The sequence below is a fragment of the Diadema setosum genome, chromosome 20, assembly GCF_964275005.1.
Source record: "Diadema setosum chromosome 20, eeDiaSeto1, whole genome shotgun sequence".
Taxonomy (NCBI): domain Eukaryota; kingdom Metazoa; phylum Echinodermata; class Echinoidea; order Diadematoida; family Diadematidae; genus Diadema; species Diadema setosum.
Genome location: NC_092704.1, coordinates 14738144 through 14882322, shown reverse-complemented (window position 1 = coordinate 14882322; position 144179 = coordinate 14738144). Strand labels below are relative to the sequence as shown.

Genomic DNA, 144179 nt, shown 5'->3' with positions numbered 1-144179 from the left:
ATGCGTTCGGACAATTTTGAGTCATGCACTCCATAGTCCTAATTTCCCTAAGATCGTTTGATGTGGTCACTTTCTTTCTTTCTTTTTCTTTTTTTAACACAGCTGTTTCTTTCTTCATTGCATTGACAGAATACCATTTTTTTTGTTTGTTACTGCTATTTTTTTTTTTCTGTCTTAGTTCAGGCTTTGAGAAAACAAAGATTCTGGTAATGCTTGCCATCATTTAGCTTTACATAAGAAATGTCAAGAACTTCTTTGGAAGTTATTCCTCCAAAAATCTCTGCTTTCTTTGTTTTTGATGGTTCACCAGTTCACTGTAGTATCACGCAATAGGAGCTGCGCGCGGACATGTCCTCCCAGTCAACTCGCGGCAGAGTTGATGAATGCAACAACTCGGGAAACGTGATCGGAAAGTGTTTGCAAATGTATTTTGACAGTGGGTATTGAAACGCGTTTCAAACATGGGAAAGTTGATAAACGCAGCCATAGTTTAACCAGTTGAGGACGAGTCCTACATAACTCGGGCAGGTGTCTTTGGGAAATGCGAGTTGTAGCAAAACCACACCGTCCTAAATGGGTTAAGGGGTAAGCTTGTATCATCAACGATTCGTTACCATGATGATTAGTGTCTGTGTGAATGTAACTAGTGTGTGCGGAAAGTAAACCCAAGGCTGAACACCTGAGCCCTTCATTACTCTGCAAATATTCTCTCTCGTGTCTCCATGGCAACCACTCACTGTCGTGGCTCGCTCCTCTCACAGTTCAGCCCTATCCTCAGCAGCTGGCCTGCCCACGAAGTTTGATGCCAGTGCCTGTGTTGACAGAGAGTGTAGCCTGGCCAGTAATTGAGTTTTGATGGGATTTGGGATCTCCCTTTTGTTGTACTGGGGATAAGTACTGGCACATCTACTTTGTGTTGTAAGTGACTGGGTTTTAGCATTTTCCTTGAGGTTTTAGTGTTCTTGTATTTGTGAAGGGGAGTCTCCACCCCCCTCTAATTAGAACACTTAGAGTTCTTCTATGTCTATTGTGATTTGAAACATCTATTAGTTGTGATGATGATGGGATATTGATTGGTTCAAATCTATTGATTTTTTTTTTTTTTAAACATCACTGAGCAATTGAAGGTAGTCATACACAGTTGACAAGTCCACACATCTTCTTTCACTATAACTAATTTTTCACTTTTAAAACTTTTTTTTTTGGGGGGGGGGAGGGGTACATTGTATTTGCAGTTGTCATTAGTGTCATTCACAAAGACAAAATAGCGAGATGTCGATTGCGATCAAAATACCTAGATTTTTTGCACCTCTAAAATGGACAGAAATATCCCAATAATTGTAGATTGTGATCAATTGTCTACTAAATTGTGCATGCCTGAAATCTACCGAAATGATGACCCTGCCCCTGTAGTCTTGCGCTGTTGTGAATCGAGTTTTGATTGATGGGTTAAAAAACTCCCGAGATTATTTACTCCAGCATTCAGGCACTCGCCACAGTGCAGATAATTGTGCTAGTTCTGAAATAGTTGTGATGATTATGAAATAATCACAAGAATACTTAGGATTTGGATTGCAATGCAGATTGCGCTATTTAGTGTCCACACTGTGAAAAAAAAATTGAATACATGGATTGCGATACAAATCTCGAAATTCGGATCCTGCTATTTCGCATCAGTGTGAATGCCATTATTCACTCCACATCGGCAGCACCTGTAGATTTTTCCCAAGTTTTTCCACTGACCTCTCAAGCGATTTTCCCCTTCAAAAATATCAACGTGGAGGAAACCCTCTGCCTCAATCTCACCTTTGTCTGTACTTTTCTACCCCACAGTAGCTGTTTGGTCTACAGAGCCCCCTAATCCCCTCTTGCCTAGAACAATGTTGTCCACTTTTCACCCCTATTATTCCACCCCTTTTCCCCTGAACAAGGTGAAATGAGGAGGGTAACTAGGATGGGAGGAGGAGGAGAAGGAAGAGGAGGAGGAGGAGGAGGAGGGGGGGGGGGGGGAGGTCCAGAGAAGAAGGGTGAGAGAGAGAGAGAGAGAGAGAGAAAAGAATGAATACAGTGAGACCAGCTCGAGGAGAAAAATTTTTGACTGATTTCAATTCATTCTGTGAATTGCAAGAACATCCTAAAGCACTTAGCACACAAGTGTTAGCAGAAAGAAAAGTAAAATTATCCCAGACTTAAAAAAAAAAGGAAATGACAGGATGGTGCTCCAGTTGAAGAATATCGTCACAAACAGGATTTGTGTAGCACCCCTTCATTTTCCTCCCTCTGTGTGTTTGTTTAGGAAAAACTGTCAATAATGGCAGAAATACATCTTGTCAAAGTTGCTGGAAAGATCTCTGGCTGTGACAGGAGGTTTTAGTAGTGTTCCACAAATCTATGCCCCCTGATGCTGTAAAACAGGAAATTTTCACGTGCATTTTGATTTCACAAATTCCACCAGGGCCAAGATTCGTGAAATTGAAATGCACACAAAAATTCTTGTGTACACTGTATGCACTATATGAATCGAATGCCAATGGCAAGTCGCGAAAATTTCATGCCGCACAAAAGGCCATCGGCTAGAATTTGCAAAAATTTTATGCCGCAAATATTTCTGGTTTTACAGTAGTTTGTAGACCTCTTAACTAGTTGCTTTAAGTTCTAGAAAGAGATAAGGGATATACTCTACTGCATAAATATGACACATATTTCTAGAGCATGATGTTTTCATAAATTGGGTCTTGTCAGAAGATTTTGCAAGTGGGTGGTTCAGTGATCAAAGAGTACAGTGAAGGAATGCAAAATGGAATTCAGAAGCAAGGTGAGCAATTTCCCATTGTTGTGATTTTTACATGAAGAGCATATATGTTACAAATTGAAAGAAATGGCATGTTCCTGAGTTTGCAATTATCAGCAAGCCAGCAAACTTCAAAAAATGTGAATGGCATATAATATAGTACTGGGATTTTACTTTCACTTCATATGGAATGCCTCCCTAACTATAGATCTTGAAGGTATAGCTTTGAAGCCATGTGATTTCTTGCCTACCATGCTTATTGAAACAAGAATACAGTTGCGTATCATTTTTTTAAAAAATGATCCATGATTTCACTTATCTTGAATATTGATGGTCTGAATTGATATAAATTTGTTCTGAAAACCATATTTATCATAAATTGGTATAATGACTCTTTCTTTATCATCAAGAGAAAAAAAAAACTAAGAGGAAATCAACCATCTGTCTGATTGTGTACAAGAAAACTGGAGAATGGATGAGCGAATTTTCAAAAAATTTGTAGGGTGTGTGTTCATAATGAGGTGAGAAAAAAACCATCAAATTTGGGGGTCATGAGGTCAAAGGTCGTAGGGTTTTAAAGGACATAAAATAAACTTAATCTGCCAATAACCCAAGAACTGATCATTGGATTTTCACCAAACTTGCAGGGTGTGTTCACCATGAAGTAAGAATGTAACGATCAAATTTGGGGTCATGAGGTCAAAGGTCATGGGGGTCATAAAGAACAAAAGATAAGGTTAATCTTCAAGTAGCTAAACCATGGATGATCAGATTTTCTCCAACTGTATGGTGAAGATGTCCCAGTGTTTGAGTTGAATTTTGCTCTTCCTGATTGTTTTTGCAAATTTTCTGAGTAAACATATGTTCACAAAATTGACAACCCACAAAAATACTGCCTTCGGTAGCAGAGATGATAGGAAAGTGTGTTGTCTCCAAAGTGGGAAATAGTGAAGTTTTCTACTATTGATACTGTGTATTACTATTGATTGCAGAGTTACCATTCGGTGTAAAATCACCAGTTTTATGAAAAGGGCCCAGATGTATGACTTTGATGTGAATTGTGCAGAATGCCATTAATAATTTGGTGGATGATGTGGAATAGATATCTCTTTGACAAGGACCTGTTTTTATGTATGTGCTATAGAAAAGTTCTGCAAAATAAATGCAAATAATGTGATTGAACATTAGAAGTACAGGTTCAAGCTCTGTATGTATAAGGGTCTGAAGAACAAGACTAGCTTGGAACCAAAGTTTGCAGATGTTTCTTTTTTGTCCCTCAAGCAAATGATATGCTGTAGAACCCTGTACTGTAAATAGACTAGTCTTGTGACTTTGATTGAAGCTAGTTGCTCATTCAACCAATGAGAGTGTAGGATTTCTTTGTGTACGCAGGTGCCCTACTACAAACTGAACACACACATACACACATACGCACACACATAGACACACACATACACACATACACACACACACACACACACACACAAACTTGTGCGATCTGCTCCCACTTTCTCCTCCCTATATTGTATCGCTTTGCTCTATGTGCATAATAGTGGAATGCAGGGGGAAGATGGTTATACCCACTCATAAAAGAGCATCCATAGGGGGCATACATGTGAAGGTAAATATAAAAGTACCTTTGAAACTTCTTTTCCTTACATGTTGCTCCTTTTACCATATACCCAAGGTAGTTTAATAGGCTGCAAGTCTTGTGGTCTTTCAGAATTGTGCATATAACTGTGGTATTTGTATTGTTGTGTATGCACTGGGAGTGGGCAGAGATGATTTTTCTTTCACTCTCACCTCTCTCTGACTCTGTGGTGTAGTGTGATATTCAATAGGATGATTGTAAGGATGATTGTAAGTGTGTTCTGTCAATGAATTCCTGTATTATCGGTATACTTACCACCAGCTTGACTTATTAACCCGTTCCACACGGGAATCTGATGGCCTATGGGAATTTCAGAATTCAGTATCAAATGAGTTAGATGAGGAGGTACAGGTAGACCTTGTAAAGGGATGGTTAAGATGCAGTAACATGGAGTTGGCGCGATTGAACCGGTCTTCCTTTGCTGCCCAACGGGGTTGGGTATGTTTAAAAATACAATTATATATATTTAGCGCAGACCTGCTAGAATAGAATTGCCTGTCAGCGAATATGAGCACCGAAGCCTCAGCTCAATGGTAACGATCAATTCCAGTCGAAATTCGGCTGCACGTGTGCTGCGTTTAAAGCTGTACATGATTCCTTATGGGGACTTGTGAATGTATCAGTCCCTGGCACTGAAAAGGTTAATGTGAAAGGGAAATTTCCTTGTCTTCAAAATGACTGCCATACTGATGTCATGTATGAAAATGTGAGTGAAGTGAACACATAAGCCAGCTATGCAGACTGTAGGTACAAACTGTACCTTGATGTTTTTAAACATTTTTTTTTTTTAAGATTACATTTTATTCAATTGGCATACTGATTCCTCATTATCTCCTGAAACATCAAAGAAGCAAAATGAAAAAAAAAAGCCCCAACAACATCAACAAACCATATATTTTTGTTGCCACATCTAGGTATCATTTACTCTTGAAAGAGAGTTCCTGGAATCATCATCATCATCATCATCATCATCACCATTACTATCACCGGTGGTAACTCTTGATCCTGGGTTGACTGGTGGACCCTGCCCCCTTTCCATCTTCTGCTTCTTGCTACCTCCAGCCGACCTCTAAGAGTGACTGGGAGAGAGTCTTGACTTTTAAGCGTCCCCGTCCATGCGCCCTTGCAAATGCTCATTGGTGCAGCTGTGATGGTACTGGTGCAGCATCCGAAGAGATAGAAGAAGACGAGGGGGTAAGAATCGAAGAAGGAGGGAGAAGCTGAATTCTGTCAAGTTGTCATGGATGTTGGAACTTGCCGAGCGAGGTAGAGAGAGAAAGAGGGGAGAGAGACTCCCAAGAGTAAAAGGACGGTATAGATAGGACCGCTCCAAGCTAGCAGCATCCCCAGTCTCCTGTTCCCCATTCTGGTGAGCGGGCGGATCGTAGGTCAGTGAGGGGTAATAGAGACGTGCCTGTATCGATTCTCCGTGCACATTTTGGAGCCAAACTACCCACTCCTTTCCGGGACTCTGTTGAAGAAGGTAAGACCTCCACAGGGGAAACGGGACGGCAGGATGCAGCCCAGGTTTTTAGTAGTAAAGCCTTTGCAAAGTTATGCCAATGATGAAATGAAAATATATCTTGATAGAAACCGTTACTTTTAAAGATTTTTCTTTGGAGTAGTGTTGCAATTTAAGACAATAAATATTCTGAACACACAAATGTGGGATTGTTTAGCATTTTTAATGAATCCTAAGTTTTTTTTAAAAAGATAATTATGTCACTTTGAATCCTTCATGGAATTATGTGTTTTTGCTTTCGCTAGAACAACGGTTTGGGCCTATTGCAGATGATATCATAGCTTTACAAATTTGGTGTATGACATCTTTGGTTGAACCACTGGGAAATAGACTGAATTATTTGTTTTATTCCAAACCTATAAGGGATAAGTGGGTGTGACACTAATGTGCTTTTGTGGCATCTGCTTATGTTGTGATGTGTGAGGTTTTTGTATGCTTTTTTTTTTTAAATATGTGTTTTGCTTTTTTTTTTTGTTTTTGTACTTGAGAGTGTGTTTCTTTGCAGACTATTCACGTTCAATTTATTCTTTACAGTGGAGAGCTATTTAGTGATATTTCATCTTTTCTCTGTGAGAGGCATGTATTTTACCTTTCAACACTTTAGACGCCATCATAGTTTAGTGGTAGAAATTATTCTTGTTTCATGAAACCATGGAGACTCGGAACAACAGTGGAGCGCAAACATGCAAAGATGCTGTGTTCATACCGGCAAAAACAAGGACAGAGTTAATTTGACTCTTCTACAAAGGATCGTGATATAATAACTGACACCAGCAGCTCTACATGCATGTTAGATGTAATTAGAGAAAGTCGTGTCCATTGTTATCGTCTATAGGGCGTCCTGAAATCTGGTGTTTATGTGGGGCCTCTCCTATACAGTGCTCTATGTATAAATGTTGAGATTGTATCTGGATTGTGTTGTTACAGCTGGTTTTTGACTTATAAAAGAATTAATGAGTATATGTGGGGGGTTTTCATATCGATCAGGATCATTCGAGTGCACCCATTGCATCGCCAGTCAAAAGCGACGAAGTATGACAGGATGAGAAGACACATACACCTGTCGAGGACTCGCAGGAGTTCAAAAAATACTGTTTTGTTCCCTCTTGTTTAACGTCTCTGGAGAATTAAGAGCTGCCTAGGGAGGAATCGAATATGAGAGTTATCATATTCTCTACGACCAGTGCTGTGACTTCTGTGATTGCTGTTCACCACATTGAGCTGTGAGGAGTAAGTAATGCTTGGACTTGGGAGGTAGGGCTCTTTCCCCAAATCTTAGGGGTTTTTTTGCCAGGTTGCGTCATTAACCCATTGAGGATGGGCTGATTTTGCTATAGTATAACATGCATTTGCCTTAGACACCTGCCCACGTATGCTCGGGACTAGTTGTCAAGGGGTTAATCAGGGTCCTACAAACCCACATATCCACTTGCCCAGGGTAACTAAAACTGACTACTGGGCAAGCAGAATACGTGGGAACTAGCCTGTCTTAAGTGTAGTGCCCTTGCCCAGATACACATTTTAACAAGTATGAGAAGTTTTTCTTTTGCAACTCTCTGCACTCAAGTGACTTATCCCCACACAACAGGAGGATGTGTGTGTTTACTTTCCTTTTGTGTTTAGTCTGGAAAAAAAAAGTATTTTTCAAGTTGTATTTTGTTTTCTTGCATTGCAAATCTTCATACCTGTTGCATGCATTCGGCTTCCTGTAACCTAGGGGGGCTAATGATCCATGTCGTGCAGACAGTTGCCGGGGATTTGGTGCTCAGCGATTGTGGCGTGTAACGACAAAGGCTCTTTCACCCCGCGCTCATCATGACAACGCATTCCATGTCGCCTAAGTGTTATAAATCGGGCTGAGTCTGGGCATGAAAGGAAGTGGCACCTGATGAAACAAATCTTGGATTACTCGATTAGAGGTGAGCTCAAAAAAGGACGAACGAACATCATCGTTTCCACCCCGTCCCCGCACCCGCCTCAATAGAGTGTCTGGCTCCTCTGGAGAGGCTGTCGCCAGCTAATCTGAGGCTTGTGTAATCTGTGCCTCCAAATTCTGTGTTGGAACCACTAGACCCTATCGCGTGGTCAGCCGTCCATGGCGGGGGTTAGAAGGATACAGCAAACTATGCAAATTGATTTCAGGCGACAAAAAGGACTATGCTTGTCGTCATCTTCTTTGCCCCTTTTTTTTTTTTTCTGCCGGTAATTGGGGTTAGGGTGGTGTTGGTTGTGGGAGGGTGGGGAATACACAAATTGTTGAGCAGTCGGTGGAGAAATGCCATCGCAGAAACTTGGCGGCAAGGGGCAACATTATGCACCGGTAACGGGAGTTACTGTTAATGGTTTATAGAGAATGGCACTGCTCTGACACACCAATCATAGTTTTAGGTGGTTTAGGCATGGTGGGGAAATGCTCTTGTAGTGGTTTTAGTTACGCCAGAGCTGTTTTAACATTTACACAGCGAAATCGAGTGGGAAGGGGGGGGGGGGGTCCTTAAAGCTAATGAGGAGGTGCTAGTTTGTTGGTTCCTTGCATCTCAGTAGGCAATGATAGTTACTGAATCAGGGAGCTGTATGACTCATTAAACATTGCCTTTGAAGACATACTGTATATTCCTTTTGACTCTATTCTTGACATATCAAGCATGTTATAAGCCTATATTTACATAATCTTCTAGGACAGTTGGTTCCTTTGTGCACTTTCAAGGGAAAAAAAAAATCACATTTTCTCGGTTCATGCTTGAAACGTGCGTGAGGATTTCTGTGTCGATAATGTCATGGTCATGCCACCAAGATAGCAATTTCATGGTTCTCTTGGGATGTCATGTTCACAAGTGTCTTGATGTGGAGGTTTGCTGCCGCTTTCACGATACTATTGTAACACCATATGTTACATAGAGATATAGTAACACTCGCCAACCAAGTCCACGCTTTACCGACAACAATCAAAATAGAGTGTTACACTATCACTGATTTTGCTCAACCTTTCCCCTGAATACCTCACTTTGATTAAAGAGGGTTATTTTCATGCGAGGGATATCTTAGACTCTCATTAACATACTGGTTGGTGTGCAGAGATTTTGCAGTATCTGTTTCATGGTAGTTTCTGCGACCAGATTGAAGTCGAAGAATTTACGAAGTTGACAACAGTATTTTGCAGCATGTGGACTAAAGGTATTTACATTAACTACTCGTAGTTTTATTTTGTTTTGTTTTGGTTTGGTATGTTGGTTTAAATACGCTGGTGTGTGCATGGTATGGTACACATTGACGAAGCCACTGCTTCCCATCCATGTTATAATGTGGCGTTATCTCAAAGAGCTGTTTTACATTACCATGTGGCAGGTTTAGGAGGACTATACACCTTTCCTGGTGATTGTCCCTGACCGTCAGTCTCCCTGCCCAAGCTCTGTGTATACATGCACAGCACAAGTTTATTTGACAACAGATTCTTTTACAAGGGGGGGGGGGGGGGCAGCTGTATGTAGTATGTGTTAGCTAGAAGAGCTAAAAGGACCACGTTGTCAACTTGGCACGCTGCCAACTCACTGTGGATTTCATCAACTCCGTACGCTCCTCGACACGTGCTGCTACTACGATGAAAGGGGCCCTCCGGAGTCAGTAGTTTCTTTTTTTCCCAGGATCTCCAAACGGCAGAGGATAACGGGAGTGGCATTCCACAACTCTTCGGAGAATGCATCCATGAGAATGAGTGAGCGAGTTGCGCTGGTGTATAAGGAGCAGTGAATGTATAAGTAACAGATTGGTGAAGATGCTAGTGTAATTTGATAATTGACCAAGGAGTTATGACCTCTCGAATGCTGGTATGTCTTATAGTGATTGCACTAGAGTCCTCTAGCTGTAACTACCATTGTACGAGTAGCCCATCGTGGTAAGTCCTGAGAAACTTTGCTGGCACGGTAAACTTGAGTTTTGTTGTTACTCATGCAGCAGTCATTATGAATATTTAACTGTTTGTGTATGCTCATGTACAAGTTACTAGAATATTGCGTGATAGATAAATCCATGCCCACATCCATGATTAGCTGCAATTTCTGTGTGATAACCTCTCCGTTACAAGTACAGTACACAAATATTCAAGATTTGAGTGTGATGGTTCAGAATATTACATGAGCGTGCAAGTTTAACTGTTCTATTCGACAATGTGAAGCGGAGATAAATAGAATGGTTTAAACTTGCACCAAATGTAATAACTGATATTTGAACTGTTGCATGAATGATGAAACAGGGAATATTTGTTTTATGCAACACACAATTTAGGCCTGGTCTAGACCAAAATAGAACTAACATTAAGCCTATCTAGGAAGAGAACTAACAGTATAGGACTAGATTTAGATCTGGCTCTAGGTCTTGCTGGCAGCGCAAACGGGTGCGCGGAAGCACCAATGCTTTATGATACACAAGTTCATTGTGTCCTAGGATCTATTACACTGCTGGCTCGCTTGATTTACTGTTCAGCAGTCGTTTATTACACTGCCATTTAGAGTGAGCGTGGGATAGCTGATTCTTCTGAATGTCATGTGACCCGCATTCATCCAATCAGATGACAGGGATCAATACACGTGTTGTATAATCATTGTTATTGTCTGAGGGAGTTGGGAGCATCATTAGATGGTTTGCTGTGGAGGGTTTCTTCATCTTCCGACTGTCATGAAAATATGAACAAAAGTGTTTGAACTTTAATGTGAAGAGTGCAGACTATGTTATGTATTTTCTCTCTATATTTATATATTTTCTCATGCTTTTTTCCCTGCTCTCTAGAATTGCTTAAAGTGGCTCAAGAAAGGAAATGTTTGTAAGGTCACAGCAAAAATCCCAAATTTCCAATTTCTCAGTAAAAGCAGATTGTGATAGAGTCAAAAGATGTGGCTGCAATTTTAAGCAAATGTAAAGCAGGAAACATGGTGCCAAAACCATGCGTTTTAGCCAGAAAATGTAGCTGTCAATGCACCCACAGATGAGAGTGAATAGAAGTGGGGAAAATGCAGTCCATCCTGAGAAAGACGCTTGTCACTTTGCTATATATCTTCAAAGTATCCTCCCAAGGCTACCTTGGATGACTGTATGTAAAGCTTCATGGTCCCTCTTCTGAGGACTGATCTGTGTTACCTGCAACTTGCTGCATTGCTACGAGCTACATACTTTCTGCAGGTTTGGATAGTACATGTGTATCTATATATGTGCGCACTGGTTCTCTGGAGGGCTGAGTTGAAGAGAATGGGCGAGAGCGGGAGAAAGGAGAGAGAAGAATGAAAGGGCGTCCATGACGGTTTTGTGTTTGGGCCTTCATGTGGAGGTTGGTGTGCACTCTACAGCCTTCTCAGGCTCAGATTTGCTGGCATCAGTGTCGCATGGCACGCGAAATGATGTGTGCAACACAGGAGAGAGAGAGGGTGGGGTGGGGTAGGGGGAAGAAAGAAAGAAACTAAGCATTGAGTGAGAGAAAAAAACAATAAAATGAGAGGGAAGAAAGAGGGGAGAGAAAAAGAGAATGTTCTGCTTTTGATCCTGCTGGATATCGCCAAGTATTTACACCAAGAGCCTATTTCATAAAAGATGTTAGGATGGCAACTCTTGCTGGAATGGCAACTTCCAGTGGCAACAGCCAATCAGGAAGCTGGATTCTTGTCATTACTATGACAATTGACATTCCAGCAAGAGTTGCTGTCATATCAACTTTTTATGAAATGGGGCCCAGGTATACCTGTATCTTGCTAGTGGAAACATTAAAAAAAAAACTTAAAAGGCTTAATTTTGTGGATATCCTGTAATTTATCTTTGGCATTCATATTCTATGCAGAAATTCCTGACACAAGATGTTTTAAAAACGAAGTGCTGAAGTCAAAGTGAATGTGTGTTAGAGAGAATGTTATGGCAACGACTTGATGAAAAAAGTGAAAATATTAAACATTGACATAAAATACAAGCCCAAAATGAAGCAGATAAATGAGAGTTTGATAAGAAGGAAATGTAACCCAAAAATTATGAATTAAAGTCAATTCTAGCACACTCTGCACCTGTTGAGAACTAAAAACTTGTCATTTTGCTTACACAGCCTTTAGTCACTTGTGCAAGAATCCATATTTTGTACAGAATGACTATCCAAAACAAGACATAACTTTCTGCAACTAGTGTGAATCAACTTGCTCTTTCATTGAAAGTGAGCATTGTTGCAAAATCTTTTTTTTTCTTTTTTTTTGTATCTTCCACACAAAGGTGAAAATATCTTTGATATCTAAAAATGATTCGTATATTAGCCTTGTTCCAGAAATTCTACCGAGGGTAATTGCATGGCATTAGTCCAGCAATGCAAAAGTTATGTTACTGAGAATCTGTTGTATTTCTCATGTACCCATCAACTGCTATGCTCAATAATCTTGCAAGTCTTTTTTTCCTTGATAATGTTACTTTATTTCTAAACTTTTTTGTTACATAACGTCATGAGCTATTGATCTTATCATTCACCATATTTATGCATGTAATTATTTGTATATCATTTTCAATACTACATTGATACTGGGTGTAGTAAGCATGTTACAAATTGTTACTCACTTGTCATTTTCATTGCAAATTTCCTGTGATACTGTAAAAGTCGAAATTTTTGCGGTGTTGAAATTTTCGCACATTTCGCGCAACCAGGAGCTGGCGTGGAAAAAAAGCATGCAAATATTTTTGCTTGCCATATGTTTCAGTAGTTGATGTCTTGATTCAGCGGAATTAAAAACATGCGAAACTTTTCTTACGCGGCCGAGCGCGAAAAATTTGTCGCGCAAAAATATCCACTTTTACAGTATTAATCCTTCTGAATGTTGTATCAATATCCCAATGGCGATTAACTCTTATTTGTAAAACCTCCGTGGTGAATTTTCGTGTACAATTATGAAAAACTTTCTGTGATGTGGGTACAGCAACTTCTCCTTGCCAATGGGAGTGTGTCCTTCTGACTGATGTCAATTCAAAGTTGGTGCCCCCTTTTCTCCCAGCTGCGTCCTTGCCCTTCAAGGGTCGATGGAGGTGGGTTAAGATGAAATCAGAGTTGCATCATTGACACAATATTAGAGGATTGGGGGAAGGGAGTATCGCTGCAGTGATTAATTAATGCTCATCACGGAAGTGTGCCCGATCCTCTTGTCATTGAGGCCCCTGACAGATTTGTCATCGGTCGCATCTCCTAACCTGCGACACTTCCAGAGGGATGCTGGATGCAACCGTGAACCCAGTTGATCATCTTTTCATGAGATGCCGCTGGTATCCTGGAAACCTTGGTTAGCAGAAAAGGTCGTGACCTGCACCCTCAAAGGCCCTTCTGTGTGTCCACTCACACCAAATCTTGGAATGACCGTGGAAGTTGAGTAACATGTAGGCCTACGTATGTTCTATAAGGCGCCATTAGTTGTACACCTTCAAATGCACTAAGCCACAAGCAGTTGAGGGAAGAAAAGGTCCTTGAATTCCATGATGGTTTCTTGGGAATATTTAAGAAAAGGAACTGCACCCGAGTTAACAAACCAGAACAAGGAAAGATTCACTAAAATCACACACACAAAAAAAGGTAATTCATTAATTTATATAGCTGCATGTTCTTTCCTTTTTGTTTAAAGAGAGAGAGCAATATTAGTCATGGTTAATGCAAGTGGGATGAGTTGATATCATTTTGCCTTACAATGCTGCCCATTGTAAGCAATTTGTCACTAATTCTTTCCCTTTCCCTTTATAGTGGTGATGATTGTGGGGTGGGGAGAATGAGTTAAGAAATAAAACAATCATGTCATTTGTATTTGAGTTTCCTAACATCGCAATGATGTCGTAATGAGTTTATAGAAGGTTCATTTTTTTGAGATGATTTTTTTGCCCAAAGCACTTTTTCAAATGTTGGTATTGTCACATTGTCACAACAGTTGCTGATTTACCTCGTGTTATGTTTTGTTGGAAAGAAAATGAGAATGAAATAAATGAATTGAATTGAATTGAATTGAATCAACGAAAAGCAAAACATTTCATGTTTATAATGAATATGTTTTTCGCTGACATAAAAGGATACTTGCTACACATTGTGTAGATTTTGTTACATTACTTTTTTATTTTAACCCGTTGAGGACGGACTGATTTTGCTACAACACGCATTTCCCATAGACACCTGCCCGAGTATACTCGGGACTCGTCCTCAACGGGTTAAATAGAAATGTGCGACTTGTTGTCAGGCAGCTAATATCATAAAGACATTCACATTAAGATTCAGCAGAAGATGTAGACATACAGCTTGTCTGGGTTCATTATTTGTTTTATAGAATAAACTTATAGTGCAGCACAATGGGCATTGCTTTGAATAGATGCTAGCACGTTTCTCTCACCTGGGAAGTCTTGCCAGAGAATGGAAAAGAGTAAGAGGCTATTACAGGGGGTAGCCTTGAGATTCCCTTTGCAGACTGGCTTTGCTGCCATTAATTCTTGGAAAGGGAAGGGGGCCTACTCAGGGCCCCCTGTGAATGAATTAAGGGCTGCGTAACATCATGGTAAAATGTTCGCTCACGCTCTGCGTTCATGGAGCCTTGGTTTGGAGTAGGAGTAGGGGGCAGAGTTACAGGTAACTTGACCTTATGTCATTCATTCACGGAGAACCACTCATCACCAAGCTAAAGCTCCGCATCATTTCCACATCAACCTCTCTGGTAAGTCACACTCGGGACTGCAGGGAAGAGATGATGGATGGGAGGGGTGGGGAAGGGCAGAATAAATGAAGAAATAGGAAAAGGAGATTAGATGCAATGACGGAGACAGGTTTGAAGAAAAGAGTGAGAGAGAGAATGTTTGTGAAACATCAAGGAAAGGTAAGAAGTGGGAAAATCAGGTTGGGAGAGCAAAACAGAGTTAGATAGATGGTATGTGTAAAAAGAAGATGAAGATGCAGAAAATGAGAGAAAGATGGAAAGAGAAGGAATGAGCAGACGTAGGTAGAGATGAGAGGCGTCATTTACAAGCTCACTTTGTCCATCTCAGAATGATATTGCGATTGCATTAAAATGGGTTACTTATGTGTGAATATAACACATGGATCTTCTAAGGTGTGTTCATGGAAACTGATCAAGCTGAGAGCAAAACTTCAAGTTTTGTAATTTGCCGCATTTGGTCCGAAGTTGGGGTGCTGTTGATCACGTGTCCGGTCATTGTGTAGGCATGTGCAGTTCGGAAATTTAAAGTGCTTCACTGGCAGCCCAGTTTTCCAGCACAATCCCCAAAGTGTGATAAATCTTTCATGTGAATGGGCCTAACAGGCTTAGAATGGCTGGGAAGATCATTGCCATAGAAGTGAGTGTGTGTTTCGTTGTGTTGGGGGAGGGGGGAATTTTTGAAAGTATTGAACTGCCGATGCTGCATTGATGATCCTGTGCGATATGGACATGTCAAAGCAGCTATTGGTAATAAAGTAACTTCAAATAGAAGCATTGTTGCTGTTAGAAGATACTACATGCATATCAGCATTCATTGAAAATAGACCAAAAATACTACCGGTATAGGATACTTTTTCTTTCTGCTAAATCCACCACTCGCTGTTTCTTCTTCCCTATTTCATGCATGGCATTTTCATACCAAACATCATCTACACAGAAATTCAGTGAGAATTCAGAGCATTTGCTCAAGAGGAACTTTTATCACTACAGTTAACATGAAGAAACTAAGATGTGCTTCAGGTGCTACTACAGCCAATTTTGTGAAAGTCAGCAGGGATATGACAAATGATTGGCTCAGTTGATAAAAAGTCTCAATTTTGTATTCATACCTTCATGTGTCTTATTGCTCTGTATGCGGAGAAGACGAATATTGCCCAGGTCAAAACGTTTTGCTCAGTCCTGTGAAAATTGTCATATGCGGAGGCGACTGTATTTCACAAACTTTTTGTCCTCCAAATGAGCTGCTTTGAAGACACAAGAGAAGACCAATGTCATGAATTAACTATCAGTACTCATTCAACTGATACTTCGCTGTTCTTCACAGGATGTCTATAGACTAATAGAGCTGAACAACATTTTGTATTTAAAAATGAAAAGTATCCCTGCTAAGATGTCTGGAAATATTTTTAACGAAATATGAGAGGAATGGACTAAGGCTGCGTTTATCTAAAAAATTTCTGAGGCAGAATCACGATCCTAAACGCGTTTGAGGCATTTTCAGGGGTTAGATAAATGCAACCGTGTTTTCAAACGCGTTTAGAAACGCCGTTTTGAAACGCCTTTCAAAGGGCGCTTTGAAACACGTTTGAGACCACGATCACCGTTCTGTGAGTAGAAAAACGCAATGCCGTTTTGAAACCCGTTTATATCTCAAGGTCAAATTCCAGATGTTTCCGGTTGTGTTCTCTGCCTATTATTTGTGTGTGACTGATGAGGCTTGTTTGGTGGTATGCAGTTGACCTTTGCTTCCCGGGTCAAACGGCGCAAAGCAGCTGCGCAGTGACACCACTTGAATTGCGATTGTATGATGGTAAGATAAACGCGGCACCCGGAGAATCGCGTTTCAAACCACGTTTGCAAACACCGTTCCAAACGCGTTTAGAAACGTGATTCTCTCTCTCAAGTTACTACAGTAGATAAACGCAGCCGAAGTTATCATGGATGGAAGTGCTGGCACCATCCACTGAGAAAGAAAAGAAGACTTCATCTTGAATTTGGCTGTACTTCTGGTGTTTCTACCGAGATGTTTTGAATTTATTGAAATAACAAAATTAAAAGGACTGTGGTTGTAGTCATCACTGGTGAAAGTGACTGGGACAATTCAAGTGGAAGGTTAAAGGACAAGTCCACCTTCATATACAGGTGGAGTGAGTGAATGCAACAATATTTATAGAACACATCAGTGAAAGTTTGGGAAAATCGGACAATCCATTCAAAAGTTATGAATTTTAAAAGTATATGTGTAGTCACTGCTGGATGAGAAGACTACTACAGTGTGTGATGTCATATGCGTACAACGATATAAAGAAAATGAAAAGAGAATTTCACAAAACTTTACTTTTTGAATAAAGTGCACATTTCTTCGACTTGATACTGACATATGTTAAGGGTAATATTATTCCCCTTGCCTTCTGAAAGAGAGAAGTCAAGTGTTCTTTTGTTATGCGAGAAAAGTGAAAATATGTTGAATTTTCTTTATTCTTTCTTTATATCGTTGTACTCATGTGACATCACAAGCTATAGTAGTCTCCTCATCCAGCCGTGACTGAGCAGAAACTTCAAAAATTCATAACTTTTGAATGGATTGTCCAATTTTCCTCAAACTCTCACTGATGTGTTCTACTAATATTGCTGCATTCACTCAACCCACATGTCTGTGAAGGTGAACTTGTCCTTTAAGAATATATATCATATTGAATCTGGCTGCTGATCTGGTGGTAGAGGATGGATACTGTGGGATAGTGGGTCGAGAAAGTGCAGAAGTGGTAGTGTGGCAGAAGGAGACTTCAGAGAGAGAGAGAGAAGGAGGGGGGGGGGGCAGAGATAGGGGGGTAAGATTGGTTGGATGTTGAATGAAAGATGAGCACAGGAGGTGTGAGACGAGCATCCAAATGAATGAGTGTTCCTGGCGACAGGATGATAGTCACCAGAGGGATGTATTGCTCAAGTTTTCCATCAAACTCCCATCCAGCGCTTGGGCAGTCATCGCCGGGAGTCCCCCGTGGACGTCGCCAAAGTATTCCTCCGACGTGCGGAATGCCAGGATCTCCGAGAATCGAATCTGTCGGTATTTTTTTGGGCAAGCGTTTAACCCCGGACAAGCACCCACTCCACCTCTTTGAATGCAAGTCTCATCGTAGCTGAAAGCCAACCCAAAGTAAAATGAATGCATTACACAACCAGCGTCTAGCCATAGATGACCTTGAGCTGATCAATTCTGAGATGGCACCAATGGACCTGGACAGAAGCATGAAGGAATTTTGTCAGTATCTTTATAGCAAAAACAAAACAAAGCAAAACATTTTCTTCATCTTTCAGGCCTGTGTTTAATCCATTGAGGACAAGTCTCGAGCATACACGGGCAGGGGACTATGGGAAATGTGTGTTGTAGCAAAATCAGTCCATCTTCAGCGGGTTAAGGCATGTAATGGGCATTATGCTGTTATACATAAAAAAAGTCAATGAATGTCTGTTTCATAATCTTGACTAAAAGAGAGATAAAAATTCTGACCAAATGACTTTCGTAGTGTTCAAAGAAGGCATTCTACATAGGCAGTATATTTGTTGTGTAGCTAATACACTGTTGACTCCAAATTTTAAGGACCTTTTGCTTTCATTTTCATTGCAATTAGTATTAAAAAGAGAGGAATTCTCTGCAGAGTGAATTCTCCAGTGAGAAACTGATTCCGGTAGATGGGGTGATATTTTCCTCTCCCATTGTTACTCATGATGTGATGTGGCATTAAGAAGTCAACATCAATCAGTGCTCTACACCAAGCTAAAAAACTAGTGTTATATTGACATTTCTAAAAGTATGGCCGAGAACAATAAACTTTGCCACATGTAACGATATACATTGTACAGTCCTGTTTTAATCTGTCACTCATAATGCAAGTACATTTGATATTTGTTACTAGTTCTGAAGTACTCAGAAAACCTGTGAATATTCTCTGAAGTCATTACAGTATCTCCCATTTCAAATCCCTTTTGAAACAAATTTAAAAACAATGTCCTACTTCAAGGAACAAAGTAGGGAGCTGCAATTTGAAAGGAATTTCATGAAGAAAGTTTACAGAGAAATCTGAGCAATAGACTGCCACTCATTAATAATTTCATTTGATGGCTTGTTTCTTGAAATAGGGCATTGTTTTGAATTGAAATATGTTTCAAAGGGGATTTGAAATGGGAGATGTTTATACATGACTTCAGAGAATATTTAAAAGTTTTCTGAATACTTCAAAACTAGTAACAAATATCAAATATACTTGTATTATGAGTGACAGATTAAAACAGGACTGTATGTTGTTACATGTGGCAAAATTTACTTTGTAATAGTGTCCCTGTCTCTCTCACTTTCTGTCACAAATACTGAGGCAGCGATGGCTCTTGGGGATGGATTCGTTTCATTTTCTGGCTAACTGACTTCTTCGGCTTGGGTTACTATTTACGGATCGCGGGATTATGCCTCGCAGTGTGTCAGCTCCTGGAACTATTTTGTGCCCACGAGTGACAAGGAGATATTTCTGTTTTCGGAATTTCCCCTTTCTGCTCGGCTGTGCCTTCCCCGTCTCCTTTCCTTGTCTCTGTCCGTACCTTTCTCCATCCGACCATCCATCATGTAGATGGGCAGAAAGCTATGCATACTGGCTTCTTCCTCTGCATTCTTTGCATTCCTCTGTTTTGTTTCACTAAAGTTAATGATGCATGCATGACATTCCTTTGTGTGAAAAATGACAGTTTTCAATGAAAACCAGTCATGGAAATCCTCCACTGCTTTTTGTTTGCATTTATGTATTATGTGCAGATATGATATTTCCTTCATTTTGTTTAGTTTTTGTTTTATTTGGGAAGGAATGAGTGGGAGAGACAATACAACAATAAACCCACATTTTGACATGAACTCAAAAGTTTCATGAGTTGCAGAAAGAGCTGTAGAGTTAAAGACACAGGTACCAAGTAAAAAAAGAGTAATCTTCATTGTGAAGAGTTTTTGATTGAAATTGTCACAGACATGAAAACTCTTTTAATAGTTATTTATAGGCATAGGCAGAAGTGGGCCAACTAAAAACCCTATATTTATTATTCATCCTGCTGGGAATGATGAAAATGCATGCACTTCCCAGCTATGGGGTGGATAGTGTGAAATGATTGTACTATTTCCATAACAATGCTTCTATTTTTGGCTACCCTATTAGCACTGCCCCTGCTGTTTCAAATCAAAAGTTTCCAACAAAGTGAAGCCTTGTGTAAAACACAATCCCTTCTCCTGCTTGCATTCTTCTTTTCTCTTCCCGGTGTTCATGAATATTTGCATGTCCTGTATGTTTGAGAATATGGAACGGATTATCTTGCCCTTTAAACCAGGTCTGCATACACTGAAGCTTGGCGGTTGGAAATATTCGTAACAACTTAGCTTCTGCTATTAAAGTCTTCTGCAATGTGCACAACAAGTTTACATACGTTTCTATATGCTGGTGACATGACATTTGCTCCTGTGACAATTGCTCAGGTCTGATTTTCTCTAAGGACCTACAACCTTTGTATATAGGGTTAGGGTTAGGGTTGTGATGGGGTTTTGGAGTTTAGTTTGATGTGAGGATTACATGTAAGATTAGGATTTGGGTTAGGGTTGTGGCTGTGGGGATATGTGTGTGCGCAGTTCTTCCCTCTAAGAGGTGTATATTGTTGGACCAGAGTTAATACCAGGGTATTTTGTGAATATTAAAGAACGATACCATATTGTAGTATTTATTATAATTACTATTTTGTAACAACAAATTATCATGGTATCTAATACCACAGTAAATCGAATGTGCATGCACCTGGCTGAAAAGTGGAAGCTCAGGGGCTGTGTTCCCAACCATTCCAGTGAAGATCTTTCATCTCGATACGAAGGAGAGTAGTATGTTGCTCTTCATCAACTTGAAATCTCTCCAAGTAACAAGTCTTTCATCCCAGCGTATTGGAGAAATACAGTGGTTTAGATTAACTTTTTATGAACGATGAAGTTTTGGGTATTGCTGCAGTGCCTGTGATCAGTCCTCTTATATCAGGTCGTCTTGAAATCAATTGTTGTACAGTTGAGGAGCTTATGAGGTCTAGGTTCAGAGAGAAAAATAGAAGGAAAAAAGATAACAACAAAAAAAAAAACCCACCTGTCTCTCAGGCTAAACTGGGTGATAAATTCTCTGTCGGTAAACTGCCATCAATCTTGCTAGCACTAGTGTCAAGAACGGATATTTATTTTCTCCTTTATGACTAGTGTTGAGGGGCGTATGAGAGAGGAGAGGGATGGAGAGGGAGATCCAAGGGGGTGGGGGGGGGGGAGGGAGGCTGAGGTGATCATGAAATGAGCATGGAATCTATGGAGGGAAAAAATTATGCTTGGAACTGTGCCATATGGCCCTCCAAACGCTGGTAAATTACAGGTGAATATTACCTTCATTAGTTACTCAGCACTGTCCAACTGTGCCTTTTATTCCGTTCTTAGTGTTGTTGTTGTTGTGTTTTCCTCCCTCTTCCCTAATGAAAATGATGAAGCTAGTTACATGTACATCAGATTTCTTACAGATTGAAATGGATGTTATAGGCCTACATTGACTTTTGTGAATATCAGATCAGCCCTTCAAGTGCTTTGAGCATCCACATTATGGTTTTGGAGGGGCGATTGCAGGGACCAATTTGAACGCAGAGACTGTGGTGTTTCACCATCAGTGTGAATGCACATAGTGTCACATTTGAGATACCAGTATCACAAAAGTGATACCAGAGGTTAGAGGTCAACCACTTGTCTATCATTTTGTGCTGCATTATGCAGTACGTGGTGTAGAGTTTGAGTTGAGATTACAATGCTGTAAAAGTGGCAAATTTTGCATGAGTAATTTTTTGCGCTCCGTTGGGTAAGGTGAATTTCACCTGTTTTTTATTTTGTGGAATCAAAATATGAATTAGTATTACATATGGCAAAGCAAAAACATTCGCATGCTTTCATATTTGCACCAGTTGCTATTCACCCGAAATGCCCCAAAGTTTCCATACTGAAAATATCCACATTTACAGTACCTTCCTATTAAATAGATGATCGATTGATAAATGGATAGATCAAAAGATTGGAGACAGAGAGAGAGACTGATGGATAGATGGAGAGATATTCTTCCTTTTTTATTTTTATTTATTTATTCAAGATTTCATGCGTGTTCACAAAGTAGGAATGCATACAAATGTATGCAAGAACATCTCATATAGCCAAGACAGAATATATACGATAAGTATACATTGATAAGAAGCAGTTACAGGATAGTATACAACTCCACTAAGAGAGCTACATTATTCAAGGTAACGAACACGCAAAGGAATTGCAACATAAGCCTAAAACTTGAAAATCGTAGCAAGCCCCGTGCACACAATCTATATGCTTGCAAATAGTTTAAATGATACTTGATAGGAGTTGGGGGGGGGGGTGGTATTTACAAAGACAGCATGGGAACATGAGGGGGAAAGAAGAAATGCATGTGTGGTGCCTATTTGTCCTGTCGGACATTGACGAGAGAGCAAGAAAAAGTTTAAAGTGTCAAGTCATTATAAGCAAATTATACTGATTAAATTGATTAAGTTTCTCTCACCATGTATTAAACTTTAGAGATATGCTGCAAAATTCAGTGAAACCTGGCACAAATTACAGTTATGATAAGACAGTTTGGCATCAGGAGTTTGTTACAGATCCAAAGGAGGGCTGGAATCAGAACATATCAAGTCATATTCATAAACTCACCATCATCTTTTATGCACTGAGCTCAGAGATATCAACTTTGTGTATTTGACTTTGTTGATGGATAAAGTAAGCAGGCACAGTGACTTACTATAATTTCAGCGCAATACCATAATGGCTTAGTTCCAGATGCACCCCTTTGGAAGCAGATAGGAGAAAAAAAAAATCAGAAATATCATGCTTGTTGCATGGTGCACATCATTAGACATTATCGTCTAGAATGATGCCTATCTTTCTGTGAAATCACTAACTGTATGAAATGATACACAGATTATTTCGACAGTCGTCATCCTTTGATATTTGTTTTCGTGAATACGAGCTGCACATGCTAGTGTGGGAAGATCCATCCGTGTAGGCCCTACTTTCACGATACTTAAAGCAATCATCCACAACAGCTACATCTTGTTGGGAACACTGTTGTTACCACTGGTGGCTTACCTGCATTCAATCCTAATGGCATTTTGAGATGTTGGTGCTTGGGGAGTTAAACTGTCTGTAGGCTATGCAGTCATATCAAACAGGCCTACAGAGTTGGCAAGTCCACACTGATTATACAGGAGCCTACCTAAAAACTCAAACATCTGTTGATAGTTTGACAATAGAGTATGAAAACCTCCCTGACTTTGGACTTGATTTTGCCTGTGATGCATAAATTCATACATTTTAAAAGTCAGGGAGGTTAAAAAAGGGTGTACGTAGATGTAATACTTAAAAAGTGCATGTAATAATTATTCTTGAATCTCCCTAACTTTTTAATACATGTATATGAATTTTGGAGGCTGTGATACACTAGGGCAACTATGTTGTCCCATACCTATTGTTTGGTGTAAGGGTATAGCAGTCCAAATTTTTGTGGTTGTTTGTCTGTGTGGCACAGGTATTAAATAACCAAAGACATAATGCAATATTTGCCTTATGTTGCTTTCATGCCATGTGCTGCTACAAGTGTACTTCTTCCGAGCATGTCCCTTTAAACCCATAATTGTCACTCCTGGAAAACCCATCATGTCAACAGTAATTCCATCAGAAGTTTGATTTGGTGGAAAGTGATGGAAAGGAAGAAAGAAAAAGAATTAGAAAGAGAGCGAGAGCAAGCAAGAGAGAGAGAGAGAGAGTCCTGGATTTATTTCTTTTCAGTTCTTCATCTTTTCTTCCCCTTCCAACTTAATGACTGCTGCGGGCATACGGGAGTTCAAGTTGATGTCTTCGAAATAGGTCTGTGGCAAGGTTAGTGCTGTTCACACAAGAAACTTAAAACAGCTGTGTGTTCAACTGTAGGCCTATATTCCTGTACGTTACACTACACACCAGTAAGATTTTTTTTTTTCTTCCAGGAGAAAGTTGTTGTGAATAAATGTTACGTAAATCTGCTGACATCAAAGTTATTGGTACAGCCTTGAGACTCCAGCGAAGGTTGAGTAGCATGTATCAACTATCATTCAACACGAGTAAGATGAATAATAGAATACAAGAATATTGCAAAACTGACAAACCAAAACGTTTGCTACAACTACATTGTAAGTATGCTGAGCGGTATTTCAGTTTTGTCTCATTTGTGAGATGTATTATATTTACAGAATTCAATCATACCAATTCATTCAGTTGCGTGTGAGAGAAAAGCACAATAATCAACAAATTTCCTACTTATTTTCCAAGATACTGTCTGGGCCAAGACATAATTTTGCTGTCTTTCCGTGAAAAGAAGTTACTGATTTGAGTCTTATGCTTTTGTATTTCATTAAAAGTCTCTGAAAATGATTGTCTTTTCAGAGCGTGCTCCTTCAGTACTGTACTTGTGCGTCAGCCAGGCACTGTTGAGTCGAAATTTATTTCAAAAATCAAATATATTACTTTCATATAAGTCACAAATGCTGAGTTTGTAATCGCTGGAGTCAAGTGTTGTATGCATTAATGTAATATGCATCCTTATTATGTATCAGGTCTCCAGAGTATCTTTAAAATGTTCTTGTTTACACTCTTTGTAGCTTATTAATAGTTCCATAAAAGTTTACAGTGCATAATTTGCTCAGTGTTTGCTGCACAACCTGGTGGAAAGCACAAGCACAAGCAAGAAAGATTATTCCAGGTTGTATACTTAGAATGCATCATGCTTGGCTTCTACAGATCAATGAAGAGGAGTATTTTTGTTACAGTTCAAAGAGAATAGATATTTAGGGTTTGAAGCTGCTTCGTATACCTTACAGTATGTGTGCTTTCTTTGAGTGTGTGGATTAAAGGGTAATTGGTCTAATGCTAAGGTTTTCCTTTTTATATGATGGCATTCACAGGGATTTGTAGGGTTTTTATTGAGATTAACATCAAAGGGAGGTAGGGAAAATTGATGTTTCAGCCATTCACAGTAGAAACATAACAGAGCTCCAGTTGCACACAATACAGTCACCAACATGTATGAATGTGTATTTAGTGTGTGTGCACATCTGAGATCAGAAAGGCAGCATCCACCTGCACAGTAGGCCTACTGTACATGAAAAAGAACCTCTTCTGAGTATGTAATGCAAGTACAGTTTTTGTGATGAGCTGGTAAATCAAGAGACATTCATGAACCTGACAATGAAAGAAGATGACACTATTGACAGTGGTAAATGTGGACCCCAGATTTTGATCTGCTTACTCTTCTTTGTAATGTGATTTCTCAAATAGAATTTTATAGGTGCATCTACAATGTAACATTCTCCTCATGTTCACAATGCCATTTCAACTTTGATTGTGGCTTCAGATGAGAAAGGGGTCACCATATGTTTTCAACATGATGGCAAAGCACAAGTATGCAAATTTTTCAAATTTGTGGTCAAAGTATGATCCCTCCCCCTCAAAATGACAGGACAAAGATGTGCTCCTAACCCTCCAATGGGAATTGTAATCATAAGGTTTGAGACTAGACTTCATTTCCTGCAGCATTTGGCACATGTTGTTCCGACGCCAGCTGCAGTAGGCGAGATTTGGTGTCGTGGAGATAATAGTAAGGGTATGCCACAGAGTACCGGTATGATCTCTTGATAGAAACTCAAAAGGGGGGTAAGGATCACACATCATTAGGACTGTGTTCAGTTTGGTTTGATGTTTCCTCCTGGCCAAGCTGCATGATCGATGCTTCTTATTGCAAGATGTAAATGGGAGGATGTAGAAGAGAACTGCTTGTAGGATAGAGTTCCATTTCACACTAACATCTCAGAGATTAGAGGAAATAACCATTCGGGTGTGAAGTGGGTGGGACGAACAGATGGTCTTGCAGTTTGCACCAAGTGGAAAGGCGGCAATGGCATCGTCAGATGGCCCAGGGGTTGGAGCCCATTTATAACCTTGTCCAACACTCCCCGGGGCCTGCCGCGGCTTCAAGGGACAGATCAGGCTGCAGTGCGCACCACATCAAACCAATCACACCCCTGGTGTTAGGGCACGGCGGGCCTTTGAGTTTGGTGGTGGAACCTGGAGTTTGTGGTCTCTCCGCCGGGTTTTGCTTTCATGCCTCTTGTCTTTACTCCAGTTGACTCATTCTTTCCACCATTCTTTGATGTATCCCAAGAAGTAAAAGATTTTTTTCTTTCTCTTTTCAAATCATAGTTGTTTTTTCTTCTAATGGTTTGATATGTCTTCAAGCTGTCTTCAGTATGTGACTTTTAACCCAATGTTCAAACAGCACTCACAGTTTTACAATACTTCTTCCCTGCTGTCCATGTGTGTACATGGTCTTAAGAATGAAAAAGTCCCTAACTTCAAAGACTTTGTTCCGTGTCAGGTAAACTCTATTAATAATGAACAATTAATTTCAAGACAATTTGGGAAAAAATCATTCTACCATAGGCCCTATGTGCCAGTCTGCAAACAAAGCAGAGTAACTAATTTCAAGAAGTTGCCACAGAAGGTACTGCATCAGCATTGTGGGCGAAATTGCTGCATGTGGAACAGGGTTAGGTAAGTTCATCCTTGTCAAATCACCTCCACAGAGGTCATGACCCCTGGGATACCAAAGTGAATTCACTATCCGAGTGACTTCTCAGTTACATTTCTGAGCTGACAAAATGAGTCACGAAATCTTTTCAGCCTTTTTTTTATATAAGTGGAAGGTGACACGTTTTGATTTGATTTCAACCACATGCAAATACAGTGGTCTTTGCTATTGATGTTTGCTTTTGGGCAATGAAAATAGTAAATGTGATATAAGTGCATACTGTGTCGACTGTGGCACCATGATGCCCTTATTTTGGGTTGAAAGGATAATCTCCGAGATAAATCTCAGCAGCCGCAATCAGGCGAATATATATCCCTCAAAGTGAGCTGAGGTTTTGAAATATTCTCTCCTTAGAATCTACCGCTTTAGCTCTCAGCAAATAGTATTCATTACAGTGCAATATTTTTCATACCCCGAGGGCAAGCAGAAATCTTTTAATTTTTGGAGTTGACAAAAGAAAAATTATCAGAAAGAGAGGCCTCGCTGCAAAGGATGAATTCAATTGGCGGGATCAGCCCGATCTCTTTCAGACGTAGCGTGGGTGAAAGGCAATTGTTGCAGAGAATTGGTGCGAATTAACTTTTGATTTCGCAGAAGAGAGGCCACAATTACAGCCCTTCCGATTGCCTTCTGTCACTCCGATTTTTGCCCCCATGCCACGGCGGATTCGATCCCAGGAGTTTAGGGAGACTTGCACATTCATTGACATCTTCCCCAGTTTTTTTATTCGGGCTGAAATTGGAGCGACTGAATGAAACGGGAGCCAGCCATTTCCAGTCTGCTGCTTCGACTCTGCCTCCCGTGGAGAAACTTTTCTCTTATCAAACTTCTGACCCCAGCTGAAAAAGAAAAGTCTCCCTCCTCCTCCCCACGACGACGACGATGTCAATCTCCGAAAGTGTTAGCAGAGAGTCCCCCCACCCCACCCACCCCCAAAACACTGGACAGGGTAGTCAGTGAAGGTCTGTTCATGGCACAGTGTAGATGCTGCATGTATGGTTTAGATGGTTACAGGGGTAAAAATGTCCAAGAACAACCAAGCCCTACATTAAAGCATGTTATCAGAAGCACACAAATGAATAGATTTGTAGGACTGCAACTCTGATGAACGCGTGTTGCTGTTCTGCAAAATTTTGTAAATCCCTTCGTGATAAAAACCCAGCACAGTCTCTCTGTCTACAAGTCATCACATTGACTACAAGAGGAATCAAACGCTTGTGAAAGTTTCATTATAATCAGACTAGAAATAAGACATCTATAACCATTTTTAAAATTTTATGTGAATTGCCAAACATTGGCATCTGTCAGTCATTATATATGCAGATAAGATGAAAATATGTTATCAACTGTCTAATTGGTATGTGCATGACTGTTATGTCTTGCGAATGAGTAGCTACCTTCATTCAGATCACCTTTAAAATTTAGAATTATTGAGGCTTTGCAACTCTAGAATAACTTGGCACAAAGGGTTCATGATTTTTCTCAGTTTGAATTCAAGTCATTAAACTGTTCAGGGATGAAAAGCAGATTTATTTGTAGATGGGACACTGTTAAAATTGTTTGCTGATACACTGTATCTATTCTGCTGATTAAAACACAAGGAACATCAGATATGTTTATTTGACTATGGGTATTGGTATGGGTATGAGTATCTATATCATATTTGTAATATTTCATTTGAGCATCAGCTGATTTCTGTTGTTCATGCAACAAAATGTGTTTGATTGTTTGGTATCTCTGCCCAGATAATATAAACATCTGGATCGCCTTAAAATGTAGATATCTATGAAATCCATCATAGGAGTGTGGAATTTCTGATGAAATGCATTATATGATTATATTCCTTTGCTTGTTGCTTCTGTTGCATGCCTGAATTCTGTAATAAATTGATATTCCAGCTGCTTTTGGTGTGAACGTCCTATCCGGTCGTAATTGCTAACTGCTTCCCTAGTCCTGTTTGGAGTTTGGAAGTTTCTCTTTAGTTGTCGTGCCTTTTCCGGCCAGGAAATGTGGGTTAGGAAATCGTACGCTGGTCGGAATATTTTGTCAAAGGTCTGCATGCGGGAGACTACAGCTGTCAGCTGTTTGCATACAGTCCTATTTGAACCCGAAGATTGGCAGTTTAATTATACAGTGGAGTACAGTTACGCTGTGTTGGCGTACTAATATCGTCTTCCAGTCTACCTCCTACAGAGGTATTTGAGAGAAACTAACCCTCCCCTCCCCCTTATTTTCTTTCTGTTTTTCTTTTTTTAATATGCAAGTGCACTGTAACATCTGAGCTTGATTTCCAAAGTGGTCTAACTTTAAACTTTAAAGGGGCAAGAATAAATGTGGATGCAATTTGTAGTGACAGCGCAAAAGGTTTTGCTCAAGAAACACAAAAAACAAAAACGTGAGCCTATAGAGGGTTTCTGAACTGATAGCTTTCAATGCGTGCAGGCAATTAGGTGCAGTTTTGTGCCATACATGCTCCCTATATCACTTATCCTAGATTCGAAGAATGCTATGAACAGCGAGAAACAATCTTAGAAACAATGATACTTTCCCCTTTATGCATAGACAGTCATAGTGACTTAATATCCTATTGCTGATGATGAATCAACGATCAAATGACTTATCATGGTGCCCATGAAGACTAGTGCAAGAACTCCTTTGTAAACATATTTAGTGACAGGTTTCATGATATTGAACACTCTTTCTTTTTGACAAGTCTGAAAGGAGACTTGTATTGCTTTTTCCAAGACATATGAAATATATGTGTATGTATATAGGCCTATGTATATATATTTTTTTCCAAATGATATTCAACCAGTCATAGTCAAGAGATTTTCAAGATTGAATTGTGCTCAATGCTAGCAGTCTGAACAATTTGACACCTAAATTGTGACTGAGAAGCATAGCTCCTATAAAATCATTGCTGTCAGGGTGCATGCCTACATATGTATCTTACACACTCTTACAAGTCATTGTTTCTGTAGGTACATTTTTTTGTTGAGAACCTTTAGAGTTGTTTGTTTGTTTGTTTGTTTGTGTGTGTGTGTGTGTGTGTGTGTGTGTGTGCGAGGGATCTAATGTCACTTGTGGTTTAACAGTCAGCGAGGAGGCTCATGCATATGTTTGAACACTTTGTAACTTTAACAGTATTCAGAAAATCATATCAGACACGTCATTAGAAAAGGACTATCTTGCAAGTGTGACTTTCTTCTTAGTTTTTGAGGCAAAAGGTTTTGGTCCCCTTGAATATTGGTTTTGGATGGTATAGTTTTGGTTGAGATGGGGCTTCAGGTTTTCAACTTATGTGAGATAATGAGACAAATCTTATGAAATAAAAAAGGGCATACAAATAAGAAGAATTCAAATTTTATTTGATGAAATTTGTCTTGAAATGGTTGAGATATCCATAAGCAAAGAATTCCTAGTGGAAGATGGGACCCACCTTTTATTGGGACCACTTTGTTTTACTTTGATTTTCGGTATCTCAGCCATTTCATTAAATAAACTTTGAATTCCTCTTAGAATTTTATGTTCTTTAATATTTCATAAGTGGTTTCTACTTATTTAAAAAAAAAGAAAAGATGATACATGAATCCCCATCCAAATAAGAATTACACCTTCCCTTTAAATCTTGTCGACCTCATGAGTTAAAAAGAAAAAAAAAAATGAAATTCAAAACAAACAAACAGACACCAATAGACCAGAGACATAAAGGCATTACAGTCAAGCATTACCAGTTTAGAATGTGAATGCCCTATTTAGAATAACTTAAACTCTTAATAGGTTTGATCATCTTGTTTCATACCCCCGCCCATATTTCAGCAGTATACTTTGGAGTCATGCATAGTGTTGGGATGGAGTTTGCCCTTGAATCCTGCCAGAGAATGTGTACATACGTCATCCAGCTATAGCAACCATTAAGGCAAACCATAAGACTGAACCTTAAAAGTTGTCTCAGGAATTCAAAGCACTTGGAAAGATGCAAGACTTTAAAAGATCTCAAACTGTGGTTAATTACCCTGACGTTCCCCAAGGGAAGTCTTCCAACCATATTGTGGCTATTCCTTTGTCAAGAATAAATTACCTTCATTCTATTTATGTATGCAGAGAAAAATTAACATCTGTGGTTGCTCCTAATATAGGTTTTTCAGTCTAATTTTATGCTTAGTTCATTCAAGGGTACAAATAGGTCATTCAGTTTTGCCATAGGACGACCAAAAATGCAGAATAGTCATTCAAAATCATCACAGGATGGCCAAAAATGCACAATGGACATTCAAAGTGGACAATCAAATAATAAAAATGTCATTCATATTTGCCATAATGTGTTCAGGTATAGCAAATGAGAACATGAAACTGAAGATAGAAAGAAAAAGCTGTGAAAACCCCCCACAAATATACGTATGTAGAACACAATATACATTGTGCTAAACTGAATGCACAAACTGTATATTCATTTTGTTTATCTATCCTTTTTATTAAAGCCAATCATAACACTGTTAAGCGTCACTTCCTATACCTCCTGAGCGCTTAGAAAGAGTGGTAAAGGGCATTACAAATACCCTATATTATTATTATTATTATTATTATTATTATTATTATTATTATTATTATTATTATTATTATTATTATTATTATTATTATCATTATTATTATTATTATTATTATTATTATTATTATTATTATTATTATTATTATTATTATTATTATTATTATTATATCATTATTATTATTATTATTATTATTATCATTATCACTATTGTTATTATTATTATCATTATCGTCATCATTGTTATTTGTGATGTCTTTATTTTGTCCAAATTCCAGAGATTGGGACCTTCATTAACAAGTAGCAACTTACTATCCTGTCATTGGTAATTTGAGGTCATGGTAATAAGTATAACCAAATGCAAATGGCATATGTACAGGTTTTAGTTTAAATATACAGACAAAAGTAGATGCCATGTGTTTTCTCAAGTTTCATGCAGACATGTGAAAGTTGAATCTGTTGTGTAATGTGGCCACCCTTAGAGCCAAATGCTGGTGTGTACTTCCAATTTGTCTTCTAACTAAATCCCAGAGATTGTGGAATTTAGTTTTCCTCTTGAAGATGGAAAAAACATCAACAACCTAGAATATGAAATGACCCTTATCATTCAAATTGCTTAATTAGGCAGTTACAAGGTAAGGTAGTTGGCCCGAGATGCTAATCAAAAGCATTCTCTGTCAGCGTTTTGAGATAAACCATGGAGATACTTTGTACCTCCATGGATAAACCAATCAGCCCACTGTGTGTTTGGCCTGGTACAGATATGCTTAAAGAATTAGATGGTAATAATTTTTTTGAGGTCAGAATATAAGGTATGGTTAGCCGCCATGTGATATTGAGGGGAATGACGTAGGGGAATACCGGGGGGAGAGAAAAAGGGTGTTGTAGAATAACTCTATAGAGTAGATTGATGTGTTTGTTCGTTAGAGTAAATATGTTGCATTATGTACTCAATTACTTTGGTCATAGAGTCGTAAACTAGACCAAGACACTTTGATGGCTCTTGGCATAGCATTTCATCCGTACTGTCTCCTCTTGAAGTAGTACCAGGATTTCCAGTGGTGCACCTGTTATTTGCTAGATTGACATTAAACTAATGACAGAGGAATGCAATGGAATCATAGAGCTGAGAAATGTTCCATAGATATTTACCGGTAATCAATGGGGGAAGGGGAGGGGGGAAGAGATTAGAACAAAGTATGATGGGGGTGTGTCTCGGACTATGTCAATTATGTGAAGCAGCGGAATGAACATTCTTGCCTTGAGTGTTACATCATGCCATACGCGGGGAGACCACTGCACCTCTCACATCCGAATGACACGCTCCACTGGAAGCTTTTGCGTGTTCGTAATTAATGCTGCTGACACATGTGCATTCTCATGCAGGCACATTATTATGGTTCCGGTTATGAGGAGTGGCTGGGCCGTAATTGAAGGGATTCCAGCCCTGCAGTCGGGAGAAAGGCTCGTTTCCGACTGGAACCCGCCTATCCATCGCTGGAATGCGCCACCGAGAGACGGAATACCGCACGCTGCCTTCGTACAACAAAGGAGATACAGAGAGAGAGAGGGGGAGGGGGCAGTGGAGAGGGAAAGAAAGAGAGAAAAAAAAATGTGTCTTGTTGCTTCTGATTAACGCAAGGTGGCGTATTGAGGCCACATGGATGTGAGCTTAATTTGACAAGCGAGCATTCCTCCAGCATTGCTCGTGCGGTCTGGAGTTGCCAAAAATATTCCCGGCGTCCCCCCTCCTGCTTCCAGTGATGGGCCCCCTTCAATCTCCCATCTGACCTGCGCATTCTTAGCTGTAATCACATATTAAATGCACTCATCAATAATGGATGGGTGATCAAATATAGATTTTTTTTTTCTCTCTCTCTGTCTCTCCACCCAGCCTGGCAGAATATTCACGAGACGAAGATACCACATGGCTTGGGTCGCTGTGCCGACCAACGTCGGTAACGTGGCGCGGGTTCTCGTGGTGCCATTGTTGCTGTTTGGCGCTCGGTTTCTCGCTTCCATGGTCTTCTCCCGGCATCTCTTGAGTGACAAATACGTGCAGACATGCAGCGATGATGCATCTGACACCATCTTCAACAGGATTGCCTTTTTTTTTTTCTGCTATTCAGGATTGCCCTGTTCTCAGAATACAGGGGTTTCTGTGGTTCCCTGTGTTTATTTCCATTTCACATTGTGCGAATATCTTTGGATTCGCATGCTTGACATTTGAGTGAACTGCAGGCAAGATTGTTGTTGTCATGGAGTTTGGACATTAACTTGGATCTTTTTTTTTTTCTTTTGACAAGTTATTCTCGATTATAATTTGAATCCTGCAAGGTCCTGACAATAACATGACATAATGATTCGTTGAAGTTCATGGTCTTCCACAAACCATCCTTATAAAGTTTCCCCAGAGCTTGCAAACTTTATACTCTGAATGTTGTTGCAAATGAAGAAGCAAAGCACCACACACAACAACGAAACACCACATTATTATTCTCTAGTGTAATCATGGAACATCAACTTGCAGTCGTAATCACGTGTAGGTCTGGACAAGAAGTAGGCCATCTGTACTCTCATATGAAAACAACAAACAAACAAACAAAAATGTCTGCACTGCTATGCTTTATTTCCTCGATGTTTAAACATACAGTTCTCATCAATTCCAACTCATGCACTCAAGTTATCATCTTTCCCCGCTGCTTATGGAAAACTGTCCAAACTGTACGTGCCATGTATGAATGCTACCGGTTTTAATGTATTTTTGAGGCAACAGGTTAGTGTGAGATTGGATATGGCTTGACCGAACTGCCTTTAGTGCGAAAAAAAGAAGACTCAAACTCTACCCTTATCCTGCCCCTCCCCAAAAGATTGATAATGATATCAATAAAAAGAATAAGTTGAGGAGCAAAAATAGAGAATAGTGTGTTTTATCTTAACCTCTCATAATTACACCATCCAGCATCATTTGTTGATCAAATATCTCAAATGAGAAAGTAAGAAATTGGTTAAAAAGTTGTTTTGAACTGTTCTGAGCCTAGAAAGCAGATTTATTTGTGTGAAAAAAAGAGATTTTAAAAATATATTTCTTACTGCTCTGAACATGGAAAGCAGATTCATTTAGGCCTATATTTTAAAACATTCTTATGCTGTACTGAATACCTCTTTTTGGGAGAATGTTGCGAGGAGTCTGCTTGGTCATTTAACCCGTTGAGGACGGTTTGATTTTGCTACAACACGCATTTCCCATAGACACCTGCCCGAGTATGCTCGGGACTCAGCCTCAATGGGTTAATGGGAGATGTAGCTGCTAAAAAACAACAACAACAACAACAACAACAAACTTTACAAGGGGCAGACCAATGGTTATACACCATAAACATGCCTACTCAGTTCTTATTCTTCCTCATCCGTATTCCAACAGAAACTGTTCCAGTAACCTCCATTGAGTTCCAGAAGACGAAGAGGAGATGGCTATATTATACTGCAGCCGTTGCCCGCTGCCAGAGAAAAAAGAAGAGAGGCAGAAAATGAAATTGCACAGGGAATGAGACTGTGGCCCTTGATGTGTAACATGTGTTGACACACATTCATACTCTGGAGCGTTCCCATCAAAGTGTGTGCCACTGCGGATGGGAGGAATGTGCAGATTCAGGAGCCCCGGCGCCCCTGCCAGAGAGGACACCCCATCCTCCACATCTCGCTCCCTTCCAACTGGGAGCACATCAGTAGTATTCTCTGCTCACAGCCCCTTGCTCCGTCTTTTTTCCATGGTCGCATGTTGTCAGGGGGAATGCGTGACAGTGATGGCCCTTTGAATGGCAGGGGTTTTTTTTCGGTTTAAGGCGATGATTGATAGAACTGGTTGAAAGAATTACTTGATAAAGGTATTTCTGTGGGATGAGGGTCGATGGTTCAAGGGCTAATTAGGATCAGCCGAGCTCAACAGGATGAAGAAAGGTGTGGTGAGCGAGTATAGGAGCTGGTCTAAAAGTGATGCGGACATCAAACCGTTGATGAAGAAGAAACCAGATGATATACCATCTCTCACTTTCTCTCGCTCTCCATCTGCTCTCTCTCTCTCTCTCTCTCTCTCTCTCTTACTCCTTCACTTCCCTCCATCTTCGCTATCTTCTCTCCGATGTCCTTCTCGTCCTCACAGCCTTCTGGCCAACATCCGAGTTTCAACCTGTTGGAGGCCTAGAGTGAGGATAGTGGGCATTCCAGAGCATACGCACATGCTGAGAACAGTTTGCAAGTGTAGTCTCCAGCAGCCAGACTCAAAATTGATGCCATCGATAAAGTGTGCCATGAGGTTAAAGAAGGAGTATTATAGATGCTATTAGAAGAACATTGCAGACTGTATTTCATATTCATAAGTGTTCCCCTGAAATAAATCAGAGATGTCTGATTCAAGATTCAGATGGTTCTCTTGGAAGATGAGGAATTTCTGAATTTATATGTGCAGTGCAGTTGAAAAATGGTGAGTAGACAAAATGCAGTCAGCTGAACATCTGCTACAACATATGTTACATTTTTGTGTAGTTGTGTGAGGTATTTGTATGAGGCACTGTTCCCCGGCCGCTTGGTTTTATCTGTCACATAGAAATGACATACCACTGCTTTGAAGGAAATTGTCATCATTCACAGAGCGCTGTGTTCGATTAACCCTCGGAGATCCATCTTTTGTGCACGTTGATGCCATCTAAGATTGTGATCAAGACAGTTTTCCTGAATGTCGCATCATTAGTGAGGCCCCGATCTCTCGAGGGATGTGCAGTCACACGGCAGGATGATGCTACTGTAATTGTAATGGTTAGGGGAGGCTGCAGTTTGGCTGCATTGTTTGCTCATTCTTTTTTGGAAAAGATTTAGCTACTAATGTGACGTGCCGTTCTCCAGTATGAAATGTATGAACAAGTTGAACTGCATTTTACAGAACAAAATGATCTAAAAGACTGTGTGCCCAACATTCTGTGATAAGGTTAGCAGTGACATTTCTTGCAGATATTCTTTTATTCTGTAGATTTTACACTTCTGTTTTGTTTGCTTTGATTTGTTTTGTTTTTTTCAGTATATGTCTTTGTTTGTTTGTTTATTTTCTCCGCTGGTTGTGTTTATGAACGTGTGAGTTGCGTGGCCTTGTGGGGAGAAGAAAAAAAATTCCATGAGTTGACTGGCAGGATTTCTTTGATGTCCTAACCTCCTCTCATGACAAAGGTTTGCCCTCGATGATGATCGGTGCCACATTGGTGCCTTAATCCCTATGCTGCGAATCAACCCCAACTATTGCATTACCCACCAAATTGAGTAGATTTTGAGGAAAATCAATTGAGTAAAGAATTGGAGATTGGGGGGAGGGGAGGGGGAGGATGAAAGGGATGAAGGTTGGGAATGTTAGAAGAAATCTCATGGTGGTGATGCTTCCATTTAGGCAGGAGGGTCAAAGAAATTCTATAGCTATGTCACAACTAAATAATGTTGGCCTTCTCTTTTGTCAGTGACCTACAAAAAGCTCACAGCAGACCATGGAAGGACCTTTCCTCTGTCAGTTTTATATCATTATTATATTGGTTTTCGCCATCACTTATTGTTATTCTTTCTTCATGCACAGAAGAGCCATCAAGACCTGATCGCCTCCATGCAGCCAAGCTTGGGTGTGGTTGGCTAGACTAGGCCTGGAATTCTGAGGGGAGAGGGGGACTGTTGGATGCGAGGAAGAGCAGTGTCCGACCTCCGGACAGGTCTCCGTGTGTAAGTTTGTCATCTCCACGCTTCTACTGTGCTTCTGTTAGTTGTATCATGGACCTAGTTGTATCCACCGTGTCTTTCAGGGTGTTCAGACGCAAAAAGAAAGAAAAAAATTAAACTAGAACGGTATAGCTACACCAAAACGGTATAGCTACACCAAAACGGTATAGCTATACAATAAATTTATAGGTCTGAATGCTGACTAATGAAACGACATATAGCGAAACGACGGTCAGAGCATCGTTTGGAACTAGAACTCGACAACGACTCAGCATTCCATCGTGTCCATTGTGCGTCTGAACATATGGCAAGCATAGAACGGTGTAACTCGGCGGGGCTTAATGGGAGCGCGCACGAAAGGTGACCTTATACCTGTCACTCATGACCATAACAACATGTGCTGTGAGAAACTGCACATCTATAAGACGTTTTCGTGAATGGTCGAAATTAGCATCTGAACGGTCTGTCGGCTATAGGATGATTCTTTGTGCGTCATTTCTTTATCGAGTTTTGGTATAAACTGGCTTGCGTCTGAACAGGGGGTATCTCTCCGTGTGCAGTAATTGAAACCACAGAACTGTAGAGAGCTCCGTTAAAGGGATGGTATTGGTGGAGATGAGAATTGGGCTTTTAACTTTTTGTGAGATATCAAGAAAACTCTTATGATATAATACAGAGCATACCAGTTTACGGGGAATTCAAAGTTTATTTGATGAAAATCGGGTTTGGAATGACTGAAACATCCAAAAACAAAGTAAAACAAAGCGATCGTAATAAAGTGTGGGTCCCGCACTTTATTAGAATCACTCTTTTTTGGATATCTCAGCCATTTCAAAACCAATTTTCATCAAATAAACATTGAATTCCTCATAGAATTACGTGCTCTTTCATATTTCATAAGAGGTTTCTCATTATCTCACAAAAAAATGTTAGAAACCTGAAATTAGGTCTCAACCAAAACTGTACGATCTCTTTAAGGTCCGTCACTTCTCATACCCCTCAAGCAAGAAGCGCTCCCCCATACTCCTACCCCCCCCCCCCACCCTTCTGACCCTGCCCGGAACTGCATCTGTGCTATTAAACCCTTCACCACCCATCACCCATATTCAGGACATGAACTAGACCCTTCTTTGATATCTTTGTACCTGTCTTGAATGTTTCTTCCCCTATATAATCATTGTCTCTATACTCCTAGATGACATTAGACAAATATATATCTTCTCTGCCATGATGTCATAGACTTTTAGCGATGGCTGATGCAGTACACTTGTTCCAGCCTTCTCTGTTGTCACATGTGTGTAGCATTGTATACATATACTGTATACACCGAATATTTCGCGAGGTTTTTATTTTCGCGAATTTTGCAAGTCAGCTGCTATTCGCAAAATTAAAGACACGCGAAAATATTGACTCTAGTGCCAATATGAATGTGACGTACCCGTATACATTTCTCCGTTCAGTACAGGACTCCACAATCGCGAATTTAACCACTCGCGAAAATGTCGGGAAGTCCCGATTCATGAAAATTTAGACTCGCAAAATATATGGCGCATACAGTATGTATGTATGTACACGTAGATGAAAAGAGAAAGAGCTGTACTGTATATTATAGGCCTACATGTTTGTTTCTTGAACATCTCAGTTCCACGTGATCAACCATTTTCTTGGGAACAATTTCAAGACAGTTACATTGATGACTCTTTCATGAACGTGATTATGCAAGTCGCCATGGTAATGCTGAAACATTGCTACTTTGGAATTAGTTTGAGCTAAGCTTGACATACGTTGTCCTGAAATCCAAATGCCATCTCCGTGTGAAATTTAATGGGAAATGTGGGAATGTGCCAAAGAAAACTGCTTCTATTTACAGGTTTGGTATCTGTTCAAGTATGCAATCCCTAATGCATTTCCCTTCTTCCATCTCGTAGTTTCGTCCTTCACCTTAAATTCTCACCTTGTACCCCCCCCCCCCATCCTGTTCCTTCCTTCTATATCGCAGTTTGTCCTTTACCTTATTCATTACAACCTCCAATGCACATGGATCCCGCCCCCAACACACGTACACGTAGACAAGCTGGCCAAGTCATGGGGAAAGTAGGCCATTGAGTTGCGGTACATGAACTTTCAAGAACTATCTCCCTCATAATTGAATTGCTCACTGGCAGCAATCCTTTCTTCACACAGGCACATGGTAGGCCGTGGGTCTTCGTCCCCTGATGGATAATCAATCTTATTTCGAGATTGCCCCTGGCTGGATGTTGCTGTGAAGGGCTTGTTAATGAGGAAGATTGCGAGTATGCCTTTCCCCGCGTTCACATTAGTCCCCACGTCGTCGTGGGGAAAGTCCCGCGCTGCAGGACTTTCCCTTCTGAAACCATAGTGTGGACGCTCACTGGGACTCGTCCCCTGTCCCCACGAAGCAAGTCGAGTCTGGGGACAAAATTTGGTGGGGAGAGTGATATTGGGCCGTAACATTTGTGTATTCATTAGATGTGCGCATGCGCGAAGTCTGGTTTCAGGTGGCAGGGCTCAACCCAAGCCCTGATTGCCCCGCAGCTCGGGGACAGTGGAGATACCAATGTGGACGGTCCAGTCGTAAAAAAGATCTCTGGTGACTGTCCCCACAATACGGGGTCCAATGTGAAAACAGGGACAAAGCATCGAGAAAAGTCGGGACAGTGAGAAAGACAGAGCAACAGGGTGTTCAGATGCAAAAAAAAATATTTATATGTATATGTGTATGTGTGTATAATATACCAAAAGGGTATACAATGAATTTATATGTGTGAACGCTCGCTAATAAAATGACGTTTAATGAAATGATAGAGCATCGTTTCAAACTAAAACTCGATAATGTATCAGCATTCCATCATGTCTATCTATGTACCTCTGAACATATGGCAGCCATAGAATGATATAACTGGGCCGGGTTAATGTGAGTGTGCACATGAGGTGACGCTATACCTCTCACTAGTGGCAACGTCGTGACCATAACGACATGCACAGTGAGAAACTAGTATCTGTATGACATTTTCCAGAACAGTTGAGATTAGCGTCTAAATGGTCTGTTGGCTCTACAATGATTCTTTATTGTGTCGTTTCTTTATCGAGTTTCGGTATAAACTGGTTTGCGTCTGAACAGGGATCCATTCGCATGGGAAATCTTGCAATGCGAAGCTGACCCAACTCATTGCATATATTTGGAAATCCATGAAATGAATTGAGTATAACTTTGTAGGCCTACACAGCATATCATGCAGCAAGAAATCTTCACTGGAGTTAAGCATTACCAATGAGCCTACAATTTGGTGCACATACTCTCTTACTGGCAATGCTATTCTACAGGCCTGCAGTAGTCGTGTTTATTTAATGTACCCCAGTGTACATAGCGAATGAAGATCAATTTCAGTCTAGGTGTGTGCCGTAGTTTCATCACTATGTTGTCTGTTTTCTATGTTTTGTTTTGTTTTGTTTTACGTATATGAGTTTCGTTTTCATTTGTGATACATTTATGTTGCATTTCATCCGCTAGGACCTGCGGAAGAACAGTCTCCGGACTGAAGTATGTGCCATGCAGGAATGAAATGAAATGAAGTGAAATGATTCAGTTGGGCCAACCTTGTCTTCCCATGCTAATGGGTCTTTAAAGGGTGTGTACAGTTCTGGTTGAGATAGCGGTAAGGATTTAGCTTTTAACTTTTTGCGAGATTTTCAGAAACCACTCTATGAAATGTCAAAGAGCATGCAATTCTGATTCTGATTGTTAATTCTGATTTTATTTCTGAATTCTAAGGGGTATCAAAAGTTTATTTGATGATAATAGGTTTTGAAATGGCTGAGATATCAGAAAAAAAGGTGAAACAAAGAGATCCTAATAAACGACGTGGCCTGTCGCCTTTCATTATTTTCACTTTTTTGGATATCTCAGCCATTTGAAAACCAATTTTCATCAAATAAATGTTGAATCTTTCACAAAATTACATGCTCTTTCATATTTCATAAGAGGTTTCTCATTGTCTCACTTAGGAATGTTCAAAACATGAATCCCCCACCTCAACCAGTATTGTACAGTCCTTTTAACCCGTTGAGGACGGGCTGATTTTTCTACAACACACATTTCCCATAGACGTAGCTAGCTGGAGTATACTTGGGACTCGTCCTCAACGGGTTAAATGCCTTTTTAACCTGTTGAAGATGAGTCCCGAGTACACTCGGGCAGGTGTCTATTGGAAATGCGTGTTGTGGCAAAATCAATTCATCCTCAACAGGTTATTAAACTTGTATCCACTTCTACAGTAAACCATGTCCTCTTGGAAAAATATGTGTGTGGTACATACGTGCATGTTCATACGTAGTCTTGCGTACACACTCACTGAGAACATGGTATGTGATTGACAGGTCAACAATTTACTCCCTCACTGTTATATCAAAAGTTGTTTGTGGTTTGCAGTTGGTGACAGTGGTCTGTTCCATCTTTAACTCTTTCTATGATTAGAAATGCATTGCATAAATAGATTCCTAACAATATCTTTTTTTGGCCGTGGACAAAATCTGCATGTTTGCCGAGGGCGAACGGTTGATTCACTGCGTGAGAACTCATCACGTCCATCTCCCAAGGCACAGAATACTGAAATCTCGCACCTATGGTTGGATATTCCATGACATCGTAAGGACAGCAAGCATCGTCTGAGAATGATTGAAAGATTTTTTGTTTCTTTCCTGGAAGGCTGACATGAAATCGTAGCGACGTGACTCTTCTGGGGTTCCGCCAATAACTGCAGAAGGACTCACCGCTTTGGATGAGGTATCGGATTTGCGGAAGCGGATACCCCTTAATGTCTTAATTTGAGGGTGATGCAAAGTTCGATTTCGTGGTGAGAGAATAGTACTTGCAATTTGATGTTTAATTGGTCATGTGACCAGAAGAAAGGTCGTTCGTGGTCATGATTGATGCCTTCATCACGTCTACTTCTGTGCGAGGTAAAGATGATGATGTAGTAATTTTCCTGTGAGGTTTTCCTGTCATTGTCCTTGTTGGAAACACCATTGATGTATGTATTAGGAGGTATTGTGTGTTAGTTGTTGCTGTTTTAAGTTGCTACTTAAGACAAGAATGTCAAAAGCGATGCAACTTTTTATTTTCCTTTCCAATTATTCATATTCTTTTTCAAAATGCTTCTCATGATGCACTATTGTTTTACATACAGCATCAAATAATGTATAGTGGGGTATTCAGACCAGAAATTGTGCTCCTATGATAGCTACTTTGGTAATCAGCTCTTCTTTTATGTTTTTATTTACTGCAGAGATAAATCGCATAATATCCAAGTTGTAAGTACTCTGCATGTATAGTAAGAGAGAAGATTTCTGTCATGATGCATCACATTGTTCTCCATGAAAATCCTGGAAATTGGGTGGGACCAAACTTGAAGGAGTGCAACGTCCTTGGCGCTCTACGGGTCTGAGAATGTGAAGTCAAGCGTCTCCGCAGGCAGCTCACTCCTGCTGTCCTAGGATCCATACCAAAGGGTCAATTTGGGGATGATAAGGTATCTCTTGGAAACTCTTCATTATCAATCAAACATGATACGTGGTTGACATGTGGCCTACAAACGTTTGGATGGATGGGTGATGCGGGTAGTGTTGGGCTCAGTGCACCAGACAGCATACCAGCCACCGTAGTGGACTACAAACACCCCTTACCTCTTGTGAATGTCACGAGTTTGCGGTTATCATCTTTGAAAGAACATTTGGGGATCACCATCTCTTATTAGAATGTGCATGACCTTGAATGGTGTGTTTCGTAAACAAACCATTTTTAACCGGGCTCTGTAAGATGATTGTTAAATAATGCAATACAGGCACATTTTCCATCCCCACCCCTCCCATACTCCCTCCCCTCCCCTCCAGTAGCCCTCCCCACCCTCCAAATACTAGTACCCTCTCCTTCCTCCGAAACTCCTTTTCCATACCTTTATTTCTTCGTATGTTTTTAGTCGCTCTTTGTTCGTCTGTGTATATTTCTATGTCATCTTGCATGCTTGGCCATCTTCCTTTTAGCCTGTCTGTCTGCTTTTTTTCTGTCTGTCTGTCTGTCTGTCTGTCTGTCTTGTCTCCTCTTCCGAGGGGGCGAGGGATGGGGTTGAGGGGGTGTGGTGGGCAGACGGAGGGGGAGGGAAGTGTCATCCCCAATTCTCCGTCCCCTCAGCATGATGGCAAGTGACAGGCTATCAGTAGGAACTGACAGGAGGCCCTAATAATGGAGGTGCCAGCCTGCCTTAGCGTGGATCTTACCATCATTAGACAAGAAAAGAATGCTGGAAAGAGATGGAGAAATACAGAGGGGAAAAATAGCTCAGCCAGAGAGAAGTACATGTAGAAAGATATAAAAAGAAATAGTTAGGGGGGAAAAAAGTGGCGTATTATGTCTGCAGTCTGTCTGAAATTGCACAAATGACATTTTATCGTTTCCCACTCCATTCCTAAAAGGGGAAAGCACCTGACAGTTCTGGTTGCCCATACGTGTGAAATGGTTGGGAGAAATTGCAGGTAGTCTTTTGACCATTTCACACGAGGGAAGAATGCATCATTTGAATGATGATTGTAGTGATGCATCACTAGAATCATTAGGCTAATGATGCATTTTGGGCTGGTGTTCGCAAACTAGAATCACAGAGGTTAGTTTGAATTAAGCGCAATTCGATGACCGTCAAAGAGGTTTTTCCAGTGATGAGTCTCCTGAACGATGGAAAGAAGAAGTCATGTGTAAAGATTAACCCCCAAATCATGTTTTTTGGGATGCACCTTATGGTGATCTTCAACCACTTCCGCAGAAAAAAGAAGTGCATGACTCAAATGAACGCGCTGTGCAGCTGAAGGCATGGCATGTTTAAGAGTGCAGAAGGATGAGCCTGACCAGCTACAGCATATAGCATTGATCGTTAGGCATTTCCCAAGGAAATACAGTTCCACCTCGATTATCCGGCCATGTCGGGACCAGCGCTCATCCGGATAAGCGAATTGGCCGGATATGGGAGACACAATATTAATGTATATAGCTGCCGTCCAAGCTGCCGTCCCAGTGCACTGACAGCTATAGGCAGGTAGCATACCCCGCAACGGTGTTGTAATCTATGCTAAACTGCGCAAAATTGTAGTCCCTTCTTCACAAAAATGAAGTATATCTTTATGTGAAAATCATACATGTTTTACCTCATTAGATATTGAGAAACCTATCATGCACATCTCATGAAATTAGTGAAATAGATCCATGAAAGTCACTGTTTTTTCTCAATATTTGGATTAAAAAAAAAGTCCTTCACTGCGTGAACGCATCCGGATAATAGAGATTTCCGGATAAAAGGAGGCCGGATAATCGAGGTCGAACTGTAGTCGAATGCATATTGTTGTGCAATCATATTCATAGAATCATAGTATTGTGTCATGTAAGAAGAACGTCCAGTAGGAGCAGGAACCAGAGGTAAAGAGGGAAAAGAAGTTATTTAGTGGAGCACACCAAAGACATTGTGTCTGGTGAAAATTTGCAATCCTTTTTTTTGGGAGTTACAAATGAGCTGGATTTTTGGTATCATCAGAATTTAATGCATTTTGTGTATGAACATTAAATTTATGATTGCAAGTCTTTTTACCTACATGTGCACCTCTTCACAAAAGAAAGGATGAACAGGATAAGATATTTCACCATCCATAAAGTTTGAGTCAACTCCATCTACCACCACCTCTACCAGTAAGTCCGGACGAATAGCACAAAGAAATTCAGTGCGCACGCTGTTAACCACTTGTATGGCTTTGCGAGCTCTTTGCAAGAGTGATTTGCTGGGTATCTATCTATCGTCTGACCCAGCAGCTATCATATATTTTGAGATCTTTTTCCTTTCACGCAGACAAGAATGATTATATTCTTGTTATTTCCTTCAAATGTATCTTTTCTGTATAAAACTGGAGAGAATTTCAGTATCAAAGATTAAAAAAAAGAATGCTCTAGGAAATTCAATGAGAGAAGTTTGTAGAGCCGTGTTTTTGAGGTACTTTCCAGATAATGCTTGCAGATATTAAATATCATCTCTTTAAGTCGGACGATCCTAACCCTTAATGGTACGTTATTGTGTAACTCTTCCGAACGAATGAAATTTGTGCATGCAATTGCGCAATGCCAGACTGCAGTGCTATCCATAAACGTGTGGGACAATGCTGCCACTGAGACACGTGTGTGTACGCATCATACACAGACATTATGACCGCGAGCTGCGGTGATTGGAGGAGAGAGGCCAGAAGACGCGTGGTTCTTTTGGCCTCTCGTCATGGGCGTGCCCATGTGCACTGTGAGTGTGCGTCCATTCGGAAGCTCCCATGGCTCGGACAGCCATTTTGGGTCAGGTGATTTTGAGCCGCAGTGGTGTTCGCTGACCCATCGAGCCAGCGCTATTCTCATTCGGTGTCACGACATGTGATACAGAATGGGGGGAAGCAGCGTGTTGCGTTCGTCTCCGTGCTGCACAAACCACTCGCCACGATTGTGAGGCTTTAACAGACGTTTGTTTCATGGCAGACTACTTAATTTAGCAATGAATTTCAAGCTTGTTACAATCATTTTCTTAGTGTCACTATTTATAATTGCTGTGAGTTTTGGAGGACATAATCAAATTGCTTGCTTCTTGACAACAGTACTTTGAGCATAGAGCATAGAGTCAATTTCTCCAAAGTGATGTGGCACAATGAGTTTAAATGGTAATCATTGTAAGATGTGAAAGTATTGAATTCAAGATTAAAGGGGATGGCTAGTAACTAATCAGTGGGAATCAGTGGGAATGCTGGGGGATGATTGTTCCAATCCTTGTGGGATTCATTTAAGAGTACATTATATATCTATTGTTGTATGAAAATTGTTTGCTTCAGAATGGTCTCATATTCAAGTAATGTGCAGTTTAATGCCCCGTCACTGTACAGGCATGCTAACCTGGAAACATTAAACTGCACATTACATACATATGAGACCATTCTGAAGCAAACAATTTTCATACAAGAATAGATATATAATATACTCTTAAATGAATCCCACAAGGATTGGAACAATCATCCCCCAGCATTCCAACTGATTCCCACTGATTAGTTACTAGCCATCCCCTTTAAGAGCTTCAAATTTTAGCTAAGGTAAAATCTTTGTTTTTTCTTTCTCTTTTTTTTTTAAAGTTATGTTCTAGCAAAGGAAATTTTAATGTCACACTTCTTTTTTTTTTTTCCTGAAGTCTTGAAATCAACTTGCATTTCTTAATGGGTGCATTTCAGTTGCTATGATGTTAGTATGTGTGTGCTATGCGTGTGTTTGTATGCATTTGTGTTTTTGAAGTTCTATTCATATGAATTCTTTTGTTTTCTTTGTTGTTAGTTCCTTTTCTGTATAAAGTTCTTGATACTCTTGATGTATTTAAAAAGACAACAAATATTAGGATTTTACTTAGAGCACAGATATTCATACAGTGTAAAAGCCAAAATAGAAAAATCACTGTTCTGTGTAGGCCTACATTTTATATTCCATCCAACCTCATGAGCAAACCATTCCTATTCCCTCCCCATTGGAAAATCTCAACTCCTCCCACCAGAAATAATACATCCCTACCCCTGTAACTAACATCCCCATGAACCCCAAATACCCCTACCCCCACCACTTTCCCATCCCAATTACTTGCTCCACCCATTTCTTGTTCCTTGATCTGTTTATCTGGACTACATCATGCAGGCTCTCCAGAATTTTGCCATTCGTGTCATCCGATCCACAAGAAGATGCTGCAGCTTTTCGCATTTTTTTTGGGGTATGTTTTTGCTTTCTTTTTGGCAAGGAAAATGAAATATACATGAAGTGCAGACATGCAAAAATCTTTGAAATCGTGCTGCCCGGCTTTGAGATGGATGAGCTCTAACCTCATCAGGGAATACGGAAAGGAAGCTGATAAGTACTTTACTTATTATAGTTAGTCCTCGTTTTGGAGGATAGGGATTTCAGGTACGGAGTATTTTGAGTATGATTTGTCCTTGTTTTGGAGGATAGGAATTTCAGGTTCAGATTAACGTTGCAGAAAGTCTACTCGTGACCGCCCCAACCTTTCTCATGTCTTGTAGGGCAGATGGACTTCCTATCACTGTCTGTCCTTTCTTGTGTGAATGCAGAAGCCTAATATTCCTTATCAGAGAACCTGCCCCCCCCCCCCAAAAAAAAAGGGAGGTTGTCTGTCGTCATGGTAACAGATCCTTCGTGCATTATTCCTTTTAGATTACAGGGTCATCTAGCATGTCAACTGAAAAAAGTGCTTCCCTTGATTGCTCATCAGTGTGGTGTACATGAATATATTGTCTAATCAGTCAAGCATAGTGATGTACTCGTGTAGCAAAGACTAGTCTCTTTTTACAGGATTCTTTATACCGGTTGCATAGGAGCAACTGCAGTGCATGATAAATCTTCACCAGCATATTTCACATGAAATTGCTAATCGTTTCTATTGATAAAAGAGTCAATTGCAGTAAATTGCTTTATTTCAGTCGTGCTTGCCACCAAGTACCTCGTAGTATTGAATATAAGGATTCAATAAAAGTTCATTAGCATTTATTTGCATTTGATTATATGCATGTTAAGAAGTGAGGCTAGAAAAAGGTTTTGCCCCAGTTAACGTTCCAGTCTATAGTTGTTCATCTAAATTTAAGCTCTTATGGCCTTGGCAGGTCCTACACTAATGGTATTACATGTGGCTTTTTGTTCCACTATCATTGTGTCACGCAAGGTTGCGCTGTGCAAAATGAATGAAATGATACAAAACCCCCATTGACTCTATCTGAGCTGTGGCAATCTGAGCAGAGCGCAACAGTTGGGCACGCAGTCTCTTCTCTCTGCAATTATGATCCAATGTTTGAGCACTGACAAATATCTTGGGTATGCCATGGTGTGCCAGTTCTTTCCACAGTGTGACCTCCTACTCAACCAGCTGATTTTGAGCATTGTAACAACCAGGCACAATGCCACATCAGCAGAGTCCTATGGGTAGTTTTTGCGCAAAGATTATGCGAAACCATAACCAACAGACAGACAAACCAAAACAACATATTTGCTTTATTGTAATCAGGAATATCGAGAATTCAAAACTTTTCAGATTATCCGTATTCACAGCTGTAAGATAGAATTTTAGAAAAAAATGCCAGAGAACATGAATGCTATAGGCACAAACACAAATTTAAGTGTGTGGGACTAGCACAATTCATTTTGCTGTGTGCATAAGTGTAATGTTTTGCCACCTCATCAGTAATCTCATCCCCTACCACTAGAGTCACTTAGCAGCCCAAGGTAGTGAGGAGAATGCTTAGAGGAGCACCAAAGATGTTCTATGAGAAAGTCTACTTCTATCGCAGTTAGGGATGATGAATTAACAGATACTCCTTTCTCTCTGATGTAAGCAATGCATGCAACAAGATGGCTCACTTATTTGATATAATTACAGACAACAGGGATGAATTATCAGATAGAATGATGTAAATGAACTTAGTTGTTGAGCTACAAAAGTCTAAGAAGTGTCCGGGATGTGGAGCAAAAATCAGGTCATCCATTAACCCCTCAAAATGATTGCATTCATGTATGATATTGGAGGGTACTGAAATTCCTTCTCGCTATATATATCAGAGACACAAACGAATTGTTTGTATTCCTACACTGATGAAACCCTTGTGAGAAATAAGGAAAGAAAGATGCAGTATATGTTTTATAAATTGATGCAAAAGATATCGAAAGGAAAGTGACATGTGTCAGTAACGTTCTTTCACAGGTTCATTCTCACGTTTCACAGGCCAGCCAGGTCATGGTGAAAATGGGTCTCTGTATGGCGACTATTCTTTTTTTCTGAACTTGGTGTGAGATTAAGGTGATCCAGATGATCTTCAGGAGGCCATTGGGATCAAATCAATCTGGCCTGGCAGATTTGGAAGGTGACAATCACCTAAAATCCTAGCCTTTGTCCAAGGCCCTCTCTTCATTTGTTTAGTGACGACAGTTGTGAACGAGTTGAGGTGAAACTGAGGGCAATTAATTAAGCACAAGGGCCTTTGTCGATCCTGAAATTTAGAGAATATTAAACCAGCACATTATTTGCATAGAAAAAGTCAGATGCTGAGTAATCCATTTTTTAAAGTCATTCTGACCAACAGAATTGCTAGACTTGTCTGTTGAACAGATTTTTCATTTGCATAAACTTTTTTATGATAAGCTCTGCTGATTGCTTGTGAATTTTTTGCTGCCCAATGCTGTTAGAAAAATTTTGTAATTTGTGTATCTGTGTAAGTCAAGAATTTGGACTGGTCTCCAAAGGCCTAAAGCTGGAGCTTGTCTCTCATTGGTGGCTTGCATCTGTCCCCCATGACAACCCTGTGCTTGCTTCTCTTCCAGCTACAACAGCAAGAGGGCCTCAGACGAAGGCTACTGATATACCAGCAGATAGTCTCATCTAAAGGCTTTTCTTGCGGAGCGCTGTTAGTGCTGGACTTGAGAGCCAGACTTTCTGTTAAAATCAGCATTGAAATCCATTCAGTAATATCTGGTCTGTCATGTAGAATCCTCCAGTGCTGTAAGTGAACATCTTTCAGAAGAAGTTGATGAAGTAGATAAGTGGTATGCATACTTTGGTAGATCTTTAATAGTAAACAGTTCAGTTGTATTTGATTCAGTTCAATTTATTTCTCAATTTATTGATATGAAGAGAGTGAAGAGGCAATTTAAATTACAAAGAACACGCGAGGGAGTATACACAATCATGAAATGAAATGAATGGTGTGGACATAGAAGATATACTTCAGTGATTGTGAATAAAACCCATAGAAAAGTTATGACACATATCCATATGACACAGTTATCAAGTCCCACACATAATGGGGCTGTAAACAGTGTAAACATCTTAACTACAGATCAAGGGATTGGTCAAGGACAGAAAGAGAAGGAGAAAAAAAGGAGGTCGATAATAGAAATGGAATTCTCCCATTCATCATGTTCATAAATTTGGAGGTTCATTTTGGCATTTGTAGTGATAAAGTTATATAATATGATACACATGCATCGTTTGGCTGTGCAAAGTTCCACAATCACCACTGCGGTAATACTTTTACCTGTTTATGTCTATTTGTGTGTCTGTGTACAAAGAGAGTAATACAAAAAGTTCATGGGTGCATTTTGTTAAAGAGTGTCTCAGAGATGTCAGAAATAGGGTAAGGAATGATTGGTTACTACGCCAAATATTTTGTGAGGTTTTCACTTTCACAAATTTTGTGAGTCAGGTGCTATTCACGAATATTAGACACCCGAAAATACCGACTCTGATCCCTGCATGAATGTGACGTGCACATATACAGTACTATACTCCACAATTGCGAATTAAACGCGAAATCATCAGGAAGTCCTGTTTTGCGTAAATTTAGACTCGCTAAATATATGGCGTAAGATAGTATAATATGGTGGTGATCAGGATCACTGTGGATTCACAATATCTCCTGAGGATCTGTTACCATGGCAATATATGAGTATTAGTAACATCTTAACCAGAAGGAGGGATCGTTTGGCTCTGGTGACGGTTTGACCTCTGGCTCTATGAGTACACTTGCATAAGTTTTATTCTATTGATTGATAAGTTTATGGGTTGATAATGCTTACATAATTGTCTATTATTTGGTAATGTTTTATTCATTTGTCCTGCTATGATTTGACACATTCATTTATTCCGTAACATAGCCCTTGCTTTGTTGCTACAAATGTCCTTTAAGGAATAGGATAACATTAGGTGTCGCCTACCGGTCTGTGTGCACCTTTCATCAGCAGCATACATGTGTAATAGTACTTGCTCTTGATCTAGAAATAACTTTAAAATGATACATACGTAGACGGCACCTGTGAGTGCCGTCATAACGCACGTACAGGTGCACAGTCTAACAGGAAACTCTTTTCATCTCGGGGGTCCGAGTCCCACCCCTGCCAGCTGGATGGCCACTCCCGTGTGACGTGGGCAGTAATCGATCCCCTTGACGTAAAGGGAGCAACACTTGATCGACGAGGTGTCGCGCACTGACAGAGATGTCAGCCGCGAAAAGTAAAACGGGTCATGGAGGAGAAATCCTTCCCGTGGCACTTCTATCATTGCACGTATGCCCATATGGTGATGTTTGGAGGGTGGGGCGAGGGATGAGGGGATAAGGGGTTGCCGGTAACAGATAGGAGAATACTCTGAATTAGAGATGCACTCCTTTGGATCCTATACGGGATCTCATTACACCGGTATAGATCCCTTTGCCAGCTCTGCCCTTGATTTGGATGAGTAGCATGGGGCGGGGTTACCTCAGCCTCATTAACCTTTACCTCTTTCCCCATCTTGATCAAGAAATGATTCATATTGGCAGCAATAACTATAATAAAGCATCTATAGTCGGCCAAGTTGTTGTATCGGCACCTTGGAAAGGTCTTGAATTATCCAATCAGTCTTAGACAAGTTATATGAATCTCTAGCAATAGATAGATTTTGACATGGGTGTGAAAAAGAGAAGTTTTTGCAATTTTCAATAATTTTCAAGCTGCCTTGCAATGTGAGAAGTAGGCCTAATTGTCCCCTGTTAATTTCAGAGTGGGCTTTGTGTCTCTTCTTGAATATAAAATGGTCTTGTGAAGCTCATTATGGAGAAATTGGCCTGTTTGGTTTGTCAATTTGACTGGAGGCAGTGTTACTAATTTAAGTCCGTCAAATTTATGGAATATGTTGGTGGACTCACAAATTGTTTAAAAGAAAGGGAAAATAAGGTACAACTCCATATGCATGTTTGAAAAAGTCTCAGTGCAAGGTTGATGTAAATGGTAGAGAAGAAGTGATGCATAGTTCACTCTTGACACCTGTACATACTCACGTCATCTAGTCACGGGAACCCACAGGTAAATTGGCATGCCAGGTAGGATAGGCAAAAAGGATCGGAGGTAGTAAATGCCAATTCTGGCAATGACCTCTGCGACCCCAATCTCACCAAATTTGGTGGCCGGTGGCGTGTGAATTTTCACACCTGTAGTTAACCCTAGTCAGATTGCCCGTATCGATACAGATATCACAGGGCCCCTTTGGTTGTGAGGCATCTTCATCTGAAAAGAAAAAAGGGAAAAGAAAAAGAAGGGCACAAAATAAGTTCAAAGTCGCCCGCCAGGCACTGATGAAGAAATTGGCACGAATTTACATGGTCTTGTTACTGCCAGCCCAGGTGGTCTATTTGAAAAATTGCCTCTAAAAAATTTAAGTACCTTCCCAAACCTGTTCAAAGTAGTCATTTTCAACAGAGGTGGTGCAGGAAACATAACTGGACCCCCTCCCCCCCCCAAAAAAAAAAACAAAAACAAAACAAAAACAAAAACAAAAACAAAAACAAAAACAAAAACAAAAGCAAAAACAAAAACAGAAAGGAGAAGGAACCATACTAACAAAGTAAAGCTTTTCATTGCAACTGATTGACAGATTACCATATATCCCACGTAAATAATCAACAAATTAATCAGTGTTTAGTCATAGCCATGACAAAATCATGGGCATACATACTCCAGCAGGATTCGAACTGTGATCTCCTGATCACCGGGCAGGTGTCATATCCACTAGATTAACAAGCTTCTGCCTGACAACGGCCAGTGCTGGTTCTTATCCTTACAGCAAGCTGATTAATTCAGTGTAAATTTACATGGATGTAGGGCAATTTGTCAATCTGTTGCATCAAAAAAGAACTTGAAGCAAGGATTTCATCAATTTGAACAAACTGAAGCTTGCAGTATCAAATTTCACACCATTGAAAAATTATGTGTTTAATTGTGAAAATCTTCCCTTCTGCCATCAGCATTGGTACTCACTGGTTGAGGACCAAAAGGATTGTAGGGGCCAAAGTGTGTTACCATAGAGGACAGACAAAAATTGAGAAGGAAAAAAAAAATGGGAAGAGTGCATGGAAGGTCAGAGTGTATAGTCCTTGAGAGAAAGAAGTAATTCAAACAATAGAACTGAATGACAGAGAGAAGAGAGAGGAGAGAGATAGCTACATGTGAGGAGAAAGAGAGAAAAAAGAGAGATAAACATATACAGAGACAGAAAGAGAGAGAGATGGGGGGGGGGGTTAGATTGATTGTAAGGAGCAGAGCACAATGGGGGAGAGATGGAACAGTTTCTGTGCACACTGGGTGTGTTGGGCAGGTGAGCTGGCCAGATCAGAAGAGATCTTTGTTTATCTCACCTGCGGTTGTCCATAACTCTCCCAGACAGCCTGTCACCCTGGCTGTCAACCCCGTGCTGTCAGTCAAGCACCACCAGTCCACTCTGTCAACATTGCCTTGGCTGTCCATGTGAATGCCTGCATGTGTTGGTGGATATATGTGCATGCTGTGTGTGTGTCTCGTGTGTAGCTAGCATTCAATGTATTTATAAAGTACTTACAGATGTGTGTACGTAAATTTGTGTACACGTGTATGGATGTTTATTTTTGTGTGAATGCATGTTTATGGTGTGTCACGATATTGTAAAAGCTGTTACATTTGCAAGGGTTTAATTTTTGCAAATTTTGCGAATCACTGTTGGGCCACAAATTTAACAACATGCAGAAATATCACAAACTGACAGGCATTATTAGTGCACTTATAATAGCATCGGTGTCAATTGCGAAAACAGCATTTTGAGAAAAGTATATGGCCTCCTCATTCGCAAAAAAAAAATCTATGTGCCAATATAACAGCTTTTACAGTAAATATTGTCTCAATGCTGTACTCTGCCTTCTCACTATGTGTCTCTTTAATTTTTTTTTTTTTTTTTTTTTTTTTTTGCTCAGAACGAAAACATATCAAAGCTTGATCTTTAAAGTAAGATGTACACATCTCTTGTCAGCCAAATTTGGATTTGTTTTGGTTTTGCTGGTCAATCTTTATCTAAATGTATTTTATTTTGCTTGCTTTGTTATTAAAGAAGAAAAAGTCTTAGAAATCATACAGCTTTGATTATTGCAGGAATTACAGAGATGGGGATGATACACTAGGTTTCTGGCTGTTGGCTACTTTCACTCAACTCGTATATTTACTTTGCATGGTGACTTTTGTGTGTTGGCCTATATTGTCATTGAATTTTTAGATGTTGGACCTGATATGGTTAATTTTAACCTTTAAATGTCTGTCTTGAATTCAGGCTCACCATTATTCGGTGTAATCGTGTGATGCACCTAGAGGCCCACGAATCGCAATACACACATTACGTGAGATAAGGTCAGTAAGTCATGTAGCCTGGAAGCAAGACTAAGCATTACAACTGCAAAATTGTGTGAAAAAGGTACGTCGGTAAAATTGGATGGAAGGATTATTTGATTCTGGAGTTGAAGTCCCAGCCAGAAAGGGCATTGAAGAGGGCCTCAAACTATGCTCCACTTGGTGTGGGAGTTTTATTCTTTTTTCCCAGAAGGGATCGATCAGCCTTGGTCCTAAAATAGGATTGATTTATAAACTCTCTGCAGGCCACTACATGAATGTCACGGATGAGCACCTAGGTAGGTTAAGGTGACATCTCGTCTTTTCTGCACTTACGCAAGGCAAACAGATGCTCACCTACACACGCACATACACTCAACACACACAGACACATACACACAAACACACACAAATACTTACCAGTTACATGTTAACATACATATAAATATACAGAATATATTCAGTACATGTGGATCAGCTGTGTAAAGATATTCAGGGGCCAATTCTTGATACTGAGATTAGATAACGAGATGCTTTTACATCTGTCAGCCTTGATACATGTTATGCCTTCACATAAATCTAGGAGATGTTTCCTGAACCCTACATTTGTAACTTCACTTCTATTCAACTCTACCATGATTATCCTTGTCTACTTTAGGCTTTCCAAAGGTGTAGGCCTATATGTGGTCATTTTTAAATCATGAAGTAGGAGAAATTGGAGATAAAGGGTATATTGGTGAGGCCAGTATCACACACCTCAGTCTTTTGGGAACAGGGCTTTCTTCTGATAAACTTGAAAAGAATGTTTTCTCTCATCCTTGTATATTTTTATGGAGATGCACAAAACTTTAACCTCCAAAATAGACTGCAGACTTTAATTTGCTCTTTTCCCCAATGAGTAGAGAGATTCAAGGGCAAAACAAAGAGACACAAGTTTCTTTTTTTTTTCTTAAACCAATACCTCAAGGAGCATGACATGACGGCAAATTTATGAATCCCAAACTGTATTTTTTTATGCATCTAATTCTGTAAACATGGGTAGTTTTTTGTTAATTGCTTTTCTGTTCAAGTTTGTTGGGACTAAGAAAAGGCATGCTAGCGTGCTGCTACAAAATCTATTGGGAACGAAAACATTACACAATACATATCCTGTATGTATTTCTCTCTCTCTCTCTCTCTCCATCTCTGTTTCAGGAGCAAAAGGGGTTATCCACCTTCTTATTGGAATGCTCATATTCTAGGTACACGAGACATAAATTGCCAATTGACAGTTTTTGAGAAAACGCAGCTATGGGTAATCAGATTACTCCCGTGACTGACAGCGCTGGCAAAGCCAAGAACACCAAATCCTCTCAACTCCCTGCCAGGCAGGGCTGCTTTGCTTGCATTCCCTCTTTTTTTTTTTTTTTTTTTTTCTGTCTGTTCATTCTTCATTGTTTTTGTTATTATTTTCTTTTTTTCAAGAACACTCCACGATAGGCGAGCATTTTTATCGACCTAGGAGCAAATACAGAGTCCCAGCCAAAACTGCCCTGGTGGAGCTAGGTGTACTGCAAAAGTAAAGAACCGTAATGGCATCCGGAGTGTGTACCACCAGATCATTATCAAGCCAGAGATATTTAATCACTTCAAATTCTGTCCTCCCCCCCCCCCCCCCATGCATTTATACTGGGTGGTGTATTTATAGGGGTCTTACCCGCATTACTTTATACTTTGTTGGTCTATGAACTAGTAGAAAATGATTGCATGTATGATTTTATTTCACTGACACTAAATTGGCCAGATGTTATGTATGAGTGATACTTCTCCCCCCCCCCCCCCCCAAGTATTGATAATGTGCATTATCTTTCAGGCCTGGGAATGGGGGTTGTCATAAAATTTGGGGAACAGAGCTGTGGAGTGTGTGTAATAATTGCAGTGAGGCATTTTAGCTGTGTTGAATGGCTTGTACGGTGTAGTTGATAGGAATGTTGATATCCCCCCCCCCTTTCTCTCTTTCTCCATGTCTCTCTGTATCCTTTTCCCCCTTTTCTCTTTGCCTTTCTTTTCTTTCTCTGTTTCTTTCCCCTCTCACAAAAAAACAAAAAACAAAAAAAAACTTTCACATACAGACACAATCTCTCCCTGGCACTCTATTGTAGCACTTAGCATTTGGCATAGTCCATAGCAGGAGCTATACTGTAGACTGAGGGTTTGTTGTTGATGTTTTTGTCTGTGATTTTAGCCCCTTCTCTCTCCTTCTCTCCCTCTCTCTCCACCCCTTCCCCCCCCCCTCTCTCTCTCCTACTCTCTTTCCCCCTCTTTCTTTGCCATGGCATCTCAACTTCACAGGTTTCAGGTGCCTTAATCTTCAGCATACATGTAGGTTTTGTGTCACCAAGCGTTGCACGGTTCTCTGCACTAAGCCGAATGTTTACCATTTCGCATCGTTTCTCCGCTTGCCCACTCTCTCTCTCTCCCTCTGTATGTCTCTCTCTCTCTTCATATCCCTCTCAACCCCCCTTTTTTTTTCTTTTCCCTGAGTCCCAAAGACACTCTTTTTTGTGTTGTTGGCTAGCTGCCCCTCTAAACATGCAGGCCGGTGGCTGTGCATAGCTAGTGAGCCAGGGGAGCTGGCTGGTGGACTAGTGTGTGCAGAGAATCACAGGAGCGAAGCCTCCTGACTTTATCCCAGCCAGCGACAAAGCTAGGCCCCGTAGCTATCTTTCTTGTATACAGCAGCAGTGACATTTCTGTGAATTATCAGTCCATAACTGAGATTTACTGTGGCCAGAAGCAGCAGCTTTGTGTTGGGTGAGTTGTGTCACTACCCTTCAAATTATGGTTTCCTTGTAATGCATGTGTGTCTGTGTGCTTGTTAGCCTGTTATGTGTCGATTCCTGGTTCATTCTGTAAACCCCGTTCTGTCTTGTCTGTACACCTTTGAATGGACCCTATTATCGTGGACGAGAGTATGTGGTCACAGCAAGCATAAAAGAGTTAGTTCCTCTCTCGATCTTCTCGTTTTTGAACGATACGGGTTCCTTGTTCCCATTCACGATACTGAAAGTCCAGAGGCAAAAGGTAAATTCTTGTCTCAATGAACATTTTGGTTTGTTTCCTTGTGGCAGTAATCAGGTCAGAGTTGATAGATTTGTTCAATCTGGTTGTTCTGTAAGGTGGTCATTTACTAACCCATGTGGTTTTGCTGGGAATTTCCATTTTGTGATAGACGATTATGCAGCCCATCATTAACCCATAGAGGACGGCTGATTTTGCTACAACACTCATTTCCCATAGGTGCTTGCCCGAGTATACTGAGGACTCGTCGTTAATGGTTTAAAAACAAGAACATTTTAAAGGCCTGGTAAATGCTTTCCAATGGACCTGTTAGCAGTAAATGTTGGTTCAAGGAACCCCAAATCTAAAACCATCAAAACAACACGATGCAGTTATCAATAAACTTGCTTTTATGTTCACAAGCTCCTTGGAATGTCTCAAACCACCCTTTCATTGCAACCAAAAGAAACTGTACTAGCACTATGTCCATGACATTGCTAGGTAGTTAGGGCCTAGTAGTACAACTCTGTGTCTCATTATGCTGTTTTTCTCCTATGAAACTCTAAAGTGGCTTGTTTGCCAGCACAGGATTCTAATCATACTGATATACCTGATATGTCCTTTCCTCTCCCACCTCTCTTGAAGTCCATAATGCTAAATGAAGCACCACACTGTACCAAAGGCTATAATTTTCACCAAAGTAGCCATAGATGGTATGAGATACGGGAGAGAGCAAGGTTGCGAAACAGATTGTGGTAGGGCTTCTTCTGGCTTTGCATATGGTTTCCATGCATGAATCACTGTATATGCCATATATTTCGCGAGTCTAAATTTTCGCGAATTGTGAATTTCTGACGATTTCGCGAGTGGTTAAATTTGCGATCATGGAGTCCTGTACTGAGCAGAGAAATGTACATGCGTACGTCACATGAACCTCGGGATCAGAGTTAATATTTTCGCGTGTTTTTAATTTCGCGAATAGCACCTGACTTGCGAAATTCGCGAAAATAAAAACCTCGCGAAATATTCGGCGTATACACTAGGCCTATACATTATTATATGCCCACATATGTAATATTATGTGATAGATAAACTATCTATCTATCTAACCAGCTGTTTTGTAAACCAACCAATACTTTGTCACATTTTGTCTTAAAATTATGTTGTATATGAGGAAAGGACATATCAAAATGAACTGCAATTTAAAATGGCATCCATCTGTTCATCGCAAAACACACAATTTTGAAACTGGAATCGCTCAAAAAGAAAAGTCAGGTTCTTCACATTTGTAGTCTTCAGAGTTTTGAACTATGACGCACGTCCACCTGATACCACATCTTTAAGATTAAACTTTCAAGGAGAGCCCCACTGAAGTTTAAACCATAGAACCGGAAGAAATGCATAGGCCTACATACAGCACTAGCAATAAACCCAATAATGTGTGACGATACAGCAGTGTACAAGACGCACTGAAGGTTGACCTTGAAGTTAAGGGGGAGCAGGGGTCATGGAGAGGTCATTCTAACTTTTTAATTTGCTAATTATTGTGTCCATGTGGTGCTAAACCAAGAGTGGGGACCCCAGCAGCTCGTGGACAGAACGTACACCCTAAGAAACCTTGTGGTACTAATTTCTAAGATTGCTAACTTTCAAGTGTGTCTACATTGGGCTAAACTGTGAGCTCATCATCAAAAGTTTACAACCTAAAGCTAATCTGTAAGGTTAGGAACATGGTGTGAACGTGTAACTGTTTTGATTCCTGTAGTGGTGTGTTATCTCCCAATGAGAATAGGCCTGCTGCAGGACAGAAATTACGCTGAGGAGAACATCTCGCACATCTCAATCTGACATACACTCAGTCTCTCCGGCCTGCCTGTAGACTGTCGATGAAAGAGTCTCTTTGAAATGAACACGTGCGCTCAACTTCTGCAGATGCCATACGTAATCGTGTGTAGGAGCAATTTTTTGTCAATCTGTTCGACCCGGGCTAGATAAAATTGAGGAGAATTTAGGATACTGGGTCAGTCAGTGTCTGGTGAGCACATCGGCCTAGTTCTGTAACTTCTTACCTGATTTTTGAGTTGTGCTTCTTATGTGGTACTTTGAAGTTTACTGACATAGCTTTCACCTCTCTCTCTCAGCCTCTGCCCCCCCCCCCCCCCTCCCATCTCCTTTCCCCACCCTACCCTGCCCCTCCTCATTCTGGTATAGTTCCTGAAGCACATACAAAATGTGTGTGTTCTCCACACGTCATCATACAAAGTCCATAGGAGTTACTTGTCACTATTGTTGTTTATAGGTCCTCCTCTAGCTCCCCACCCCCCCCCCCCCCTAAAAAAGGGTCAAATTTGTGATGTGGTAATCAAATGGTTGTGGTTGATTTTCACACGGGAAACCTCATCTTGTGAGTTGTGAGTATGTATGGAGTCTTGTCATGTCTTGTCATGCATTTGACCTTGTACAGCTACAAGATATTAGTAGTTGGCACAGTTTATGAAGAAAAGAGTGAGCAGTTTTTCATTCTCAACAAGGTTTGGGATGTAACATTGCTCGAAAAGTTATCTTCAGCTTGCCACTGGTAATCAAATAGATGTTGTAGGTGTTTCTTTTCCTCGTTCCAATATTCATGGCTCTGTCCAGGAATTCTTTTGGTGATAGTGATGATTCTAAGATGTTGGGAAAGATTGTATAAGAAATTAAACTGTGATGACTCTGCAATGTAAGGCACACTTTTTCTTGATTGGATGATTTTCAGTCTCTTCCTCCTTCCCACTCATTAGTGATGACTGCACACATCTGTGATAATGTTCAGTCCCATGTCTGCTTTTTAAGGGACGGGCACGCCTACCCAATCAACCATCTCCCCGATTATCCTCCACTCCGTATTCTTCATCATGCAGGAAGCTGATTGCCGATGATGCTTCACAATCTGGATTCCTCAGCACCAGAGTGTGGCATTACCAAAGCAGCTCTGTCAGAAACAATCAGGCGGCAGGATTCCCGCTCAATTAATCGCATCCTTTCCCAGCCCTCCGCCGAATTAAGGCGCTCTCTTGCCTCTTGCTCCTTGGATAACTGAGCGGAGACTGGCGAAGGTGGTCATTCCCCCGACTGGGTCATGTTTCTTCCACAACTGGAATCCGTGCAAATGCAGGGCCTCCAAATCTGGTAGAGCTCATGGTAGTTTTAAGTGAAGAGCATCTATGCAAATGAGTCACATTCAGCCATGGCGAGACCATACAGGGTATAATCTATGTTCTCACCACAAGGGAAGGTGATGCTGAAGGCATCAATGCAAATGAGCGAAAGCCCTGGAGAGCAGGCGAGCGGGTGCAGCAACCGCTCTTTGGCAATCTCCAGCGCTTGCCCTGTCTGCGAGACAGCGGTCGCGCCGGAAATTAGAATTTACGCATTCCCTCTCCTGGGTCGCAATCCATCCTTCTGGTGCTGTACAGGGTTTGCATGTTGACGTGTCACGGAGCATTTGGGAATTTTTTGTCATTTTGACAAGACCCACACTGAGGAATGCAGATAGATTTCAGTTTTCTGTGTAAGCCAGAGCAGGGCTGTTATAACTTTGGTTTGCCATTTTTTTTTTATCCTGCTGTAATAATAAAAAGAACTGTAATAGCAAGTCCTGTATATTCCTTCTCTCCCTTTGGGGGGGGGGGGGTAGGGGTCCAGTGGACTACTGTATGTTTAATGATCTCAAATGATTGGAATTGATTGCATGTCTGAAAACTGAATTTCCTCTGTCAGGGAGACTTCGGATGTGACACTTGTAAGTTTGTCAACTGCTGGAGTGAGCTGTCCTCTCCGGTATTGCCATAGCATGTCCTTTGATCCCCCTTTCAGTGTGATGGCAGGGGAGACTGAAGAATGGCAGCTCTGTCACTCACAAGGTGTGCTGTAACTAGAAACATTGCCAGCTTTTTGAACTTGCGTGGCCTTTTCCCCCAATAGCAGCGCGTGGTGGTCCAGAGAACAAAGCATATTTGCGCAAACTATCAAGCAGGAACCCCTTTTGTTTGTGAGCACACTTGTAGAGTTTGCAAAGCCTTCGCCCAAGGTCTTCACAGTTTACATGGCTCATGTTTCTACAGTGCACCCCTCTCTTAAAGGTAACCTTCAGCCCTATACACTCACCTGAAAAAAAAAAAAAAAAAGGAGAAAAAAAATCTGAAAGTTAGTGCTGCTTCATGTGACTCCGGTAGCGTTTTTGGCATGAAGAAGGTGAAAAAGTTTTTTTTGTGTGTGTCCACTCCCACCTTGCCAAACAGTTGAAAGCTAAAAGAATGCTCCATCAAGAAAGAAAAAGAAGAACCAAACAAAGGTAAAAGTGAAAATTTGAAGAAGAAGAGCATCAGGCAAGCTTGGAGAAGATATGCCAGATTCACAAGAAAAACACGAAAGAGATGATCAAAAAACAGAGGAAGGAGGAGGTGATAGTTAAATAAGAAAAGAAGGAAAAAATTATAAATGTCATTTTGTAAGGCAAGGTATTTGATTGTATAAAGAGCATAAATTTACCTTCTTTTTGTGTTTTTGGGCGGAGTGAGATGAGTTGACATGATGGGGAAGGGTAGAGATGGGGGGGGGGGGTCAGTTAGAGGTGGAAGACGAGATGGATAGGAGGGGGGAAAGGAACCAGCTCAGGTTGCTTCTCCTCTCTGCGTGTGCGTTGTCAATCAGGGGCAGAGCCAAAGCACCTGCAGGAAAAGATGTCAGTGCCGTGTGTATTTATGCAAATAATTGACATTCCATTTATGATACAAATATTCACGCAGGAGCTGTGAGGATGGAATGGAGTAGGGATGCTGCTGGGGAGGAGGAAGAAAAGAGAGAGATGGAAAAAAGAAAGAAGAGGAGGAAGAGCAAAGATGTGAGGGACGGAGAAGATGATGTGGAGAGAGAGACAGAGAGAATAGAAGAAGAAGAAGAGAGAGAGAGGATGGGGCGTAGCATGAGGAATGGGGGTTGAGTTCTCCTTTTTTTTTGAATACCGCTTGTCACAGCGGTGACACAGCAAGGTGACGGAATGGCCGGGAGGGACGAAATCTGCAATGGTAACCAAAAAACAAGAAAAACTGGAAAATGAGAGAAAAAAAAGTTGATGGACAGGGTTCTCAAGTTCTGGAGCATGCGGCTTCTGTATGATGTGGAATGAAAGCGCTTGCATAGTTCTGCTCACGCAGCATCACAATTCTAGATGATATACATATATTGCTTGTTTTGTAACTGCTTTTCTGTTTTGCAACTGCTTCCCTGTTTTGTAACCGCTTTTGATGAAGTTCTTCAGCCTTTCAACATGAGACCCATCTTCATTTACTACTTGACTTCATTTCATAAAGGTGCTTTATTCATGTCATCAGTATTGAGTGCCTTTGTAGCATTGGGGGATACCATGGAGTGGGAAGACTTACCCAACTGTAAGTACCCAGAATGTATTTGGGTTTTTCCATGAAGTTGGGGCAAAGTTTGTTACATAAACATCAAAATTCCAAAGTGAGTAATTTTTTTTTTCTTACAAGTGTTTTGATACTCCAACGTCCAATCTTCACAGGAACAAAGTCAACTGTTTGATAGAGTATAACTGAAATATGTTGTGATGGATCATTTGCTGTTGTGTTCTATATAAAATCACGATGCTACAGAGACACCAAATTGATCTTATGGATGAAAATTTTCTTTTTTTGTTTGCTGTATGTGAAATGTGGAGGTGGGCAAATAACAAACTATTTATGTTTACTTAACATGGAAAGAGTATGATTCTTTCAGATAATTATATAAAATTTTACTTGGAAATCAAATTTCTAGGATACACAGAATATTCAGTAAATCTTGAATTTATTTCATAAAGTTTTCAATACATTAACAATTTTAAGTGACAAGAAATAATTAACATCACTGATGAAATATAAAAGGGCAAGCATTATGCTAGGTAAAACATTTCAGTCGCAATTATCTCCATTTTTCCTTGGTTTGTGTTCCAAAATGTATTAACTACGCTACACAGACACGACGTGTCTGTGTAGCGTAGTGAGTTTAAGTCTATGGTGTCTTGATTAAGCCTAGTTGTACATATTATCATTCTAATTTGGGTGTATCAGAATAAAAATAACAAATGAGATACATCTTTTTCACCATTTCTGATACTTTTCCCCCCTAAATTGACAAGAACAGTTTAAAAATGATACCTTTTGCTTGAAGCAAAACTTCTGAGCGTCACAGGATATTGAGCAAATCTTGTACATGTATTAATTCATAGAGTTGTCAATACAATAACAATTTCAAATGAGAAGAAATAATTAACAGCACATTTAAACTATACACAGGCAAGCAATATGCTAGGTAAAACATTGCAGCTGCAGTTGTCTCCATTTCCCCCTGGTTTACATACCAAAATGCATTAACTATGCTACACGGACACGACGTGTCTGTGTAGCATAGTGAGTTTACGTAAATGGTGTCTTGATTAGTCTATATGAGTGTATTGGAATGAAAATAACAGATAACATGCATCTGTTTTCATCATTTCTGACTATTTCCCCCAAATTTACAGGAACAGTTTGAATTGAAAATACACAAGACTAGTACTAGTACACGTTAGCATCATGTGCCTTGTACCCCAGTATTTCTTGATTGCACATTGTACTACGTAGTCTGATTGGTGAATCACAGATTTAACATTGCAGACATTTAGAAATACAGAAGCCTATGAAAATAAGCTAGTAATAAGTTCATGCAAAATGAAAGTTAATCATACTTTGGTAACCATGGTTGCTTTGGAAATAGAATCCAGTTCATTCATTGCCACAGATGGAGGATTTTTGATTCCAAACTTTGGCAGTATACACTTATCTGATCAAGCTCATATTGAATGCATGAAATTCTGTAATGTATTGTGCTCTTATTGTATTACAACATGTACACGTGTATATTACTTTTTACAACTGCAAAATATGTACAAACTTGTAAAAAGCACAAATTTGGCACAGGTTAAAAATGCAAAGTATATTTGTAAATTTCATAATGATCTATTAAAGTTTGACAATTTCAAACAACATTATTAAATTGTTAAATTGTTAACAAAGACCATTTCGTTCAATATCTTTTTCTGTGTTGTCTATGATACATGCACTTAATTATGTGCAATGAATTTATTATTGAAGTATTTATGAAAACAAGTAAACTGTGTTCATGAGTCTTTGTGTTCAATTGAACCATAAGAATTACAGAGTAATGAACATCTCATGTTGGACGAACTTTGCAAAACTCCACTGGCTACTGCCACTTATCCTCAAGAACAAGGCCCCTAGAGGTAATCTGCTCGCCAACTTCATTCTTCCACTGGTAAGCAGAGGTTTGGATGAGCCAACCCTTCCTCAAGTTCAAACTTCTCCAACCAGCAAAACAAGCACATCTTTGGCAGGAATAGCCAGGACACCAAAGCAGAAATTAAAAGCAAAAAGACTGTAGAGAAAGAAGAGTAAGCAAGATTGCAAGGTGGTAGTCAAAAAAGACAAAACGTCTCCAAACATCCCCAGAAAAGATCTGACGGTGCCGAGGATGACTTCACCAGCAGCATCCAAGATGAGGACAGCGAAGATGATAGCTGTGATACAGACACGGAGGAGGAGGCAGAGCTCAGTACCAATATCTCAGCCAATAAGACTGACGATGAAGATGACTCTTGTCTTGATGACAGAAGCTGTGCAGGTGAATCATCAACTGGAATTAGAGATGATATGTCGGTTGCAATGAAGTCTGCTTGTTCAAATGGCAAAGATTCAACAACTTCTCATAGTACCCACAGCTCCCCTGATATCAAAATTTTCGGAGAGAACAGTGACGACGATGAGGATTGCCATGGTGAAAATGGTGATGATGAGAATGATGACCTTGATAATGACGAGGATAATGACACTGCTGATGTCCACAATGAAAGCAATGGTGATGACAGCATTTCAGTAGATGATGGAGATAATGAAGATAATGATGATGTCGATGATGATGGTGATAGTGATGACGATGATGCTGATGAAATGTTTTTGAGAATTAGTGACTATGGAGAAGAGGATGAAGACGGAAATGATGAAGTTAGTGATGGTCATGATGAAGATTATGATAATGAAAATGAAGATGATGATAAGAGTACCACTCGTGACAGGCAAATCTTGGGGTCACAAATGATGAAAGAAATCAAACAAGATCTGCTGGAAGAGGAAACATGAAGGAAAGGGGCAAAGTGGTAACGATGACGATGATGGTGATGACACTGATAATGATAGAGATGGAGGAGACAACAGCATGAAATATGACAGCGATGCTGAGGAATGAGACACCAAAACATCACCTGCAGTGAAAGTGGTGAAAATAGAACACACTTTTATAACTGAACTAACCAACATCAAAACCAATCTCTTCAATGCCTGTTTGCTTGTTCCTTTGGAATAAGTACATGATATTACAATATTGAAAACATTTATGATCTGCACATAGTGATCAGTCATGTTCTTAATGACAGAAGATTTATCGTGGAGAGGAAGTTGTTAGAATAAAATCATTGAACAGTTAAGAGTATTTAAACTTCTGCATAAAATTCTACACCCTGCTATACAGAATAGAAAGGCCAAACAATAATACTGTCTTCTGAAAATTTACAATCTAGATTAAGACTGAAATTTTGTCTTTAACACTTTCATTTTTGTTTTTAACAATTGCCCAATATGGAACAATCAAGACTACAATGTATTCAAACTTCTGGAATAATGAGCTGCATCCGTGACAATTTCATTTCTGCATAAAATTCTTCTACACTCTGCTATGCAGAAAATAAAGACCAAAACAACAATACTGAATACTGGCAATTCACAATCTAGATCGAGTAAATTTGTGCGTTTTAACACTTGGAACAACAATCAAAATGCATTTTATGCATCAATTGACATTTCAGAATTCAGTAACTTAAATAAAAGTTAATTCACAAATGCTATTCTGAATTATAATTAAGTGTACATTCTGAAACCTAAAAACAAGCCTTCTGGAAAACTTGTCATCTAAATATTATTGTACAGGTACAATACATTTTAGGTGAAAACACATGAACATTTCAGTCGATGGACAATGTGTAAAACATTTACTTTAATTCAAGTTCTTTTAAACACAACTCTTCTGGTACACAGTATGCCAATGTTATTACTGCATGGCAGAAAATAATGAACTGCATTAACTCGATCTATTTTATGGCATCATTATCTATGGTGTTCATGGTTTCAAATCCCTGCCAGTTTTTCTTCCAAGAGACCCGAGGTACTAATTTGCCAGCAGTCATGACTGCACAGCACGACTACAATTTTTCAGTTAATGGACAAGCATGAACTTTAATGATCAAACTTTAATGATCAAATACTCTTAAAAACAGCAAAGATTCCAAATGCAATACTTCTCAACATGGAAATAATTATGCATCAGTGGTAAGCAAAGCTGAAATGGGAGATTGTAATGAAGATATTGTCAATTGAACTTGTTTCCAAACTATTCTGAGATGTTCAGTTTATTTGAATATTACACTTCCTGGCAAATTGCTCCTAATCCTGGCCAGCTCATCCTCCGAGAACTCATACATGACTGATCGCTGTACTATGAGTACCTCAGGAGGACTCAATACTCCTACAATGTCATGGATCGGGTGTGTATACGACCTCTCTACCCTGGGCCATGCAAACACGGATGGGTCAGTGGCTTTCTGCTCCATGAACTTCAATACTACGTCGTTTCCAGTAGAATCCAACACCTGTAACAAAAGATAATTTTTCCGGAAAATAATTTAAGGTTGTTTTTTTTTTTTTTTGGAAGGGGGGGGGGGTACGCATTAATGACAAAGATATACTGTGTGTTCCCATAATTCCCCCGTAGTTAGTTCACTACTTTCATGCCGTTTTTCTCAAATACAAATTTGAAGGAGTAAAAAAAAACATATGTATTTCTAGCTCACACTTGTCATGGCACATAAAAACTACTAGTATACCATTCACCTTAAGACTTTTAGGTTTATCAAAAGAAGATACTTACAATAGCCATATACACCACCAGTTCCTGCCCACGAGCCTTGGAGAACTTGACTGCTACAAATTGCCCAGGTGTGATAGTCCTGCAAGCATGGATTGGAAGAAGTTCTTTCAAAATCATATATACCGGTAAGTAATTTGAAAACCAACACTAGAGTTTAGAAACCAAATATATTGTTTTCCTTGTCATTTGAAAGTGTGTAAATTTTTACTATGTTTTTGCCATTACCAACTTCAGATCTCCATTTCTGCATACATTACAAATTTCACTTTATAATGCCAGGTGATGAGGACGAGGGGACTGAGATGGTATTGACATGTGGCTTGGAGAGAAGAGACCCACTGGTTCCAGAGAGTATTGAATATCCCAGTTGTTTGAAGATATTTACATGGGAGATACCGCAATACATGGAGAAAACAACCCCAAGAGTCAGAAGGGCATGTAATATTACCGACATTGACTGGCAGGACAATGTAGACGAGAGCCATCAGGAAGTGAACTGCACAACCCCCAGAGTGGAAAAAATTGACTTCAAATGATTGTGATGACGATGATGAAACTGTAAAGATGAATTGGTATCTTTAACTAACGACTGGAAATATACATGAATTAACCATAGGCCTACCTTTCTTGTATTGTTTCTAGATGGCTTTTTTCAGGGAGACCTGTGCCTGGATCAACCGTCTCTGGATGAGCTGTCTCCTGAAGGCTTCTCTGGCCTGTGTCTGTTGAAGGCTCTTCGAAATTCTGGCCTGCTACAAGAGAGATTTTCTTGTGTGGGTTGACATACAGTGAATTGTAGCAAGTTTCGTGTCCACCGCTGCGACAAGATGGGCAGAAGCAAGACAAGTTACACGCTGCAATCACATTTGGTTGAACCGATATGATGCTATGCAACTGCCGGGTTCCAGGTACTGTTTTAGTTGGATGTCTGTTTGTGCTTCTGTCAATGTTGGGTACCCAAAATGCTGTTCGTTCGAAGTGCTCGCAGCCATTGGTTTCTTCTTCCCCTGTTTGAGTAAGGTTGTCTCTCACGAATGTGAAGAAGTCATGTGCATCACTTATTACAGCTGTCCTCGACAACACTGCATCAGTAGCTTGCCTCTTGATTGTCCCACTCTCACCGTCACTCGGACCCTTGCCATGACGTGAGCCGTAGTATTCGTGGCGGAACTCCACTCCATAGTCGGATTTGGCATATGACAGATCGAGGAATGGGCCTTTTGATTTGTATTGTATCCCACATCCGTCGGAAAATCTAACAACTTGGGTGATGGCTTCGGGACCCAGTGTCTTCTTCAGGTGGTCGATGGCAATGGTTGTAAAAGTGCGTACCGCATGATAATCATGAGTTTTGTCATTTGAGATCATCACAAGCGAATGCGTCTTGGGATCTCCGCACTTTGGACAAAGATAAACTGCGATGATTGGATGCAAAGTTGCAGCCTCATATCCCCAGTAAACACTTTGGACTTCATCCTGATATCTGCAGGAAAAGTTCTCGGCGAAATCAAATGTCATCATGCACCAACCTGGTGGTGGATTTTTGGTGAGACCACGAAACTGTGACGACTGCCACGATGCAGTAAAGAGATGTATGGCAAGACTTTCAGCCTCAGTTACCAGCTCACTTACAAGTTCAGCAAGTATTCCATCTTGGGCTTTTAGAACCATCTTTGAAGTCTTCTTGCCATTGGTCTCTGTGGATATTCTTGTCCATCTCTTCCAGTTGACTGGTGTAGTCTGTTTGGCGACCAACTCTTTGATGACTGGATGATCACCAATCTTTTTCACTCCACATTCTTTGCACTTCCTGTTAGTGCATTCCAGATTATGATGTTTCATACCTGTGGGTTTAGGGCACATTGTGACATCAACAAACGAGTGGACATCTTGAAATGGAGACACCAAGTGATTCTTCAGAGCGATATGCTTCAGAGCATCCAGTTTTAATTGCACATTCGTGCAGTATTCACACAGGCAAGCCCGATATTTCATAGCACCACGAAGCTTGATGTGTGATGGTCTTAGTGATGAAAATTTCGAGAAGCCCAGGCAGGTGTTTGGGTGCATCTTCAAAAACTTTGCATGTAGTTTTTGCAATGGCAGTGTGAGGAATCCAACAGGTTTGAGAGTCTTTTTACTGATCAATTTCTTGTCAGGGAGCACCGTTGCATTTTCTTCGTAGAAAGAATGCACTTTCTTGATGATGGCATCTGAAATTCGATGCTTATGAGGTTGCTTGGGCTGCATTTTCAGAAGCTTAGGTGTGATGTGGAATGTTCTGCACATTTTTTTTTGCATGCCGTACTTCTTAGTAATGAGTAAGGCCTTTGCAATGGTATTCTTACGCTTCAGGATTTCTTTCTTGCGAGATTTTCGATCTGTGCTCAAAGTCTGTGAGGTGTTCTTCATCAAGATCGCAGAAACACTGCTGGTACTAGTTATGCCCTTTTTTTTCAGGAGTTCCTTCTTCATCGGAGAGGACTTGTCAATTAGATCTGACACTGTATCTGCAAATATACCAGGTTCTTTTGATAATGCCAATCTTGCCCTCAAAAGGCTCTGCCTACGAGCACCAGATGATCTGGAACCTTCCGCTTCTAATCTTGCCCACTCTCTTCTTAAATATTCTTCCTTTTCTTGCTGTCTTTTCATTGCTTCTTCCTGCTGTGCCTGTAATTCAACTTCTTTCTCTCTGATTTTCTCCTCTCTCTGTCTCATTCGTAATTCTTTCTCTAGCAAACTTGTGGAACGTCTTGCTCTGTCTAGCGCTGCTTGTTCCCTTCTTTTCCTGTTGATTTTTTTTCTCTCACGTCTTGTTAGTTTGGCTCTCTCCTTTCTTTTTTGCTCAGCCCATTTCTTTCTTTTTTGTGTTAAGGCATCCTGATCAGCTCTTGTCCTGCAACGAACCGATTTGTCTTTGTTTTTTTCTTCCTTCTTCTTTGCTCTGTATTGCCTCATTCGTCTAGCATTTTTTTCCCTGTGTGCTTCCAGTGCATCTTTATTTTCTGGTTTTTTTAGATCTTCCATTTTCTTCATCCTCCTTAGTTGTGCTGTCAAGGCCTCACATTGTTTTATGTTCTTGTATCGTTGTGGATACTTTTGTGCCATTTGTTTCCTCCATGTCTTTTTCTGTGACGAGGTAACTTCTTCCTGAGCATGATCATTTTCTTCACGAAAACCTCTTAGTCTCATTACAAAGGGACTTTTCTTTTCGGCTGTCTTCATGCTTAGACCTGTGGTAAAAAAAAAAATTATGACAAAAATAAACCCTATGATACACAGATATGACAAAATCTGAATGACAAAGTAATTGTCTCGGTCCCAAAGTACCGGTACAATTTTAGTGTGCGTTTTATTGCTTTTACAAAATATACCAAATTTCGGTATAACACATTAATTTCACTGCACTCAAGGAGTTTGTTATAAAGCGAATGTACTGTATAAAATTTGTGGTTAAGATAAACCAGAAATTTAAATACATATTATTTTTACCCTCTTGATGAGAATTGGGTATATAGGACTGCTGTTCAAACGAAAATGTTATGCAACGGGATGATATCCAAATTATTAGGCCTATAACCCATATTCTTCTTTTCATTAAAACAAACCTCATGGACTTTATTTTTTCTCTTGCCATAACAAGCACGAAAAAGTTTTCGTAAATCTGAAAACCTTTCAAAATAATTTTGCTTATTATGCCCATGCCATGGCCATAAGCAAAGGCCAAAGGGAAATTTCCTGCCCCCCCCCCCCCCCCCCCCCCCCCCCCCCCCCCGTATAGCTACGCAGGTGGCTGGCCCTGCCCTGTTAAATTGTCATGATCACATCACCGGTCACTTCCCGCGGGGGAGGGGGATGTCTATGTTCATCACACATCACCAGTATGAGTAGGTGGGACTATTACGTGGAAAAATGACAATGTTATTTTATGTGCCAATTTATTCATTTTAACTGACAGTGCAATAAAACATGTTGATTCTAATTTGGCATTCACAATTCATCCTCAATGACGTCGACCCGACACTGTTAGCTGAGTGCAGTGGCTTATTTTTGCTATTTTTAATTTTTTGATAAAGCAAGTTCGAGTTGAAATTGCCCCAGAACAAGGTTAGACCTCTTTACTTTAGTTATGGATTTATTCGTAGTATGATATAAAATTTACGAAAACACATTAGAAATTTCCTCTGAAGTATTCATAATTTGAAGGAAACTACATTTCTAACCCTAAGGTTTGACAATCTTTCCGCGATTTTGTCAAGTCTACGAAAACATACACCGTATCACGATCACGAATCACTCAGTCAAACATGTTCACTTCGTGTACATTTATGTACGAGTTACTGCAACCAGCCCCATACGCATAGCCTTAATGGGGCTGTGGACTGTAGCATTCAGGGTCGTGACTAGATAGTATCGAGGACAAATATCAATTTCAAATTGATAAAATTATTCAATTTGAAGACTTGTCAGTGAAGTTGAAGTATTGACAACAGGGTTCGTGTAACGTTTGCTTCTGTCAATAGTCCCTTTCCGTTCGAATTGACGACTTAATGTGACTCGGTCGAGAGAAACCCGGGAGAGCCACACTGAATTGACGGCCAGCGCATGCGCACAAATTTCAAATCCATTGACTGGATAAGATGTCTATATGTGCGCTTGCGCTGGCCGTCAATTCAGTGTAACTCTCCCAGGTATCTCTCGACCGAGTCACATTAAGTCATCAATTCCAACAGAAAGGGACTATTGACAGAACCAAACATTGCACGAACCCTGTTTTCAATACTTCAACTTCACTAATGAGTCTTCAACTTGAAGAAATTTTTCGATTCTAAGTTGATTTTATTGTCCGCGATACTACGCAGTCATGATCTTGAATGCTACAGTCCGCAGCCCCATTACGCTATGCGTATTGGGCTGCTGGTTGCAGTTATGTAAGAGTTCACGATATTACGCGAGACACTGTGATCTTCTGCGTCTATGTAACGTCGTTCAGCCTAACAACAGTAACATTTATCAGTTTTACCAAGATATAGTTCCTAAAATTGACGTGAAACAAAACAGTTTCTGGATGATGCACGATAAATCATCGAATATACACGTTACCTCCTCGGACGGCCGCCTCCGCTGAGCTCCAGGCATATTTTCCGCTGCTCCAACACACGATGCTACGTTCAGACACGGCATACTGTAGGCTTGACAACGGACGCACCGATCATTGTTCGCCCGCGAAAACAACTTCCATGCAAGGAGTTCGACACCCGGAAGTAACTTGTGAGGCTGGGGATTTATATCTTCCGAGTTGAGCTGTTCGTTCCGAGCAAAAACTGATACGACGCTACGTTTGAAGACGCCGACACGGCGTAAATAATGCCGCTACATTTTCATATTTATTTTGAATTTTAACTGATGTAATTTATACTTCTTTATATCCATGCTTTCACGAGACAACTCTCTCATGTTTTGTTATCGAGTTTTCATTTTTAATAGAGACATTAATGCTGTAGACCATCATAAACATCTAAAAATAACGACGCTACATGTGCTTTTTGCGTAAGACACGGGCGTAGCGTCGTGAACGTAGATTTGCAGAGTGTGTTTTAAACTGATGCGTAGGGCTGTGATAGTGATTCCTATTTCAGTTGATAAAGTATGTTCATAGTGAGAAATGTGAATATAATTTTGATGTGAGATTGTTTTATTTTAAACAAGAAAATTACTCCTAAATTCAAGATCATTTTATGTCACACTTGATCATCAAAAAACAGCAATGGACACCATCACTTAAAAGATTATATTTTTGTGTGTGTGATTCAGGGATCATTCCTCCCAACATACATTGAAACCTCATCATAAGATAAAACAACAAAACACCATTCATAATTTCATTCATAATTATTCTATTGATAATAATACAAATAAGATACACATAATAGCACACTTACGGGGTGACCCAACTTCATGGAATGTGCCATTTGAGAATCCTGTGACAAATTGTGTACAGCTTTTCCACTGATCTCTGTAAACTATACACTGCTGATGAATCTTGACTGGAGTAGACCATTACCGATGAGCGTACGGTTTGATGCACATATTCACTGACCAATGCTATTGGTGATTTTCAAATGTACCTCGGTGTGCAGGGAATGAAAAGGACCACTCTGAATTGCCAGTGTGAGATAGGTGATGCTGGATTTTAATTTGGTAAAGCAGAGCGGAAACGTGATATCCATGCAATGTTCATGTCTAGATATTATGAATAATGTGATAATGAAGAGAACTTGCATATCACTTCTCTGGCTTTGAACACAGATGATGTTGTAGACTGAAGAGCAGAAGGTATTTAATACAGCAACAGTGACTTTTGTGGTGTTTATGTTTTGAGGTAGCAAGATTATACTAAAAATGAGCACTGAATATTAAGTGTTTTGCCATGTGAATGTCATTCTAGCATCTACAATGCAGTTTGCTACCTCAAATAACCTCATCTGCACACTGGGCTATACGGTCCTGTCTCACTTGTTTATCATGATGTAAAATAGTAAAAGAATTCAGATCATTGCTGATAGGTTGCGTTTTGCTCATTGTCCTTTCTCTTTTGCTTCATTAACTTTACCAAATGAACTGGTATGTTTGAGTAATTTTGTCATTGATCAATCTCACTCCAACACTGTCATAATTTGTTATGCCTCTCTGCACCCCCGAGACGTGCCAGAGGCGGTACCTCCCAAGGAAATGTTACACCATTGATTACAAGCCAAGCCATTACTTGTTCAGACCTAGCTTTCCAAATAAGATCTGAAAACAAGCCAGAAAAAAAACCCAACAACAATACAGCAGAAATTATCATTCAAACCAGCGCAGACAGAGAACAGTTTATCTCTGTGCGTGATGCATCTCCAAAACAAAACATCGTGCCCTGTTTTCTCGACGGAAGGGCATCACGCGGTGTTGATGCCTGCATCCAGCCATTAAGAGGGATGGGAGAACTCATTATCAAACACCATGGGGGTCTTCAGCGGCAGATTTAGGCTCAGTGTTACTAAAAATAACAGGAACATGTCTTGTGTAGTGAAGCAAACATAATGACGCCTCTGAGTGAAAGTGCTTGGAATGCATGATTACCTCTTCTTCAGACTTATTATGGAATATTGCGGTATAAATTCTTTAAAAAAAAAAAATTCTAAATCTGCGTATTCACTGTCTGTTGACCGTCCCTGTGATATCGATGGATACATTTCGCCTGTACGCATACAGGTGTCTTCTTTTCCTACCACAGTTGCACATCAGTACATGTACATCCCGCTGGTGAAAGATTTGTTTGTTAAATGCCATTGCTTGTCTAAACAATACTGTCCAGAAAAAGAAAAAATGTTAATCTTGCGATTCTGAGTAGAGAGAAACTGTTGCTACGACTGAAAGTTATTTTCTGCAGGAATTTGGTTTTTGCATGATATTTCAATTATTTGTGCATTAATCCTAGTCATAGGCTGCATTTATCGAAAAAATTTCTCAGGCAGAATCAGGATCCTAAACGCATTTGAGGCATATTCAGGGGTTAGATAAACGCAACTGTGTTTTCAAACGCGTTTGGAAACGCCGTTTTGAAACGCCTTTCAAAGGGTGTCTTGAAACACGTTTGAGGCCACGATCGCTATTCTGTGAGTACATAAACACAATGCCGTTTTGAAACGCGTTTATATCTTAATAACTGAGATTCTTAAGGTCAAATCCCAGCTGTTTCCGGTTGTGCTCTCTACCCATTATTTGTGTGTGACTGAGGAGACGTGTTTGGTGGTATGCAGTTGACTTTTACTTCCCGGGTCAAACAGCGCAAAGCAGCTGCGCAGTGACACCACTCGAATCGTGATTGTATGATGGTTAGATAAACGCAGCTCCCCAATAATCGTGTTTCAAACCACGTTTGCAAACACCGTTCCAAATCCATTTTGAAACGTGATTTTCTTTCTCAAGTTAGATAAATGCAGCCTTGATGAGATAACGGCTCTCTGCATATCATCCCTGTGTGATTACTCTGTTGTTTGGGTTTTTATGTTTGACTTTCTTGAGTATCAAAATCTGATGATGCATCATATCATTTTCTTGCTTTTACAGATGATATGTACACAAGTGCTGCATTGGCTAGAGGACAGGTGATAACTTTGTGGACAACAAGCTTTGATTGTGTTGTGAATAGATGTGTGACACGCTGCGACCAATTTTAGCTCAAGGAACAGGATACGCATTCATGTAAGGTAAGATCTGCACCACAATGCTCAATATATTTTTTTATTTTGTGAGCGCAGTTTAATACAAATGGGCTTGCGGGACTACTAGAATTCAAACTTTTACAAAGTTGGACTAAGTGTTGGATTCATTTTTAGAAATTCTTAGGAATTTTTTTTTTTCCTTTTCTGAATGATGGTTGAGTCTGCAGGTGTAATTAACATGCTAAGTTTGCATCAGCACAAAGTCTTTCTTTCCTCTCATCTATGAATTAGCATGTGGAAGTGCTGCTTCAAGCAACTTCTGCATAAATCAATTCAATAAAATCCACTGAGATCCATTGCTGACGACAAAAAGAATCACACTGAAAATGTGTTTAGTGCCGTACTTGTTGCATACTCTTCTGAATAAACATGAAATGGTGTGTACAATTCTTCTCATATCCCCTCATCCCCACCAAATCTTTCTTAAAAGCCTTTGCATGAAACAGGAGAAAAAGAAATCAGAGAATCTTGCATTTTACCAGGCAAAAATTCGGCTACCACATCACACGGGCGATGATGATGACTTAGGCAGGCCCCTGCGTGGTCATATTTGGCAAAATGATCAAACCCCTGGATATCCAGCCACTTGGAGTAACTGCTCTCGGGCATTCCGACAAGAAAGACCTGGTACACCCATTAGTGGGCTTTGCTGAGCCTCCGATTTGCTTTCACGCATTCCATTTTGCTTCTATATTTGGTTTTGTGTCGCAATTTTCTCTCTTCAAGGGTGTAAAAAAAAAAAAAATGGGATAGAGGCTCGATCATGCGCACACGCACAGGCGAATAACTATGGCACACTTCTGTGCATGCCATTGTTCAACATTAGACAGTTTCGGCAGCTGTGTTTGAATCCGCTAAGTGTTAATACATGTAATGATGCTTCTTTCAAAGCGTTGTTGGCTTTTTAGGAGGAAAATATAAAAAAAAATAGTGGGAAGAGAGCGGGTCAAAAAAAAGGGGGGGGGGGAGAAGTGCAGAACATGAGAGAATAGAAGTGTGTTAGTGATTGATCTGTATAAATTGGTGTGTCAAATTTGATATTTCTGGAGACTTTCTGGCCTGGTAAAAGCTGCCGAATCAATTCATTTGGGCCGAATGGGCAACAGTGCAACTTCGGTGTAAGCATTAGTGATGAATCACCGGCTGAAACACCACCAGAATTGCGAGCGTCCACTTTTATCGTACCAAGTTGAGGTGTGTTGGTGAGAGAAAGTTTAGTAGAGAATGTGTGTGCATATTCATATGTGCATGTATTGTATACATATGTCTGTTGATGCTAGAATTGAAGGAAAAAGTAAAAATCTTTAGTTTCAGTTTCATATCAGTTTATGTTCCATTTTAGGTTATTTTCATTTAAAAAAAAAATACATTGTGGTTGCACAATATACGTTATAATATCATAGTTTGCTTGTCTTTTACATGCACACAGAGCCAAGAAAGTTTTCAAATCTCACAGAAAGAAATATGCCCCCCCCCCCAAAAAAAAAAGTCATTGTTTTGAGGCAAATTAAGGAAGTCCCATTAGATGCCTAGTCATCAATATCGCCATTTGTGAGTTGGGATCAAAGATAGTAGAGATAAGATACGAAGGCGTGCGATAACAATGGACACAAAATGGCTACCCTACATGACGATACAAAAGAGAGCTAAGTACAAACTCAGTACACCTAGGAACATCATTCATTTCCAAAGACAGTGGTATTTTTATTATCTTAAAAAGATTTAAAAATTATAGTTGTAGCTTTTTTTCGATTAAGGGGATTTGTTTGAAGAACGAGATTTTAGAGTAAGAAGGATTATTTCGTGGAGGTAAAAATTTGGCAACAACATGATCTCACAATCAAAACGCTTGCTAAACAACAACAACATCTTCAAAGACAGCGCGTCTCAGGCAAAGACACATCACCTGAGACGTGCTGTCCCTGAAGCCGCTGCTGCTGTTTATCAAGCGTCAAGGCAGCGCGTCTCAGGTGATGTGCGTATACGCTTGAAGACCGCGCGCTGTCCATTTGTTTTGTACAGGATTAGCGCGCACTTTCGTGTCTTATTAGTTAAGCGTCTTTGGTTGGGATGCTTTTATGGCTCAGATGAAGATTAGGAGGGTAGGTTCTCTGAGCAACACACATCTTCGAGTAAGAGCTGAAATATCAGTGATGTTAAAAATGATGCGTACAGTTTGCTCATCACATTGAGTTGGCAACATCATTTATATGTTGTCATGAGATCGAGTCACGTTGTATTGCACTATGCGAGGGCTTGCAAGTTTGCCACTCTTTTTTGGCACCTGGTATGCTGCTGGGATGTCTGAACAAGTCAGACTATAATATGTCACACATTTGTCTATCACACCTTAAGTTGTGCCCCTGGAGAACTTGGTGATGATACTTCTAAGTGAGAGCAGAGATTCAAAAAAAAAAAAAAAAAATGGAAGAAGGAATAGGAGAAAAAAGAATGAGAAGAAGGAACTAAAATACGATCCCAGTTCTGTCAACCTCAGTAATGAAGAGGGATATAGGGTGCAAATGAGCTACTACGATGGGAAAGTCTTGGGGATAGCGAGGTGGTGACAATATTGAGGGATTTCGTCACGAATCCCCCAATCACCATTCCCGAAAAAAGGGTTCCATCCATCCCTCCAACGTCTGATACTGGAGCCTTGAAAGTGCATTGCACTACTGAGCATCCTCCTCCCCAAAAAACTTGATTCCCCTCTGACCCAACGCCCCCAGTTTGAACCCCAAACTCCTCTATCCCTGGGTTGAAAGGAAACAAGGGAAGGGGTAATTATAGCCGATCCAGAAATGAAAGGGTGGAAAAGAAAAGGGAGAAGGGTGGTTTGGCTCTTGCTATCTTGTCTCCTCATTGGTGTCAGGTGGGTGTATGCCATCTACTGGGGGTTAGTCTCCAGATACAGACTCCTTTTGAGATATCTTAGCGATGATTCAAGTTCTGTCGAGGGCGGATGCATATGATAGACTATTGTGTCCGAGGGACCGTAATTTTCAGGTCAGTGATTGTAAGCTGTGTCATATGGATTGGATCGAGAATTTTCCATTTTTTCCCCCCGATCCCAGTCTGTAGTCCAAAATGCTCACTATTGTGTTAGTAGTCGGTGAGCAAACACCATGCTTGTGAATTGATTAGTCTGCATCGGCCAGTCTGTGAACTTCATTAGATTTCTATGTCAGTGTTTCGTCACCTGGGGAAATAAGGCAGGGCTAGTGAATTGATGGGGTGGATGAAGAGGGGGATGGCGTAGGAGATGCGGACCTGTGGAAGGATATGCAAGGAAACACCGACTCCAAAGAAAGTCTCGCAAGGCTTTTCACTGAAATTGTATTCCGTTGATATTAGGAAACTGTGTCAAACTTTCACAACGCCCCAAGCCAGTATTCACAATTAGATTTTACCCCCATTATCACGTCAAATATTGATGCGGTTTGGATGCTGAACGAACTGAACAAAGTGAAAATCAAGTTGTGATAGGACTGTGATAACTTGAGTTATGATTTTTTTCTGTACTTCACGGCACCACTCAATGTAGAATACATTTGACTCTCCCACATTATTTAGAATGTGGTGGAACATAGGTAGCCATCAAATTCACACACACAGGTGTGCACACACACAGACGCACACAAACTTCATAACCATAGCTGTCTAGGACTTCAAAGCAATCAGCTTTCAGACTCTTTTCTTTTTTTTTTTCTCCTATCAACTCCATTGCCCCTTCTCTTCTTCCCACCCCCCCCCCCCTTACTAAAAAAGAGAGATAATGATAATAAAAGAAGAAAGAAACAGTTACACGGAGAAGAAATTTAGTAGAAATTTGAGCCGACTGCTGCGGAGTGCAGTGATCTTTTCATTGGGCTGTTGATGATTGATCACCATCGTAATTCCAGGCCAGCTCTGCAATGTGTTTCCCTTAAGGTGTCACTTTGATGTTAACACCTGTAAAAATATGCTCTGGCCTGTGAATTAGGGGGGAGATTTATCAGTAAATACCTCTACAGGTGAGACAAAGGTGCGGATCTCAGGGTCGGTGGTCTTTCAATCTAGTGATTGGTAGGTGGCATTTTCTTTTTTCTTTCTCCTTACTTTTTTTTTTCTGCATGTCCTGTACCTTGTATTTCCCCCTCCCCTCCCCCACCTTTTTTTTTTCTTTCTTTTTTTAATGGTTTTCAACCTGTAGTTTTAGATCTTTGAGTCTGGAGATGTGGTGAATGTCACTTTGTGCGATAAATCAATTTTCAGGTGATAGCCATGACTAAATTTCCATGACAACTTGATTTCCTTGAATCATTCGCTCAGCCAGCACATATACCCTCGGGTAGTCTAGAATCGAGGCTTACTGCTCTCCTTTTTTCGTTGCTTTGATGAAATGTGAGTAGAGTGCAGGAAAAAGCCTCGAGTGTACTGATGGGAAACCTGGAGAGATAACCACTGCAGGTTTTGTTTTTTTCCCTGTCACTGTAATTTGAAACTGACAAGATGGCAATTACTCCTTCTTTGTATTGCAAGTAAGATTTAGTCAGAATAATAGGTCCTGTGAAAGACCAACATTAAAAAGTATGGGACACACTTGTTTGTTTGTTGTTGTTTTAATGAATGACAGTCCCTCTTTTCCAATTCATTCATGTGTGCACTGTTTCATTTGAATTGTGTATAATCTTCAGCAGACTGCAATGATTTGATATGAATTCAGCTTGAGTCATACAGCCAAGAATGTTTTGAAGGACTTTGCCTATTCAGTTTTGTTATGTTAGGACAGAATTTTAGCCAGATTCACTCTTTGCTCTTTATCTACATCATCGACCGAGATTTTAAACTTTGAGCAGTCCTCAACCGTTCCAACCCAGCCATGACAGCAGTAAACAGTCCATGTACTGTAGCTATTCATGAGGCTCAATACATTATACAAGCTCCAAGAAGCACAAATAACATAATTTTACTCAAATTGTTAAGTGTTCAAACAGCCCCTCCATATTCCTTGCTGATGAGACTGTGAAAATGAAGCTCCCACAATGAAGAAAACACCACTTTACTACACTCTAAGCCCCAGGTGCAAAACTTTCTGTTTTCACCAAGTAACAACTTTGTAGAAATCATCAGCATTTTCAGATATCATTTGTGACGATGGTTGTTTTCTCTGAAAGCATGTCGCTAATACAAAATCAGATTACCCCTGTTTTCCACAGGTACCGGTAGTGCAAAATAACAAAACAAAACAATCCCTGCATTTCATCACATTCTTTAATTGACTGCGGCACATTCCAGTTCACTGGGGATGCATACTGAAGAAGTGTGGCAGTATGACCTATAAATGTGACATGTTTGTGCTGTAGTGATGTGTGTTATGTGGTACCTGGCATTTGTATTAAAAAATCGATAACCATTCTGAGCAAATGAAATCTAATACTAGGCAGTTTTGTTTTGTTTTTGTAAACAGAGGAATGTATAGTCTTGTCAGCTTCTCATCATACTGTTATCGTGGGTGAGAGTGGTTATCAGTGAGAGTCGTTGGTGAGATGACCTGAACAACGGTGGGAAGATGGTGTGACATAACAATAGGTGCGTTTACATTGATGATAAAACACCGCATTATATAGGCCCTAATTGCATGATAATTTGTAATGTGAATGCAAAGAAACCAAGAAATACACCACAAAATACATTGCCAAATACCATGGTATTCAAGGTAGTAATTCAAGCTTTGCATGAAATATGCATATGAGATTTGAGTGTGAATCGTGTTAAGAAATACAACTGATCATACAGCAGTTTATTGCTCGCATGACCTGACACTCATCCAGGATTCTCCCTGCAGGGGATATGTGCAAGCGCAGGGCATACCAGAAATACCACAACATTTCATGAATGAGAATGTTACCAAGTGAATTACCACAGTATCTTCAACTATTGTATTTCACCTATGAGAATGGTGCTAGCAAATTACCATGGTACCAGGTATTTAATACCATTCATGGTAATTCCAATGTGAATGCATTATGCTCCTATTGCCCGGTGATGCGGGATTTCAACCACTCCATATGCTATGAATGGATTACACCTTTGAGGAAGATGATGTAGCCCGTGAGGTCACTGCACAAGTTGCTGACGTAGACAGGTGAATCAATGACACCTGTGAGGGGTGGGGGAGGGGGAGGACGGATCTGCTTAGTCAATGCCAACACTGTCCACGATGATGACGTATTTTCAGATCATAGACATAAGAGGGCATGAACACTGTTCAGTCAGTGGGATGTGCGTTACAAGAGGGCTATTTTGTTTTATTGAGGAAATTTATTAATAAAATCAAGAGGTGCAGAGCAATGGAATATGAGCATCACCTGATACGTGTGAAGGTATTGTAACTACAATGGTTTGAATCTCATTCATACACAGAGAAACTGTGACGATCGTAGGCATGACGTCTGCATCGCAATCCAAATTCCGTTAATTTTTGGTTAGCATTTAGACCTCAAGAATACGGTAATTATTGGTTGCAGTTGGCACTGCAAAGCAAAATGCAAATATCAGTTTTTGCACAAGCACAAAGGTCTGTCATCTTGCCATTTTGTCAGACATGTGAATAAATCACAAGTTAAAGAGCTCTCTGTTCCTTCATGTTGACTTATTTTCATCCGAGTGACATCTCTTAGTCCATTGAGGTTGAGCTGATTTTGCTATCCTGTAGACACCTGCTTGAGAACTGTAAAACCAGAAATGTTTGCTGACATTCCAGTTTTGTGAGAACCAGTTCTTGTCTATACTATAACGCATTATGCTGCATTTATCATCTTTCCCCTGTTTGAAACGGCTTTCAAAAGCCATTTCCAAAGCCCTCTAGAAATGGCTTCCAAAATAGTTATCAAGTATAGTTATAGTAATCAAGTCATCGCGAACACGAAAACTGGCCTTGTCACTGCGCAGCTGCATTGCGCATTTTGACCGAGGAGAAAGCATGGTTCGTAACTGCAGTACAAAGCCGTTTCAAAACAGCTTTGCGTTTATCTCGCTTCAAAGGGCTTCTAGAAACAGGTTTCTGGAAACCTGTTTCCGAAACCTGTTTCAGAAAGCACAAATTTGCGGTTTTCAAAAAGGCTTTCCGAATCCCATAGTCAAAACAGCTTTGCGTTTATCATCTCGTAAAAATTCCCTGAAAGCCGTTTGGAAAACCTGTTTCTGCCGAGAAAAAGAGTTGATAAACGCACCCTTATTAGATGCCAGTGTTGATTTGCAAAAATTCCATTCCACGGAAAAAGCCATCTGTTCCAATTTGTGAAAACTTCATGCTGCAAATATTTCTTACTTTACAGTATAATCAGGACTAGTCTTCAAGAGGTTAAGAGATGTGTGGACATTTTCAGCGAAGCTGGCGATCAATTGAAACTGTGGCTCTGACTAAAAATGCCAGTTATAGATGGCATTTTTATTATCATGGTTAATGGCCATTCAGCATTTCAACATTCATATCTTTCCCCATGATATTATGGTTTCATTCGCATTATCTCTAATACACATTAAAAAAAAAATCTATTATTGACTCAATGTTTTGAGGCAATGTGAATTGTTCCTTTTTTGCTTAGTTTCTGCTAACAGCCCCCAATATTTGGTGTCACCTGATAATATTTAAAAATGGGGCAGTTTAATGGAGACGTTAGCATGTGACTTCTTATTTCCAATAGCTGGGAAGGGAATTTCTTTGCTCCAGGTAGACATGTCTGCACTATCATTCTCGTGGCCATATATTTAGAAACTTTGTTGCCTGTGATCTTTCATAATTCATCAAATATTACCAGGTGATTTTGAGACATACATGTATTAGATAGAGATCGTTCTTATGTCTTGTGGGAAAGACTGAACTTTGTGTGAATGTGTCGTTTGCAGTAGTAGGACCATTTTCATTGGGGTAGAAAAATCGTGAGGTTGCAGCTCGTCCCCCCCCCCCCCCCATCCTGCGTATGTGCGCAGTGTGCAAATGCAGGTAACTAGGAGAGGTCAACTTTCACAGCTGATCATTTTGTAGACAGGTGAATTAATGAGCCCTGTTGGGAGAAGGTGAAGTAAGACAGTGTCAGCTGGACAGTGTCAGTATAGACCAATTAGAACACCCTGTCACATCTGTAGCTAAAGCTATCAACGAGTGCGTCTACATGGTGCCTAACTACGAGCCTATCCTCGTAGTTAGGATAGCTATCCTCAAGGTTAGGGATCCCCGTCTGAATGTGACTTATAGATTGGCTTTGTAGTGTATTCAGATTTTATGCATGTTTTGTTCACAAAAGTTGCCATTATCAACTAATGTAACTGGAAGGAGCAGGTGAATGAAATGCTTTGTAACCAGGCAGTGGGAAAAGAAACATCCATAAATTGTAATACATTGGAGAAATGGTCAATTGGGTGTCAACATGCTGGGGAAATCTCTCCATGCTTTAAAAACTGAACCTGAGCAAAAAATTGAAATAGGAAAAAAAAAAGTGTCACAGCAGCTTCGAAAACAGACAAGCAGATACTTTATTTGATGTGCATCATTCCTGTCATAGAAGTAGAAACACCACAATTCAGGTGGAGTTTCAATTTACCCTTTTTTCTCTAAAAAGATGTGTGTACCTGTAAAGGTTTAGGATGGAGTACAGAGGATGACTACAAAACAAGTCATACCATTACTGTCCGTTTGTTTGTTTGTGTTTTTTGACAAATCTAATATAAAAAGTGGAATTCCATATTTGTAGACTGGCCTTTCTTGTTTTTGTTTTCGTTTTCAAGGGAGGGATGCCTTGTTTGTCCTTGTCCTTTGGTGGCTCTGGCCAAGTTTTGTCTCCATGGTGCATCACTCCCCATCACCCGAGCCTTGACTTGGTATTAAAGCGTCGACGAGGCTTTCCATGGTTTAATTTGAGCACCATGGGAACACGGCCATGTGTTGTGTGCATTGCGCAGGGGCCTGGCCTGGCAGTGTTGGGCATACTCACGTTCCTCGCTCACATCCATCACCGATGTGGAATAACCCTCCCCCATTCCCGCCCTCTCTTCTCCCCAGCTACCCCTCCCCCTTTGCTGGCTCTTTATCACACTACTTATACACATTGTAGTAGCAGCATCATGCCAGACCATTTTACGTGTGGTTTTACTCAAGGCCTGTTCACACACACCCAAAATTAAATGTTTTTTTAAATTAGATTTTTTTTTTTTTGGGGGGGGGGGTCAAAACCATGGATTCTTTTGTATTTGTTGACACATGCACACACACACACACACACACACACACAATTGTTAACTCTCGCAATTTGCATCGCGATGCGGAAGATAATTGGTTGAGCTCAATTATTTAAAACTCTTGATAATTTTGCCATAATGCTTCTCACAAGACTAGGTCCGTACACTAAGGTACCCAGGTCATTGTTTTGGCGCGTTCAGTCCAGAGATTCAGGACACTTCTTTCAAAGCCAAGTAACAGGTATTATTATTCTTTTTTTTTTTTTTTTTTTTTTTTTGCATGCTGTGTCTGAACGGTGGTAAGTAAAATCAATGTTTACATATCAAGCAAAAACCAATAACTTTTGTATGTGAATGAGGCTTATGAGGCAACCGAGAGGGGGTTTATGTCATCTGTAGTTATTTTATACTCATTCTGAGCATGGGATATTTCCTTCGCAGGGAATGACCGCCATGTTGCTGTGATAAAATGAGTTTTAGAGCATTAGATAACACTGTCTTACAATGAAAACAAGAAGAGAATTTGACGCAGCACTACTCGTGACGCATGTCTGGCAGTCTGCCCACTGAGGTGCATTTGCATAATTTTGCACGTGTGTGAAAGCGTGAGAGATGGACCCTCACATACACATCTGTAAACATGCAATGCCAGTGAGTTAGTGAATGTATCACTTACCATCTCATCAATTACTTAGCTGACAGGACAGGAGGCCGTGTCCCTAATACTGAACTTGGATATATGGTCTGAAGCCATATGACTGCACTGGTGACTATCAATTCATTGCCCTGGAATCGTCACGTCCAAGGTACCTCCCGAAATTATCTCGAAATTGCTATCACGTAGTCGGCTGCCTGTAGGATTCCCAGGGTAAGCGGAGGCTCGAGTGGTTCGTTTGCTGATCATGCGCCGTTGGACAAGGAGCTAAGTGGGTCGATCCTGCACATATGCCTAGTTGGGCAGTGCCAGATGGAATGAAAAAAATGCCCCTCCAATGGGGGAATAATTGCCTGGCAATTCCATGCCCCTGCCTCCCTCGTTGTTTAACTTCATGTACACTCTCATTAGCATTTATATGCTTTTGTTATATATCTGGGCATTAATCTGCATTTGCGTTCATGCTGTAGCAACAAGTTTTAAAATAGGCAGAGGGTCGACCTGAAATCCTCCCTCCCTCTTTGGCCTCTCCATAGCTGACAATTATGAAAAAGTAGCCCTCCAAAATTGGATTACCTTTTTTTTGATACGCACTGTATATCGTTACCACATTGTCATATTATCTGGATGATAATTGACAGCATGAAAGCAAGTCATAGACTGACAGTTGAGACATGGCACTTCAGCGGATGACTGAAGAGTTGAGGCATTCATTGGCCCTGCAACCCTGTTGACTCAAGGCTCACCTTTTCCAGCTAAATGGCCATGTGCGTAGCGCATTGTGAATGCACCGAATCAGACGTTGATCCTTAACAGTATTTGCATGTGAGGGTAAAAGATTAGGTAGATAGACATTGGAAGTCCGACCATGGACCTAGTTTATGATTTGAAAGTATTGTATGAAAAAAAAAAACAACAACAACAAGACATGTCCAACAAGGGGGGAAAAAGCATTTCTGCGAGAAAACCCTATGCAGATTTGATGATTTGGGAGGGGAACATTACAAAATATTTTTCTCCTCTCTTCCTGTTTTTCTGTCTCGTCTCTGATTTGCAAGCTATTTGCTGTGCACCAATATGTCTGTTGGTGATTGCCATGGCGATCAGCCTGCTGCAGCGTGTTTCCTGTCTTCATCTCTCTCACTCTGTGAATCTGTGGAGGATGCAAAAACATGAATTTTTGTTTTTCCCCACCAGATAGGTTTTTCATTACTTTGCCTCTGTTATCATCTACCTTAGATTTCGCTAATTTGCCACCGTATTTAACCCGTTGAGGACAAGTCCCAAGTATACTCGGACAGGTGTCTATGGGAAATGTGTGTTGTAGCAAAATCAGACCGTCCTCAATGGGTTATTAGAGAATGATAGCAGTCATAGTTGTCCATCCTGATGTTATGTGTAGAAAGGGTCAATATGTCTCGGAGTCTGTGAATACATCTCGGTCAACGGGAAGGTGAGATACGTGTACATCACAATCGACGGTAGAGAATGGGTCGGCCTGCTCGAACTGAGCGAGATCTGTTTTCTGTCCTCTGCAGTGAGAGAACTGTCTGATGTATATCAAGGTCAGAAATAATAGGAAGCCTCTCCTAATGACAATGCTTGACTGGCTTTGTGCATTTTGTCATTCGATCCTGCAATAGGCATAGGGAACTTTTTGATCTCCAATTCAGGGATATAACTTTGCCATTGCAGAATCAGTTAACTAGTTACATAGTCAGTCAAGTTTAATGCATGTCCTGACAATCAAGTGATCTTGTATTTCACCAAGTGTTGCCCGACATAGCAACAACCATTGATGCATGCAAACTAGGACCCATGTACATTTACAGCAAAGTGCACTCATGAGGTACAGGTTGATCGAGCAAGTCATCAGTGGCTCCTGTGGGGGAGAATATTGGTAAATACGAGGTCTTCGTGATATTGGCCTGCAAGTCATCCTTTTCGTTCCTTGTATGTCTCATGTAGATGACATGATCACGTCACAATTTTAAGCCAGTTTACAGTTACCAAGGGTTTGTAATGACCTCTGAATCAGACTTTTCCAAAATGAGGATTAATCTTTTAATTTGAAGAACAGTTGAAAATGCCAGGCAGAAAGTGGTACTTAATACATAGGTGATGCATTAAAGGGGACCTCCGGATGATTTTCAGACTTTTATATTTGAACAACTATAAATCACTTAAACTGAGTACAGACTTTCAGAATTTATAGTGACTAGGATGAGGAATGAGAATGTTTTCAAAATCTACAACAAATTGCAATGAACAAGGATGATGACATGGCAGCCTCACCATAAGAATGCATGAGTTGGCGGCTCAAGGAAGCAGAACAAAAGAAGAAGGTATGCATAAATTCTTCACAGGTGAACTTGTTGAGCAAGCAGTATTGTAATAGAATTACACTGCAACATTTCTGAAATATGTGAGGCTCCATGTCATCAACACTGTTCAGTGTAATTTGTTTAAGATTTTCAGTTTATTGGTTTCTCTGCTCAAGGACCACAATAAATCGATGAATCTATACATGAAGCTGTTGATTTATGTACTTCATGATGTGAAATAATGAAAATCATCTGGAATGCCCCTTTAATGGCTTTAGTTACTTTGGTTGAGAAAAGAATATGCATTCATCTGTACATTCTGGATATGCACCTTGTTCATGCATGGATTTTTGTTTTTTTAAAAAAGTTTTCATGAAGACCCACCCAGTGTTCAGATATCTAAGTTAGAAATGAATAAACCATTTTTGTAATGTACTTGAAGTTTATGCATGCCTTGTTAGCACAATATTGCTGTAGCAACCACGTATAGCTTGCCGGAGGCTTGCCCTACCGGGCAACAACTCAAGAATGCTAAGTGAATTCCTGCCAGAGAAACTTATGTGGAGGGAACTTGTGAATATTATGTCTCATTCATTATTAGGTGTAGTGAATTTTAATACATTTCAGAAATAGCTTTGAGAATTTCTACAGTGACACTTATGTTCACATGACCAGGTGGTACTTGGTTTACATCATGTTGGAAATTTGCTGATTGGGTACCACTTTCAGAAAAAAAAAAATGTTTGGGGTTCATCCACCTTGCAAGAATGGAATGTCCTTTTATTCCCCAACTCAATCGCTAGAGTGATCATCTAAACCTTTTCCATTTTCTAAGTTCTAAACACTGCTCCTTTCATATTTTCCTTCTTTTTTTTTTCTCTGTGAGATAGCCCTATACATCACAAGACTGTGATTGATTTTCTATTAGACAGAGATATATCATTATTTTTATCATTTTATTTCATGTTTATGTTTTTGTTTTGTTTGTTTTTTAATTTAAGCTTTAATCCTGACAAATGTTATATTGATGTTTGTCAGAAAATAGGTCTCATGTGCTGCAGCAAGTGATAAATTTATGGAATTTTACATAATATTGCTGGCCCATTCATATTTTGAGTGCAGGTTGCTGTATGCATATGTGAGAGACTTCAGCACAATTCAGGAAGATTTTTTTTTTTTCTAGTCAGTGACCCTTTCTCCTCAGGTTCTGTTTTTTTTTAATATTTTTTATTTGATGACCAGACTAGATTTGCTCCAGGAATAAACCACCTCTGTAATGTATTCAAATTCTATGCTTGCTTTGGTCATGGAAAGATTGCCTTAACAACCACAAAGTAAGCCAGATGCTTACCCTACATAGCAACGACTAATGAGTGCTAAGTGAATTTCTGCCTTGGGAGCTTAATTGGAGGGAGAAGGTGAATTAATGATTTGTTAGTATGCGTATGAAAAGAAATGCTGTGAATTTGAATATATTACATTCTGTGACAACGGAATGAATTGTGATATGGCATGATCAGTATGTTCCCACATTTCTTACTCCTTTGAGGACAGGCTGATTTTGCTACAACATGCATTTCCCATAGACACTTGACTTTACTTGGGACTCATTCTCAACAGGTTAATTTCTAGCTCATGGCAATGACTATATAGAATAATCCATAACATTTTAGAGAATACCTAGGTAAAGTTGAATAGAAGCACAGAGTTGTTTGTTCATATGTAGGTGTTGCACAATTCTACGCAAAACCTTTAGAATACCACTGTACATCATATTATCATTCTTTGATTATTATCATATTCGCAAGCAACAAGTCAGTTACCTTAATATTCTCAAAGGTGCGGACTTTTTTTCCCTCAAGGATACCTAGTAATGAGCTAACCAATTACTCTACTGATACTGAAGGTATGTACATTGCAGTACATGGAATCCAGTTTGCACACATTAGCTGTTGCTGTATCAGGCAAGCCTTGGACAAGCTTTCCTATCATTGTTGAAAATAATATCTATTAAGTCTTGAATGTTTGTGGACTGATCCTTATATAATTTCACCTTTGTTGGCTCCCAGTATTATTACTGTTTGTTAAATGGGCAAAATGCAAACGTGAAATTACGTCTAGGCATGATGTGACATAGCCTTTTGTCAAGGCCCTCTCGCTGTATGGTAAAGAGAGCCCAGCTGAGTGGGGTTGCGCGAGGGCCTTTTGAGATCTGCTTCGCATCCTTTTGTTAGCCCTTTGAATTACCGACTTTTGCTCCCCGATTTTGGGAGCAAAAGTCGACGACCAATCAGCGTGTCTGTCTGCTCGAACCCGATTTGAATAGAGCGAATGCACGCCGCAGACCTCACAGAACTCTATACACACAGAGTGTGTAGAGTTCTGTGGCAGACCTCCGCGGACAGTCAGTGATGCATGCGAACAGGCATGTTCGACAACACCGAGGCTGAGGATGCGGGGAGCGCGCCACTCCATTGGTTGACCGGAACCCGTTAAAATGAGTATTCAGAAGGGTCCACGTTCATGAATAATAATGTGTAAAGCAGATCTCAAAAGGCCCTCGCGCTGGCGGGCTTGGCTGGGCTCGCTTCGCTCGCCCATTACAGCGAGAGGGCCTTGACAAAAGGCTAGATGTGACAGGACTTCAGGAGAAACAATGACACACACACATAACTGTATATACACACAACTGATGTGAGTGAGTGTATACTTCTGTTACGGATGGATGAAAGTCCAAATTTTTTTCTTTTGTTTTCAAAAATTCACAAATTGTGTGTGATTATCATGAAATTGGGTCACACTGTCCCTGTATTCTGAGTCAAACTTCATCACTGGGCTGAAATGTGTAATATCTGAAATGAACTGTGATTCACATCAGACTCATTGCGCGCTGACCGTTGTCGTGGATGCCAATCATTTCATGACCAAATGACCAGTGGAGCCCTAGTTATCCTTATCTGACCAATATCATGGCTCCTGACTGATAGGGTGGCTGCTGGAGACCAGACAGGCTCAAGTGCTTAGCAGATGATGGACATCTCCTGACCAGCTCTGACTTGGCCCTAACCTGTGGTGGGAAAAGAAAATAATATTTACCAGCAAGGCTGCAAGGTGACTCAGTAAATAGGTAGCGTGTAAAACTATATCTGCCTTTCAGTCGAATGACTTGGATTTGGACTTTGGTGCAAGTAATGAGCGATGCTGTATGTCATCATGCTAGAGGAGCCCGGCCCATGTACAACATGTACTTTATGACTGGATCCCATGGAAGACCAACGCGAGTATAAAATCCAGCCATCTTGTTAGAAGGAAAATGAAAGCAAACAACAGAGAGGGTTAGGAAGGGATGGAGAAAGAAGATCAAGCTGTAGAACAAAAATGGTCAGAATAATTCAGTTGATTCAAAATATATTTTGGGAAAAGATGTTGGATTTTTAAAAAGAAAGCTGTCAATATTTCGTTTCAAATGTGTATGGGAATCTCATAACAGTTGATGTGAAATAGCTATTCAATAGTTTATTATTATTTCCATCATCAAAAGAAAAATGAAAGCTGTGCAAGAAGAGCTGTGCAGAAACCATGCTCCATGAGAGTGCATACATGTATACTTTATATTGTATTTGAAAAAAAAAATCCTTTATCAGACTAGTGTAAGAAAAATGAAAAAATTGTATCACTTTGGATTATGTCAACTTTTTCTTTTCTTTTGATGGAAATAATAAACTATTGAATTGAGAAAATAGCTAGGATGGTGCTCATGTTGCAGTCTGCAAATGTGTATACAGAACGACCACATTTCTTGGAATTCATATCAAAGGTTTAACTTGAATTGTCATGGGGATGAATAGTAATAGTATTGTATTTGTGTCTCCAGCAAACTTGGGATATTTAAGTAGAAAAAAAAGTATGTTCAACCTCTTTCAAACTTTGTGTTCATACAATATGTAAAATGACATTACCACTCCAACCAATATGGCGCTGTCACGCCAACCCACATGAAAGCTTTCTCGTCATTGCTTGGCTGAGGTCAGATGGACAGCTCTACAAAATTTTGCAACAAAGGCTACATACGCAGATGCCTCTAACATGTGGGTTTTTGTGACGACCACTCAGTGATATAGGAACATGGAAGGGAGACTTGCTTTATCACTTGATGTTTGTAGTAGACGGGCGGGGTCGGGTCAGTGGTGTCATCTCCGGCTCCACCCTTCCTCTCTGCGCAGTGGGTCAGAGGTGACTGAGTGACTGGTCTGCTGTGTCTGATCTTGTCTGATGGCCAATCCCCTTAAAGAATCAATATCATTTTTGTCATGGTTCTGACTGGCCAAAACAGGTTTCCCCATATCAATTTGCTTTTGGATGACATCATTTTAGCTCACTGATGATGCAAGAGCTACATACACAACTGTATTTAAAAAAGGAAGAAATACATATTTCAGAGATGATAAATCAATATGTCTGACCAATTTTGATGGAGTTTTAAACTGATCAAGTAATTGCACTCCCTCTCATTCTTACAAATCTGAGAAGATATCAGCTCATATCTGATGAAACATTTTTTTTTTTTTTTTTTTTGGGGGGGAGGGGTGGTTATGCGATATATAATTAGAACATCCTTCTCAGATTTGACATGTCTTATGCTTCAATCTTTTAAGATGCCCAGAGCAAAATGTCAACAGTATATTACCAGAAATCTGTATCTTCATGTATGAACAGTGCATGGGAAATGATTAATGAAGTAGTTTGCCTGGAAGATGCCTTTAAATGTTACTGCCATCAGTAGCCATGGTAACGGGACTATAGAGACATGATGGACAGCCAGAATGGGGAGATGGGGATTGAGATTGTCTGGTGCAGGGGAAACAGATCTCAAGTGATTTGTGGCTAAGTGAGAGAAACCGGCTTGTTGACTGAATGTGAAGTGGGGCTGGTTGTTCAGCTACGAAAGTGATGGTTACCATGCTTGTTGCCTTGATGTGAGATGGGCCAGTCATTTGGCTCATGCAGCGGTAACATGCTTGTTGAAGGGATACCGAAGTGGGCTGGTCGTGTAGTAAATTAGTACAAACCAGGTAGTTTATAAGTGTGATGTGAATAGGGCTGGTTGTGTAGCTAATTAATGGGGTACCAGTTTGTCAGCTGAATATGATGAAGTGAAGAGGTCAGTATAGTCACAAATTGTGCAGAAATCTTGTCTGCCAGTTAAGATTAATAGAAGGAGATGAATTTGCATTCCATTGTGATGACCATCGGTCATTAAAACCAAGATCTGAGGAGATATGTTGGAGAGATGTGTGCAGATTTCATGCTGGATTATCTCTGACCATCCTGCTATAAAGAACTTCCTTTTCATCGGATGAATTCAAAGAAAAAGAACACTACAACAGATGTCCAAGACTTTGAAAGACAGTAAATAGTTAGAAAAGGCAGTGTAAGCAATAACTTTATCAATACTCAGGTGTGAGTGTCTTAATATCGTACAGTTGCCATTTGTTAGTTCTTGCAGCTCTCATGTAGTATTGTGCTATACAGTATCTCAAACCCCAGGAGAAAGAAGATTGTAAAAGACATCCGATTTGACACATAGCAGTTGGCCCAATTGTAATGCATCTCAAATCCTGCCCCGTACCCCTAATCAAATCCTGTGAACTTCCGTCTTTCCCATCATTTGACGGAGTTAAGTGACCCCACAAAACTGCTCTGTCCCTCTCGCTATTCCCATCGTCAGAGAAAGAAAAAAAAAAATAACGAGAATAATAAATTGAAGTGAACACAAGAAAAATGCATTATTGCCAAACGTGGAAAGCCAGCCTTTCTCCTTTTCTCTCTCCCCGCCACTTTGAACTTGTCCATCAGAATTTTGCCCATTCTTTCCCGCTGAGTCTGTCCCATCTAATTTTCGTCGGCGACAGCAGTCGGGATCATTAGTAACGTCTTGGAGCATCTCGCTGCACCGTGGTTTCTCCAGCTTTGTGTCTTTCTGTGTTCTCTTCCTTTCCCCTCATTCTATTACCTCTCCTTCATTATTTTCTCCTTTTTTTTTTATTATTATTCAATCATCTCATTGGTATAATGATATATCATGATGATGGTGATGATGATCATGATCACCATTTTTCATCATTTTGCTCTCCTTGTTTTCTTCTTTTTTCTCCTACTTCTTCCTCTTTCACCTGTATTTTCTTTTTATGCCTCCATCACAATGTATTGCTGCAGGCATTGTTTTTGTGCTCCCTCATCTTCTTCTTCTTGCCCTCCTCCTCCTCCTCCTCCTCCTCTCCCTCTATCTATCAATTCATCCTTCTTCTTATCTACTACTTTAGTTTTGTCTCTTTTGTCTTTCCATATTTTCTTTATATTCCTCATATGCTATCTTTCAATCTGGCAACCTTCTGCGCAAGCAAACATGTTTTATGCCAGTAAGTGTCTCAAGTGATGTTATCAACATTCTGTTCTGAATATTTTGGTTAGGCTTTTATAAACACAACTAGAAAGTTCTCTGACACCATTGTCTTAGTTGAAAAAACAGAAAACAAAAATTCTATTCATGATTTGAGTGAGCAGTGTGAACAAGCATGCTGCATGATGTGTCGAGTCAGGAGAAAATAGGGGAAAGCTCATGATGCTCGCGTTCACACTGGCGATTGGGCATCGCATTGGAAGATAGATGCAGAGTAGAGTGTGATGAGGTTTGGATGTAACAAGGAGGCTTGGGTGTGATGAGTTTTTAGGGTGTGAGGAGGGCTTCTGGGCATCATGCATGGGATACGTGCCAGTGAGCAGCAATCAACTGGTGTCTCTCTCTCTCTCTCATACTCTGCAGATACAGCCTGATGAGAATTGTTCATGGAAGTAGAAACACCCTCCCTGGATGCACGATTTCCTTGTAGCACCTACCTGACTACGTGCACTAAGGCTTGCCACTTGCATCATTGCCGCATCATTGTCTCTAAACTTCCTGGAATGTGGTTGATAATTTGAGAAGCAAATGGGTCAACAGTGATTTCTCCAAGGGGATCAGATTCGTGGAGATAAAAATGTTGCAAGTGATGTGAGGTATAGCCTACATAAAATATAGGTCATAGGAGCTATGTATATATAGAGATCCTACATATACTTCAAGGAGGAACAATGTTGGTTGTGACGTAATCACAAAGTTTTTCGGGGAACATTCATAATATCCTATATCTGACCTAAGGACTGAAGTGTGGTTATCCTCCCGGACCTGATGTATTCCAGTCACGCTCGGCTCAGTTTAGTTTTCCACAGTGATGAGAAAATGAGAGGAGAACTACGGAGAAAACTCACAAATCTGGGAGTCTTCGGAGACTTGAATTTTTGCCCCAGAGAGGCAGAATTTGGTAATTTCGGCCTTATTTAGATTTATTTTTTTCCATTTTCTTTTCCGTTTGTCATTGGCAAAGAGTAAAGGGATGAGATTCCTCCCCCCCCCCCAATCTCCTTCTCTCTTTATATAGGGGGTAACATCATGCAGTGATAGGTAATGGCGAAGCTCTTGGTGGGTGCCAGCATGGATTAGGATCAAGCGATTGGTCCCGCTGAGTCCTGAACAAGACCGGTATTCTGCAGCCCCAGACCCTCTATCCCTTTGGGGTGGGCAGTGTGGCTTTCAAACTGTCTCCCTTCCCAGGCCCAGTCCATCCAGACTTACTCCAATCCTTTGAAAGGGTATTCATCATGGCCAACAGACAAAATCAAATTCAATTTTCACTTCATTTCCACTCACACATCATTGCCACTCACAAATAATCCATACCAACTAGAATGTCTCTCACCCGCGTTTTTAAACCTTATTGCATTCCTTATCCCCAATGAAAAAATGAAAGAAAACAAAAACAAAAACATTTGTCCTAAGATAAGCAAAGTGGCAGTTAAACGCAGTGGACAGCATTGCACGTTCCTGTTGTGATTCATGTTTTAGCAAGGCACTCTTTTATCATGGTGGGGTTCTTCCTTGGTCATCACACTGGTAATATTCAAAGTATGATCACATTCTTAGAATGTACACAGAACCATCAGAGTCTGAAAAATGTGCAAAACATGTGCAGAAGTGATCCTATTCAATGGATCATTCAGACTTGTCATGTCTGTCACTACATTCAAATTCTTTTTTTTCTTTCATGAAGCTGTCATTGTTCATGACAGGAGCTACAGCTTGTTCACAGGTTTGGTTAAAACATACTTGATGACATAATCATGTAGCATTGTAATAGTCAAATGTGAAATATGCATTCTACCCATGCATGAATAGTATTATAGCATATTTTCTGTGACAGGCTGTCCATTTGCTTGTTGGAATGTTCTTTCATGAGAAAAAACAAAAACAAAACAGCCATAACTCTACATACAATTTGTAACACACATGCCAATGGCTTTGTTCAGAATGATCTCATATAGAACTGTTCAAATTTATTGTGAAAAGAGGCCTGCCTGCATGTTTTGTTTTGTTTTTTCTACAACATATGTTGTATGAATAGTATTGTATTGTTCTCACAGAGAAACAATAGAGAAACAACTTTGCTTCTCTTGTCTCGGTGAGAAGCTTCAGCTGTATATTTCAATATGTACCAAGATTTAATACATATCTCAAATGCTTATCAAAAAGTATTTAGGACTCAAAGTGGACCTTTAAGTAGCTTTTGACTCCCATTTTAGTCCACCGGTTTGCCACTATTGGATAAGCAGTTTTCAGCAGCTTTTATTTTTATCAATTTTTTTTTATTAATTATTTATTCTTGCAAAAATTATATCAAAGGTAGCACCCTCATAATCTTGATAATATCAGTGATGATATTTCCCTTGGGACTTGCAGATGGTATTAAGCCTATTCTGTGGTGGATGAAAATTAATAAACTTTTTTTTTCTTGCCTGATCACATTGTAACATGGGCTCCTTGGTCATATCCACCAAAGGTCATACTTCTTATTGTAAGTCACATGCTCATTTGAGAGAGAAAAAAAAAAATGGCATAAGAAGAGAATTGGAGCAAGAGGAAGAGATCTGGGAGAGAGAGAGAGAGAGAGCTGTTGATGCAGAAGTAAAAATCACTTTTGTAGAAAGTATGCATTGGCTACCAAATTTACGACTAACACCATTCTAACCCAATTCATTAGCATGACTTTGTTTCTATTTGGCTCTTTCTTTCTTTTTTTTGTACTGTGTTGGTTGTTGCTAGGTTGGAGTTATAGTGTACATAACTGCTTCTAAGAAGTGCTCATTGATATCAAACGTAAAATCTCTTTTATGCTAGAGATTTTCCTCTTTCAACAGATGTCATCAACATCGGTTGAGTAGGATTTCTGGAAAGTAGGCCCTATTATGTCAAACATCAGACCATGAAATTCATTAAAATGGGTTTGTAATTACTGTAGGCTAATTATGTCTTAATCTTATATTTTAGCATAAGTGTATAACTTTTGAATTTGGTATTTGGAATGTAGTGTATTTAGAACACAGTACAACATGTTTAGGAGTGTCCAGCTCAGTACTGTTAATTCTGCACTGCGGTCATAAAATGATTGAATATGAGGAATAGGCCTATATGTTATTTAGGGTAATTGAAGGGTTAAAAGGGTCTCTTTCCACCTCCCTGGTTTCACAAACATTAACGCCCTTCAATGTTCTGGGAAATTTCATCCTTAGTCAACAATAGCTGTGCAAATGGTAACAGTACCACATCAAGCAAGCACTGGTATCATTCGAAGAATGAAAGCTTGATCTTCCCCTTTAAACATCCATGGCATACATCACAGCAGAAGGACTGCCTAGCAGTAGGGTACTGCAACAGGTTGTGAGTGGGAAGGAATTCCTTGACATGCATATTAATGCCCATCATTATTCAACCCTAGAGGAGAAAAGCTCAATTTCTTTGTAGAGACCCCCTACCCTTCCCCATCCTCATACCCTTTCCTCATCCCCCCCCCCCCCCCCCCCATGGAGGGTTGCTCATACATGTATTGCAGTCATTGAAAGCATTGACATGCTGCCAGGTGGGTCTGCAGAGCAAGACTAGCAGGGCAGGCCTTGGTGAACCCCTCACTGGGCTTCTCTCGCACACCGAGTGTGCGCTACTTGGCTGGCACTACATGGTCTTTATTTCAGAGCAGTCAGTGGAGGAGAACGGACGTACACTGCGAGGTCTCCCTCTCTCCCCTTTCTCCACTCGCTCTGCTACTTCGCACTTGTAGCCAGTGTCTAACTCATGATCGCACGCTCCTCGGGCAGCGTTTCCTTCATGCGCGGCTTGATTCAGTTGAGGAGAAGTCTGCCTCGCGCACAAGCTCCAATGTGTATACCCCTCTCTCCCTCTCGCAGTTCTCGCCAGTGATACTGCTCTGCTCTGTGGATTATTAACGTTAATCGTGAAGGCTCGCTCCAGTTGGAGACTCTCTGTATCGGCCACTGTCGATGCATTTCCTTGCCATTGAGGAGGAGTTAGGGATATAACTCATCTACAGCAATTTTGTGGCTCTGTTCTTTTGTGAAATTTGTGCTTCAAGAAATCCTTTACCGGTGTTGAATGGATTGATTCATTTTTTTTTTTCATCTTTATACACCAGGAATAAAGGTAAGCGTTGACAGTGAAACCATGTGTCTTATTTCTGTCACATTTGGGGTTAGAGCAATTTGGTTCTTATGTCCCTCTGCAATAATACTTGCCAATATCGTGTACGGTAATCTGTCGAAAAATACTCTCTTCAAATTAACATATTTGTCTCCCTAGCAATCATTGCCTTTTCTTCATCAACCTCCAAGTGGTTCAGTTGGCTCCATATCTCTCATGCTAACAGTACTAAAGTCTCTGCTGTGACAATGTCAGTTTTTTTTTTCTGTTTCCTTCCGCTTTTTTGTCCACCCCTGTCCCCATCCTCTCTCCTCTCCCACTTCTGTGATCCTTTTAACCTCGTCTCTTGTCTGTATAACTACTCTTGTGTTCTGCATACAACACTTTTCTTCTCTCTCCTAATCAGCCTTCAGAAAAGGTTGAATACTTGGCCCAACACTCTTGTGTAGAATTACCGGTGCCACGACTTTGTCTAGCTTTTATTCCCTCTTCCCCCTCATCCACTTCTTAAGTTGCCATCTCACTTACCCCTCCCCCCCCCATTTTTCTCTCCCCCTCCCCCCCCCCCCCATTTCTTTGAAGTGGCTATCTGAGGACACAGCCTTATTCAGAATGCCCCCTTTTTTGTGTGTGTTAGCTGAGGTCTGAAGTCATCCCATTCATGGGGGCCCCTTTAAGCCTCTGAATGATAAAATGGCTTTATGTTCCTCTGTTCCTCTGTCCAGTTCTCCCCCAGTGTACTTTTATGATGCATGGTTATACCGCTAAGACCAACAATAGGAATCAACCGCACGTAGATAGTTTGAATACCAAATCTCAACATACCAGGGAAGGAAACTGCCCCCCCCCCCCCTTTAAAAAAAATCAGATTTTCTCCTTTTCTCAATTGGTCATTCATACCTTGATTCACTCTTTGCCATGAATTCAAGTCAGCAGTAGTCTTTTTTCCCCCTTTTCTGCAGAGTGAATGCACTTGAAAACTTATGTTGTGCTTGGAATTTGATACTTTTGCCATTTATAATAGATGCTGGCAGTATCACTCTGTATCGTGGCTGTGTGCCCTATTGTATGGCAGCCCTACTTTGTAAAGGGTAAAAGATACTGTAGTGGAAAGAGATTTAAAGTTCCGGTTCAGCCATGCATATGAGGTATCTCTTCAGTGCGAGGTAATTCGTGCGTAGTAAAAGCTTTGTTCTGTAGTCTTTCAGCGAGGGAAGTCGGGCAGAGGAATAGGAGGACACTGTGCAGATTAATGTGCACTCTGAAGCTCTTACAAAAAAATCTTGTGCAGACGATGTCTTGAATAGAATGAATACTGAATGTAGCAGTACAATGCAGTGTGTGCATTCTGTGCAGTTCAGAGTTTTCTGAGCAGTACAAGGATGAGGTGGTGGAGTAACAAATTGAGACTAAAAAAAGGAGGAATCATAGTATTTCCTTTGCTCTAAAGCCTTGCAGATATGCAGCAAAAGCAGCCATGATATAAAAACTGTGTATTTAAACATTTTCTTTCAAAGCAAAACTGCTGTAGAAGGAACATGTCATTTCTTTCATTCCAGGCAAATTGGAATATCGTGAAAACCAAGAAAAAATGGGGCAAACAGCTGTTCATGCAGTTGTCAAGTGCTATATGTGTGTCAATATTGACTTTGTGGGTGAACGAAACAATGGCGACAGGAGAGTTTATTAATAAATTTTGCTGTTTCCCCATGAGTGCTGTTCACAGATTTGTGCCCCTCTCACTTTTATCGGTAAGATTGTCACAGGGGAAGGCAAAAAGGCAGCTAATGCTCTAGCTTATGTGATATGTACTTTTATATCAAGGTACGGAGAAGTTCAATTATTTGGGTCTGTTTGAATGCAGATTCTCTGCAACTTTGGCACAAAATAGGGAACCAAACATGTGTGACACCACGTCAAGAGTGGTTAATGCGTTTGGCATTACATCTAGAGAGCTGTCATGATTTCCCCCGACTCTCCCTGAGAAAAATATAGTTATCTCTTCATGTCGCGACCCCCCTGAATGATTTGGGAATTACGTTTGCCTGGGTGGGAATGCATTTTTATGACACACAGATATCTCTCCCTGATTATGTTGCGTTGGAATCACCCCAATGTTGCTGTGTGAATGCTGGCAGGCCTGCATCTATACATGTATCTGCCTCGGCGATATCAGAATGATCTCAGAGTCTTGTCTATTGACAGGTGTGGGCCTCTGGCAGTTGCCCATGGTGTAAAGTTCTTGATTGCTGATCGTCAAGGTATTTCGGTATCTTATCACTATCTGGAAACTGATGGCATTTTTCAGTAATCGCGTGGGATTGGGAGGATTGTGATGAAAAGTTCTGCGTTAAATGGTGCTTGTCTATCAGATAATCAGGGATAAAAGATGCAGTACTCATTAGAACTTGCGGTCATATTGAGATTATGATTGTGAGTGTTGGGGGAGGGACAATTACAAGTTTGTATATAATATGTCTAATTCTATTTGAAAAACATTGGTGTGGCTTCAAAAATGCAAGTAATAAGCCACTTTGAGGAAAATTCACTACAAATGAGTTGTCTAGAGTTGGTTACAAGAAAGCAACAGAGAAAAGAAAAGAAAAAAACGTAGTGAAGTCGGGTGAATGATCAGACATTTGTGGAGTCATTGAAAATTGGAGTGAATCACCAAAAGTGGCAACCCAATATAGCTCCCAAAGTAGCTGACTAGACTACTGAACTATGACATGTCATTGCCTTCTTCACATGAACACAGAAAAACGTGGGTTATTTCTTTGTGTCAATGCTCTTGAGTGAGATGTCCACACTGTAATTGGAACCAAGTCATGAAAACGGATATAGTTGGCGCAATATGACATAAGTGATATTTCAGTCACATAATGAAATACTTGCCCTGCACAAGAGATTGTCATAGAGTCATGATCCTAACCACTGTTTCAAAATGCCACAGGAACAGCAAATTTTCTGACCTAGTGAATTAAAGATTGTGTACGCAGTCTCTTTATTGTGTTTGCGTTAACTTGAATTTGCAACTAGTGGTTGGTTGCTCAGCATTTTCTTCAGAACCGTTGTTTGTTCTAAGAGTCCAGTTTTTGTCATCGCTGGTAGGCACGTAGACCCAACGGCAGTCACTGCATCCAGATTTGCGGTGGTATACGCTCTTGCCCTCTCTGCCAACGATTTGCGGCTCCCTTTGCAGTCTATCTTTCTCCGCCCGGGAGGAGTGGGTTACCTGCAAAAATGGGAAAGCATGGGATAATTAGGGGGCTGCCCCCGTGATAGCTTTTCATGATGTCCACCGTGCTTACTCATGCGACATCTCCGCTCCTCGTGAACGGATGCAGAGGAGTTTCACATCTTACTGAAAACCATGTTTCCAATGTGTTTAGAACAAGAAGTCAGGCATACATTTTATATTTTCTTTCTGAGAGCAAACTTGAATAATATTTCTTTCAAACACATTCACTAATTGTATTTGGTCAATGGTAGTGAGGAAGGGATTTTCTGTAAAGGTTTCCTTCATTCCCATTGGGTCTTTATTGAGATGTATAGGGGAGAATGGATCTTACCATGACCTTGTATTCCATGCAGTGAAATGCGCATATAATGTATACATTCATACTTGTGACTACGTGTATTGGACCCACACACAGGCCATGGAGTTTTTGACACAGGTGTTGAATGGAATGTCAGGTGCAGGTAGCTTTCACTTCAGCTCAAAATCCCTATTCCGTCACTCTGACATTAGAATTGAGGTATATTTCGAAAATGGTGATTACATCAGGCATTCTGTCCCGTGTGAGTATGAAACATCTGGCAGTTCTTGAACCAAGCATTTGGGTTCAGGTTCGCTCTGGGAGCCAAGTCCAGGGCGAGATGGATCTGGGATTCCCATCACTTACGACCTTCTGGCTCCGCATTATCTGGAAAAGAGGAATCGGCTGAAAGGATGGAAATTTGGAGTAGCCCGCAGGACTTAAACTTTGTAGAATTGTTCAAAGTGGTGCCGTGACTTGTGGAAGGAAAGGGAGCAGGGGAAGGGGGGGGGGGGGGAATAAGTAACTCTTTCAACTGTGAGTAGAGAGTATCTGTGGTAATGTTATTCAGTTCTTAAATATTTCCAGATGGTGAGAGACATTTAGGGCTGTAACTGTCTTTTTGATACGTCAATCATACCATACTTTGGTACACTTGTGGTTTATTACTGTATTGTGGCCCGTTCTAAAAGGAAGACTGTACATGTGTTGTTGTTTTTTTTTCAGTTGCATGATAATTATCACTACTTGGCTTGACCAAGATTAGATTGCTGTGGAAAGCTTTATGGTCATCATGTGTGAGAGATATGTGTGTGAAGGTGAAATTTTGACCCTAGTCTGAGGGCGGTATGACTTTGCAAGAATGAGATCCCGTGATACTGTCCTGTAATGGAAGTGTGCGAAAATTGCCACTTTTACAGTATGTGAAAAAAAATTTACAAAATAAATATGCAGTAGGCTATATAAATCAGAATGCTTATAAAGAATATCTGAATTAATGCACATCTATGTTATGTCTTATGAGGAAGGCATTTTCAAAGAATCAGTATGGAGGCAATGGTTATAGAGCTTTCTTTTTCAGTGAGACTACAATCTAGACAACAATTCGTTGAGAGATGGTGCTGTCACATCTCAACAAATGGCTACACTTACACAGGAGTTGCAGTAGTTTCCCTGTTTCCCTGTGTGTAATCTCACATACAATTTGACTCTTCCACAAAAATGACAAGGTTAAAAGTCCATTTCTGTGTGGCAGTCAAACAAAAGAAGAAAACAAACCCTTCATGAATGCAGTGTTTGCAAACATGTGTCACTCACACACCACACACATACACACACACACAGAGTACCACGTAATAGGGCCTACACTAACTCATGCACATGGCATGCACACAACATCTCCTGCTCATGATTTGGGGAAACTGTCTCCCAAATGTTTGACATTAGGGCAGAGAGCCCATTCCTCCCACACCCCCCCCCCCTGCCCCAGCTCTCCTTTGAGTTCAGCAACCAATAGGACATTGACCCCCCCCCCCCTCAATCTCCAGCGCTCTTGGATGATAGGCATCACTGTGTTTGTTGCCATGGAGACAGTGTATCCTACCCACCAAGTAGCTGTCACCTGCTCCTCGGGCTTTCTTGCTTGGTTTCCTGTTCTCTCTTCTTCATCTTCATGTAGATTAAATACCAAAAACACCTTGCCAAATTTTTCCAAACATTCTCCATTCTTTTAGTCTTTTTTTATGGGAGTGAGATTCTGTTTATTTTGCAAGTTGTTCTTCTGTTTATTATCACTGTCCCTGAACTTTCTTTGTTTTAAGTTTGACTCCATTTACTGAATCATTCATGTAGTTCCCTCCAATTTCTTCTTGCTCACAAATTCATATCTCTTCCATTCTTTCCTCCCCCTCTTATTCACGTATGTGCATGCATGCACACACATACTTATTCACCCTAACTCCATTATGGATGTTGTATTGTGTCTCACTTTGTTTGTGTATCAGAACCACAAATATATTACTTTTTGTCTTTACTTTTTACCTGTTTTTTTTTTTTTTTTTTTTTTTTTGCATATCCTTGTTTGACCTCAATATGAGCAAGTCATTGCTTGTGTCTTACTGGATTAAAATTTATTTTCTATTAATTTTGCACCTTTGTTTTATTGTTCATACCAGCTTCATTACAAATGGGCCTATAATGTTGCATGTATGCAGCTTTTTGCATTTTTTTTAGCATCATATTGTGATATACGTAGCTGTCCCATTCTAGGAGGGGCCTGTACAGTAGTAATTATAATGATTAACAACACATTGCAACTGATTGACAAATTACCCTTAATCAACCTAAATAGTTTACCATTCATCAATCAGTTGCCAAAAAAAAACAAACAAACAAACAAACAAACCATTCCACGAGTCGGGTGCTATTCGCAAAATTAAAGACATATGAAAATAATGACTCTGATCCCTATATGAATGTGAAGCACAGGTATACATTTCTCCGTTCAGTACAGTACTCCACAATCCCGAATTTAACTGCTCATGAAGTCTTTGAGAAGTCCACTCTAGAAAATTTAGACTCGCTATTAAAGGGACTGTACAGTACTGGTTGAGGTGGGGATTCATGTTTTGAACATTCCTATAAAGTGAGATAATGAAAAGCCTCTTATGAAATATGAAAGAGCATGTAATTTTAAGAAGGATTCAACGTTTATTTGATGAAAATTGGTTTTCAAATAGCTGAGATAGCCCAAAAAGTGCTAATAATAAAAGCCAACATGCCACAACTTTATTAGGATCTCTTTGTTTTCACCTTGTTTTTGGATATCTTGGCCATTTCAAAAACCGATTTTCATCGAATAAACTTTTGATACCCCTTAGAACTGCATGCTCTTTGACATCTCATAGAGTGGTTTCTGAATATCTCACAAAACGTTAAAAGCTAAATCCTCACCTCGACCAGAACTGTACACACCCTTTAAATATATGGCGTATACAGAAGTTTGTGCAGCTGAATATGGGCTATCCAGCCATCTTCTCAAATAGAGAGAGGAAACAAACATACAAACTGGTTAAGAAAGACAGTTGTGTTTGAGAAAAAAATACTGTGAGATTTGGTTTACTTTAACTGGAACATTTTTTTTTTGACCAATTTTGTCACTGTAATTTTTTGATATTGCATCAATCTCTTTCTGACAATTACATCAGTGAATATCTTGGTTGGATGCTACAGTTGGTATTCGATCTCAAAAGTTTTGAAAGAAAAACAAAGACACAGAAAGATGGGGAGAAAATAGCCTACGTTAGTAGTCAGTTCAGATCTACTGCTGCAGAGAAAGCCTTCACTCACTACAAATACCAATTATGGTATCTCTTTCCTCCAGATACCTCACTGACTTTTAGTGGACAAATTGAAGGAGAAAGTATCAGCTACCAATTATCACACTTGAGCATGAAGAAAACAGTGGGAGCTAACTGCTAAATTGTGTGGCTTTTTATGTGAACATTGCTGTTGTTTTTTCTCAAGCAAGACACGAGATGCTATTTGCTCTTTTTCTCTTATTGACCATGTGTGCGTGTGTGCTTTGATTTGTATTCTGTCCTGGCCACGGAGGAATTGTAATCAGACTCGGTGATTTCGGGGCGCACATGTAAGCAGAGATCTTGTTTTGCCAGCTCGTTTGTGGACTTATTTTGGGCTTGCTGTCGGACGCAAGGGAAAAACAGGATGACTTGTTAGGCAGCACTTTGCCATGTACACCCCAGTGGCGAAGAATAGAAAAGAAAAGACAAGCAAAGCAAAACAAAACAAAACAAAACAGAAGAAGTAAAGAGCTTGAGGAAAAGAAAGTGACAGAGCAAACAAGTGAGAGAAACAAGTGTGCGATTCCCACCTGAGTTGTGCCAACTTTTTTTTTCTTACATCCAATATACAACTGTACAAGGTTGTATAAAGAAGTTGTATGTGCAAAGCAATTTGTATAATTTTATCAAATAATAACAATGATATTCTTAAATCTTATGCTGGGCTGTGGGTTCAAAATTGTTGGTAAAGTTCTTCTTTTTTCATTTTTTGTCTTTTTTTAGTGAGAGCCAACAGATACAATTTCATTCATTGCCCTCTGAAAAGCTGAGGAAAAACTGGAAAATGTGTGAGGGATGAAATATTGCTGGTTTTTTTTTTTAAGAGAAAAAAAAAACAAACTTGTCTCTAATCAGTGAAACATTTTGAGAGGGAAAGGCCATTTTTTAATTATTCAGACTGTTTCAATCTTTCCAGTAATTTTTACGGCAAACATCACTCTTATGTTAAGTGTCAGGCATATAATGTTTCAGTTATTCAGAATGTGAAATGATAAAAAATTAGATTTACGATTTCTCTGGCAGTTGGCTCAAAGCTTAGAATTGCAAATGCATTGATCTTCTTAGTACATAATTGGTGCTACCTTCCGAACTAGGGTTGTGCCAAACAAACTGGCAAATTTGCTTAGAGGCACACCAGACACCACAACAACTAATGCAGGAAACTAGGTCCCAGGTATTAAAATGTTTTCAAAAGAAGCAGGTTAATTGAATAGCTTGTTATGAAGTTTGAGTGTGTTTCGATGGGGGAGGGGGAAAAAAAAAAAAGAGTATCCATCCGTTGAATGCATGGTAAACTGGACCAGCATGACTCTTTTAGCCATGGAGCATTGGTGTGTACATGGCAGGCTGGTAGTGGTACAGGTGGATCCCCTTGGGGAAATCCCAAAGACTTCTGCAACTTGTATACCATGTGATGCAGTGACTACTAACAATAGATTTCTAAATGACCTTTTGATGATGTCTTTAAAAGTGCACCTGCCAAGGACACACTTGGCCCCTCCCCCTCAATACTATGTAAACATACACACACACACACACACACACACACACACACACACACATACACTCTAGTACATAATCATACCAAGATGAGCACACACACACACACACACACACACACACATACATGTTTGCAGAGGAATTTCGTTCCACAAAGATATAAAAGGAGCCAGAGAGAGAAACACCTGTTACAAGTCTCATTTGCATACAACCCCCACTGGTCCCCTGAAGCTTATCTGCAGATGGCATTTTATGGGGCAGCGCCAGAACACCTGTTGATACTTTTCTCCTCATCTGACAGTGAAACCTATTTCTTTTCCCCCATTCCTCTTGGGATGCCCAGCAAATGAGGGCTGGTCCCGCTAGATTACACCATCTCAAGCGAAGCATCTACAATTGGGAGTGACCCTTGTGCCACAGCTAATGTTGTAAATCTGAAATATGTACTTTTTCCCCTCTGTTTTAATGGGCAATTGTTTGGTGTGGTTTTGCCCCCCCCCCCCCCCCCCCCATCCAACATTTGCCATCATGAACATGTGTTGACTGTCGGTGATGATTTTGGGGAGTTAGGAACTTTGATCAACTGTGAAGACTCTATATGGAAGAATTTCAGGAGTATAGGCTTTTGTATGAGTAAAACTGAACATTGATGGAGATCAGCAGAAAATTGACTGTGCTGTGGAGTTTTGTCATCCTGCTTTCAACCCAAATGAATTTTGCATCTTCTGGCAATTATATTATTGAGGCGACATTTTGGTAGTGGGCAGGAATTTTGATACGGCAAGCCAAACCGCTGAAACCAGATGAATGCCTAGAGCACTTGGATTGTTGATCAAATCACAGCAGCATGTCTGCAGGACTTTTTATCATTTCCTCTGAGTGGGTGGGACTGACTGATTGGTCTCATGTAATGAGCAAGTTTGTTTGTATGTTTTTATGTATTTATTTATTTTTCCGTTCGTTTGTTTGTTCGTTCGTTCATTCATTCATTCGTTCGTTCGTCCGTCCATCCGTCCGTCCGTCCGTCCGTCCGTCCGTCCGTCCATCCATCCATCCATCCATTTTTGCTATGTGTATGAATAGAACGAATATGTGATTAACATGGCACTGGTAGAGAATGGCAGATAATGGCAAAGTGGATGGAAAGTAGTTGGCACAGGAAGGGGCTGGAGATACTGTATTGATCACAGAGACCTTGGCAAATGTGCATTCCTCTCCCAAGTTCATAATACCCAGCCATCAGCACATCCATCAATTGTCTATGAAATGCCATATGAAGACTGCCCCCCCCCCCCCAAAAAAAAAAAAAAAAAAAAAAAAAATCCTTCACATGAATGGCACATGGAAAGCTTTGGCTAGAACACCATCCCAGCTGAGTCACAGAGAATTGACGACAGCCACTTGCCAGTTCTCCTTCGTGCATTTTTAAGTCAGCTGTCCTGGCGGAGGATGATTAAATGTTAGCTTAGATGTCCTAGTGTTTACACCATTTATCAAATGGTGTCGTATTTGATATGATGAGCTGTCATCATAATTTGAAGTGATCCACCAGATCCGTTAGCATCCTTTCCCCTGCTTCGTCCTTGATATACTACAAATGAGGTCTAAAGATCTTTGAAATGCACATTCATCTTTCATGAGAGCCTTGTCACATACATGTGGTTGAGTCTGTGTGCTGCATTTTCCATTATTTAATGATGCCAAGACGTCCTTCCCAATTCCCAATGATGCTATTCACACGTTGCCGTGACATTATCGTCTGACTACCATTCTCTTCCGCTCACAGGAGGTGGATTCTGTGTGGGATAAAAAGCAATCAAGAGCAACCTCCCCTCCTCTCCTCACCCCCGTCTGCCGTGCATGCCCGTGCTCAGGTGCCGAGGTCTCGTCTCAAGGTGTCTCCTCCCAGTCGAGAACCGGCCAGTTACCATGGCGATGATGGAGACGTCACCGCAGTATCATGGCGGGCTGGGTGGCTCACTCTGCTCCATTAACGACACCATGACGATGGGACGATTGAGCAAGGGTAACAGCAGTGAAGACACATCGAGTGGTAAGTGTAGGCATGAGAAGGAAATTTCTTTACTCATTAATATCATCATCATCATCATCATCTTCATCATCATCATCATCATCATCATCTTCATCATCATCATCATCTTCATCATCATCATCATCATCTTCCTCAACATCTCTATTATAATCACCATACAATATTACTAACAGCAGTGATGGTGAAAGTAGAAATAGTCATTATTATTGACGTGATTGTTATCATTTTAATCACCTTAACACCATCAGTATCATAGATATATTCAAATCATTATTTGACATCACTTTTTTATTTGCATGCTTAATTTTGCATGCTAAACGGTGGAGTACAATGTATCACACATACACAAACAAAAACATTGTAACAATAACAAATCTGACCATACCCTGAAATCATAGATATTATGTATATATCAGCTTGCAGTATTTTGGCAAAGATTATTACTTTAGTACAGTAGTGTGCATTTCATGTCCTTATGTTGATAAATTGATATCATTCAAGAGCTCTGGTTCCTACACTGTATTTCCCAGCTTTTACTCATCTGTTATCACACAATGTAATCAGTCACAGCTTTGGGTTAAGAGGGGAAGGAAGTATCTTTTGCAAGAGTTTGATGTGTTATTTCATACTGAAAAGCAGGATCTTTGTCATTAGCACTCTGATAAATATGAAAACAGAATAATAATGTCATGAAGTAGACCATTCCAAAGTTGCATGAATGTTCAATCTCCATCTGTGTACCACCCGCAGATGATGTTGATTTGGATGCACTGGTGAATGGGATGACAACATCCTTTCCAACATACAATGACGAGCGCCCTCTATTGGCAAGTACAGAATCACTTAACAACCGCCTGCAGAACCAACAGGGGCTCAATGGAATTTACCTGTGCCGGCAGAACAGCCCGCCGACGTCGCTAGCGAACCGCGAGCCGCTCCGCCACAACCAGAACCAGAGCAACAGCCACTATACACACCACTACCACTACCACCACCACCACCAAGGCAACCGGCACCAGCTCCAGCACAGCAACAGCTTGTCGTCGCGAATCATCCCCAAGCCGCGGCTGGACAGGGAGTGGCGCAGCAAGTCCATGCCGGAGGACATGGGGGAGCCAGTCGCCACGGCGCCGCTCAGCTCATCCTTCCCCCAGCAGGGCCGCAGCGAGAGCAGCAGCGGAGGTAGTGATGGGGATGAGGCTCAGGTACCAGACCCGTTCCCCGAGCTGGGAGGATGCAGTCCGCGGTGGAAGACAACATTAGGGTCTGCTGTGGTGAGTTGACAATGAAGTGTAGATTTTGTTGTGTCAGTCACACCCAGGGTGAGGAACAGAGAACAATTGGTAGAATTGGTAAATCTGTTCTTTTGTGTATACCTGCAAAAAAAAAGAAAAAAATGTTTAAGATTATATTAATGTCACTGTTTGAGGCTGAGTGAAAAGTTACAAGTCTTTAGATGGGATATTAGAAAAACAGTTATTGAAAACAATACAGTGTAGTGGGTTTATTCTGGAACATTGTACGGTTAAGTCTGCTACAAAGAGGAGTATTATTCTTTGAATGTCATTGACAGAGAGAGGTCCCATTGAAATGGGTAAGATTTATTGTTCAGGCAGCATAATAATTTAATTGCAAGAATATGTTGGATAGTTCAAGTCTTCACAAGCAATGACCTTTCTGGAGTGGGTTTCTGTCCCCTCAGAGGAAGAACCAAGTTCTGCACCAAACCTGTGAGAGTTTGAACTTTTTCTCCTGGTTTTTAAGAAATGTGTGTGTTAACTGGTGGCACAACTGTGTGGTAGCCAGACACTTGCATTGCAAACCCACACTATGTTGTCCTTTGCTGGATGTAGATTGGTGACTGCTTTGTACGTCTTGTATTACCACCACTTTTCCCTTCCTTGCCAAGAAGAACTAAAGGGAGGAAGAGGTTAGAGGTGCCATAAATCCTTCCCCTGCCTGCACTTTTTTAACTTTAAGCCTCTCACGAGGGTGATCCGATCTTTTTGGGGAAGGTCCCACCTCTAGAGCAGTGTGGCTGTGAGTGACATCGAAATGCAAAGTGCATTTAAAGGTGCAAGTACACTCATAGGAGTGATTCTTTTCTCTAACATCGGATTGCAGTGGGAAGTGGGAGAGATAATGTGCACTTTGTAATATTTGTGCTCTGTGCCAAGAATCCTTTTTTTTCCCCCTTGTTACCCCTACATGTGAGAGATAAAGTATTTATGAGTGTCTTGGATATACCCCATTCTTAGCACGGAGTAAAGGAATAATCCCTGTCCAATCCTGTGTCATGAGTGACAAGATTATGTAGGTTTGTTCTGATCAAGGTGAATCTTTATTGCCCTCTCTCTCTCCTCTCTTTCTCTGTCTCTCCCTCATTCTCTCCTTATATATCGTTCTCTTTCTTTCAAAGGATGAGTTTTAATGAATCATATTAATGTTTATAATAATCCTACAAGAGGCTTTTCACAGAACGTAAAGACAAATATGGTTATAATACTGTATAAGCTGTTATTTTCACGAGGGATTAGTTTTCGCGAATTACACGAATCACGTATGGATCACGAATTTAACAACACGCGAAATTGTCTCCATGCGCTTTGTTAATAGAGCATTAACGTAAGCATCGGCATCGATTTGCGAAAACAACATCTCGCGAAAATGTCTGCGTCCTCATCAATCGCGAAAATATCTGTACGCGAAAATAACAGCATATACGATACTCTGCAGTTCCTTATTCAATAGTAAATGGGTTCGTTAGGATCGTCCACTGACCTTTTCAGTTAATACCTATATCATGTATTGTCTGTCTAGAGAAAGTAGGCCTATCAATTATCATCTTGTTGCTCCAGATATAAAATCCAAAACACAACATCTTTCTGTACTTAAGGATTACTTTTAGTTTTCTAGGTAGCACTGCTGGCACTGCTACATGTACTTGTGCTCTATCACATGCCCCCGAAATTCCTTGAACTTTCGTCCTCAAATAACAATTGGCATGAGAATAGATTGGCAGGAAAATAGCGAGCAGTAAAATTTAGATCAAACAGCCCCTTGACTTTTTTGCCGTGAGAAGAAGAACCAGTCTCTAAAATCTTGTCTTATTTCCTGTGATTGCTGGAAAGTATTGTGTGAAGAATTCTGATGAGGTGTTTGCATGATAAATTGTTACTTCGGCAGGTAGATATTGTCCCTCTTCTTTTTTCCCAAAGCCTTAATTATTTTCCTCATTTTAGGTTATTTGATATCAACTCTCCACTCTATTGAGTTTCTAACTAAGGATGATATTCCTTGAAGAGCATCCGGACCCATTACATATATGCAAAGATGAAAGCATTAGACGAGATCAGCAGTTTGACAATCACACTGACCAAGAAGATTTCCCTGTCTCACATTGTCACTTCTTGTCCATTAGACGCCAGGAGAGAGATGGAGAGAGATATATATTTAGCTCAGTGACTTCCAATTTGGCGGATGGAATCCCCACAAAGACGAGAATATTTAATCTCCCAAGAATGGATCGAAATGCAGCTAGCCTCGCTGATCTTGCTGCACTGGGGAATTTTCCTTGAAAAGGTCTTTCTTTTTTGCTGTCATTGTATTGCTCCTGGAAAGATGAGATGATGATGGTGGGGGGGGGGGGGCAGAGTGGAAAGATCTTGATCGTTTCTTCCTTTTTTTTTTTTCTTTTAATAGTTTTTAATTCAAGATGAAGAAGTGCTTGAGAAGGTCAGGCATATGTGAAATTCCAAGCTGAATTCTTAGAGGAAATTCTTGCTTGTTCATTTTTTTTTGGCAGTATTTATTTTTGGATGCAGCTCATTTTAAGGTTTAATGCTTCCATCCCGAAGAGTGCCAGCATCATTATTAATGCTGTGTTCAACCATATGCAGTCAGACAAAGACATATTTAGTCTGGAAAATGGCATGGTAATCCATGAAGGAGAGAAATATATGTATGTTTTTATCTTGTATTCCAATCTAATACATTTCCATCAAATGGTTGAGAGCCAGTAAGGATATAGCATGATGTGCAGAGTATTTGTTAGTATTCTTTCTGCATGTAAGGATTAAAAGAAATTTTGGATTCAAGCAGTTAGGTTTTGCTGAATAGCAGTTTAGTGTGCAAGTTTGAATAAAGTCAAGCTCTACCATTCTGGACTCCAGTGTAATAAAAGACAGTTACCCCCAGAGCAGTGACCATTTTTTTTTTTTTTTTTTTTTGGCCAAATATGCAGTTTGACCATGGCTTGACATCCCTTGTGTCACTTTGGTCTGAAGGTGACCCTTGGGTGGACAGTCCATTCCATCACCTTCAGGTCACCTTTTGACCCCTGAGGGCGTCATCAGAAATGCGAAAATTGAAAGGCTGTAAGTCCCACCTTAGTGGCAATCATACTACTGACATTCAGGAGTCCAGAATACATAATCTCTTCAGGTTGGGGGAGAGAGAGAGAGAGAGTTTGAGGAAGGGGGATGGGGGGAAGAAGGGGGGATGGGGGGGGGGGCAGGCTGTGGGATTGGGGTCATTTTCTGACTGATTGAATGAAGCGACTCATTTGCTGAGAGGGGGACCGGGAGTGTTTCTTTTCAGCCCACAACAGGAGGAGCCCTGATTGAACATCACACTTGTGGAATACTGACCTCGTAACATCACGCTGGGGAAATTGCAGCCAGGATTGTTCGAAATTGGGAAGGGAGCACTGGGGTTAGAACAGGTGCAAGGGGTCTGGTTTGATCAAGGAGGTACCTCCTTGGTTTGATGTGCCCTGTAAAGCTCCCATGCTCACACATGATGCAGTGCAGCACTTGGCCCAGGGACACAAATGTGTCCAGCTCGTCATGGTAGCTGTAGTTCAGTGTTTGTTGTATCAGTTTAAAAAAAGTGTGGCCCTGGGTAAGAGATTGCTAAAAATAGCCTCCAAGCGGGTCTGCCTCATGTTTGGACACTTGCTCGTTTTGTCCATCAAGCTGCATACACTGGGTGCATAAATCAGCAGCTGGTTGTTGTGTACAACATAACCAGTGGCCATCCGCCCCCCCCCCCCCCCCTTGTGATGGACACGCTCAGAAAAGGCATAGTAAAAGACAAGTTTTCTTTCGCTGTCTTACACAATGCAACTGTTCGATCCAGTGATTGTTGTGAATGTGCGGAAAGAAATGTTGAATGGAAACTTGGGGATTTTAGACAGTTGCCTTTTTGAGATAAGACTACTAGCACTCTTATGCTACATGCTTTTAATATATGTAAGAATTCAATAAGCCTATGTCTCTTGGAATTTTGTTTTGTTTGTTTTCAACTTTTGCTCCCTTTTTTTTTTCAATTTCCAGGAGGAACTATTTCTGCGGCAGAAGATGAAGGACAAAAAAGCAATGGAGGAGACAAACAACAACAACAATGTAACACAGGTAAACACATTCAGATATTATCCTTGTATCATTTAAGTTTTAGAAGGAAAAAAAAGCAGTAACAAAAACTAACCCAGATGTCAGATTGTAACAGTCTATCATAGTGATTAATTACATTCTCGGTATGCCTCCATCTGTTTTTGCGTATGAATTACAATATTTTGCCCCTCCACCAAGTTTTTCTACTATGATGGAATCTGAGGTCATGTTGATGTTCAGTTTTTTGTTAGGAGTGGAGGTGTGCAAGGTTTATTTCGTCAAGCCTTTCAGGGAAGCATTCTGACGTACAAATACAAAAATACAGAAATGTCTAACTTGCTCAGAATAGTCTCTTTTTGTTCTTGTTTTTTGGAGGGGGTTGAGTGAGCCACCAAGTGGCTGCGTAAAATGGGTTGATTTTGTCACTTTTACCCGTTCATTTGTGACAAACTGAGTTCAGTGAGGAAGATGAATGCCTGACATTTACCTGGTGTGACACTGCTTGCCATACAGAAACCGTAATAGAATGTGAAATTGTGACGAAAACTACGAGTGACGCTATCGCACAATCAGCCTTTCTATATTGGGACTACTCTGGAGTTGGTCAAGGATAAAATTAGATGGAATTAGGAGAGAGAGAGAGAGAAAAATCCCTTCCCTTGGAGGGAGAAAAAATATAAGCTTGGTAAATAGTGTGAATCTACATGTTGTGTGATTGTACGATCACAGCAGTTTTGCTGGCATCTGTTCAACTCATAATACTCATTCGGGAGGTGTTTGGTGTAGCTAGACGTGTGACTTTGACATCAAAGGCGCAATTACGCCGCCCTTTCAGACGAGCTCAGTACTAGCCTTGGACTCTGTTCAACAGGCATGGTCAAACATAGGCGGTACACTTTTGTAACAGCTAAAACAGTCATGCTCTTTACGCTGCGACTGTTAGAGAATTCGTCGAGCTTCAGGGTTTTTTTTTTCCCCCTTCCTTTGCAAAAACCACTTTGCACCACTCACCATCTACCATCTCAAGATGCGATAATTACGTGACTCGCCATGGAGATAGTGAAGGGAGTGATTCCGCTGTAATGTTTGCCATGTTTGACTAGTCAGGCATAGGCAGCGTCTCCTCTTCCAACAGAGGATGCAAGAGGCAAAAGGGGAAGGGGGAGTAGGGGGATCTTTAACGTGATTGAGATGTTGAACAAATGAGAGCTAACCTCTCCTATCAGCCAGAATCGGAGAGGGAGAAGGGACGAGGCCTTGGTTTCCTCCCAATGACATCACGAGATGATTGTTTTCAGGGAATTCCGGGATGTTGCAGAAACCAGGCGGTAATTCGGCGACGAGGCCAGCACGCGTGCTCGCTTTGGTTTTCCCAAGGTGAGCAAATTTGTCGGTGTGCGTGCCCATCAAGAGGAAGAGGATGCAAGATGATGATACATTCTCACGGTTGCAAGGTTTGCCGGAAGTGGAGCATAGTAACAGGCACCTTTTGTCCCCCAGTGAAAGTCCCTTTTCTTGGAAACGAGAATTTCACCTGTCATTCCCTGAAGCATGCTCAGGGGAACAAGATGACATCTGCCTCAAAGTGCAGATTGCTAATCATCTCTTTCCAAGGGCATGCAAATTTTTATTGCCTGCCATTTTAAGTTCCTCAGAGGTGCCTTTTTCTGGCTTGATTTTGCTTTGATGATATTTTTCAGGGATATTAGTGGATATGGGAATAGTATCCTTAAAGAAAGAGAGAGAAAAAAAAAGCCACACTGAAATAAAGGCAAACTAAGTTACAGGAGGAATACAGAAATCACATCATTAGTGCCCACATGCCAATGACAAAGTTGAAGGACTTCCTTAACCTTAATAAAAAATAAAATGATAAAAAAAGATACACTGATTGAGGACAGCTTTGAAAAAAGTGTTCTCTGTGACTTTCTCAGTGATAGTAGAAAGCAATTACTGACTGCTGTGATCCTTGGTTTTCTTCTGTTTCTTTTCCTTTTCTCATAGCACATTTTGATGTTTCGGGTTTTTTTTTTATTAGTCATCATTTAATCTTTCTATTGAAATTTTTTTCCTTCCTCTTCTTCCTTGCATATAAAACCTCTTTGGCTGTCCAATTTCAATTGCAAGTTCTCTCTCTGGTTTTTGTCATGTGTTACGTGCAGTCTAAGATCAGTTCAATTGGATTAGGTTCAGTGAATCAGACTTTGCCAACCCCCCCTTCCCAATTACTGACAAGGACAATTCTTGAACCCAGAGTCAAGGGGGCCGTCAAGGATTTTGTCGACTTTGAGCAAATTTTCTTGGACAGAGGTAAATTTATCATTCATTTCCCTCTGTCATTCATTTTGGAAATGAACTTCAATAATGGAGGGCCCCCTGCACATCCATCATGCCACTGTTGTTGCTCCTAGCACTACCTTGACCGGAGGACTTGACTTGAGAAGCAAGCTCCCGAGATGATAATTGATACTCTGCACTCAGTTGTATATTAACTAATGAACACATTTGGGTGTTTTACTTCCTTCTTGTGGATCCAGAGATAGGGTACTGAGGCAGAAATGGAGGGGGATATGATAAAGCAACTGAAAGAAGAGGGGTGGGGGAACATCTCCATTGCTATAGCAACGACGAGGTATCCTTGTGTGAGGGATCAAGTGGTGTAGATGTGGTAGCAAGCAGGTAATGACAGTGAGTTAATGGATGGGTGTTGCATCGCTGGAAAATAAGTGACAAAGACAACGATGCTGTGCTGCTGCTGCAAGATGGCCGGCACGGATGCTGATTTGTCTGCCCTGACACGTCGAGGCAATTTATTCTGGGTACTGACACTCACTTTGTGCCCATACGCATCCAATGTCGTAATTGGGTCAAATTAGACAAGTGGCAATCAGTGTGTATAGGCTGGTAATGAAACTGGTATAGATTTTTTTTCTTTTTGTTCTGTAAGTGATTTATCCTTGGAAAGAAAAAAAAATATCAGTGTTTTTCATTTTTTCCTTTGTTATTGAGTGACTGATTAGCTTTATGTAAGTTTCATGAAGATGCGATGTGTCTCCGAGATTTCATCATTGATCTGTATCATTGATCCACATGGGCTGCTGTTGATATCATCTTCCCTTTGTTTGTTTGTTTGTTTGTTATTGTATATGGTCATTGTGCTCTGGAGGAAATTTTGAGCAGTCAGTGTGTCCAGGAGGTTTTTCACACTAATGAAAGAAGTCGTTTGACAAGTTTAGAAACACCTTGCACCGTAATGAGGCTGTTTTCTTGCTTGTGTCTTTCAATAAGCAAACTAGAAGATTCGCCCTCAACCTGTTTGGCAAATCATGCAGGGCATCTTGTGGCGCAGGCATGATATTCAATTGAGCTGAATTTGACCTAGTATGCACTTCAGCCAGGGCATAGGCTATGTAAATGGTAGATCGTACCTACTGTGTCATGGTAGTGTATCAAGAGTAACAGTTGTTTGTTTGTGTGACGGGCCATGGAGACTGTGTTATAGGTGTTGTATTGAATGTTGTTTGCAGGAAAAAATTTCACAATTATGAGGCGCGCCACTGTATTTCAACACTCAGTGAATGCGTATGGAAAACAAGATTACTGACAAGTTCTTTCGTTGGTCTGATACCCTCCTTTTTGTCATCACACTGATGCCATTCTGTAACTTGTTACCCCCCCCCCCCCATTAAAAACCGCTGATGTCCATTATTAGGTATATGGTGATTTTAAAAGTGTAGCAACTTCAAATGATTTATGCTCTTCTTTCACAACACACTCAATTTATCATTACCATGTCGCAGTGCAGTATTCATGTCAACGTACACTGCCTTCAGCTAAGTGCATGATTATATTTTGAAAGATGGGGGAGTATTTTTTTTTTTCATTTGAACATTGTCTATCAAATTTCAATCCCCTCCTGCCAAATGTGTGGCCACATTTGTTACCCCCGAGGTTAAAAGATTTCAATTTCCGTGCTCTTTTAATAGTGGAATGCCTTGACTCACACTGTGTATTGTAGTTGCTCCCAAATGTTTCACAATGTGCTGCGATTCCAGGTATTCATTTTTCACTGACTGAGTGGTGATCAACTGTTTAGCTCGTTTTTCAATCTGACAGATACCTAGGCCCTAAGATAATGTCTTTTGAAGAGTAAATGGTCACAGATATATCACGTGCTGTCAGAATATTTGTGTTTGGTCTTATGAGTAGAATCGCTAGTATTCATCTTTTCCAATGTATGAACAGTATGATCTTTTACCTTGTGATTCCTTAGGGTGACTGGAATGTCTTTGCAAGAAAAATCTTTCACACACCCCAGAATTAAATAAAAAAAGAAGAATGTCCCTATCCCTTATGCATTTGGAAGTCAATAAATGATGTCACTTTGAGATTCACCCGAATTACTTGTACCAGCAAATATACTTTCTCAGTCTAATTCCATACCTGTTTTCACACCTCTCTGTGACTGCCTTGAGTCCTGCAATGTATTTTTGTTTCTGAATGTGTCGATTCTACTTGTTGCTAGACATTTTCCCCATGCAGGAAGGAATAAATGCAAATGAAATACAGCAACCAAGTACTAATTAGATTTCATTGTGTGTCTCACTGATCATGGCAGTGAAAATTTATATTATCAAATCAGTTGACTGATTTCATTATATTGTTTGCCTTCACCCACGCACCCCTCTCCCGATACCATCCAACCTTGGAACCACCTCCTTATCCCTTTTTGTTTTTCTCTCATTTCCACCCCCTCTCCCCTTTCCTCTTTCCCCCTCCTCCCCAATCCCCTCCCTTCATTCTCCCTATCCCCTCCTCCTCCGCCACTCTTCATCTTCCTCCTCCTCCTCCTCTTCCACCACCCCATCTCCTTCTTCCTCCTCCTCCCCTCCTCCCCCTCTCTTCCTTCCTCCCCCTTCCCCTCCTCCTCCTCTGTACTTCCCCCAGGCCGCTCTGAAAGTCCTGAGTGAGGATGGAACGACCAAGATCTGTCAGGTGGACGGCAGTCATCGGGTGGAGGAGATCTGCCGTCAGATGGTCTCACGGAACCACACCCTCAACGACAAGAGCTGGTCCCTCATTGAGGAGCTAACAGATTTGGACTTAGGTGAGTACTGTACCTTGGCATTACATATCTGCAATGTTTTTGTCCTTGCAAATTTTGCGAGTCGACTGATATTCACGTGCAAAGTGAACAACAGGCAAAGATATTGCCTGCTGTAAATAATGCAAATGAGTTGTGTAACTTCTCCAGGGTAGGACATCACACACTGCTCTGTCTTGTTTTGAGATGATTCCTCTTTTTCATTCTGTAAATGGGGTTCTCTGTATAGCCACCCGTGGAAGACTTGAGTCTGCAGTACACCCCTGGTACATGTAGGGCCTATGTTCCCTTTTCTGTATCCATCACCAGAGATCTGTCACTCCTGCTTGAGAGTGGCAATAAATGCAGTTACCATGGCAACAACTTGACCATTTTAAACTGTATAGTTGTAGTTACATACTTTTAGTATTAGGAGGAAGGGTAGAAGAAAGAGGGGGAGGGGGAGAGGTGTTACATGGCCCTCTTTTAAAAAGATCACATGAACAGTGCATGAAATGCCTCACAATTTGTTCTAATGCAGCTGTGGTTTGAACATCCCACTCCTTAAAAAAAAAAAAAAGTAAAAGAGGGGTTAGATACTAGTAAAGGAATCACAATGCCAGCAATTCCCTTTCCTGCCTGAAATGGCCAAGTGTAATCTAGGATGGCGAGGTTTCAGACACAAGGGCACATGTATGATAGATGAGCAAATGCGTGGAGATTACCTTGTACTCTTTGAATGAAATAGGTAGAATGCAGGGAGAGAGAGAGGGAGAGACAGACAGACAGACAGACAGAAAAAGAGAGAGAAGACAAATTAGGAGACACACATGGCTGCTGTAAATGAGGATACTGAAGGTGACACAACAACAAAGCTAATGGGCTCTTCTCAAAGCCTACCATGGACTTTCTACCGATTTATCAAGGAGGACGCGAGTGCCAGTGGTTTTTTTTTTTTTTTTTTTTTTTGAAGCCATAGCTGAAGCAGGGTTTACTACCTATGGTGGTAGGTTATCTTAGCTGTTTAGTGTTGCCTAGTAACGTGTGCATCCTAGCAACTGTGCACATCTTGCCGTGAAGTTCAGTGGTTGGATGGGAGTGCATCTCCTTCTCCTGAGAGGTACAATATGGACAGTAGGAGCTGCCACTCTTCTTCATTATAGCCACCTGTTTGTGTGTATGTGTGTGTGTGCGCGCACTTACCCATGGTGTAAAACGAGGACACACATTCGAATTTACATTTAAACCAAGGACACACAGAGAACCGAGAATGTCCTCGGTACGCAGACCATTCCAATTGGTCTGCTTTTGCATGCTTTTGAATGTAGGGGTACATGTTTGTAGGTCCTCGATTAGCATTATTGTAATAAGTCCTCGGTTAGATGGTAATATATGAATGAGTCCTCGGTTGACAAGAGTCCTACTGACACACAGGTCCTCGGATATGTGGTAAAATTCTTATGGGTAAAACAGGTCCTCGGTTTCCACTATAGATGCATATGTGTGTGTGTGGGGGGGGGGGAGGTGGTGGGGGTGGTCCAATCATGAGGAGAAGGAGAAAAGAGACAGGGGTTGGGCCTAGGAAAATTGCTGGAGTTACTCCTGTATTGTAGGTGACCGCTCTGCTTGGTTCAACCCAACTCGAAATGGGGCTACAGGCAGTGCCGAGAGTTGAGTCAAAAAGTCAAAAACTGTGCATGTGAAAAAAAAAAAATACTGCAGAATTTGTTTTCCATGTGCTTATCATCTGCCAATGTCATTTGCTATTGTTGGGACCAAGACCTTTCTCTGCTCCTCCTCACCCCACCCCCACCCCCCCCCCCCCCCCGCAAAAAAAAAAAAATAAATAAAAAAAAAAAAATAAAAAAAATAAATGAGAGAAACCTTTCATTTTCTGAACAAAGTATGATTCATACTGTTTAATGGAATGGGCTTCCAATGCATTTTGTTTTTATCCCTTTGGTCTTTAGATGGCTAAAGATACTCCTCAGATATGTGGAAATGATGAAACCAGTAATCATGACAATCAAATTGTTTCTTACAGAAGAATCTTGGAACACAGCCCAAGAGATAATTTCACATGCAAGATCATGATTAATCACGAAGACATTTATTCAACTTAAATTGTTTTTATGGAGGAGGGGGGGGGGGGGAAGAGGTTCAAATGGAGCAACAATGATGATTATAATGATACTGTCTTATTTTATATCACCTTATCCAGGGTTGCCTGTTTAGGGTTGCTTCAGCTCTACCAGAGGGCACCTTGCCAAATATCATAACCATAGCACTATTAGGTAACCATTTGTACACCTTCACAGAGATGGGCAATTGTGGGTAAACACACTTGATCGAGAACATAACAACTTGGCAGGATTGAAACTCAAGCCTTCTTTCGAAATTTGAGTCTTGATTTCCACGATATAGCAGTACACCCCCCCCCCCCAAAAAAAAAAGAAAGAAAAACAATCAAAACCAAAACACACAAAAACAACAACAAAAGGAGAAGGCAGACTTTGAAAGGCATACTAGTTGTATGTATTTGTTAACTTGTTTGTCTTATGAGTTATGTTATTGATAGGCTGTAAGCCTTTGTTTGGGGTGTGTGTGTGTGTGTGTGTGTTTGTCTCTGATAAGGCAATTTCTAATAAGGGTAGCAGACTTTTGTTTGAGTTTGAATGGCAGGCATCGTGTTTCGTCAAAGTGAAACAGATATGAGTAAACATAAATATTGCAGCAGCACTTCACCGAGCATGTGGAAGCTTGCCAGAGGGGAGTTAATTGTGTTTGCATCCAGGGGTTACGTGGTGTTCATTTCCTGCTCAAAATGTTAATTGCCGCAGCCAAAGATTGTTCCAGACAAACAGTGAGAGATAGCAATCGAAGGGCCCCCATTCTGACCTACTTGATGACGCTACGAGATTCGACTTTGGCTTGGAAGACAGGAGAAGGAGGGGGAAAAAAATCTTGAAATCAATCAATCAAGAAGAGAAATGGAACCGCAAACCCAAAGTTGAAACACCTGTGAACATGAATAGAGACTGTAGGTGAAGCACTGTGGGGCCAGACATTTATTGGACCGTAGAAGTGGTACGATTATGGTAATGATGTTAGCTTGGCATTTTGCCAAATTGATGCGTCTGATAGAGAAAGAGCAAGCGCGGGGAAAGAGAGAGACAGAGAGAGAGTGGAGGCAACTACGACGTGATTGAAAATTAAAAGGAAAAGAATCTTATTTAAAGTCAGTACGTAATATGAGACTCCCCTGCCCCTACCCCTTAGTTCATACCCCCTTTTCTTCTTCCTCCTCCTCCTCACACAAGCACACACACACACACACACACACACACACATACTTTCTCTTCTCTTCCTTTATTCATCTTTCTCCCAATCTATCTGTCTTTTATTTTTTTTGATCTGTCTTTATTTTGATTCAATTGTATTTCTTCATTTTCTTTCTCGAATTTGTATAGTTAAACGAATCATCTAAGTAAATTTAAAATACAATTTCACCTAATTAAACAATATCTTGGTGACTGACCTGGTCACAAATAGATAAATCAGTTATTACAAGGAGGAATTACCAGTAATGTTTACACACTTGCAGAGGGAGAAAGGAAAGAACAGTGTGGGAGACCGCCAACGTAAGCAGAAGCTTAAAGTGTTGAAGGCCTCTTTGATATCCTTTTCATATGTGATATAATGTAATGATACATCATCATTTCTTCACTCATTTTAACTTAACTCATTTGTTAACTGTTGCATCATCTGCCATTAGTTTTGGGTTCCCGCTTAGCTTTAACCCCCTATACCATCTAGGAGTTGCTTGCAGTGTCAAAGTTTACTCACTGAAGGAAACATGAATTTCACACCCATTTTGCATGGGTTTCGATGGATTGATTATCAACACAAGGAGATCAAATTGGTTTTATGCAACAGGTTGATACCAGGATGATATAAATTGGGGGGGGGGGGACATGTTATCTCACACAGCACAAGGAACACACACAAACACACACATGCACATGCACACATCTGCCCTCATAGGGATGGCCACAGGCGGTTCAAGGGCTGAGGGGTTAATGCGAAAGACACTGCTGGAACCTTGAACCTGTAGCTTTCTAGGCAACCTGCCAAAGAATTGCATCAGTTCAGCAAATAGGGGAACAGAATTTGGTCTCGCCACCTTCACGGACGTCAATATTTTGCTTAGTGATAAAGCTGCTATACCTACACACTCACTATTGATAATTTTATTTATGTGGACGGACCCTAATGGTTGTTTGGGTTTTATGCCAGTATGAGGGTGCATGAGTGTGAGTGTGTGGATGTGTGTATTTGTGCTCTAGTAGCATTCTCCAAGTTTGATCATTTCTTACTAATACTTTGCTTAAAATGCAATTTTTGTTGCAAAAATGCCTTCCTTGCAATTCATTCCAGTATTTTCATGAATAGGGAGTTGAGGAAGTGAGTGATCATAAGGTAGGCTTGTATCCAATGCAGAGCAGTCAACTGTCAATGGAAATGTTTTTGTCTGTTAAAGGAAGTTAGAGGAAGGTAAAACAAAAATATTAAAGCACATAAAACAAATATGAATTTGTATGGGGGGGGGGGGGGGTGGGGGTAGGGGTGGGGGTGATGACCAAACAATGTGACAAAAGATTTTATAGGCATGACCTGCATCAGTGCATCAACACAACATCCAATAAATTTAATTATGTAAGTCTACAGATTCATATATCTCCACGGATTCACACTTGTACCCCCTCAATGTACACTGAAGCGTGTGTGCACGCAAGCAGCCACGTGCAGTGAGTTATTTCATGCAGAACTTTGTGAATATCGCTACATCACATGTGTGTTGGCAGTGGGTTGATGGGGGAAACCGGTAAAGCTAGCTACATCCTTTGCGCTATTCTCAAACAGAAAAAAAAGCAGGTCTGATTGTTTCTTTTTGGATTTATTTCAGGCATAACTCAATGGTATTCATGACTTTGATGTAGGTTTTAGTTGGCCAGATGAAGTGTGATATAAAGTGATTTTCTAATGTTGGTATATCAACAAAAGAGCGACTACGATGCCCTTTCGTTTTGACAGGGTGTTATGGTGTTTCTTGTCACTACATAACATTTGCATCGCTACGCTACTGTTGTATGTCTCTAAAATATTTGTGACAGAATATTAAAGGGATTCCATTGAACAAAAATAGAATAAAAATAAATTTGATTTGGGGGAACTTTGTTCAAAAGTAGTCTTTCTGAAGAGGAATTACACATGGCAAAATACTGTTTACAGTTTGGTATAGGAAATTTGGTAATTTAGTTTCATAAGGAAGAATAGTAAGCCTATGTCAAGAATATGATTGTACAGATTTAGTGTGGAAGAAGCCTTATTTGAACTTTACTCACAAGCTGCGCAATTGTTATGTTATGCTTTCTTTTCAATACTCTGAGTAGACAAGCAAGAGGGGTTTTTTGGGGGGCAGTTTGTCACTGTTCAACATTTGATAATTGTCCATGATTTCATCTATACTTTGGCTTTAATGTATATTTGAAAACTGATTTATCTCATGACACATATCAGATTTATGAGGACCCAAATTTGTGAGGGTTGATAACGCAGAGCAAACTTAACAGAAAGAGATAGAATCGTAATCACTTACATCAAGTTTTGGCTCGAGTACTTCCTCTGTTGTATAACAGATAACAACTGTTTGCTTTCGTAACTTTTATGTCCCTGGGTAAATACAGACAGATAGGCTAACGCATAAGATATGCCAATGTGGCTGCTGGTCGCTCACAAGTAAGTTATTGATTTTGTGAGATGAGGAAACACACACTGGTTACGTGACAAAAATCCCTAATTTGAATGAAATTTCTGTAAATGAAGTATTACAGAATCTCTGCGTGATTCCACTATTCTGAAACATGTCTTGCAATTGATTATCTTCACATGAGACAAAATAGCCAAAGCTGATTTCATAAGAGGCGGATGTTGTTTTGTAGCGCCAACATATTGAGTCCTTTCCTCTAATCATGGCACCCATAGAGCATTGTCCTTCAACAGTAGTATAATAACACACTGATTTATTATTGGACTGTCTAATCTGTGAAAAAAACACCCAAAGCAGCTAACACAACAGGAAGCTTTGAAAATGTATCATTTCGTACTCGAAAGAGAGGATGTAAAAAGTTTTCATTTATTCAATTATTATTAATTCTAGCTATGTCATAGCTAGCAGTTTGATGTTGATCTCTTATCTCGTGCTGTTTGATGTTAATGACGACGTAGAGAGGCAAATTTTTGTATATTTTCATTTCGCGGAACGAAATCTAGGCAGTGTGATTACACAACTGTATTCATTGTTTGGATTGACAACTGATGAAGAAATCAGCGCGAAAATACACCAAGCTCCATCTAATTATAAATGTGAGTTTGAAGGCAGAAGTTAATTTGCCGGGTCATCTTGTAATTCTGACTGAAGTCATGGCTGTGATAATAATCGTGTGATCACCCTGGTCTTCTTGATGTGGGTTTCTTATGTCACATTATCAAGTGATGGTCACATGATTACACAAGTGGAATTTCCCCTCCTTCAAACAGAGAAATCGATTTCGGTGAATTTGGTGGTGGTGGGGTGTTTTTGTTTTTGTTTTTTTCAATCTGTGAAAATTCCATGACCAAGTTCATTGCATGTAATGACTTGTTTGTTACTGTTTGTTCGTTTGTTTGTTTGTTTTTTAACAGAGAGAACGCTAGAAGACCATGAGAGTGTGCTGGAAGTGTACAAACACCACCTGAACTGCACGAGTAGCAAACTGCACTTCAGAAAGGACTTCCGGAAGTACGAGATGTTCTGCAGTCCCAAGGTGAGCCTCTAAAAGCAGGGCACTTTGCTCTTTACTCATCTTTCATTTTTTCATTGTTATTGTTGTCGTAGCCCTTTTTTTTATGTGTTTCTTTCTCTCTCTCACACGCCCACAAACACACTTTTTCTCTCCTTGTTTTTCTCTGTTTGTTGTTGTGTTATGTGCTGGAGGATGTAAAATTTTTGCCACAGACATACTGATTGGTATGTTTATATAAATCTTTACTTCAGGCTTGATTATGTGTTTGACAGTTTTTGTTATTGCTTTATCTTCTGGAAGTGTGGCATGGTATTCAATTCTTGGCATGACCTTTTACTAATCACTTCTTCTTCTTCTTCTTCTTTTCCTTTGAAGACAGATGTCAATTTTAATTGCTATAATCAGTAAAAATTTATGCAGAAAGAGAGAGAGAGAGTGAGTTAGGTGATGCAGCAAACGCAATTCATATGCAATACCATTACATGTTCAATTGTTACCGGCAAGATCCAGCTACCTATCTGTGTATGCTTAGATTGCTGTTGTACCCCACAAAGGCGTGCACATGTTTCTGATTTCTCCAGTGCGGCATCTCAAGGGTGGTTCTCATAGTTTTAACCGCATGCAGCCATGATACGCTGCGATGACGTGCAGTGATGTGCTTGAACTTCACTTCCGCCACAAACACTCGAAGCAATGCAGATTTATGGCAGAAAGTTTCCGGATCTTGACACCTTTCGACTCTGAATGTAGAGCAGGTTTCTCAAGATTTCATTTCTTCCCTTCTGTAATGGCATTATGATGGCTAGCTTGAAACCACTCTACCTCTTAGCCACAAGAAAGAAGGAGAGAGGGAGAGAGAGAGGGAGAGATAGAGATGGAGAGATAGATAGACAATATATGACAGATAGACAGAGAAAGAGAGAGAGAGAGAGATGAAAAAAATAAGATAGGTATAGGGATACAGGTGGGTAGAGGGAGAGAGATGTATTATAGAGAGAGAATATGTGATGATAGATAAATGGAGAAAGAGAGGGAGAGATGAAAAAGAGAGATAGATATACAGTCTATGCAGATAAGTAGAGGGAGAGATATATATTGCACAGAGAGAGTAACTATGTGATAGATAGATAGAAAGATAGATAGATAGATAGATAGAAAGATAGATAGATAGGTAGATAGATAGATAGATAGATAGATAGATAGATAGATAGATATTAAGTATGTGATAGGTAGATAGATAGATAGATATATGAAGAAAGAAAGGGAGAGAGAAAAGAAAGAGATAGAGATACAGATGGGTAGAGGGAGAGATATATTACAGAGAGGGAAAGAGAGAGAGGGAGAGAACGTGATAGATATATGGAGGGAGAGAGAAAGAGAAAAAAATGTAAAAGGAACACTTGAGAGCAGTGGAAGCAAACACTCATGACACATCTCGCCAAATATACAACAGACCTCTTGAAACTTGTGTCGAGTGCAGACATATATCAAGATGTGGTTCTCTCAAAAACCTGTGTCAAGTAGGCAGCCTCTCCTTATGCATGAATATTGTTGGAAATCCCGCATCCACCACACAATCCTTCAAAAAACACTCTGGTTCTCTCCCTTGCTCAGTATTCAGAAATTCTTGCCTTGGCATTTTGTCAATTATTGCAAAGATGAAATTATAAACTATATTGATGGGGGAAGAAAATAAAAACCAAGGTAGGGATTTTCCCTTCAGTTATCTGAAGTGTGTGTGTGGTGTTTTTTTGTGTGTGGCAATTTCATATATAGATTTCACAAATTCAGGAACTAACTTACGTATATCCCACTATGATAGGTCATTTGTATCCTGATGAGAGGACATAGGGAGAAATTGTAACAAACATTATTTACCTGAATGTGCCTCTGTACACGACAGTAACATGCAATAAGTGAATTGTGTAGATTTACTTCATCTCACAGTCCTAGGGGGGTGTTTCATAAAGTTGTTCGTAAAGTTACGAACAACTTACGAGCGACTGGTGATCAGTTCTTGTGCTGAATTATGGAAATTCTTATAAGTGTAGCACATCAGAAGTGATCACCAGTCGCTCGTAAGTTGTTCGTAACTTTACGAACAGCTTTATGAAACAGAGCCCTTCAGACTGGGTTTCTTCAAGTCGTATCATCATTCATAAGTTTTTTTGGGAAAAAAAGAGGACAGGGACAAGTTTGAAAAGAGAATGCAGAACCTGGAGTTCCGTGATCCCGCAGGAGGGGAATGGAGAACTCTTGGATGCATTCTAGCAGAAGTGTACTGTGAAATTAATCAAGACATAGGGGACGGCTTTTGTATCGGAACCACAAGGAATCTATATCAGAATGCTCTCTGTGCCTGGAGGGAGTGCTTTCCTTTGTGTTTGCACAGTGAAGTCCCCTGTCTACGTGCCTTCTCCAATATCCAATGAGTAAGATGAGATTGGTCACACTTTTTGTGGATGCGTGATCATCGCTCGTGAGTGCGTGCATGTCTTTTGTTTCATGTCCGAGTCTATGTCAGGGTCGAGTGTATCAGTTTTCCTTTCGTCTCGACAAGGATGAGACGTCGACGCTGCCTCGCCTCGGGGAAGGCATTCGAGGAAATTTCAGCCACCATTCCGGACGGGATGTAGTGATTGATTTTGTAGGTTGAATGCTAAAGCACCTGAAGCACTTTGTCTCCGCACCCCCCCCCCCTTCCATATTCTGTGGAATAAATAGTTGATCCAGTAATTGAGTCATACACAATGTCCAAGCTATTATCCAGTGCTGTGTTCCCTAGCTGTCATCAGAAAGAGATTTCTCCAGGAATCAAACCAGCACCACAGGGGTCTTTTCCGACGGATCTTTTTTTTTTCACCCCATGACAATGTCCTGCGGACTCCAGCAAGACTGAATCGAGCACTCCCGGTACGAATGCAGGCATATCTTCCGTCAGCAGTAATTCAAACGAGATGAGCTGGAAACGAGATACACTTCTCCCCTCCTCCATTCTTTCTCTTTTGCAGTCTCTAATGGGTTTGCCTTGGCACTTCAATATTTCTGTCCATCTTTTTCTACTCTCGTCCATTTCTTTCCTTCCCTTTTCTCTTTGCATTCTCAACATCACGTTTTCCTCCCTGCTCCCTGTCAAGAGGAGTGGGGGGGGGGGGGGAGGAATGGGAAGAAGGGCCGTCGGACGGTGATGCTGGAGAACCCGGAGCCGAAGATTGGAGGCAAAACACTCCATTGTCGATGGCTGTTTGCAAATGTGCCAATAATGTCGCTAACACTTGTCGCTTTCATTTCCTCTTGCCCGCAGCAATTCTTCCCATCACATATGGTCTCCGATCCGAACGAGGCGGCAGATAATTTATTCGAGAAACCCAAGAGGCCACGCTCGTTATTACTAGTAAGTAGCTGGATAGGAGGCCAGTGAAGGCTCCCTTTTTGTTCTTCTTACTGTTTTAATCTTTCTTAATGCTGCTTTACCACAAAGCCTGGCCAGATGAAGTTGACTTTGTTATAACATTCTGTCTCGTTCCGGTCACATTGTGATAAAATGTAAAAGTGGTATTTTGTTGCCCCACCATATCCTTTTAATGGGGAATTTTCAGTTTCTTTGTTAGTCACCATCAGTTCATGCTTATGTTTGTTATAGGGCTGGCTGTTTTAGTTCATTGCAAACCTGTATAATATCCTGCAATCTAGCTAGTTAATGAGAATAGCTGGAGAGTTAAACAGTTGTCATAGCATGTTGACTTTTGTAATAAAAAGGATGATTACACATAGGGTTTTGAACAACCCACAGGAAAAAATATATATATAATCTCCTTTCTAAGCTACATATTAGGGAAAAGAAATGTCTGTGAGAGTGCATGAATGCATGCACATTCTTAGAGGATGTGGGATGTTAAGTGTGTGTGTGTATGTGGGGGGGGGGTGTAATGTGTTTGAATCATGTTTTATAACACGCTGATATTTTAGTTAATTCATATTCACTCTCTTTTCCGATGACAGTGGAGAAAGTGAATTATAAACATGTCTATGTCATGTACTGTGTGATTCATATCTGTAAGTCGAACACATGACATTAAGAGAATTTACAATTTTGGTACAATGGTTTCCATAGAATTTAGATAATGATTACAGATAAGAAAAAAAATGTATTAATTAAATGCATGTTGGAGATCCACAATGTCATAACCTGTCTTAAAACTGCTGCTTTTGTATTCTCTTTTTTTTTTTTGCCATGTCCACCATATTGTCTGCCACATTCACCTTGCTGCCACACCCACCTCGCTGCCACACCCACCTGGCTGTGCAGGACATGCTGAGTCCAGTGGAGACTCTGCCAGAGATCCAGGGCTGGCTACACATCAGGGAGGGCCACAAGCGCTCCTGGAAGAAGCACTTTTGTGTTCTCAGGGAATCGGGGCTCTACTACTCCTCAAAGGGGAGCTCCAAGGTAAAAAAAAAAAAAAACCTGAAGTGGCTGCAACTCTCTTTGACATCTTTTCTTCTTTCCTCTCTTCCTCCTCCCCTTCATCTTCTTCTTTCTCTTCTGTGTTCTTTCTCTCCCTGTCCCTCTGCTTTACTTTGTCCTCTTTGAGTTCTTCTTCATGTCTGTCTCATGTTTGCTGCGCTCTTCCCGTCCGTAATTGCTCAGTTGATTGTCATTGCAAAATTGAGTGTATATTACACATATGATGAGAACAGATAGGAGTCTTGTCTCGTGATGTGTTTTGTTGTTGTTGTCGTGTTTTTTTAGAGGGTGATGAGGCTTAGGTTACCTTTATGTCTTTTTTTTTTTTTTTTTTGCGGGGCTGCACTTGGAGGTATAAGACAAAAATGCTTAATCAGCGGAATGTCGGCAGAATCGGAGGTGCTGTTAACATAATAGGCATTCAAATATTTGCACAGGCAATCAATATCTATCCCCACATTCTCTGACTTGTAGCCTTTTCTGACATTTTAGCTGCGTGAATGCAGCCCCTTTGATCGGAAGATGTTAAAACGGCCAGGTAACCTTTGCCTGGGTGTCCTAGCCATTCATCCAGGGATCACGTTTGAACTTGTCAAGAAGTATTCACCCTTTTGTCTCCCCGGTGCTTTGTGAGTTGGCTGACCAAATGTCACTCGTATTGTTGAGGCAGTGCCTTTATCAGTGTCGTCCTTTTGTTGGCGTGAATCAAGAAAGGTAAAGTCTGCACACATTAGCAGAAGGGGGAGGGGAAAAAAGATGCTATTGTCACGACGTTTCTGCGCGAAGTACTGTTCGCTTCTTGCCAGGGGGCAACAAGATAGATGAAATGTCACTGTTATGTGGTCGGTTCACAAGCAGAGCTGCTAGGGTATCACAAAGCTCTCTATTCTATTGGGAATATTAAAAAAAATCAAAGAAAAAAGAAAGAAAAAGACATTTTGACCTACGGCTGGGTATTGAATAGCAGTGTATTGTTTAAGACTTTCATTCTTCCATCAGTCGAAAGTCACATGCAATAGGATTACCCGGTATGCTATTGGCAATCATTTCGGGCAAGATAGATGTACAATGTAGATTCTTTAAATAACCATATTGTGGTTATTTTTGGTATGATGACCTATAGTGCAAATGCATAATGAAACTGCCAAGGACACTTCTCTGGCCCTCATCTTGATTTAAGTTACGAATGCCCTTTTTCCTTTGAGGAAGTAAAAGTGTTGTGAAATGTGTTATAAAACATGATTTTGTTTTGCACTCTTCTCGAGTATAGGAGAATGTGTTGGCAGTAGAGCTGCAGAATCTCTTCCGTTGTTTACAACCTGCAGGATGTTTGTAGTCTTTGTTTGTTCCTTCAATCTCCTGGTTTTTTCTCCTTCTTATTTTAATAGAAAGAGGAATTAGATATATTTACTTGTGGTTGTAAATTGATGTGGTATTGTATTGAAAATGTCAGCTTCGGCCTACGGAACTATACCCTTGGCTGGTAATGCTCTAGGGATATCGATTAGCCACATCTTTTTTAACTCACTCTCGCCTTGCGGTAGAATTCAAATGATGACCCCTGTGTGTTTTCTGTCCCATTAAACAGCACCTAACATGATGGTTTATTCATGCGAGGTATTCTTGGTTTGTGGGGGTATTTTTGACAACCACATAATGACTAATGGATGAAAAATAAAGACTGGGACAGAATATAGGGGCACATAAAATTATTTATTCTTTCATTTTCTTCAGGAAATTGCGGTGTGTGGTATTCAGCATTCCTCTGCAATTTCACATGATGTTTATCTTACGTAGATGCTGTTTGGGCTGTGCATACGAATACGAAGGAGTGACATAGGCAAATTCAGCGTGAGATGACTTCTATATTTGCACTGGAATTGGTGCACTGTAGTTTCTCACTAAATAAAGTCTTTGTCATTTTCATACTTACTTATTGTTATTGATTTGCAGTGAATGCAATGCAATAACTGGGTATTAAAACTCACTTGAACAAACCTGATTTTCAGTCTGAGGCCATATCTTGTATTTTGTTGAATGGTATAATTCATCTCTGAATATATCGTAAAGGATTACACAAATTGATAATCATGCTGCATAGCATCCTTTTTTTTGGGGGGGGGGGGTGGGAGCTACTGCTACTTCACTAGGTAATGCACCATGCTCTTCATGGTGAGTGAATGAAGCTGGACTTTTTATGTGTGTGAGTTGTGATTCTCACACATGGGACCTCCATTTTATCTATATCCTATCCAAGAAACATTGTTCGTCGCTTGAATTGCTGCATCAATAACTGACTTTCATCCATTTTATTTATTTTTTTTTTTGGTTTCATCCTGCAGGATCCAAGACACCTGAATCACTTTGTGCAATTGAGTAACGTCGACATCTATCGTGCATTGAACCCCAAGAAGAAGTACCACGCGCCAACAGAGTTCATGTTCTGTACCAAGGTAAGACTGGCATCTTTGGCCCAGCATTTGGCCAGCCTCAATACAGTCATTACTGTTGACAGAGAAGTAATGATTATCAGTCTACATTTAGAGATGATGTGTTGCATCTGTGAAGTAATTTCAAATTCTGATTTTTTTCAAGACCAACCACTGAGAGCTGTCTTACATGTAATTGATTTCATAGAAATTGGACTATACCAATACACATCACTATGTATGCTTAGTATGCATTTGTGTTGTCGATGTTCAAAGCAAGTAGGAAGGGCTATGTGATGCCTGTCAATTTTCCAACTTGGACGAATGGAATTAAAAGCAATATTTCACCCAGTGGCTGTATTTCTGCTCCTATTCTCATTAGGTAAAGGTGGGCAAGTGTATTACAGATTTGGCATTCTAGAAGATACACTCATGATAGCTTGGCCAAGTTTGATCCTCGATCTGTTTGACAAATTTTTATCTCACTGAGTAGATTCTGTACACTTAATTTCATTATTTCTATTCATCTCCTGTGGTGGTTTATGCTTTCCCCAACTAATTTCAGTTACAACACCAACCTCTGTAGATAATTGCATATAGTTTAGAGTAAAACAAGCAAGCAAAAGTGGAGGGGTTGCTTTTGAGGCAAACTGAAAAAAATGTTTGCATCTTTCGTCACCCTGCCCTTGGTATTTTGGTTGTCTTTTGTAAAGGTGAGGAATTCCAAGTTCAGTGCTAAAGACTTGAGGCTGATGTGCGCTGAGGACGAGAAGACTCGGCAGTGCTGGCTGGCGGCCCTCCGGCTCTTCAAGCACGGAGAGCAGCTCCTGGAGAACTATCAGAGGGCACTGGAGAGGACCATCAAGACTCGGGAAGAGAGCGAGGAGGTGTTATTACAGGTGGGTAATGTGGGAGGGAGGGGGTGGAGATTGGGCGGGGTTGGGGGTTGGGGTTTGGATTGGGAGAGGAGAGGGGGTTGGTGGTTTATTAGGGTTAGGGGGTTGGGCAAGCATCAGTGGGCAGAATACTTTGGTCAGGAGAGGAAAGCGAAAAGGTGTCATTGTAGGTGGGTACTGTGGGGGGGGGGGGGGTGGAGATTGGGGGGGATGGATTCCGAGATCTGCTACCTTTCAGCCACCCAGTTGGATGAAAACTGATGAAAGTATTTGCATAGAGAAGTAATATATGAATTTGATGAGCATACACAGTTTTGTATCTGTTGAGTTGAGTTGAGTTTATTTATTTGACCACGATATCAGCTAGGAGTTGTTGTCATTGTTTTGGGGTTTTTTTCAGAGATGCCCCAAGGGTATGAACCATGTGTATGTTAATTGCAGCATTATCTCTTATCTGTCTCGTGACATAGGATTATTTTAAGAATTAAGGATCACAGCTATACCACTTATTAAAAGTACTTTAATTTGAGCTTGCTAACCATGTGATATCATTTATTTATCTGTTGTGTGAGACAAAATAGCAACAAAATCACTTGTTAAGCCTTAACTTTGATATCTTATCAGTTTACAGATTTGTTTGCTAGATTTACCTCATGTGCCATTTCTATAATTTCTAGAGGAACTGTTTGTATGTTTTGCTATTCTTAAATCAATATGGGTCCTCTTTTAATTAACCTGTTGAGGACGAGTCCCAAGTATACTCGGGCAGGTGTCTACAGGAAATGCACGTTGTAGCAAAATCAGCCCATCCTCAATGGGTTAATATCTGGACATCTGAGGAGCTAGGAGTCGCATGCAAACTGAGCCATTTGCAGTTTTTTTTATGTTTTGTCTATCAATCCTTTTGTTTGCAAATATTGTGAAAATGTTCAAATTTGTTCGTTGAAGATTTTTTCGTGTGCAAAATTCTTGAAAGCAACCCGCAATTGTGCAAAGCAGAGATGAATAGAGTACCTCAAGCTGCTTCTGATTCTGTCAAACAGAAATCAGTTCCACGTGAAACAGATGCTCATGACTTACGCTGCGTTCATTTGCATATATTTGTGCATGTGATCTAATCTGTCGCTTGGATGCATCCCGTCTTCCCTCCGCAGAACATGAGGAATTGTTCAGACCGCGTTGCGATGGACTTCTCGGGGACTCAGGGCCGCGTCATCGACAACCCCAGCGAGGCCATCGCCATTGCCAGACAAGAGGAGTTTAACTGGAGGGTAAGTCTCGATGTGATCCCACTCACCAACTCCTTCCCTCTGCTTGCACCTTCTTTTTTCTATAGTTGGTCTTAACTCTTTCTGTGCCATGGTGGAAACCCCCTGTATGCCACATTATTCTGAGACAGCAGCATAGTCATGCTTTGGGAAAACCTTTCTTTTCAAATGTATGTAACTTTTAATCGACTTTTGTTATTATGGACATGTAATGAGTGAAGCGGCAGAGAAAATGCCAAGCTCTGCTTAGATGTAAATTGTGTGACAAATGTATGATTGTTTTTCTTTCAAGTGACTGGTAGCTACATTCTTGTAGAGTCTGACTTTTGCACACAAAACAGTGACAGGACCTTAGAATTTACTAGCAAAACCAGTAGGGAACACCACTTGATAGTCAATCACCACATAAAATGCATGCTACATGTGACAAGATTGGCATCACAAGAAAGGCTTTCAAGATACCGTGGCATTTGGTGATTTATCTTTTGGTTTGAGTGGGTTTGTGCGTTTGAGCGAAATATGCGAACTTGGCACGCCATCAACTGAGTTGGGTGTGCGAATGTGGCACGTAAGAGTTAACTCCTCTCCTTTCCAACTTCCATCTTCTCTCCCCAACCCTTGAAAAGGCCACTTCCTACCAACTTTTGTCTTTCTTGCTCTCAATTCTCATTAGAATGTTCTGCATTGAAGTATAACCCCTTGTTGTTTGACTGGAAAAGGAGTGAGGGAGGAACTGTATCAATTCGCCATTCCCCAAGGGGAAAAAATAGTCACATACTTAAAAGTTTTATAAATGTAGCAAAGCTGCTGAAGAGTGCTCTATTAGTAACGAGCCAGTGGAGTATAAAGTTTTGTAACTAATTTAAAGTCATATTGGTACATTCTAATAGACTGCAACCTAGGAAACTTTGAAACTTTGAAACTTTGAATAAGCAGCTACTGTCATCCGTATGTAGCTTATGTCACCGTTGACCATCCCAATTCATCTATAACCTTTTATCAAGCGTGTTATACCAGAAGTCAACATAGGGCTTCGTAGACATGGGCTGATTTGAAGCCGTAGTTTTCTTCCATTTATACCTACAGTACAATTTTGTACCTCTCCAGGGGAGATTTTTCCAAATCGGGATTTTTGACTCTCTTTCTCTATCAGCTACATGATGAAAATAACACTCTGCCTTGCAAATGTATGTCTTCCAGTTTTATAGATCATGGCTAACTACGTGTTGTTGTTTTTTTGGGGTTTTTTTAAATGCAAGTATATGTTATAAGGTCTGTAGACTACGGAATTGAGGCAGTGGGAGCACAAGAAGGCAGTTTTGTTCTTTTATTCTCCCTTCTGCAGTTCTCTTTACTTTTCTTCTTTTTTTTTCTTTTTTTTTGTATCTCCAGCTCCTATTCCAAAAGGTGTTTTCTTCTCATGAAACTATGACATGATTAGGACCTTTTGTTGTAATCAGCCATTATGAAGCCATTAGCCTCCATTTTCTCTGGAAATCACCTTCCATGATTCATATTTAGGCCATTCGTAGCCATTAGTTTCCATTTATAGGATAATCCACTCTCCAGCATAAAAAAAAACCAAGTTGACATTGCAAGCAAGTTACAGCATTTTGTAGTACTCCCTTGTATTTCATATCAATCTTTTTTGTTGTTGTATAGACTGTGCAGTCGTATTGCACATCGTCGTAATTTGCAGCATCATTTGAGATGACTTTAATGTCTTTATCATTTCTATGTTATGTTATGTTATGTTATGTGTACACTCTGTAAAAGTGTCAACCAGTGAACAGAGAATTTCTGTATTGGACAACCAATGCAATTCATTTAAAGTATATTGCCCTCTCTTGCTCACTGGCAGAGACGAGGAGGTCAGAGGTCATTGGACAGCCCCCTCATCAGTCCGCGGGTGACAACTAGCAGCCCCCGCTTCAACTACCCACCCTCGTCAGGGGGCTCCGGCAGCCCCCATTCCCAACTGTCATCTAGCCCGCGCCATAGCAGCTCCAGTCCCCGCCCCCACCACAACACCAGCCCGGGGGCAGTGCGGCGGGGCGGTATCAACTCAGGTAGGTAGTCCTGAAAAATAGAGCAAGGGGAAAAGAAAGTCAGTGATGCATTTGGATGAACACGTTATTTTGGCAATATCAAGGTGAATTAGAAGGTTGTTTGCCCACAAACAAGACTTGTGTGCAGTGCCACTGTCAATGCAGTCGTGGTTATGTGTGTACTAATGGCAAACAAGCCATCATGGTCAAAATATTCATGATCAGAAGTTAAAAAGAGGCGGACTTCATGTGTGTATTCAGTGACTTTGATTTCATTTTGATTTGATTTGATTTACTTATTCTCTGTATGGCATCACTTACAATTCTTTTTTTCTAGCAATAAAATCAAACATAACATAATTATACAAATATGATACTCATTATAGCTAGTTTCTACAATTTCAGCAGTTTTGATTACACATACATCTGTAACATAAATACAGTACATGTGTAGCATGTGATGTACTTTCATCACAAGTTTTGAGTAATGGGCAGGAGAGGTAGAAAGATACATGCGTGTCAACGTGCAGGTTGTCCCACGTCATGTCACATGACTCGTCTTGAGATTCATAACTCACCGGCAGTGTTGGAAGTTCAAGAAAACCAACGGGTGATCCTGATAAGGCGGAGATTTATACCCCATTAGCTCCGGTCCTAATGGCTCATCATTGCACTCCGCAAACAGGAGGACAAATAGCTGGGAGGGCCCATTAATTGCTTCATTACCCATACCCATTCTTATTTATGGGCTATTAAGGATATTCGTTTACCTAACCCAAAAGACGTGGAGGCTGTTCTCGTGCGGAAGGGGTCGTGAGTTGATTGGAGGGGTGCTGATAAATTGGCCAAACCAAAATGGAGCTCTGATTTGCTCTCCAGATTTGTTTTAGGGGGCAAGTAGATATTTTCCTAGTCCTTAACTCCCCTAATTATGAAAGTTGATATGGGGAAAATAATTTTTCCAAGTAAATTCATTGCATTTTCACATGTGAACTCTGGCCCAGCATAGTAGGGATTAATTAGTAGTACCTGTGCTCAACAAAATATAACAGTTACTTGCAAAAAAAACTCTGAAATATTCAAGCCAGAGCCCATGATTAACACCTACAGTTAAATACACATCTATGATGGACAATAGACTCCACTTTCAGTTTTGTGCCCTCAAAAGTTTTAGCCTATTTTTTGTGAAAGGGCAATTAAGAAATTGCAGTTAGGCCTCAGATGTCATATTGATTATTGTTTTTTAAACATGAATGATATGTCAAATTTCTGAAATATGTACTCACTGCAATAACTTAATTGAATACTGCTGCTAATCATAACTGTGAATCACAACTGTTAAAATTGGTAACGTTTTTATGAGTTTGTTTGAAAGGCACTTGACAAACTGTGTAAAATAAGAGTGCCAGAAACCAAATGTCATACTCATATTCATTCATGCTGAAATGATTGTTAAGCTGCAGAAGTGCTATTGAACTTGAGCCTTTTTAACATGAGTGTGCATAACAAGATGGTCTGCGCTTTTTTTTTTTTTTTCTCTCCATGAAATAGTCATATTCTAATCGCGACATTTTGCTGGTTTTCAAAAACTAATAATGCACCTTAAAAGCGATAATGCACCTCAGCTGTTCTGTACACTTTCTGTTCCCCTCATTCTTTTTGTTCTAGAATTAACTCAGTATTCACATGGGGCTGTGGATAAGAATTTTTTGATACCAAGCCAAGAGTGGAAGGGTTCATTACAAGGCCAACGTGCCACGCCTCTTGCCTCCACCGAAAATGCCATTAGGATGGCCCTAAAGAGCAGCAGCTGCAAAGGGGTGTCTCCTTGGGGCAAATTGAATTTAATGCACCAGTGAAATGACCTTAATGGCAACATGACCCAAACTAGATCTTAATACTCAAGCTTGTGACTTGACTTATGTGAAGCACCCTCTCCCCTCCCCCTCCCCCCCCCCCAAACTTGGTCCCAGATGGACGTTTAACCACTTTATTTTAGACACACTAAACATCTGCATGAAAGTCACATGGCTTATTGTGTGATTATGACATTGGAAAGTGTAGTTTGGGAGTGTGCTGTGTTAAGTTAGTTTTTTAGAAAATCCCTGAGGAATGGGGGGAGGGGGAGGATGACAGGTGTTTATATTGTTGCCCCACTGCATACATTACTATACATCTTCACTTGATACAGATATGAAATCCCTTTAAGTTGTTCCTGCCCAATGTGTATTGGCGAGTATAGATGTGTTGTTGGTTAACTTTACAACCTAATTGTGGCAGAAGTTAATATTTACACTTTGCTGTGATTGTGCTATCTGGAAAAGTGGATAATCACACTGTGATTGTAGTACAAGTGCAGATTTACACATTGAAAGTGCTAGTTATTAACTTGAACAACAGCCTGGTCATAGACCAGTACTTACAAAAACACTCTCATAAAAGTTCTCTTAAAGGGACTGTACAGTACTGGTTGAGGTGGGGGGATTCATGTTTTGAACATTCGTAAGTGAGATAATGAGAAACCTCTCATGAAATATAAAAGAGCATGTAACTTTATGAAGGATTCAACATTAATTTGATGAAAATTGGTTTTCAAATGGCTGAGATATCCAAAAAAGTGATAATAATAAAAGGCGACAGGCCACGCCTTTTATTAGGATCTCTTTGTTTCACCTTGTTTTTGGATATCTCAGCCATTTCAAAACCGATTTTCATCAAATCAACTTTTGATACCCCTTAGAATTGCATGCACTTTGACGGTTTGATTTTGCTACAGCACACACTTCCCATAGACATCTGCTGGAGTATACTCGGAACTTGTCCTCAATGGTTTATTTTATTTATTTATTTATGTTTTTTTTATTTGAATCACCCTGTGCAATTTACTGATCCCCAGGTTTTGCATATATAATTATATATATATTTTTAACCACAATGTCGTGTCCTCTCTTCACATGACACAGGTATCCACATGACGCAGCCCTGGTTCCACAGTGGGCTAACAAGGGACGAGACCCAGGCACTCTTTGCCAAACAGGGCATGGTTGATGGCATGTTCCTCATCAGGGAGAGCCAGCGCATCCCCGGCGCCTTCGTTCTCTCCTTCAGCCATAACCAGAAGGTCAAACACTACCAGATCAATATGGTAAGTTGGTCGTCCAGTTAGTTGTCCAGTTAGTTGTCCAGTTACTCGGCCAGTTACTCGGCTTTGCTGTCCCAACCAGTGTTGTGTGTTTTCTTCTTCTTCTTCTTCTTCTTCTTCTTCTTCTTCTTCTTCTTCTTCTTCGTCTTCTTCGTCTTCTTCGTCTTCTTCTTTTTCTTCTTCTCTTTTTTTTTTGTTTCTTTCTTCTTCTTTTTTTCTCTTTTTTTCTTCCTTTTCTTCTTTTTTTTTCTTCTTCTTAATTTATTGGGATCCACAATTCTTCTGGCGCAATCCTAAATTAGAATATGAAAGATTAATTTTTGACAGTGATATTACTTTCTGTTTGTCTCTGGACTCAAGAGTGTATAGTACCACAGAAGTAGTTATCAAGTTTGTGATATTCACTTCATTCAAATGCTATTAAGAATTGGAGATATTGTGAGCAAAGTATTCATGATGAAAACTGTGCAGACGTGATAAAAATTGTTTATACAGCTATTAGACTAGCGGTGTAGGTCTGTAGTTTTTCTACTCACTTTTCCATTTCATATTTTGGCATTTATATACATGTAGTCAAATGCATTGCTTTACTTTTTCATTTTTGCCTTGTCAGGTCGATGACTGCTACACAATAGATGATGGTGGTACGCGGTTCACGGACTTGGTGCAACTAGTCGAGTTTTACCAGCTGAATTCTGGTGGCCTACCCACAAGGCTCTTACACGTTTGCACAAAATTGTGATCCGGGAAGGATGCAAGGTGGAGAGCGGGAGAAAAAAATCTGACAAAACGACATCTTGTTTATTTGCAATCCTGACTAGAAGAGATTCGAGTCCGCTCAGACCCTTTTGCTGAGCAACTGAATTAATTTGTTCATCTCTTATGTGTCTGAAAGCACAAGAATTTTTTTTTTGTTTTGTTTTTTCTGTCAGCAAGCAGCTTACGTGGCAGGCCTGCTGCGTCAGCGAGTTGTGATCACACATGTTCCAAGACTCGATGTGAAAAAAAAACACAAAATGTGCGGAAAGGAATCGTGCTTAATTGACGATGATGGCACTCAATACATACTTCTTGGTGTATGTGTGGCTCTGAGCCAGCATGCTGTTAGTGCTGCAAAGGTCGCGAAACTTGACGTGATGGTTTCATTTCTCCTCTTATGACAAGGGTCCCATCGGTAAAGACTTTCGATTGGGAATGCTACACTGAGAGAACCAATGATGAGTGATGGTACTTAATCGTCATTTTTGGAAATGACTTGGAAATGACAAAAAAAACTTTGCTATCGGCAACAGCAAGGAGGCGACGGGATGAAATATAGGCTGCTGTGCTCACTCCAGTGCCAGGGATGACGTGGCAGAGAGTTACACAGTGTTGAAGATGCAGAGGTTATGTGAGGGACTCTTTCTAAGAAAGGAAAGAGAAAACTGACAGCGAGGAGGTTCAGTAGTGGAGGAGCAAGGTGGCTGAAGTCTCTGTCACTCCCAGCCCAGGACTCCAATCCCTGGCCTTTATTCAACTGGTTGGGTAGAAGGGACAGAGGATCCCCGTGGACCAGCAGCAGTAAAGGTCAAAGTCTCCTGCGGCCAGATGCCACTCGTTGTTGACCGCAGGAACGAGACGTGTCGCAGCAAACTTGTTTTCGTCGTGTGCTGCCATGGCAACCATCTACGATGTGTGTAGATGGAGCAGCAGCAGCAGCGGTGACAGTTGTTACATGTGGAATTGTTATTTTTGTTAAGTGTAACATGGTGTTGGGTGTATATTAACTCAGAAGTCAAAGTCGGTTGGCAGTTGACTAGAGCAAGATTTTGTCTTGTTTGTAGGCCTAGTTTATGACTGCCTGGGGAATTGTCATTCAGGCATTTTACTTTTAAGATTTCTAACTTATTGTTGTACTTTTTTTTTCCCATGAGAGAAACGACATCAGTGTGTTTTGACCGAGTGCATCTTGCACTTGATATTAATGATTGTAACAATTGTTTGTTTGGTTTTTTTTTGTCAACACTCTGACATGACAGAGTCATACATGCCTCATTGAAATAGAGTCCTTATCCTGTTGTGTAAGTACATGTACTATGGCCGTGTGACGGACTTGAACTTAACATTGTAGTATTTCGGGCAAGATTTCAAAGAATTCTTTGTAGTTAATGCGAAGTGTACATGTGAGTACTGTAGTGATGTCACACCGTGCCAAGTGTAGCACAGTACTGTTGATCTTTCTTTATAGTATGCACTCTAGCACTTTGTGCGACCATGGTCTGGACTGCAGACCAAAACACTGGTAAACTGACAAATAAACAATTGCACCGTGCACTGTGACAGCAAAACCGTTTGTGGAAGGAGGGTGGCGGGACGAAAATGACTACGTTTAATTGTAGAAATTAAACCGGAAGCACTTTATTTATTTATTTTTTTTTTTTTTTTGACAGGCCAACATTTCTGTTTGCCATTGAAAGAAACAAAACCAAAGAACACTCCAAACTGGGAATCCACACCTAACATTGGCAAAGACACTGAGTAGAGCGAGCTGCACTATTCTAGGTGAGAAGTTTGTGTGAAACAGTCATTCACCACCTGCACCATAACTATTGGGTATCCACCTCAATGCTTTTATACCAGATTTGTTAAGTAGAGACAGCAGCTGCAAGCTGTGTGTCAAGAAATATTACAAGCTTTTCTGGAAACCAAGGGTTCAATATTTGTGAATAGATGTAGAGAACTCTAGGTCTGGTTATACCCTTGGCAAGCAGGATGGCACATAAAATCTCATTTCTGTAATAAGCTTATCATTCAATATATTTATATCTTTCGTAGTTTACTATTATTCCTCCCTTTCACTGTATTTACTGTAAATTCTATGACAAGTAAAAGCAATGGACGACAGTCCACCTTACGCTTGCAAACACTAGAGGGAGTGCTCGTGTGGTGCTGATGTAACTCAAAGGTCAAGATATGTTTCCTAATACACGGGGGCAAGTTTGTCAGCTCTACTTCCTGTTATGCAGTTTCCTTCACACAACAATTCTCTCTTGGAGTGTGATTACCAAGAACAAGAGCCAATGTATTGCAGATTCTCACCCTTGCTTTTGTGATGTCCTTTCTCTCTCACTCACCCCTTTCTCTTGTCTTTTTGGGCAGTGAATAGTGGTAATATGGCTCCAATTTTACCTCAATTTCAACTCAAATCATATCAAAGCCACAGATACTTCATATTCACATGATTTTACAATATACAGTGAAAGGTGAGATGCTTTTAATGAGCCCGAAAATTCTAAGGCCTTTTATTTCTCTTGCTTGTTGATGTGGGCACACAAAAGCGGAAACTGCCAACATACCGTTTAGATACTGTCAGTCCTTTCTAAATCAATGCATTGGTGTATTTGTACTTACTACCCACTATGTGTAATGTAGATATACAGTATTAAAGAATGCTCGTATCTCTTCTGTATGCACATGTCATCATTGAAAAAGAGCAGTTATGCAACATTTTTAGTGATGGCAGAATGAATTTTCTGCTGCGTCTTTATTCTTTCCTCATTTATGGAAGCAAAAACTGATTTTCTATGTCTGAAAGTGTGGTAGCATATGTTCCCTATCACTGCCATTTGACTATATCTGTTGCATTTGTATTTCACAAGCAATTGATTCGTGGTGATTTCTAATTTGGGTTGTTGATTCCTATATCTTGTCAAGCATCTTGTCTTGTCTGTAAGTTTTTATCATTAGCAGGTGTTGCTCTCTTGGGTTTTCTATGCTTTAGGAGTTTTGGATTACCTGAAAGGTGTTTTGTTTTGTTTTGTTTTGTTTTTTTAATACATAGTGAAAATCTTTGCAGGAAGTTATGATAACAGTACTGGATTTCGGTACAAAAAGGTTTATCTTCACCAGTGTGTTGCAAAACACTGATAATCATTATCTGTCAGAATTTAGTGGGATTTACAACTATAACTCTAGTGTAAGGATGAGATATTGCAGTTTTGGATCTTGCCTTTTTAGAAGAGTGCAAGCTAGGTTTTG

General features: G+C 40.4%; 2 protein-coding genes across 4 annotated transcripts; one reads left to right on the top strand and one right to left on the bottom strand.

The window, feature by feature from the left end:
• The first annotated feature begins 36671 nt into the window (after positions 1 to 36671).
• Positions 36672 to 141087, top strand: LOC140243849 (growth factor receptor-bound protein 14-like). Of its 3 annotated transcripts, none has more exons than XM_072323523.1 (14): positions 36672 to 36692; positions 108324 to 108590; positions 109341 to 109864; positions 113927 to 114004; positions 118931 to 119090; positions 125811 to 125932; positions 129216 to 129305; positions 130221 to 130361; positions 132722 to 132832; positions 133522 to 133707; positions 134859 to 134975; positions 136834 to 137041; positions 139984 to 140165; positions 140776 to 141087. In XM_072323523.1, the coding sequence occupies exons 2-14, from the start codon at positions 108398 to 108400 to the stop codon at positions 140902 to 140904; spliced, it is 2241 nt and encodes a 746-aa protein (XP_072179624.1). In that variant the 5' UTR covers positions 36672 to 36692; positions 108324 to 108397; the 3' UTR covers positions 140905 to 141087. The 3 variants fall into 3 exon arrangements, with proteins under 3 accessions (XP_072179624.1, XP_072179622.1, XP_072179621.1); XM_072323521.1 differs by lacking the exon at positions 36672 to 36692 and adding an exon at positions 75226 to 75338; XM_072323520.1 differs by lacking the exon at positions 36672 to 36692 and adding an exon at positions 97563 to 98139.
• LOC140243452 (uncharacterized) lies at positions 66566 to 69804 on the bottom strand. The gene is made up of 3 exons (XM_072323129.1): positions 67706 to 69804; positions 67084 to 67162; positions 66566 to 66805 (listed from the first exon to the last, which is right to left on the bottom strand). Exons 1-3 carry the CDS (start codon positions 69802 to 69804, stop codon positions 66566 to 66568), a joined length of 2418 nt encoding a protein of 805 aa, XP_072179230.1.
• Positions 141088 to 144179: the final 3092 nt, after the last annotated feature.

Coding starts and splice junctions, on each gene's coding strand:
- LOC140243452 (XM_072323129.1), bottom strand. CDS start 69,804: ATGAGACAGAGAGAGGAGAAAATCAGAGAGAAAGAAGTTGAATTACAG. Junction 67,163..67,705: donor CTAGAAACAATACAAGAAAG/GTAGGCCTATGG, acceptor CCATGCTTGCAG/GACTATCACACCTGGGCAAT. Junction 66,806..67,083: donor TGGTGGTGTATATGGCTATT/GTAAGTATCTTC, acceptor CTTTTGTTACAG/GTGTTGGATTCTACTGGAAA.
- LOC140243849 (XM_072323523.1), top strand. CDS start 108,398: ATGCCCGTGCTCAGGTGCCGAGGTCTCGTCTCAAGGTGTCTCCTCCCA. Junction 114,005..118,930: donor ACAACAACAATGTAACACAG/GTAAACACATTC, acceptor TACTTCCCCCAG/GCCGCTCTGAAAGTCCTGAG. Junction 140,166..140,775: donor AACACTACCAGATCAATATG/GTAAGTTGGTCG, acceptor TTGCCTTGTCAG/GTCGATGACTGCTACACAAT.